Below are 144179 nucleotides of genomic sequence, written 5' to 3'. Positions count from 1 at the left end.
AAAAAAAAAAAAAATAGGAAGATCGTCCAATGTAAAAATCAACTCCACTGCAAGGGCAAAGTTTTTGCTGTCTGGTGTGTGTTATATATCAGTAATTTATGTGTAATTTTTGTTCTTTCTTTTTCCAAGATGGAGAATTTATTGTCCTTACCCTGGTTCTTTACCACTGTTGTTCACTAGATGAAGAAAACAGATAACTTATCTTTTAGCAAATAATCACCGGGCCAGAAAATCTATAGCCGGATCTGATAGTGAGACTTGGACATCTCTCAGAGATGATGTACTTCAAGCTAGATTCTAAAATGAAGATATTTCACATTGCTTCCCGTGGAATAGGGGTGAATAGACTCTACATATATGAAGAAGAATGTGCATGAATGTCCACTAGTTTAAGGGGTGGATTGTGTCGGGCCTATTGATTGGTTAATTTGATTTCTTCAACCTTCTTTTTTTTTTGCCCTATCCACCATAGAGGTCCCAAAAAGCTAAATATATGCTTTCTCAGCTTCTCTTCTAACCAAGGTGAGCCATATGTCACATTTATAAACAAAAGATGTGGAGGTCAGAAGTAATGTGTTAATGCTTTTATTTTACTAAAAGGATGAGCAGATAACACTGATACTTTACTTTACCTCATTTTTCCTAACCTGAAGGTAGGCATGAGATTTGGTGATGTGGCACCCCTCTGATAAACCTGAAAAAAACCAAGAGAGCAATGACACTATTAACTATGGAACACATTTCAGCAATGATCAACATTCTGATTCCAACATGAAAAACAGGTACTAATACTAGTTTATACCACTGTTGACTGGCTTTGCTGTCGTCTGCAGTTGAAAGCATTCTCACTAGCAAGAGCCCTTTGCAATGTATCTGAAATCTTTAATATCATTACTCTAGTGAAAAAAATGGTAAATTTTGCACTTTACATTTTTATCCTTTCTTAGGTCAACATCTCTGTTTCCTCACAGTCCATGAGGGAAATCTGTTTTCTGCTATGAAATACGTCAGTGTACAATTTTGTAATAATCCAAACTGGGCAAACAATACCAGAGCCAGATGGATAGTATAATTTGTGAATCTTTCCAGAATCAAATTGTATAATAACAAATTTAGAACTCCCCCAAAATTCTCAGAATAAAACTAAAGATAATTGAATAGACTTGCGTCGACAATGAAAATTTCCTAGAGCTTAAGCGAGCGCTTTCAAGCGCCATGGCTCTGATGGATATTACTAACGGTTACAGCACATTTTCTCAGAGATACTACTTAATACCTCAGAACCCTTCATGATGAAAACTTCGAGGCAAACTCTACTAAGTAATTAATTGGAGCTGGCACAAATTGTGAAAGTTATCTGGACTTCTTAACAATTGCATACATGCAAATTGTAGGTTTGGTTCATGATCCAAACACAAATCCATGCTCATCAGCAATTGATATCTTTTGGGGGGGAGGGGTAATCCAGGGTACCAACTGAGTATTTCAACTTAGTTCTATCCTCTTATTTTCCCTAAATCCTAATTATCCCAATTGACCTTGTCATTTTCATGACTGTTTAGTCAAAAAGACACACTGAATAACACGTAATTTATTCAAGTGTCATTGTACTTTATTATGACACTGTACTCATCACTATAGCTAGTAAACAATCCATGCTCTTTGTATTGACAATTTATTGCTTTTATCTCTGTCCCTGTATCTTTATATCTGAACATTTGAAACTTGATCAAAACCATTCATATTATGTATAAAAAGATTCCTTCACTACTCCATTACAAAAGATTTTTAATATGCCCTTTTGGACAAAACAAACTATAGCTTTAAATAAAAGGAATTTGTTTCTATATATGACTTTCAGAAGACTCTTTCTCTCCTATACAGAAAAACAAATCCTTGCTTGAGTGACCTTCCATTTCCTTCTTCAAATCCAATTGGCCACTTCACTTAAAGGACAGATTAGAAAGGAAGAGGGCTTTTGAGAGTTAATGTTTAACACTTTCCTGCCAGGCATGTGGAATGTACTTATTTGATCTGGATTATATTGAAAGAGTACTAAAAGATACCAAATTAAGAGAGATGTTATCAAGGGACACAGGCAATTTCTATTTGGTGACTTGAAAGGAAACAATTACATATGATAAGAGCAAATGAAAAAGTGCAAATAAAATAAACTATAATTTGTGGGGAACAAAATAAAACATAAATTAGGTTTAGTAAAATTTTAGACATAAGCATATGCACATGAAAAAATAACTTAAGAAAAATAGGCATGTGCTAACATGAACAATACAAGGTGTGTGGAAAACATAAAAAGGTTGACATGAAATCAGTCACAGTCAGTGAGAAAGAATGAGTGCAAAAGTTCCAGCTCCCCATGATAAAATAACATGATCTTGAGAAAAAACTGTGAGCGAGTCTTTTCATAGTAGGTGACACTGTGAGCCCACCCCAAAGGAGAGAACAAAAACACCCATGAAGCAAAGACAGGACAGAAATGAGGAAGGAAGTTTTCACTTTGCGTCTATTCATTCATCTATTTAAATAGTTAGCAAGTTTCCACTAAGCACTTTTCTAGGTGATGAGTGCATGTCAGTGAACAAAAACCTCAAAACCTTTGCCCTGTGGAGCTTACATTTCTAGTGAGCGAAAGAGAAGTACAGCAATAAGGAAGCAGAGATAATGTCATTCTATAGTGTATAATTATGTAAAATTAAGCCTGACTATTTGACAGCTCCTCAGACAACACAGACCTGTTGTCAAATGAAATCAGCGCAAGAGGCAAATGACATATTTGCATATACATATAGCCTTGCCTTCCTATAGGGCACTATGGCTCCGTAAAAAGGTAGAGGCTCACTTCCTGATCAGGAGGTGTAAGTTGAAGTAGCTATTGTGTGTAGTTTTTTTTTTTTTTTTTTTGACATTGGCTTTAGGCCAGGGAGGGTTAAATTCACAAAGAGAAGGGAGTAAAATTATCAAAGAAATTAGTAACAATAATCAAGGCCAAAGCATTTAGAAAAAACATATTTTTTAAAAGTTAAAAATTTAAGTATAACAAGAGTTAAGGATTGATGTTTTCAGGTAAATGCTGCTGTTCTAATCCATCCATGCATCCATTCATCAATCCATGCATTCTAGTAGGAGTGAGCAGCTTATCCAAAAGCATAGGCAAGTTTATCCTTACTAGGGAAAAGGAGCCCTAATAAAAATTAGCTTGCAAATAATATTAAAATCCCACAGAGTTTATTCTATATGCTGATTCCTGGGAGGAGGGGAAAGGCAAACTGTGGCATAAGCCATATATGTCTTCAGCTCAGCCTATTTCTCTTCCTGTTTATTGCCAAGCTTTGAATATCTTGTTTAACACATAGACACGGGAGCCCAGTTTCCCAAGGCTCCTAGATGTCTCTGTCAGTGATAGACAAAGTCAAGCCAAAAACCTAAAAAGAGAAATTCGCCTCCTGTCAGAGATCTGACATACGTTTGCCATGAATGATGTCAAGAGATTTCATAAAGAATTAAAAGAAGCTCTGAGATATTTATATTAAATACAATCAGTGTTACATGGACATAAATTCCACTCCTTGACATGTCCTACTTAAGCAAAAATTTAAATAATGACTCTATAAAAGCATTATAGGTCTCCTTTTACTGAAAAAGAATGAGTAGAATTACAGGACACTTTTTCAGCTCAACTTTTGTTTAGCCCACCTTGAATTCCTTTGACACACTTTCAGGTCTCCCTTACAGCAGCAGGGAGATTCTGTAAACTGGAGATTTATACCATATGACAACTTAACCCAGATCCTCATGCAACTAGAAGTGAGTCAGCAACATTATAGCTGCTTGAAATTCAGGGCGTTTCAGACTGACAGGAGGAAATCTTCAAAAATTTCACAGAGAATGTTTTACTCTCAGAAAAATTGCTGAGACGTCTTCACAGGCAATGTAGTGCCTGGGTTTTTATTTTCCATGGCTAAGTGGCAAACGATCCAAGGCTCTGCCAGCTGGGATCAGACAGCTGACAACAGGAAAGGACACATCATTACCATCATCAGGATGTCTAGTTGCTTCCACACAAACTTCCCTAAAAAGTGGTCAACCTTCAATGACTCTCATCCTGTTCAAGAAGAAAACCTCTACTCCTTAATGCAGGTTGCAAAGCCTGGCTCCTTCCTTACTAGTGCCGCACCTACCCAGGGTTATACCCTCTCCTCTATACCTATTGTCAATATCAGTCAAATTGAATTTTTTAAAATTCCCTCAATGGGTCATGCTCTACATCTAATTATCATTGAGTTGATCCTCGGTAAGTTCACAATATAAAGCAAATAATTATCATACACAGAAAGAGCAAAAACAGTCTCCATGTATTATCTACTCAATGTTAAACACAAGTCTTGTGCTTACGTATATTTTGCTAATTTTCACAAAACCTCTGTAAAGCAGGCTATCTGAGAGCTCAGGAACCTACATTTTGAAAGGATATGTAATTTGTGTAAGGTAACACTACTAATACATGGTAGACATGGGAATTCAGTATAGATCTGTTTGATGTCCAAGAACTTTACCTTCCTCTGCTTCTTGCTCTAATTAACTCATCTGTGACTTTCAAGACTTGATACATTGAAACCATCCTTACAAGGGTTTTCTCTGGTGCCCCCACCCCATGGGTAGAACAGGGACTCCTCTTGCTATTAGAAAGCAATCAACTCATCGCCTTTACTCTGGAGACCTCACTAGCTTGCTGTCTCTCTCGCCTCTTAGACTGAGCAACAAGCACGTACCATTTCTTCTCAGTAGCCACATTACCTTGCATGGCATAAAGTCTCCTAAAATGTTTCTCACCCATGGCCTTCTGGGAATGAATGAATGATTCAAAAGATGCTGCTTAATCGTTCAGGGACACGTAAAGCCCAAGTAGTAGCTACCTCAAGCCTTTGCCGTCATCGCCATCTGAGACTACCTTTTCCTACCCGAATAATTTGCTGCAAACACTGCATGGAATACCTAAGTGTGGCTTAAAACCCAGGACTTTGTTTTTTGAGCCCTCCCCAACCCCGAACCCAATTCACATCCCCAGATGATTGGGACAGTGAAACGACAAACTTACCCCCTCCAAGGACGTTTAAAAGTGATCCTGAAAGGTGGCTGCTGAGGGGCCTGTGGAAGGGACATCATGACAAACACTATTGAGAGGCTTTAGTGAATGGCAACTTGGAGAAATGGCTGGATTTGTCAGGTTGTGGGTAGGGGACCTACGAGCAAATTTTACTGGGAGACCTTAACCAGAGAATTGATTTTTTTTTTCCCCCACAGATCCCATAGCAAAAGTGAAACAGAGAAGGGACAGGAGGCTGACAGGGATGGAGAGAAGAGGTGGCAGAACTTAAGGGACCTTTCCTTCCTTCTACAAGAAGAATGTGTTCTCCGGAGAGCAGAGCCTTGTGGTAAAGAGACTCCACTATAGTCTACAGAAAAGGAAACCCATGCATCCTTTGGGCTCTGCGAGGCTGAGAATTTGAAGACCAAGTCATAGAGCAGGGTCACCGTTGGGGACATTGATTTGCTGCTTCACTTTCCAGGGTGCTGAATGAGGCATATGAAATCTCTATCATTTCATATCTCTATTTCTATCTTTCTCTCTATATTCAGCAAGAAATCACTGTTCCATATAAGAACTCTACACACTCTAGCTAGTATATATTTTCCACCATTTAAATGACTCACTGTCCTGCTGTCTTAAGAGGACTGGTGGGAGTCAGAGGTAGCACGGTCTACCTAAGAGCAGAAGCTTTTCCAAAGTATGCCATTTATTAAAGAAAGAAAAACTCCTCCTGGCAGAGATGGTTATCACAGAAGTTGCATAGTCATTTGCAATTAAAATAAAAAGATAACCATGATTTTTTTTTTTTAAATGTCACCTCTAGTGCTTTCTGAACTGTGACCATGATTCTGGATAATAATAGCTACGGATGGGTGTTGTCACACTTAACTTATGAGGACTGTGAGAATCAAAGGGGGGGATGAATCGCCAGTCCTGTGGCGCTTGAAAAAAAATAAATAACCACCCAGTCGATATTTGTTTTTATTATTATCCAATGTTAATATGATTCCCATTTTCAAGATGAAGAAGCTGAAGCTTAGAGGAGTTAGTTACATGCTTGCTGAGAGTCATGCAGCGAGGAAGTAACTGATGGAGCCAGGATCTTGTTCCAGTTGGGCTGTGTGAAGGGTCTATCTAGGCTTTTTGACAAAACAAATAAATGCAGACTCAGAGGAGTGGTGAGGGCTCATGCGGTTGCCGCTTTCTCTTAACTCAGAGGAGAATGCCAAGAAACGCCTCCTGAGAGGCTAAGTACCAGGAGGGTCCCGCACGATTTTATCTGAAGAGATGTCAGCAGCGGTTTTCTGGGCTGGTCTCACGAAAGCCTCCCCACTGTCGTCCCAGAAAAAAGGCACTCATGCTCCATTTCCTGGGAAGTTGCAGTGACTCCTTGGAACTCAATTGCCTTCTGACAACTTACTCATCTTCCAGCTTATTTCCTGTCACTGACCCTGGTCTTATTAGAAAATCCTTGGAGAATATAAGTAATGGCACCTCTTCTTTTCTTACTTTCTTTCTTTTTTTGACATGGATATAATATCTTAAAATTGTCATTGATTGAAACTAGTAATTCTAAATGAGCAGTTTAAAACTAATATCCCTTTTTTTCTCTTATTCCTTTTCCCCTTGCCCATTTGATACTAAGTGTTCCACAGGCTATAAAAATGTCCACAAGAGAGGAAGATAGAGAGAAAATGTGCAGTAGCATAGAATCTCCCCAGGGCCTTGTGTTATTCTCCACTGAATCTCCTACCTAGAACAGAGCTCGGCACATAGTAGGTGCTTAATACATATTTTTAGAAATCAGGGAAAGTTATTCCTAAATGGAACTTACTATTCTGAAAATCAGAGGCTCAGACCAAATTTTAGTGGTGGTTTTTCAGTCAGGGCTTTTGGGAGCAAGGAGTGGCCTGCGTGCAGCTAGAATGAGTGACTGCTGCTACTCAGTGAGATTTGAGAGGCGATGACGTTTTGTCTACTTCAAACAAATAAAAATTAGCCCTGGCTGCTGTGGCTCAGTGGACTGAGCATCGGCCTGTGAGCCAAGTGTTGCTAGTTCGATTCCCAGTCAGGGCACATGACGAGGTTGCATGTCAGGTCCCCAGTTGGGGGGCATGAGTGAGAGGCAACCACACATTGATGTTTCTCTCCCTCTCTTTCTCTTTTCCCCTCTCTCTAAAAATAAGTAAATAAATACACAAATAAATAATTCAAAAATAATAATAAAAATTTAAAAAATTAAAATTAAAAAAAAAACTTTTGTCTACTTCAAAAATTTATTTTTCTCAGCAATCTTCTACCAACTGAAATTCCCACCTTTAAGGCTGCTTTCAATACTTTAAAAATAATAATAAAGGAGCTATTAGTGAGCCCAGATAAGTTTATTTTTAATTAGCTAATTGAGACTCTGGGCTCCCACAGGACAAAGATATAGGGGGTAGGTGAGCTCCTTTTACCGGGGATCATCAAAAGCACTTGAGCCAATGGGCAACATGAGTAGAGGGAGGGGGAAGGAACATGACATGGGGAGGGCCACTCAAACCTAACTCGCCCACTTAAGCCCTCACCCCAATAACATTTGAGTAACACGGGCTTTCTCCAAGAAAGCCATATTTGCATGGCCCAGGAGAGAAACACAGCATGTAAAAAAAAAAAAAAAAAAAAAAAAAAAAGCATGGTTTTACTCCATAGTTGAAGCATCATTCTGTAACCAAAAGTTTGCAGGTTTGATTCCCTGTCAGGGCACATACCTAGGTTCTGGGTTCAATCCCAGACCAGGTGTCTGTTAGCCTTGGTATGGCCTAGGGATGTATGGGAGACAACCAATTGATGTTTCTCTCTCATGTTGATGTTTCTTTCTTTTCCTCCCTCTCTCCCTTTCTCTCTCTCTCTCTAAAAGCAATAAAAAAAATGTCCTCGAGAGAGGATATAAAAAAATCATGGGTTTGGAGTCTGGAAAACTTGACTATTTCCAGTTCTATCCTTTTTTAGCTATAGGGCCAGCAACTCACTTTGCGTTTGCTCAGCTTCCTCCTCATCTCTGGGGTGGGTAGATTTGCCCCTCCTGTTCTGTGTGGCAATGACATGTAAGTGAGATCACAAAAATGCCTAATACAGTATCTGGTATAGAAGAGACATTTCATAAATGAACTTTTGGCATTATCAATAATTATTTACAAACAAATACTGACCCTTCCTAACAGAGCAAACGAAAGAGGAGCTAAGGAGAGAGAAAACTGGAACAGGAGAGGGGAAGACAAGGCCTAAAGTATTTATCAAGACCCTACTCTGTGCCAAACATTTACTCAGGGACTTTACGTGCAAACATTCTTGGGAGAGAATGAAATCCCTAATACAAATGTCGCCTTCTCAAACATTCCCCCCTTCACTTTACCGTATCCCTCAGACATCCCTCAGACCTTAATTCCTCAGGCTTCCCAAAAGACAGAAACACTGATGAAAAAGGAGAAACAGAAATGGGAGAAAAAAGAAAGTTCCGTCAAACCTAAAGCTCAATTGCTTGAGTGCCAACCCATGCCCTTGAACTGAAAACCTTGAGCAGCTTCCCAGAGGAGAGACAGTCCCCTACTGCAAATAAGAGATTCCTTAAGACTAAAGGCCCCCAGATCAAATGGAACCTGGGCGTGCAGCGCTTCTAAAACTTCCCCTGGACACTCCAGAGAAAGGACTGAAGAGGAAGGTAGAGAATCACAAGCACAGCTTCACAGAGTAAGGCGATATTATCTTCTTATCTTGGAATATTCCAGAAGACAAGAAGTCCCATTTCTCCTGTGAATTTTTTCATCACCTCTTCAGAAATATTTAAATGAGTGGAGACAACTTCAGTTGGCATTTGGATCCATCTCTTAGCGACTCCAGGCCTCGGGTGCTTAGTCATTTCTTAGCTCATGTCACTGCCACTTTGTGCTCACATTTGACACCGACTCCAATAACCTTGTAGCATCTGCCCTCCCAATTCCCTGAAAACCCGGAGCAATCTGCTTCCATGAAAGTCCCTTTGAATGTCATTTCTCTCTCTCTCTCTCTTTTTTTTTTTTCCTTTTGACAAGGAAAAGAGCTATCGGGTTTCTTGAACATTCTTGAATAGCTAATTCCTGGAATCCTGGTCCTCACTTCTTCCCCTCTGCACCTCACTGGCATTTGCTTCAAGATCTGCTGCTTTTCAAACAACGACCTGGCGCTGAGCTGAGGTTTCCAAATGTTAACTCCCTGGCACCGGTCCTGGAGGTGCTGAAAGAATTCTTCCCTAATCTGCACACAAACCTTTTCATTTCCCTGCATATCAGGGTCAGGTCTGCTTTTTGCCTGGTCTGCAAGGTGGTTTGGAGGCCATGGCCCAGAGAACAGAGTAGGGAAGTCTTCCTCTTCCTTTCAGACTATCTCTAGCCATTCTCGTCTGGGAATTTAGAAACTCACAGCCTACCCAGACTCTTACTCCAACCCTGTGGGTAGAGTCAGAGGGTGGATTCTTACCTACCTACCAGCTTTCCAGACTTCCTTCAGGGACGTCTGCACAGTCCCCGGTCCCTTGCCTGAGCCGTTCTCATGACCTTGCTCCTAGGAGAGCTTATCCAAAGCTCCAATGGTGTAAGAAACTTTTCCATCCTGGTGCCACTATCAATATGATATTTTAGCAGACCACCAGCGGGCTATCTCTGCGGTCTCTGAGGCCTACTTTGGGATGAAAGAGGGATCTCACCTGCCTGACATTTCTTAGTTTCCACATTCTCTGTCTGATTTTTATAAACCAAATGTAAATGATACAAGAGGAAAGCAGAGGGAGAAAGAGACATGGAGGAAAGGGAGAACTAATTAATTCATTCATTTAAAAAGCTTTCCTTGAATGCTACTATATGGACCTGAGAAACATATTGGGGGTTCAAAGAAATAAACAACACAGTCTTTGTCTTGCAGAAACTCAAGAGTCTCCAGAAAAAAAAAAAAAAAAAAAAAAAAAAGAAATCATCCCAATAGTATAGAAGCAAAGCCTATTACTTAAGAGAAACATGTAAGCAATGCTGAGGGAAGATTAGAGAAGTTTCGGAAAGGCTTTTCAGAAGAAGTAATGTCTGAGTTAAATCTTGATGGAAATGACAAAAGTTCTATGGAGGTCCTGCTGTTTGTCAGACACAGTGACAAATGCAACATAAATGTGAACAAAGGAGACTTTGTCCCTGATTTAATAGAGCTTAAATTCCAGATCAGAACCTAGAGAAGTATGGTTGAGGGTTAGAAGCAGAAGCTGAGAGCCTAGTTGTAAGGAGAAATGTTAGCTAACAATTATTGAATGTTCCTATGTGGCGGGTACCAGACAAAATGCATCATAGTTAATCTTTAGAGAGGCATTTTATACTGGGTGCTGTTATTTCCATTGTAATGGTGATATAACTGAAATTTAGAGAACAGAAGCACCTTGCCTACCATTACAGAGCTTATAAGTACCAGGTCGGGGATTTTATCCTAAGTGTGTCTTACCCCAAAGCACAGTTCAAGCAAAAAACCATGATCTCTCTGATAGAGGAGATGGAGGGCATTCCATGCAGAGGGAAGAGCTTTCACAAAGTTTCAGAAATAAAACAAAACAGGCTCTATTCCAAGGATGGAGTAAGAATAGAGCTACAGGACAGGGTAGCAACAAGTCTGAGAGCATGGTGAAAAATAACGTTTGGGGGGAAGGGTAAGGATCATTCTTAGATGAACTCATACTCAATTCTAACATCTTTGCGTTCAGTTCCAGAGAGTCATGTGAAACCATCCTTGGGTACTCAATGAGGGCAGCCAGGATAAAAATGAGAGTTTTTGAAGTGATATTTGGACTATTAAATGGAAGAGAAGGAAAACTCTGACTCCAAAAAACCTCCGCTGCCTTGCGACATACCTCTTCAGGGGAAAGGCTAAGGGAGTAAACCCCGACAGAAAATCCGGAGCCGGAGTCCCTAAGGCGGTTTGACGTTGTAGTCAACACCGGCAACTCCTGCGGCGCACCTGAACCCAAGCTGTATCGACTCCGTCTTTCCCTTGGACCCTTCAGCTGCGAAGAGAGGGGGGGTCTGCTGCATGGGCAACAGCAGACCCTCCATATCACCCTGCCCAGGCTCTGTAGCTTCAGCTTCACTGGAGAGGACACTCCAGCGTCATCGCAAGATGTCGATTCAACACGGGAGGAGACAGATACCGTGTCACTCCCGAGTCGGACTGCACAGCCATTCTCGGCGGTGCAGATAGACTCTTAAGAAGCTACACCATCGTCTCTCGAGACGGACGGCTGCCGACGACGACGACGACGATGACGAAATGGAAGATAAAGTAGAATTAATTATAACAGGAATAATAAGGATCAAAATTGATCAATGTGAGAGTTTTGAAAGAAGTAGAATAAATAAGACTTGGTCATCTTGTGGACTTGATTAAATTAGATATGGTGATAAAGAGGAAAGAAGATTTAGGATAATTCCAGTTTTTGGCCAGGGCAGTTTGAGTTGATGACAGTCTCTGAAAAGTGATTTTAGAGAGTAAGTAGGATTGTAAGGAGTTAGATTATGTATTCAGTTTTAGACATATTGTGTCTAAGTTTCCAGGGGAAACTCAAATGAAAATGTCCAGAAATTAGGTCTATGTGTCTGAAACATGGGAGAGTGATTTGGGTTGGATAAATTGATTTAGAAGTCATCTTCCATGGTTTTTGGGAAATCAATGTTATTGCAGTTAATGATATATGTCTAAAGGAGAGCATGCATAAAGACGAGATTATTAAAGCAAACAACATGAAAGAGATACGTAAAGGAAAAGAAACTAATGAAGGAGAAAATGTAGATGCACTTAGAGTATAAAGAAAAGGATAAGAGGTTAACGCATTGAATATATTTTTCTATTTCCATAGCATGTTAGAATTGGAAGCTCCCTAACCCCCTTCACTTTAGAGATATAAATGAATAGTGGTACCTGGAGAGATAAAGCGCATTAGCAAAGTATGGAGTTGGCCAAAGAGTTTGTTCTTTTTTTCCCCCATAAAATGGCTCTTGTAATGCTTAGTTGTCTTTAACTTCATGCGAAACAATTTTGTCAGCTGTCATATCCACATGCATTTTTTAAAAACTTACAAAATTGGTGAATTTTTGTGTGGCCACGTTAATGTTGAAGACGGAAGAAAATATGCAACAATTTCAGCATATTACGCTTTATTATTTCAGGAAAAAAATGCAACTGAAACACAAAAAGATTTGTACAGTGGATGCAAAGGTGCTGTGACTGATTGAATGTGTCAAAAGCAATTTGTGAGGTTTTGTGCTGGAGATTCCTCACTGGACGATGCTCCACAGTTGAGTGGGCCAGTTGAAGTTGATAGTGACCAAATCAAGACATTAATTGAGAACAATCAATGTTATACCATGTGGGAGATGGCTGACATATTCAAAATATCCAAATCAATAAAGTCCTTGATGAAAATGAAAAATGTACCTTTTATTTTATGGAAAAAACTAAACAAATTTTTGCCCCCTCCCCAAACACTGAAAATTGGTCAATCTTAAAGTCAGAACTGGAACTCAGAACTTCTAGATCCAACCTAGGTAAGGATTTTTGTGAGGTTATTTTGCTTGTTTATTTGTTTTTGTTTCCTTTAATTTTACTGTCTACAAGAGTGGATGAGAACTAAAAACAATTTTGTAATTAAAAAAATGTATCTTCAGACCTCAGATTTCACCGTAGCTTTCCATTTTTTCAAGGACATTTCCATTGCCCATCTGAGCCATAAGAAAAGAAGGGAAGATGCTCAATGCTTGCCAAGTTCTTTTACACAGAAAAGCCCAGGAAATGTCATATCCCTTCCACAAAACGGGCTTTATTTTTGTATTTTCTATAGAAGAAAACGAGGCCAAGAGATGTAAAGAAATAAACTTCCTAGAGTCACACAGGTAAGGTAGACAGTTATTTCCTTGTCAGGTTGTCCTAATTATTTCTCAGTTTGTCAACTTGGGGTTTCATTGCTGGCTTGAAATGCATACTACTCAGAAGGGACAGCTTTAAGGCAGTGATCAATAATAAAAAGGGGGTAGGTTGATTAAAAATCTTTGTTCTCTGTATTGGAGAGCCTAGGTAAATTTTCAAGTTAAGCCATAGTTTTGGGGAAAGTAGTGATATCTTTTCAGAAATTCCAATAATTGGGAACTGGCTCCAGAATTATTAAAGAAGTCAGTGCTTTCTACTCTCAAAGCAAGTCTATCATTGTGCCGGGGACTCAGCCTCTTGTGTTGGTAATGAGTGAATCTAGTCAAAATATGACATGCTATTTTTATTCTTTACCCAGATTAGCCAAAGTCTAAGAATGCCTTTCAAATTACTGCTGATGGAAGCTCCACCTGAAACCTGTTCCCCCAGATGAGTATCTTCATCCCACTCATCGTTTCAAGAAAAGAAATCTCACTGTGCAGCAGCGTTTCATCTGCTTTGGTTCCAGCTAGAGATAAATAGTTCTGGCTGCAAACTAATTAATATCAGTCACCTAGAAAGCAGAAATTGGGAGACAACAGGCCTCTCTTCCTTGATAAATAGATTTCTGGGTAAGAAATACACATGATGTGGCAATTCATTTGGTCAAAAGAATAGCAAAAATGAGAATTTTGGACAGAAATTTGGAATGCATGAGCAAATCTCGCCTGAGTTAATCCATTTGAGCTCAGGTAAGACTTTTGCCCAAAGAATCAAGCTTCCCTATGTCCTTAAGATCAGCAGAAAGACTCTTCTTCCAGAGAAGTTTCCCTAAAATTATAACCAGATTGTAAAAATAATGGGCAGCTTCTGTGGAAGGCATCTCAGCCTCCTTGCCTTTACCCAATTGGGTAAAGAACCAAAACAGCTGTTCTGAGTGATGTGCAATCCAAGGAATCCAAAATCAAGACCATGTAGTTTTGAAATAAAAAGAAAAGATGTTTAGAAGCAAGAAGCAGCAGAGAGCTTCCTCCACTCTATCCTGTTGAGAGAGAAATTGTCAAGCTTTCAGGAAAGACAGCCCATGTTTTGCATGGACCAGGTGGAGTGAGCTCATGATAAGTAGTCGCAAATGAAGAAATCACATTTCGGCCATAGTAAAACTGTGTATCAGGAGGTGGTTCTTTTAATGAGCCATGAGGGGGGAAATGCTACCACATGAGTATTCCTTATACCCAATTTCTCAGAGAAGGCTTGAGGAATCATTTTCCCAACTCATGAATCATAACTTTGCACTAATATGTGATCTTGAGAAGAATGATATTCCAAAAACAGTCAGAGCCAGGGCATTTGGGGATAAGTTTAGCCCAAAATAAAAATTCTGTCAGTTTTCATCCATCCATCCATCCAGTCAGTCAGCCAACATCCTCACAAACTCAAAGGGCAAAACAAAGGTAAATTAATAAATCAGAATATATTATCATTTCTATGACAGATGAATGTGCAGAAGACACAAAAATGAAGGGTGTAAGTTCTACAAGTCTGAGGCATAAAGTGGGGAGAGATAGGTCAGGATAGTTTTTGTAGAGAAAGTAACACTCGAACTAAGTCAGTGAAAGACGGTAGACAGATTAGGAAAATCTTGAATGTTCCTGATTCCAGAGGAGATTTAGGGATAATAAGTTTTACCACTTCTGCTTCTCCACCTACCCAGTTCTGCATATCAAGGATCAGTTCAGGCAATAAAGATTCCACAGAGTCTTTGCTGTCTATCATTCATTCTGAGTAGTGGATTTGTTATCATAGCTCTTGGAATAGTCTTAGTTACTCATCCATTACATTGTATGCATCCACTAGATTTCAAATTTCTTTAGCACAGGGTCTCATTAATTCACTTTTTCTACTTTGTGACTAAAATAGTGTCTATGACACAGCAGATATTTTTCTAAAATGTGTCTAGTACTATGAGGCCTATGTAGATAAACCCAGCCATTGTTAATATAATAAGAACAGTTTGCATGACATTGATGTAACCTGGCAGCCAAAGAGAGTGGACTGGAATGTGCATGTGTGAACAATGATGACTTCACCGTACTAATCAGTGGGGGTGGTGAGCATGTGTACTATGTGGCCTTCACATTCAAAATGACTGAGTAAATAGAGCAATAAATCTGTATCAAATCTTGCATTATGCTTAAACATTCCTCTGCAGAAACTATTGGAATGATTCAGAACGCTGAAGCTATGGGCAACTGGTGACTGGCAGCTTTATCATGACAATGGGCCTATTCACTCATTATATCTCATGCAGAGTTTTTTTGGCAAAACATCAAATCACCCAGGTGACTCAGCCCCCTACAGCCAAGATTTGGTGCCCAGAGACTCCTGGATTTTCCAAAAACTAAAATCACCTTTGAAAGAAAAGAGAGTTCAGACCATCGATGAGATCCAGGAAAATACAATGGGGTGGCTGATCAGGATTGGGAGAACTGTGTGAGGTCCCAAGGTGCCTACTTTGAAGAGGACTGAGGTGTCCTTGTCCTATGTAAAATGTTTCTTGTATCTTGTATTTTCTTCAATAAATGTTTCAATTTTTCATATTACATGGTGGGTACCTCCTGGACAGATCTCTTATATATGCCTCTAAATTGGATTAGGAGCTTCTTTAAAGGTAGGAACTACATAATTTATCCCCTCTTGGTCTAGTACAATGTTCAAGGTTGATGTTCAATAAATGTTTAAAGAATGCATAACTGAGTAAGAGAGAAAATTCTTAGGTTATAAGAACATAAGTATTACATCTTCTATGAATCCACTCAAAATTCAGCATGGTAATGAGGTTGATGACACATTCATTCTATGTCCTTCTTCTGATCACCCAGTATCATTGTCCTTCCTGCCTTCCTTCAGGAAATCAGGATATGGGTATCCAGATTTCTCTCACTTTTGCCCTAACACATCTTGAAACACAGCTTACATCTTGAAATTACCTGAGCAACAATGGGTTAGAGATGGTAATGGCTATAGTTTATTATCTTTCTCAGAGGTATGTTCAGTTTAACTGAAAATATATATAAATCACTATGGAAGAAAAGACCTGCCATGGACCTCTAAACTCATACTCACCTGTAATAAGATTAATTCTGCCTCCTTTTTTTGGACACATCTGTCTGCTCGGTCAATATCCATGTTACCCTTATGGACGCAGTTTGTTCTACATGAGTTTGTCCTTGTCAGTGTGTTGCTGGTTTATGTTCTGATAGTGTATGGTGTCTGGCAGCTTATGATGTAACTGAAGCAACAGTGATGGCCTATATTCTAACTCAGACACTATCAGTGGGTGACCAGAAGCCCTGTGTACCATGAGAATCTGTGTCCTGTCCTCGAGGCTGTCATCCTGACATTAATTCTATAATTTTTTGAGCTTTATTTGTCCTCTCTCAAATAACGTTCATGAAGACAACAGATACGGTATTTCACTTTATTTTATTCTTAGGTTTCCTTTGGGAGAGGGAGGGGTGACCTGGGAAGAATGTAAGAATTTCTACCATCTTGTATAACTTGTCGCTCATGATAATTTATTAAGTTGCCAAGAGGTTCACAGCCCATCTGAGCCTCTCAAACAACCCATACAACCCCAGCCCCTGGCCTGATCTACGGAGAGGGTTGGAAAATTCATAGCAACAGAAAGCAGTGGAAATAGAATATCATCTATATAGTTATTGGGCGATGTGGGAGATGCGGCAAAGAAGAAAGGACATATCAAAAAGGGCAGAAGTTATCTTCCGCCATCCAGATTTACTTCAGAAACCGCTTCCTTCTTGACTCTGAACATTCATTGACTGCGTACAGTGGTCCTAACCACAGAAACCCACCACCTCAGGGAGAGCCATGCCCTCCAAACAGATCTGCAAACCAAATTCTAACCAGATTTTTCTAGCGTGAAATACTGCATTTCTTCTATTAAGGACAACCTCCTTTCAGCAATTCCTTTATTACTGGGCCAATGGAATGAATCATGAAGAGATTATTTTCTGGGCAAATTGGTAAAAACCCCACTGAAGAGTGTTCCCCTTCTGACTGCAGCCTGACTTCCACCTACTGAATATCACGTGAAGCAGTTGTTCAGGGGTTTCAAAGGAAGAGCTCCGCAAAAGAAGAAGAAGAAAAAGCCCACAAAATTTTTCAAAGTACCTACTGCCAAGTTATCAAGTCACAGATCTAAATGTCAGCCCTGTGTGCCTGATTTGCACATTTCAAACCGATTTGGTAATTTTTTTTTTTCATTTTTATCTGCACGCATGAAGTGCTTTGGAATACCGAAACAATTTAGAATCATATTTAGTTTGCAACAGTTCAATTAACTTAAGTGCTGAAACATGCTCCCCAGCTGGTAACTAGTTTAATCGGTTACTATTACAAGAAATAATTTCTTCAGTGGTAGGGCTCCCCAATGTCCTCTCCAAAGAGGGCATAGCCATTCTCTGGTATGTGGGAATGCAAAGGTTAGGAGTCTGGTGAAGACCTCTAATTTAACAAAAAAGAAAAATCAAAGAATCCACTCTTTTATAAGAAACAAAAAACAAAAAAACTCCCTAGGTATGGGTTTCCATTTCATGCAGTGATTTTATGGCCCACAGTTCCCTTGGAATAGCTTTATAACCACTCAATAAGCAAGATGAGGGTGGATCAAGGGTCGAAAACTTTTGCAGGTATTGGATAAATGCAGTTAACCATGAGCTAAAGTGATAAACAGGAAACCAAAATGAATGTCAGGCTCGCTGTGAAGAATGATTAGCTGGGACAGTGTAAGCAGCTGCTGAGGCAACTCCAAACACCTGGATAGAAGGATTCCCTTCTGGCTTACACCAAGGCTGAATTGTTCTAATTGCATTTGCATTAAAAGGCACCACTGGCAAATTGCAAAAAGGATACATACAGTAAGAAAACATTATGTAAATTTGTAAGAGACACACAATCATACTGCATCTTACTTTTGGATGTATGGGTATGTAGTGAAAAGAAAACCAAATGGATGAGAATAACACACGCCAGTCACAGAGGACCGGTCAAGACTAAGGAGGGAAGGAGGAAGAAGAAATGGCTATGTGACTTGTTTTAGGAGAGATCTCACGCATACAGGGTAAATGTTAAGATCTCACAAATCCAGGAAGTGTATATAGGGGGTTATATTCTATTATTTTATGCACTCATGTGTTTGCTTAAAATATTTCCTAATTACAACTTGAAAACATCTAAAGGAGTCTGTGATGATACCCGATTTGCAGCCATTGCTAAACCGGTTATTTTAGGACATTTTTCTCTCACTGTGTGGTCCACAAGCCCTACGCTATTTTTTTTTTTTTTTTTTTAAGGTTCATAGAATTCCAAAGACCAAAGTCCGTGACCATCTACCCCTCTTTCCCAATTCGTAATTTTAACAGACCTCATTCAGCTTGCCCACTGGATTAGGAACAGAGCCCCAATATTGCACTGTGAGAAACTGTGCCCTTTTATCTGCTGTTGGTGCCAGATATGATAAAGACACTACCCCAATAGACCATCCATACACTGGGGCTGTGAGTGTCTAGAGCTCAGTTTCTCAGATATATTTGCTAGCCTTCCTGCAGCCAGGTCTTGGGATGAACACAGACATTGAGCACTAGACACTCATAGGCCCAGTTTATCGGTTTTCACCAACGCCTCCGAGCAGACGCCAGGTTGGTAAGAGCCCGTTGCTGTCTAGCTGACACAGAACCAAGCACACACACAGAACCAGCTGCTTTGCGAGGCCAGTTCTCTGCTTCCCATCTCTGCTGCCCTAGCTTTACAATCACCTCTTTTGTTTTCTAATCCCATAGAGTGAGTGGGCATGAAAGGCAAATAAGAATCGTTGGAAAACCTTTGCCCAACTCTTGCTTTGTACCTGAAGTTCAAAGGTGTTTGGTTAACCTTCTATTTATCCCTTCCCTTTCCTACAGCTGACCTTTCCAGAGTTAGTCCCTGCCATGGCGCGTCATGGCAGAAGGTACCTCCGTGAGACCCTGGCGCCACGTGACAAAGGAACTCTTGAGAGCCCTTTATGAATTGTTTCATTCATCCGGCACCTGCAGTGGCACTCTCTTTGTGTGCCACCATGCCTGTCATAAAAAATGGAAAAACTTGAGCCCCGACATACGGGTACTCCCCACCCTCAGACACTGACTCCAGACATTCGTGGTTAAGTCCAACTTTTGCTTTTCCTCCTCCTGGTTTCCTGTGGGACCCTCTGAAATGCAATTCAGATTGTTGACCCTAGGAAAGGCAGCTCACTGAACAGGTACCAGAATGTTTATTTTGTGTAACCAGGCAATCAGAGGAAAACTAAAGTTCTTGATGAGGCCGTGCATTGCACTTGATCAACACGTGACCTCATATGAAAGTAACATGACCATACCACGGGGTTGTTTGACCAGCTTACTAACTTCTCCTTCTCCAAGAAGCAGAGCAATTAATCATTGTTTTGTGATAGCGTACACACATTCCTGCCAACGGATAGTGAAATACTTAACAGAGGGCACTACGCGTAAGCACTACGTAACATTCGTCATTTGATTAAAGTGCGTAGCAGGCAAGCTAAAAACCTGCCAAACGGTTAAACTAGAACAAGCACAGCCGTACGTTCTTTCAAATCCTTTAGGCGCCCTGGGACGCTCCAGCTGGAGAAAAACAGACCTGGTTGGAAACAAAATGAGAAAGCAATGCTATGAATGAGGACAGGAACTGATTTTCAGCAACACCGAAGTCAGACAAAGGAGAGTACCTGTGAATTCTCTTAAACGACTTGCTGGAGGGTATTGCGCAGGAACTGTATTACTAAAGCCACTTTTTCCCATCAATTAGTATCATTAAAAAGAAGCTTGACTATAGCGTTCCTAACAGCGGCAAAAATAAATTCCCTCCAATTAAGTAGTCTAATAAGCTCTTTAGGATTTTACCACTTAACATTCTTTCCTTCCCATTTAATTTTGGTTTTCACTTGGATGTCATCTTGTTGAAAATCCATCACAGAAAACCATGTGGAAAAAAAAAAAAAAAGATAATGTTGCTTAAGTGCCCCTGATGTTCCAAAATGAGCAGAAGCACACTGTTTTTCTTAATCACCCCAGGGTTTTTCCCTAATAATTCAGCTTCTTCCTACTAGATATTAATATGTGAACATGGTCAATATGCAAATGCAAATATCACACTAGCTACTTGCCTTCTGTAAGTGCTATGTGCATAAATTTGAAACAATGCAATATTTTAAGGTTCTTGATTATAATAATGCCTTGGTGTGCATATGTGCATGCATAATTATGCTCATTTAATTTAATCATGAAAATATTTTAGTATCATTTGGGTTTCTCCTCTAAAAGTTCCCTAACTTTTTTCAATTAATTCCACTTTGTCCCTTCTCTAAGTCCGCTGATGTTCAGTAATGGTTTTTGAGCTAAAAGGAATATGGTGACATTTCTGCGGACTAAGAACAAAAAAAGGAGGCACATGGGAAGGTGAGGGCCTCTTATCCTACATCTTTGTCATGGAAAATGTTAGGCTTCTCGGTAGAACCTTGCCCTAGAAAACCCTGTACTTTATGATCATTTCTGCCTGCGAGTTTCCAGAGCCCCTGAGAATTTGCCCAGGGGCGGTCACCTGATTACAGCAGAAGCCCTGGAGACCAGCTCATGTGACCCACACATTCCACATGCTTGAGTGCAGTGGAGCTTTCGGGACCTTGCGGAATTACTGGATCACGTGGAATATATTTAGGTGAGCAAGGGGGTGGAGGACATTTAACTTAACTCAGTACTGGAAGAACTGATAATGCCACAGTAAGAATAAAACGGGCCATTGTGGATGAAGGGGTAGAAACTCGACACAAAGGTCATTATTTTTCCCCCACCAAAAAAGTCCTATTGTCTTTCTCACAGAAAAGCTGTTCCTTTTTTTCAACATGTTAACAGAGACCAATGAAAAGAAATAGGTTGCTTTGTGCCCATCAATAGAATCTATATAGCATCTTTCCCCCCAGGGATTAATTCAGCTTTTGATTAAATCTTTCTGAGATTTAAATCACAATGTTACAAACCTCCAAGGAACTCCTCTATAAGTTGTGACCTTCTTTATTACTCTCTGCTGTTTAATAAACTACGGAGATTGATTTATAATGGTGTATAATGTGTTTGAAAACAAGAAACAGCAACAAGAATTGCAGAATATAAGATCAGTGTAAAGTTAAATATCACAAATAGTATGCTTTGGTTAAAATATTCTACAATTAATACTGAGCTATGTGTAACTACTAACTAACACTAGTGTCAAATGAGTACAATAATGTTGTTAGGGCTCTAAATTATATCCAGTGATTAGCTAAATAATGCTACAATGAATAGAAAACTGGCTACACTGAAAAAGAATTTTGAACCAATATCATGTTACATCCTTTACAGAGACTTAGTTTGAAGGACTTTTAAATTGAAACAAAGTTCTTTTAAATAAGCTCTTAATATCCAATGTTCATCTATTGTTGCCAGCCTAATTTTGGTGTAAATCATTATTTTGCCATTAGTATCATCAACAATGGAAGTGATTTAATGTTTGAGGAACAGCAAATGAATCCTTTATCTCTAATCAGCATGTCCCTGTACCAGATCAGCAGCTACTAGTGCTGCTTCCTAAAAATCCTTCTTTACTCTCACAAGGTTTTTAAGGCTAAAAAGTTAACCATTTAAAAAGAAAAAGACTTAAGCCCTGGCTGCTGTGGCTCAGTGGATTGAGGGTTGGCCTGTGAGCCAAGTGTCGCTGGTTCAATTCCCAGTCAGGGCACGTGACTAGGTTGCATGTCAGGTCCCCAGTTGGGGGCGTGAGTGAGAGGCAACCACACAGTGATATTTTTCCCTCTTTTTCTCCTTTCCCCTCTCTCTAAAAATAAATAAACAAACAAACAAATAAAAAGAAAAAGTCTTGCATTATCCTGACATCCTTGCTGATTCCAGCCAAAAGATTAATAATATCCTACACAATTTAAGGATCAGTTGAGACAAACCCATATCTGGGGCATATCCGCTGACTCTCAGAATGCTCAGTACCATGGTTTTAGGTGAATGCATTATTTAGGGAAGATAATGGCAAGGTTTTTTTGTTTGTTTGTTTGTTTTTTGTTTTTAATTTACTATTTTGATAAAATAAATGGAAACTCTTAAGTGGTATAAAATAGAAATAGAACCACAGAAAATGCTTCTTGTGTTATTTCACAGATTTCAATGTACGATGGATAGCTCTATCACATTTCTAGTAATTTTTAAAAAGCATGTTTTTCTCTCTAGGAGATGAGGACGGGGAGCAGGGACTGGGACGTGTTTAGCCATCCTTTCCCAGTGCTATGCCTCTGTTGGATCTTGCAGGACAAGTTGCCGAAAGTGGGGGCGACCATTGGAAATCTGGAGATGCCGGTAAGACCAGTGCATTCTCTGTCATCTCTGTCATTAGGATCGCCAATCACCTACGTGACACAGTAGAGATCCTGACAAGCAAGCTGTGTTGGCAGCTACTGGCATGTCCCTTATTTAACCTGATGATGACTTACATATTTCAAGGACTGCCTTCTGTTACAAGTCTTCCAAAAGTATTCATTCCCTCAACAGTAGAATGACTTTCTAAGCTGAATGGTTAGCGGGTTGTTCACTAGAGGCAATGGCTTGTACTTAAAAATACACTTTCCACGGGTACATGGAAAAACAGCTTGTCCCTGCGGTAAAGTCCCACATCACTTCTCATGACAAAAATCACCACTTCTTCCCTTGCCATTAGCAAAGAGACAAGGTAAAGTACAGAAGGCACAAAGCACCTTGGAGCTAAAATCCATTCATGAATATGGAAAAACACGGAGAAAGGGACTGAGATCCAGGGGGAAAGAGAATGGTAATGAGCAAGCAGTGTGTTCTGACCTGAGAAACATGCCAGGAGTTTGGGTACGATAAATAAGAAAAGCAGAAGTAGATTTGAAACATTCGTTTCCCTTTATTAGCTCAGTGAGGCTGATGTGTACTGCACATTTTTTAAAAAATCACAGGAATTTTCATACAATGAGTAAAACCACAACAATACATGTAGAATTGGCGATGGGGGGGTGGGGGGGAGCCCGGCAAAGGCTCAACTAATCGCTCACTCTCCCTCTTCAGCATAGTTCAACCAACAGTGTTACACTTTCACCTACAAATCTTAAAGTAGCTCCATCAAATCAGCAGTTCACATTATTGAAAATGTCTGTCACATAGGTACAAATTTAGAATCATCACATTATATTACATGGCTATTCTAGGTCATCTATAGATCAGGTCTTAGACTACAGTGATTGAAGTTCTCGTTACAGCCATCAAAAAAGGACACATAATCATTACCTACTGTAAGCTCACATCTAAAGGCATGAAAAGGTTTCCTTTTTTCAACTGACCCAACCATCATACCCCAGTAGTGCAAAGTTCCCTCTCTGCTGCTTTGAATGTTGACAGCCCGGCCGTTGCTCTCTCGGAGTCGTTTAGCAAAAATTGATTTTGTTGCACTGGAAGAATTATTCTGTTACATTTCTTTTTAAAAAAAATAAACAAACCCACATTTCTAAAGCACCAGTTCAGTTACCAAAATTATAGATGTGGTACTTACCACAGCATGAAGGCAATGGCCCACAGTCATCTAAAAACCCTAGAGATCTATGCTGAAATTTGCCTCCAGTCATGATGGGGTGCATGTGTTCATTTGAAATATTCTCTCCAAAAAAATTTAAAAAGTCAAAATAAAAGGAATACAGTTTACATTTTGATGGGCTACCCACAGTGTCTGCATAAGCTACAAAAGCTCTATTCAGATGGTTTAGTGATTCTCTCTTTGCACTAATTTTAGATGCAATTTGAAGTCCATGGGGGAAAAATGATCTTTATGGTAACAATATTTGTCAGGCCAGAGGGGGAATAAATTAATTCTCAACATGAAATCTGTAGTGCTGCCTTTTGATAAGTAAGAAAGGAAACCAAGTATTTTTACTCATGTCAACAATCCAGGGCAAAAAGGAGAATATATTTAAAGTTGGATCACAAAAAATGTAAAGGCAAAATAGAGAGCACATCTGGTCCTTGAACACATAATATGATTTACTAAATATTGATTTCTTAAAAATAATTTATTGCTCTTAATAGTCTTTTTATTATTATTGTTCTACAACAGAAGATACTCAAACTTCAGAAAGAAAGACTGTAAACTTTAGTTTGGCGTTCACACAGAGTTAAAATACCTGCATTTAACCTACAGAACAAGAATTAGGCGGATTAAAGATGTGTTACTCTTGTAACGCAGAACCTGTGAACAAGTTTATTTCATAGTATTTTTATTGCTTTCTATCTACTTAGAAAGAAGAAGCCCAAAAACCAAGCAAGAATCTGACAGGACAGACAGTGGATTCACTCAGAACACGATATGCTGGTGATAAATGGATGCAGCTCTCAAAATCAGCTGCATTGGCCTGGGGGTGAAATCCATTGTATAAGGTCGTGTTGGGGAGAAAGTAAAAGAACGATTGAGAAGTAGGACTAGCATGTCTTCCAGAAAAGTCACGTCAGCCAAACCGTGATCAGATCTCAATTTAGAAACTTGAATACACACTCCAAACGTTTTTCCATTCCGGGGGCTCCACACTCAGATGAAATCCTGATGCTCAAAATGAGGTTTTTCGGAAGTTTTTTTTTTATTGAATTTAGCAGAAGCAATGTCATCAAGAACAACATCATGGTCACACCAAGAGGCCATGCTAGTGCAAGCAGAAACATTGCTTCTGCAAAAGCTGAGTTTCCCAAATGAAACACCGAACCTCCACCCTGGACACTGCCATGCACCCTAGGTAGAAAATTTCCACTGGCTTTATTATTTTCATCATCTCATAATTTATAATAAATAGGCTATCTGCAACTGATAAATATGTCTCTTTAGTAAACAAAGGAATGAGATATCAGTATTTATACAGGATGCATAACTGTAAAAAATACAGATAAATACCGTCATCATACTCTGCCAAGGGAAAGAGATACTGGCTTCAAAGATAGTCTTCAGACACACATTAATTATTGTAAAAATCATACTGTAATTATTACCTCAGCATTTTGTATCAAATTAAAATCACAAAAATTAAAATGAAACAGCATTTTAAAAAGATTTTTTGACCTCTAGTTTCAAAACTACTATTGATAGAGAAAATAAAAACATTTCTTAATGGTTACCCATTGAGACTTTACATAAAATCATGATATCGTCTAGAAAAATTTTAGATGAGAAAATTTCATTCCCCTAACAAATCCAGTGTATAAAACTTCAAAGGAAAACAAGCAACAAGAAAATGTGGAAAAATATCGCAGAAGTGGTTAATACCTTTAGGGGACTAGTATATTTCTTGACAAGATGCTTAGATCAAAGCTCACCTAAGAAGGGATGGATGTGCGTAAAGCGTCATTTTGTTGCTGCACTCAACGGACACACACACTGTCTTTTTTTTTTTTTCTTTTGTACAATCAAATATATATAAGCAGTAAGTTCAGCTTCTAAATAGGTTAGTGTACAATAATTGTTTCACCTCATAATTACATTTGAATATTCTTGATTAAGAAAAATTTAGCAGTTTTGAAAAGAAGGCTGCATTTACAGTGCATAGCTGTAACAAAAACAGAACATTCTTTTATAGTATGTACACAAAATAAAAATACTCCATTTAACATCTGTAAATACTTAACTACATCAGAGAATGTAGCAATTACACTATCTGAACACATCCCAGAGAGTTCTACCCAACTCTCATTCATAATGTAACACCGGGCTCGCTCCTCAGAAAGAACCATTGACCAAGCCGCACGCTTGACCATGGACAAGGCTTTTGAAATTCGCAGTGGAAGATCAACATTTTGGACATTTACATGGGTGTCAGGATAAAGGACGAATGACAGAAACTTCAAAATATTAGGAAAGTTTAGCATTCTGGTGCCCGCAGTATCCTCTCCCACCCAGATTCCATGGCAAAAGGAAAAAAGAAAAAAAGAGAGAGAGAGAGAGAGAGAGAAAGGATATTAGTTCTACGGAACCTGTGGTTTCTTCGCGATTGTCATATAATCATTACGTTATGAGAGAATGCTTGCTTCAAGTTGTTTTTGTACTTTCTTAAAAAAACAAGAGTACGGAGGCTGATGCCCAGACATCCGCGGCTGTCATTTTAGGATGGTTTGTGGTTGGTTGGTTAGTTGTTTTTTTTTTTTTTTTCCTTTTGAATTTATTCATTTTTTTTCCTTTTGAATAGAATATGAATATTTGGAAGTCCTAGGTTTTACGTGTGTCTTCTTGGAACTGCTGCCATTTGAAGTGGTTTGCCCTGGCACACTCTGGTCAGGAGCCCCCAGTCCCCACCTGTACATATATATACTTCCCCCAAACCAGGCACGCATGCGAGCGTGCGCACGTGCACACACACACACACACACACACACATGCACACATACACACCATCACCGAGAGACTCCAGGGAAAGCAAAGCTGACACCCATGAATAAACATGTGCTTACTGGATAGCCATCCTGTCTCTTGCCTCTTCAGCAGCTGTGTTCATGTAAACCATTGTTGCTGTCATGTTCTTGTATCGTTTTGTGTTTGTACAGAGCGTGAAGTAAGAGAAACTCCTAAGTATGACTTGCAATAGTCTGTTAGGGAAGGACGCGCTGGCCCGTGAGGTATTCACCGTCCCTCTGTCATCTTCAGCCAGGGAACATGTTACCTGCGCAAGCTTCTCTGAGCTTCTTTCAGTAAACTATCGAAATCCAGGGAGTCATACTTGCTCTTGGTGGAAGCAGGGTCAAAGTCATCTGAGTTTGAATCTGAAAGAAACCCAAACCTGGTTAGATGCACTTTTGCTCAGATCTTCTCATTCACAATGACAGGATGTCTGAATTCAGAGCAACTTATCCAGTCAATATACTTTTAAAAACATGTCCAACTTCTATCAGTATACATATACACATGGTAAGCAGTGGTGAGCATTCAAAACCCTCCGCTATTGACTCGTTTTAAAATTAAACACACCTGGAAGGTAATCAGAACAGACTTTAAAATTTCCATTCAATAGCAAATTATCCAGTTGCTATACTTTAAAAGAATAAGCCCCCACTCTTCTTACCCAAGGTTTCTCAACAACTTAGGTGGAGAGACAAGAGTAGAAGCCAGGACTAATTTTCCTATTCAACATGACTGACTTCATGCAGCACAAAATCCAGCTGAGTGACAGAGAGAGAATTAGAACTTCACCCACTCCCCACTCGGCTACTCTCCTTTGAGGCAGGAGAAGTATATGATCCAGGCATCTACTCCATACTTTTGAGCACCCCAGCAATGGTGGCACAAACTCCCCCAAATCGGAAGGTTTAGGGAAATGCTTCATGTCCAGAGAGGATAAATTCAGTATCTTTACTAATTCATAGGAGACAGAACATATGCATGTGTGAATTAAGCCATGGTCTTTTTTGAATCCTTAAGCTAGCCCAAGTCAGCTTCTGTGCCAAGTCTCGCATGCTACTTCAAAGAGTGAGCCCTTTACAAAATCAATGTGTTTCAGCAATACTGGATGTCAAGTAAAAATCTGCTAAACTATTTCTGATTTCTCCCATTGACACGACTAAAAACATCAGATACTTCTGCTGGTCTTGCAAGTGAGAAGGGAATCCTGGAAATATAACAGAAAACCTCTTACAAATACATCCGTTCTTTGTGAGCACTTATTTTGAAGGGAAAAACATGTGTACTGAAAAAATATTAACAATCCTACTAAAATATGAACATTCCCATTTTCAGACTAAGTTCCGAAAAGGAAATGCTCCAAATGACAGAAAAGTGTAAGACTAGGTCATGTGGAAGCATAATCATTAACCTCTCAAGGTATTTTGCTGAAAAGGTTGTAATCACTCATGCTCTGCAGCACCAGGCTGACTTTTTTTACACTTTGCTACAATCTACTTAACCATCTTTGCTTTCAAAACAAAGAAACCCTGCCATGTTGTTTCCTCTTTCATTCTCATGGTGATTCCTCGTCTTCACTGAATTTTTGTCAGGCAACTTTTTCCAGGTAAGAACAACCACAAAACAACAATAATTAAAGTCAGCCCCAGACATAAAAGCAAGGACGAAATGAGCAATATTTCCTTACTAACATCTTCAATAGTGAATTCTTAAATTATAATGGCTCTCCACCTTTCTTTTTATAGCCGAATGCATAGTTTGTTTGTATCACTAAAGCCTCACCAGCAGCTCTTGTTTGAATCAAAATCTTTTTTTAAATTATTTATTTGTTTGTTTGTTTATTTATTTTTAATTTTTTTAGAGAGAGGGAAAAGGAGAAAGAGAGGGAGAGAAACATCACTGTGTGGTTGCCTCTCACTTGCGCCCCCAGCTGGGGACCTGGCGTGCAACCTAGTCATGTGTCCTGACTGGGAATCGAACCAGCGACACTTGGCTCACAGGCCGACCCTCAATCCACTGAGCCACAGCAGCCAGGGCTCAAAATCTTTTTTGTAGAAACAAAGAAGAAGAAGAGGAGGAGGAGGGGAAACAGAGGGAGGGAGAGAGGGAGAGGCAGAGAGAAAAGAAGGAAAAAGGGAAGTGAGGAAGGAAGGAAGTCACTCATTGCCAGAGATTAGCCAAAAATCAGAGTTCCACTTGCGTGGTAGAAGGTGGCAAGAGAGTCTTCTAATGTTGGGAGTCTGCATGACATCAAGGTTACACAGACCCATCAGAAACACACACGCACGTCTTTACTTAAGGGAACTTTTGAGGATGCTTAAAATGTTTTAACTCAGAATTATTCTGCATGCAACCAAAAATTTCCATGTTTCTGTACTGTTGTTAGCAAATTCTAAAAATATTTTGAAACAGTAGTTCTCAACAGTTTTTTTTTTTTTCACTGAGAAATATGAAGGCTGGATTTACATATATACACACTTATATGAGCATACTATATCACACAATAGACACCCCATCTTTTTTGGTTACATGTACTTCCTAAGGCAATAACATAGAAAAGTAGCCCCTTTTTCTACACTAAAGGAAGGATACTGCAACTGAAGTAAAATATGAGAAAAAGTTTGATAGAAATAAAAAAGCCACTCTAATTTCTTTTTAAAATAAATTGTTACAAATGACATTGTATAAATAGAAACAAATCACATTGCAACTGTATTCCTGGCACATAGAAAACTGTTTGCACAAAGTAGGTACTAAAGTTAATATTTGTTAAATAAATATATTCATCTTCACCACCACATATTATTAAAATTATGGCTGAAAATATTTGTATTGGGATCCAGGAATAATTTACCAATAAACAGCAAGGGGTTTATGAAAAGTTATGTATATATTCAAGATGCTGATAATAAATTTTATTTCGTTGAGTCAATAAAAATTTGTGATGAATATTTTCTTTATTTTATTTTTTTCTTATATGTTTAAGTTCTATACCATAATTAGTTCACGATTAAAATTATTTTATTATTTCTACTGGCCCATCCTTCTACTTTGATCAGATAGTCCTAATCTAATTTTTATCCTTTCTCTTTAATATTTTTCATAGAGATCTTTCAGAACAATTCATTTGTTTTATAAGACAGTAAATAGAAAAACACACAGATTACAGATTCACAGAAACCAGACTTAAATCCTGGCTTTGCCATAGTAATCTTGATTGCCCCTTTAAATTCTGAATCTCACTTAGAAAACTGGCTCATAAATTGTAATTAGAATCATTATGTTTTGCACTAATAATGCTGTAGTGGCCAAAAGTGGCCTCAATGGTATTGAAATAGGATGTATAACCTAACTTAATTTTGGGGAGAAAAGAAAAACAAACAAAAAAATGGTTAAATCTATCTAAGATGATCGGTCACTTTACTCTTGGCAAAATGTATCTGTATCACACCAGTTTCCCTTTACACTTGACACACACAACAGCTCACAGTTTCTCTAATTGTCCAGTATATGCCTCTGTTCGCCATGTTCAGTGGCCATGCCCTGATGCATTTAAGTTGAACTCTTTAGGAGACAAAGACAAGACACATGTGAATGTTGTTCACTTCCAAAGCTGGACACTCATGTTGACAGTTCCATTTTTTAAATAACTTGAAACTTCTAACTTCTCATGACATCATTTAAAATCATAATCATTGCTACTCTTCATTGAGCAACTATTTTATGGCAGACACTGCTATTGGATTCACAAACATTAACTTAATCTTCACAACAGCATTATAAGGTATTTTAGCAATGAAAAGCCAAAAACAGAGGGAGTTTAATTGCTTGCTTCAGGTCAGAAGCTAAGTCCAGTTTCAATCCCAGTCTGCAGGATTCTGAAAGTCTGCAGGCTCTTTGACTATACCATGCTTACGCTCAGATCGACCACGCTTCATGCAATTGTAGGGCTTGAGGGAATTGGAAAAACCCGTGCTACTATAATGCACATCAAACACACTTTTCAGAAAATACAGAGCTAGCTTAGCAACGGCGAAGTTTCATTGCTGCTGGCGAGGCGGTAAGGTAACGAGAAGGGAAGCATTCTTCTTAGAAATATTTCAGGGAGGCTCTAGTTCAATTTGGAAATACCATTCAATCCTTCCTCTCCCAGTGATGAATCATGATCTAAAAGCCCCTCTAGGTAGCTTATTTTAAACTCTAGATGTTTTGAGAGACTAGAAACACCCTGGCCTTCATCACTGAAGAAAATAAGTCAAATCAACTCAAGACTTCAATCTGTCTTGACTGTTTTTATCAGACAACATTTGAACAAATTAATGACTTGCCACCGTTTATATTTTCATCCCTAGACCTCGATCTCTCTAACAGTAAGCTAACTCTCCCCTGCTTCATACTATCTATTTAGCTTTTGAAGTGAATTATAGCATATTCCTCCTGAACAATGCACACTACCTACATCAATTACTCTAGGGAGACATCACTTTTGTGGAAGGGAGAAAAAAAAAATCCCTGTGTTTGGTATTCATTTCTTTCTTTATACCAAGCCAAAGCAAGTACAGATAGAAATATATTAATTTTTATATAATATAATAAAAAGCTTAGGAATAGATTTACATGTTAATTTTATGATTAGTAATATAATTGATTTTAAATAATTATGTCACATGCATGAGACATTTGGCACTTCCCTTCCTTCATCAAATAATGTAAAGTCTTACATACATTAGATAGGAAATCATATACAAAAGAACAAAATTAAAATTCGAAAGGAAATTAAGATGTCCATTGTAGCATTATTTATAATATTAAAAAATTAAAAACTGAATAAATATTTTGATATAATGGAATGATTAAATATAATGATATTTTTCACTGAACAAACTAAGGTGTAGCCATTAAAATGTGCAGATAAATTATTTTTAATCTTGTGAGTACAGTGGAAAATGACCTTATATAATATTGAGATAATTAAAATTTAAAGTATATTTTTGTATATATAACCTTAACGATAACAAATTGGACACTCTGAGACAAAATGCTGGCATGTAACCACACATTAGGTAAAAGTGGTTATCTCTAGGTGATAGGTGATTCTCCTGTTTTTCTCAATGTTTTAAAAAATATTTTCTAAATTTCACCCCTTGAATCTGTACAACTTTTATAACAGGAAAACAAAATTCAATACTTAGGTGTGCTTCAGTTTCCTTATCTGTAAAATAGGGATGACAATAACAATATCTGTCTCCTGTAATTGTTCTGATAATTAAATAAGAAAATGCTTGCAAAGCCCCTGGTGCCTAGCACATAGAACTACTCAGTAACATTTTCTTGTACTGATTTTAAAGAAAGTATAGTGTGATTTGGCATATAAAATTTTATTTTCTCCTCTTAAGGTGCAATTTGTAGAAAACATTACCATTTCTAAGGCTTTGTGATATAATAGGAAAAAGAATATGATGGCAATCCTGGACCAAAGGATTCAGGGTTGGAGACAGAAAGCAATGGCAGATTACACACATACAGAGACACGCACACAACACAAACACATGCAGACACACACTATACCCAACACATACACATATACCCAATACATACACACACAAAACATGACATACCACATATACATACATAAACAGTGCAGAATTTCAGTATCAGAGAGGAGATTACACCAAATTTACTTCTGCCCTTTGCTGCCAAAATCTACGCCTCTTACTTCTGAAACTGTCTCATGCAGTAAAAATTAAATAAGATAAATTTTGTATTCAGATATTCTTTCTAGTAATATAATGGTTCAACCCAATGTGCCTACAGTTTACATTTACTTCCATTTTGGGCTCTACATTATGGATTCCTCATTCCATGTACAATAAAATCCATACCTAGGTCTGCATAGTTAGACTTGAAAAATTGCTTGCGTCCACAAAAGTACAGCTCGAAGTCAGTTTCATTCGACCTGCGCAAAGTGTATCCATTTTCAAGAGCAGCAAAAGCATCACAGGTATAACGGTAGGTAATGAAACCATAGCTGTCTCTGCAATGAACAAAGAGAAGTTCAAGGCTAGTGAGGAAGCATTAGCATATATGACTATAACCCTTTCTACTTTGGGAGACTTTGCTGGTGCCAATGTCTGAACCACTGCTCCATTTATCAGTGTGATTGTCCTGTCAAGCAGCTAAATACTTATTTCTGGGACAGGAAATCTCAACTAGAAAGATTAATAAATAGGGATGAAAGAAAATAAATAAGGTTCTGAACTCAACATGTCATCTGTCAAAGCAACCCCATCCTAGTAATCTTATGGCCATAATTTTTTACATATGTCAGCTTCTAAACAAGAAATAATCTTGAAGATTCTCACCCATCATCTCGCAGATTTACTGTGCACTCCTCAATTTCACCAAAAACTTCAAAACGGTCCCTCAGTTCTGTCCGTGTTGTGTCAGGTCTGATTTTGCCAACATAAATCACACGGCGTTCTTCCTAGGGGTGAGGGGAGTAAAGAGGGACTTGCTAGGTCTGGAGATAGGAATAAAGTCGAACCTCTAGAAACATTCATAAAGATACAATCATGCATAAGAAGAACCCACAAAGCATGTCAGTTAAAGCAAAACATACAGTAAGACTAAATGAAAGGCTACACTTGAACCAAGTTTTAATTTTAATTTCATCAATATCACTCTCTTCCCTTACATACTCTCTCTTTGGCAACTCATTCACTTCTACATTTTTTTCTATCTCTGTACTTCAGTCACATGAACTTTTTCACATGTTAGAAAAGAAATATGTGCAATGTGATCAGTTATCATTATATAACTGAACAATACCTATTAAATATTTTAACTCCTGTGACTCAATTATTAAAACTCAAAATTGGTAAGAAACTGACCTGGCTTGCCAAACCATTTAATTTCTTATTAACTCAGAATTCTAATAAGGAGGTGAACAATTTTTTCCAGTTTTGTTAAGAAATAATTGACATAAATCACTGTAAAGTTTAAGGTATACAGCATGATGATTTTAGGCACAAATTTTGACATTCCTCAAGAGCATTTTTTAAACTCTAGTATAAGTAAAGATTACTTGAGATTCTTATTAAAAATGCAAATTATTAGGAATTATCCCAGCTGTACTAAAAATTATTTGGAAGATAGGATTCAATGATCTTCATTTTTAACAAGCACACCCAAGTGATTCTGATGCAGGTGGTCCAAAGACAATAACTTGAGAAATACAGTCTTCAAATATAGACTATTTTAAGCCATGGGTCTCCAAAGAAACAGTTATAAAAAAGGTTATCAATTTCACTTTGTCAATGAATCTTATTTTAGAAACAGACTGGAAGGGTGTGGCCTAATTTTCACCAGTGGTGTCAATATCATCATAATCTGAAAGTTATCAGCAATTTATAACCTTCAAAATACAGGAAGAATATTTTGTAGCCTGAGGATATATTTCTTCAAAAAAAAAAAAAAAAAAGCAGGATTGCATGTAAGAAGCAATCCTATAAATCTTGTTCTAAAAAGATAAGCCAGAGGCAATGATGTCTCTCAAAAGTGAGAAAAGGCAAGAATGGAAGGAGTTAATATAAAGAAAGTGCTTACCAACTAGGCTACTTGTCTATCAAGGACTAACAAGAAGGGAATGAACTTCAGGATGCTGAGATTTAAGTTAGATGGAAGCAAAGACCAGGAAGCACAGGACCAAGGTACAGATTTTGCTTGCCTAAGACTTTTCTCTGGATGTCCTGAGAGTATCCTGTCTCAGATGATGTGAAAGGTAATTTAGGCCTAAGGCAAAGAACTGTGTTGTTTACTGAATGTCTTTCCTTTTCATGTGCCCAGTATTTAGCAAAGTACCTGGCAAAGACTGGGCACTCAATAAGCACTTATGAAATATAACAGAACAATTCACAGACTCTATAATAGATATTATCCTAGGGGATATAATAATTCATGTTTCATCTTCTTTTACCTTTATGCAACCCTCATATTTTTATTTTCATCAGGGAAGTTCCTCTGAGCTGCAAATTCAAATAACCTACTATCTACTTAACATCTCAGGTTAGGTGTTTCCTCGGAATCTCAAACTAGACCAATGTTACCCAAACCAAACTCCCTCGCTCTGCCCTCTCCCCAATGAGTCTTTCTCCAGTGTTCTTGTATCAGTGAAGTTAACATCATCTAGCCAGTTATTCGGGACAAAAACCTGAGTGCCTTCTCCCACATCTAATCACTCATTGAGTCCTGTTGATTTCTACCTCCTAAATCTCTCTCTAGTCCAACTCCTTTATCATATCTCCCCTCACCCAACATGCCAGCATCTCTTTCTAGATTAGTATAACAGCCTCTTCACCTGGGCTCTGTGTCTATGTTTATCATCCTCAAATCTATCCTTTCACTCAGCCAAGAGTAGTCTTTGCTAAGGGAACAGGAATCCAATCATGCCATTTACTATCTAACACATTCCGATGGCTTCTCCTAAATCATTAATAGGACCAACTGGGTCTGTCACAGTCTGGACCTGTTGTTATCATGGGCTTTATCCCCACACACTGCATTCTTTCCAGTTACATTGAGCTTCTGTCAGCCTTTAGTATATACTGTGTTCCTTCCTTTCCCAGGGCCTTTGTACAAGCTGCTTCCTTACTAGTTGGGACATCCTTCCTACACTGCCTCTCCCTCCCCTCCACCAACATACATATACTGCTTAGAATTACATTAAACTCAAAAGCCATTTCCTTTCGGACACTTGAAACGAGGGCAAGATTCCTATGAGTTACTCTAAAAGAGCACTGTATTTATCCTTTGTAGTTCTATGTCCAATTGTAATTAAATAATGAATAGTTTATTCATTGTTTAATGTTTATCTCCCCCTATAATAAAAGCTTTATGAAAGCAGAGAGCATACCTGTCCTATAAGACTACTACATTTTGCCCTGGCTGCTGTGGCTCAGTGGATTGAGAGTCGGCCTGCGAGTCAAGTGTCACTGTTCGATTCCCAGTCAGGGCACATTACCAGGTTGCACATCAGGTCCCCAGTTGGGGGCGCGAGTGAGAGGCAACCACACAATGATGTTTCTCTCTCTCTCTCTTTCTCCTTTCCCCTCTCTCTAAAAATAAAATAAACGAATAAATAATAAATTTTAAAAAAAAAGACTACTACATTTTAAGATACCTGAAACATCAAGTCTCAATAAGTATTTGTTGAAAAATCAATCACGAATCAATTATTTTTAACACTTAACTCCACACCCTTCACTACATCAAAGATGCCTATGTGAGGTCCTAAGATAATGGAGAAAGAAAGCCAAGGTTTAGTGCTTGAGCATAAGAGAAACTTTGCCTAAGTAGCTCAGCTGAGTGAATTAACGAAGATTTTCATGACTTGTTTTTACAGGGTTAACTGTTAGCAGTATGGAGTAACTACGAGTTTGCAGGACTCTTACACTTAAAAATCACCTCTGAGGACCAGAGGTGGGGCTCCGCTGAAACAGCTGGTAAAACACAGTCCCCCTGATATCAGCTCCTGAGCCTACATAACTGACCAGATGATGTCCAGCAACCAGAGCAGGTTGCCTGATTCACTTCCATGTAGATTGTATGTCTCAATTGAAGGCTGTAATTGTGTTGCTCCAGAGCATCCAGCACATTCAGGAGGTCAATAAATATAAATGGATGGTGAGACTCATCCTGGGGCAGTGCTATACACTTGAGCAATGGAATCATAACATCACATTCCGTTCTATTTACGCACCCAGCTCCAGCCAAACAGCCGAATGTGATGGGACTGCTCTCCAAACTTCCTGGCGCCTGTTTGCATGGGTGTTACGGATTTTTTTTTAATGAGACTTTTTAGGAAGGTTACTACCATATAGAGGAAAAGGAGGAGCAATGCAGAAGAGAGAGAAAGAAATTAAACCATCACAAGGAAACTGTTCAGCTACCATTATGGGAATACACACAGCCTACGTATTCAAGTAACTTCGAAGTTAAAGCTACAATCTACCATATGTATGTCCATATGCAGATGTATTGGGACAGTCTCTGAATTGCTTCTTTATATGAAGCTGTCTGCAACAATGATTCCACAAAGGAGATAAACCAGAGGACCTTTTATATCAGAGACTGATATATTCTGCAGTAAAAAGAAGACACAACCTAGCTGAGAGGAACAGAAGTACAAAAGGCCTGTGCACAGTACTACCTATTTGTTTATCATCTCCTTTTATAAAACACAGAACTGGGGCCAAGTCTTGGTACCTTACAAAGACTAGAGATTGAAGATATGTTAAAATAATCATTTGAGAAAATGATTAGAGTGTTTAGTTTCCCTGGTGCTAAAAATGAAACTAAAAGGCATCTGAAGGTCTAAAAAGCAAAGACAAAAAATCTCTCCAAGATTGCCCCAAATGTCTAGCAGAGAACTGATTATTTTTAACATGTTGCAGTTTTATTAGACAGATGAATAGATTCCATATCTTTAAAAAACCTTACATTTGCAGCTAATTTTTCAAGACATTAATTTCTAAACAGGAGATGAAAGGAAAAGAAATCAAAATGCTTAATAACATTTCCAACTTCATAAAGGCTTGGAGGAACTCTAAACCTTTGGCAAAAGCTTTTGAAAAATTATTTTCAGAGCAGTTTTCACTATTGAGAAGGATGGAATATTTAACAAATATCTTTTAGCTTCAATTTTCACAAAAACTAGTTTGCTGATGGGGTAGATAATAAAAGAGAAGATTTACGTTGCATTAACAGGTATGGTAAATCCTTATATCAAAACACAGGGGATAAATAGAGAAAAAAAACCTTACTGAATTAACTGACTTTGCATTATCAAAATATTTATCAGAAAGTGTATAGAGCCTCCCAAGTTAGCTGAAGAAAACAACCATGTTTCTCATGAAAGAATAAGCCTGGCAAAAGGGATTTGACTAAGAATAAAAAATAAAATTAATAAGAAAGTTAACATTTATTGTCAAAAATATATCAAGTACTGTTTTTGATGGATTTTTTTTTTAATGCATCATCTCTCCAAAATGCTCTGCAATTCAAAGAATAGCCTGATGGAATTTGGATTCTTAGAACTTTTTATTCTATTTTTCCAAATTAGAATAATTTTTAAAAGTCTCCTCCTATGCTAAGGAAACTGCATGTCAACTTTGGCAATAAAAGATTTGTGTACATGGTCAGATTAGCTACCTGACCTCCTCAAAAATTCCGAGTATACTACAAATGCTATAAATGAGATGAACGAACAAACCCTATGCAACTTCTAGAGTGAATAGCATAGTCAGGTCCTCTGTTGAAAGAATAAACTGAGGGGGTGGGTGGCCATGAAAAGATATGACTCGACAGAAAGAAATGCCAACACTGACAAAACCCCAAAACAAAAGGATATTTTTCTCTTGCCTTTAATATTGATTACACTCATTTAATCCACTAGTCATTCAATAAGTTTCTACTCTTGGGGGTCACTCATAAGTAGGAAGCAGAACTATAGCATTTGTTTTTCCAGTTACCGCCCTCCCAGTAATACTCAGACATGTCCCTCCTTAGTGTCTAAGGTTGGATATATATGAATAAATCCAGGTCAGTCTACTTAATAGACAACATCCATGCAAGTAAGAGCAAAGATGTAAGTAAACCTAGTGATAAGTCAGACAACGTGAAAACTATAAACAGAGAGTATATACAACTACTTTTGGTAAACTGCTCATTTCTAATGGAGAGCTCAGAACTCAACCTAAGATGTATTCACTCACACAAAATAGCTTTTAAAAAAGGCTTGAATAGAAAACTACTTAATTTTCTCCAAAAAGAGTAACTGTGAGAAATTACACAATTTTTTGTTCATTTGGAAGAAGCTGATCATTATCAGTGATGATGCACTGTTCCTGGCTCCTGGGTGGCACACTAACCGACAGAGGAGACGAGGAATGAAATGCCACCATCATTGCCCAAGCACATCTGGTTTTGGTTTTGAGCACTGAGCCATATCATAATGTCTAGATTTTCCCTTTTAATTAACATCCCATTATAATGTTTTCTGGCAGGAAACGGTACAGATTGCAAATGAAGTTGGACTTAGAAGTCCACAAGAAATTAGAGCGGTGACAGTTTAGACACTAAGTACCAAACTCTGGCTTGCACAATTCCAATATAACCTGAATTATTTCAAGCCTGTGAGGCTGAGAAAGGCAGAGGATGAACTGGTCCTTGAGACAGTTTAGATGGAAATTGGAGGAAAGTAGCAACGGAAACAAGAGCAATATTCAACCCCAATGAAAGATCTGGGTTAGTAATTACTAATCATTACTCTTCTCTGAACTCTCTTATGTTCATTTGCACTCATATTGGCTTGGATAGAGACTTTTAGAGGCATCAGCTATGAAAATTTCATAGACCTTCCAAACCATCTCCTAATGGAGCTCAAAATGACAGCAAGATAGACCACAAAACAAAGGTAACAAAGTCACTTTAATTTTATAAAATACCAATTATTATATAATTTTAATATTATTTTTATTTCCTGTGGAGCTTCTGCTTTGTTGGTCTCCTAATTATATTACTGATCTGAATTAAAGCAAAATCCAGCACTGTGCCCAAAGTATTCCAAATATAATGTGCCACTTATTCATTACTGTAAGGGTATCTCCAAAATCTGAATGGAAATCACCTACCCAACCAACCTAGGAAGACTCCTCTAGTTCCTTTAGCTGCTTCATGAATGACTTTTCAAGCTAATCTAATCAAATGAATCAAAAATCATTGCATATATCTCTGGGCCCAAGTTCATAAAAATAAACTTTGCAAACTGCATTTTGGAATAAGAAAGCAGATCATTTTGAGGAAGGAAATCAATCAGAAAATCTTCCTGTGGGTAAACTCATTAAATAGTTCCACTAAGCCTCCAAGATAGACTTCAAAATCTATATCATGACTTACAGGACCTTTCCAAGATGTGGCTTTCATCGAGCCCTCCAGACTTATTTCTTGCTGTTCCCATACCTCAGTATTCTCGTTAAATGACTAACAGTTTCCCAATGTCCCTTGCTTTTTTCCCCTGAAACTTAGTATGAGCTATAGCTTCCACCTACAGTACCAATGTCCAAGAAAAATATAATGCGATTTCTGTAATTTAAAAATTTTCAGGAGGTACATTTTAAAAGTAAAAAAAGCCAGAAAATTAATTTTAATGATGTATTTTATCTTGCTCAATATAACTAAAATATCATTTCAACCTGTCATTGATATAAAAAATATTAATGAAGTATTTTACACTCTTTCTTTGTACAGTCTTCAAAATCTACTTACAGCATATCTGAATTTAGAACTAGCTGAATTAGCCACTTGGCCAATGGCTACCATGTTGAACAGCAGAGTTTTAGTAAACCTTTGCCTTCTATCCATTTGGTTTCAGATCAATCTCACTCTCTTCAGGAATGATTTCCCATATTCCCAGATCTGGGTGCTCACCACAATGTCTTACATGAATCTTCTACAATAGCACTTAACACACCCGATTGCCTGTTTAGCTTTATCTCTCAGAAGACCTGAAAGCTCTCTGGCTATACGGGACCATGTCTCAACTAATTTTATATCCCAAGCACCTAGCAAATGTTTGTTACATAAAGAGGCATGTGACAAACTTATGTTAAGCAGAAACAGCACATATTGTTGAAGTGGGCATTGGTTTAATAATAAGTTCCAAATCTTTATATTAAGCTCTTACTACTTATAGGTCATGGGGTTAGTAAATAATCTCTAGGTCATGGTCGTTGTTTTTTTTTTACCAATCTATTTTTCAAAAACAGAAAAATTCAATGTCAAAATTATCACAAATGCCTAGTTATTTTATAATTATTTAAAATAAACCAAGTTGACATTTGGACTATCTAAGCTCTCTTTCAAAGAGAACTAATACAGGTTTGTTCAGTCAAAGAATTAACTAAAGAATGGTCAACATTTGACACTAGGAGAAGGCAGGATGGTATCTGCTTCCAAGCTGAGGCTGATGTCCTCAAGGATGCTTGTGGCCTTGGTGTCAACTACTGATCTATTTGGAAAGAGCAAAACTAGTGAAAAGGTATTTCCCTCCCTTTCTTGATGCTAGTTAAATCAGCATGTCATTATCTACATGTATTTACACAGCTTTGGTTATAGCTACATTGTCTTTTGCCCAAGTGTGCAAATATATTATGAAATAAATAATCTCTCTTTAATGGCACACTTCTGGGAAGAAACATGGGAGATTTTATAAAATATGAATTTGCAAACACTATAATAACTATTTTTCCTACTCATGCCTATGCAACATGCTTCTCTTTTGTAAAGAATAATTGTGATATGTTATTTTAAAAGGCTTTATAAACTAGATGGCACTGTATAAATTTGAGTTTTTATAATTATTAAAGAGGCTATTAATTAAAAATAGTAAAATTAGAAATATTGAATTTTTAATTTTCATTAGTCTTCTTAAGTGTTAACTAATGACACTCTGTCAGATCATAATATCACAGCTCATTTGAAAGTTGACAAAAAAATGAGAAGTGTTTTAATTTACAAAAGACCAATGATTTAGTTTGAGGAACATTCTAAGTTAAGTGACAGCAGACACCCTAGACCTTTAGCCTAAGTATTCAATTACTTTTCCCATCTTTCTCCTTGAGTGCCTGCAATTAACAAACCTCCCAGTTAACCTTTTTCCTCAAGCTGATCACTGTTTGCCGGTGCCTGATTTTGACTTTACTAGTCAGCTCTTTTCTGTAGGTTTTTCAAGATTTTGTTGATGGTAGTGGGTTTTCTTAAAGAAACCATATACATTTAATCTTTAAAATTCCTTTCACTAAGTCTTGGTTTGCTTATATGCAAGATACATCAAAAGCTGATCTTCACCGAAATGAGTCTCAGCAGCTAGAACAGACAGGCCGCAGCTGCAATGAACAGAAGCAGCACCATTTCTAATCAATAAGCCGTGGCTCTTTGGAGCACCCTGTTGAGAAATACCCTGAGCTTCTATGGGGATTCAGTGGAAAAGAGTGACGTAATCAATTAGGAATGTCTGCCATGGACAAGTACTAGATGCCAACAGCTGGAGTGTCTCATATTTGCCTTCCAAGGTCTTGGTTGACAAGCAATGGGTGGGAGCCAGGTAAAGTCTCCCCTTTAGTCAGCAGCTGCTGAAAAAGTACTGACCTACAATACAAAAAATATTAGTTAACATAACCTGAATCTTTCTACTGAAGGGTCAGTACTATCCATATATCAAGTGAAGGGAACACCCCCTGCTAAAAGTGGTGCCAAAATACAGCATGGGTTATTGACAGGTAGTTCCTAAGAAATGTGATGTGTCAACTGCCTGGTTAGGTGTTGGCCCAGCACAAGTAAGAAATGATGACTTCCTTAGCAAATCTTCCTCTACTGCTCCTTTAACTCTAATTTGGACCCAGTCTCTTCGTGGACAATCTAATCCTCACATCTGCCCAAAAGACAGAACAGGGATACCTGTTCATTTTCTACTCAGAGGAAAATGCAGCCAAAACAGTGAAAAGAACTCATCCTTTGACCAGATGGTACCAATATCTGACCAAATAACTCTCTACTCCCTCCATTCTTTAAAATAGTAAAGAGATTCAAGATGAATGAGAAATATTATACTGACTTAACATTTAGTTTTCCAATAATCTGTGTGAAGAGAAATTGGGGACTCCCTGATATTTTAATGTCACAAGACTGAATATTTCATATTCTAACAAAGCTTTAGATTTTGGTTTTTTTTTTAATCTAGAAGAAAGAAAGAGAGAAAGAAAGACAGGAAGAAAGAAAGAAAGAAAGAAAGAAAGAATGAAAAAAAGAAAGAAAGAAAGAAAGAAAGAAAGAAAGAAAGAAAGAAAGAAAGAAAGAGAGAAAGAAAGGAAGAAAGAAAAAAAGGAAGGAAGGAAGAAAAAGGAAGAAAGAGAGAGAAGAAAACAAAAAGAAACCCTCCTTTAAAATGAAAGTTAGCTCCGAGCTGCTTACAATTGCCTTCTGCTTCTGCCTCTCCCTTTGCTTGGCCCTTTCACACTCCCGCTTCTCATACTCTCTGCGGTATTCTTCCCTCTTCAGCCTTTCGTGCTGATATTCCTCGTAGCTGTCATACCTAAGAAACATAACTTCATCATTAAGTCAACCACCTCCAATGGGGTGAGCAAAATAAATAGTAAACTGGGGAGGGACAGGGTTGCAGGTACTATCTTGTCATCTAAAGGCTGGGATGAGGGGAGCCCAAGGAAAATGAGACGCATCATTACCTGGGCCTACGGCTGTACGGTGATCTTGAACGTGATCTTGAGCACAGGGGAGAATTTCGGTGTGCACGGTGTCTGCAGTGGCTTGACTCATAGTAGTAGCAAGATCTGGGAGAGAGGAGAAGAACAAAAAAGGCATTTGCAATCGCCGCTTAACCCCCATTGATGGGCACAACTGAATATCCCCGGGAATGCTGTGTTATATAAACTGGTTTTTTCTTCCTGGAAACTAGTGAGATTTTCCCCGTGACAGTTGCTGATCATCTAGTCAGCTTAGAGGTCTGGGAGTGATGTGTTCTCTCCAGCGTCTCTTATTGATGTCAACGCCAAGCTCCAGTCTCGTACACTGTCAGCTTTATCTTGCATGGATCTCAACTATCCTGGCACGGGGCAGCTCTCCAGGTAATGGAAAAACTTAGATGAGCAAGTTTCTTACAAATTGCTCTCTCTCTGATCTGACTGGCTCAAGGCATCTGCTCAAGGCTGACAGATTTAAGAAAAGATGAGCAGCGATGTATGTGTAACAACAATCTCATTAGCTCTGTGGCAACCGGAATGCAGAGGTGAGGGGCTGGGCTGCCTGTGGGTTTGAATGTTTTTGTGTTTTGGGTTTTTTCCTTTTTTTACTTCATTGAAATGCCTTATGCTGTGGGTGAGTTTTCACAAGGTTTACCTTGAAGAAGATCTACTGCCTGGGGACCTTGATCTTGACCTGGAATATGGTGATCGGGAGCATGACCTGTGTCGAGAAAAGGACCTTGAACGAGAGTGCATCCTTTGGGGTCTTTGAGAAAATAAGGATTTGGGTGGTGACACAGAATCTCTACACGGTGAGTTAAAAGAAGAGCAGGAAGGGGACACATCAAACAATGAATAGGACTGCGTGCCGTCCCAAGCATAGTTCAGTTTATCACTTTCATCTTCGCTGTCATCAAACAGGCCATCCATGGCTAATCCTGAATTGATAAACATAGGTAGTTTGGAGAATTGTTCGTTACTGAAATCACTGTCCCTCAGTTCACTGGTCTTGTCTGCTTCGTCATCGAAAACAGCTTGACTGGGATGACCGAAGTGCTTGTTCAGCTCGGCTCGGATTTCCTGGTCTTGGAGCTGTTTTCTGGTGCTACAAGGAGAGACCTGCTTGCTCACCTCTGGAGTCTCTCTCATGTAGCACTTGTCTGAATCTGTGGAGGAACAAATCTGCCCCTGCCAATTGGAGGGAGCATCTTTATATTCTAGTTGTCTAGAGTCTTGGAGCTCCTGTGATAGATTAATGAGTATTTCCGTTTTGGAATTGATTGACTGACAATAGTCATGGTCACCAAACAGCCGTAGGCTGGGCCGCTTGGCCTTCCTTTCCTCGTGTCCACTGGTGAGCGCTGAGGTCTTGCTGAGCTGTGCATACAACTCAGACTGCTCAGGCCCTTTCTTGGTGGAGTTGTTGCCTTGGGTACCAGGACATTCGCTGTATCTGGGCTTCTTTGATAGTGGAGGTACCAAAGTCTTGCAAGAGGACTTCAGCTTTGGAGAAGCCCTAAAAGGGTTGTCTTGGTTGGCTTTATGAGGAGGAGTTGTGGGTGGAGTTAGGCCTAAGGCAGAGAAAAAAAAAAGGGGGGGAGATAGGAAGAGAAAGAGAGAAGAGACAATGTTCTTAAATGCCAGGATACATTTTTCTAACTTTTCTGAGATTCCAGATAATAATTAAAGCTGAGTGAAAAAGAAGGAAACTAAATTCATGACAACATCTGATAAGGTGACTCTCTCCCTAAAAGCCTCTGCCACCAAGAAAAGATGGATCAGCCATGCCAGGAAGCTGTGCATGATATTTTGTATTTCAAGCACCAATGCTAACAGACCTACCTCCCAGAAAACATTAATGTGTCCTTCCTGGTCTCCATGACACCAGGCATCACCAAAGGTCAGATTTTCAAGGGCATCATATCATCAGTGTTATGGAAAATAAATTCGATGGGGCTCAGGGGCATCATGAAATAGCTTTGGTAGTTTTTGTCTGCAAAGAACACCACTGAGGATGCAAGTGATCCAGGGATTTTTGTCCAATCAAGAAAATCTACCCATGGAGCCAAAGAATTAGGCAACTTAAAAAAAAAAAAAAAACAGATGGGATGATAGCAAATGTGGGGATAACACAGGAAACATGGAAGTGGGTTCAGTAAAATAGGACATGACATTCAAAGGCAGGAGACCGGACAACTCTACAATGTGATGGCTACGATTTTTTGTCACCACAGTTCATTAACTTAGTAAACCGTGGCTAATGTAGGTATAACACATTCTTGTAAGCATAACTAATACATTCTGTCTAAAATATGGTTCTGCAATATAAACCAGAGTGAACAGTCACAGGAGTTATTGCGATGACAGGGGACCATTTCATTAGAGCACAACATTAGGGCAGGTTATGAGGCCACAGGATTGAAAGGAATCCAAGCTTCAGCAACTAATATAAAAAAAAAATTTTTTTAATAAAGGAAAAAACATTTAAATAAAGGAAAACCTTCTCTGGTTTTCTACAGAAGAGCAGAACCTTCTATCAGAAGTCACTGTGGGAGAATCTGTGAGGTTGCCTCCACATAGTTCCACCCCTGAGTGGGTGCTACTCATCCCTTTGGACCGAGGAAAAATAATTGCGACATGGCTTCTGAGTCCAAGAAGCTTTGAAGAAGGGAAGGCTGGCGTTCAAATGGCTTTATGCTTACAAGCGAATATTTTAGTTTACAATACACTTTCTATTTAGGAGGATGGGTGAATGCTATTCGTCCAGAAAGAACTTCAAGACTGCTAACAAGCCTGATGTTTGACTTAAGGCAACTGCACGTTTCAAGGAAAGGCAGAGAAATCCTACCTTGTTAGATATAGATATAGATATAGATATATATAGATATAGATATAGATATAGATATAGATGATATAGATAGAGATATAGATATAGATATAGAGAGAGAGAGAGAGAGAACCAAGTAGGCCACAGAAAGCCACATGGAATTTTGGTATAAACAGGAAGATGCTGCCTCTCTCTCCTACTTTACAAGAAAGATGGAAAAAATTGACCTTTTTCCCTAAAATGAAACGTTTTATGCCACTGTGGCCATTTTTACTATGCATAGCTAATTCTCCCCTAATGAGGGAAGAAAAGAAACAAAAAAATGCAAAGTGGTTTGCCTTTGGAAATGTATCCCAGAAAAGTTCACAAAGACAGGCATATGCAAACACAAAGAGAAGAGAAACATCTGAGTCTCAAAAAAGCCTTCCTTTAGTAGCGGCCTACTGTATGCCTACCCCTCGTTGCTAATAGTTAGTGAGAAGGTGACATATTATTGAATGAATCATCTGAGACAGACTCTCCTTTTTTCCCTCTTTCATGGACAAATATGTCTTTTACTCAATATGTGGTCAAACTTCTCTTCTTTCTTTTTTTCCCCTTGTTTTATTACTTTCTGCACTGCCTATTTATACATACTGATTTCTACCGCTACCTTCTATTACCATTACAACAAATTTAAACGAATGCCCAGCAAAGAAGTGACAAGTTCTCAAATATTTCTCACAGGAAGCTATAATGCTCAAAGAAATAATGGTGAATAATCTATTTGCTGAATAAATAACAGTCAAATATTTTAAATGACAGAGCCTTTGAATTAGGGGAAATGATATCAACATCCTAAAAATCTAACTCCATCAATCTTTTTATGACACCCTCAAATAAGGTAATTTTTACTTTTCCAATAAGTTACTGCCAGGCTCAATCAGTTGATACTTATTAGATATAGCTATATGGTTCAGTTTATTCATTAGATTCCACATATGAGTGAAATCATATGGTATTTGTCTTTCTCTGACTGGCTTACTTCCTTTAGCATAATGTTCTCCAGGTCCATCCATACTGTCACAAAGGGTAAAATTTTCTTTTTTTTTTTTTTTTAACGGAGGAGTAGTATTCCATTGTGTAAATGTCCCATAAAGCAAAAAGGAAAAAAGGATTCATGGACAACAGTGCGGTGATTGCTGGGGGTGGGGTGGGGGGAGGGACTATAATGGGACTAAATGGTAATAAAATAAAATAAAGATTAAATTTTAAAAAAGAAATTAGATATAGCTATACAGTCTTGCTTGCCTTTTTGAATGTGAATTATATCTTGTCTCTTAAAATAGCTTAGAAACTCTTAGTGGGATGTTACTTGGGCTTATTTTTGCAAAAATTTGTACTTGTACTTATTTTTGTTTTTCTAGATCCTCCTTCATTAGTCGATATCACATTTCAGTGGCCCAAGGATCACTTTAGAAGCTGGTTAATCATTTCTGAAATGTTTATTTATTTGTTTGTTTGTTGATTTATTTATTTATTTTTAAAGAAGGGGAGGAAGGGAGGAAAACAAAGCATCAATCTGTTGCCTCTGAAATAAGTCCTGACTGGAGGCAGAACCCACAACCCAGGCATATGCTCCAACCAGAAATCAAGGGCAACCTTTCACTTTGAGGGACAAATTCACTCCATCCAATGGAGCCACACCAGTCAGGGCTGGATACACATCTTTAATGAGATGATTCACAGAGCCCACATGCGGAGTCACTATCCTCCAGATCCCATGTGGCACACTGCCTTCTACTCAGGTGTATGTACTTTGACAGATATTCTGGACTTATGAAAAGAAACCCTAAACTTCAGAAACACCAAATTAGGCCACTATTAAAGAGAGACTAGTTCTATAAATAACTTAGCTATCTAGGGATTTTAAATATAGAAATTCTTTTTAGTCTTGAACATGTGAAACCCTTGTCCTAGTACCTAAGCTCATTAGTGCTTAAATAACTGATTCTCAAGTTGCTCTTGGGAGAGGCGACACCCTGATTGTAGTTTCTTTGAGTTAAAAACAGAGCCTTTCACCTCCTTCACATATTGGGCAGCCTCTGGCAACTGAACAGTCACTGTGCTCCTACTATGTGCTGGATGGCAACTACACCAGCTCCAGGTGTTTCAGGGATTCAGCCCCAGGGAATTCACAGTTAAATTAAGAGACAACTCTTTAAAAATTGAAGTAAGTATATTTTCTTACATATATGCTTAAGATGTACAGAAGCTCTCTGAGATAACCAAATATACCCTGAGAGTGAAATTATCAAGGCAGTAAAATTCTGTAGGTACTACTTGTTAAAACAAATCAAGAATTCTTGCTTCATAGATGGAAATTACTTCAGGATTACTGAGTAGGTGGGTCTGGGGAAATAATTAAGATAATTCCCTAAACTTTTTTACTGGTTACAGAAACATCTTTAATCAGAGAGTACCTTCAAGCAAGACAGAAATCTCAAGAATCACAAGACCTTGAACCACCAGTGCCTAACTGAAAATCTATTTCCAGAGATAGTTGAGACCCAAAGCAAAATGACAGTGTAAGAAGCACTTTTTTTTCGTTTAACAGTGTCAAAACTTTTTAACAGTGTCAAACTTTTAAGAGCTGCTCATGGGACAGAGGACCCCTTGCTGCACCCAAACTAATTAGATTTCTCTAACCACATCTTTCCTACCCAGATTTTTTCCCCCTGTGGTAGGAGGGCAGTCAATACCAATTCCTTAATGCCGCTACCTTTGCTCATCTTCCCACTAATCGCCGGACCCTCCATTTCATCCCACGAGCCTAAACCAACAGTGCTAATGTCTCCCATAACCTCTGGATTATTTCCTGTGTGTTGATTTTCTGGGGAATGTGTACATTTTGGTGTTGACAGTACAAGGTACATTCCACGCTCTCTCTTGAACTTAGCAGGTTTTGACAGATTTATGGGAGGACAGATGGCCATTACGGGCTGAAGGCTGACAAGAGGCAGTTCAGAGCATTGTTAACACACTTGCACAAACTCTCAGCAGTGCGGCTCTGTGCAGAATGTAATTCAGACTATAGCTTTTTTATTGCTGCCTATTTTCTTTTGTCAAAAGAGCCTGCTGTGCAGAGCAACAAATGGCTGCTATTACCCAGAATGTAATGGGTGTCAGACAAATCACGTAACACAAACAATCAAGAGTATGTAGGTCATATTTCAACAGAGCACAACCTTAGCAATATTTATGATTACTGCATTGAAATGTGCTCTATAATAAACAAGTACCTCTACATCACTCACACTTCTGCACTTCTGCACAGCAAATCTGGGAGAAGTGGTACACACTCTACAGTCATCTTTTTAAACAGCCCTTTTTATTTAAAAAAAAAGTTAGAGACAAGTTTTGTTTTGTTTTGTTTTTCATTATGTGCGTGCTATAAAACGATTTTCTTGAAGGAGTTCTCTTTGGGGTTTCTTTGTTTAATTGAATGACTCTGGTAAATGACGAGTCCTCTGCTCTGTTTTCTGTGCTCCACTATCCGCCCAATGACTTCGGGAGGATCTTTATTTTAATAGTTTATAACATTTTGCAGAACCTACTGCTAAATCTGTGACAGTGAGATTTGTCTTCTGTCGCATGCCAATTCACATATTGCTTAAGGAAAAACAGCGAGAAGATGAGTTCATAATGTGTTTAAAAACTCACCAAAAAAGAAGGTCTGGGCCAAGAGAGGGGTGTGACTTATCCTACTCACAGATTCTTGGCCTCAAGAACTTGAAGGAGACGTCAAGAGGACATAGGAAGGGCTGATACTCAGCATGAGCTGTTACTGCAACACCAGTTGCTAGAATATTGCATAGATCCAAGCTCCTTCAGTGCCCTCACCCCACGCCCAGCTTCCCCAGGACCCATAGCTGCTCCATGGAGCCAGCAACCAAAGTGTTAATAGTTGACAGAGAGGAGCCTCCCACACCTATCTCTGGCTGAGAGTGTGTCTGCCTCTATTGCTTTTTAAGTATTTCTATATCACCCTTGGTTATAGAGGACAAGCTGGCCTTGCAGAAAAGCTTCAGACCGTTTCTGTGACATGTGACTAATTCCCCAACTCTGGCTCAGGGAATATGAAGATCTTATCAATTGACCCTCCTGCACTCTCCCACAGAGCTGGAGCAGGAGAAGGGAGCAGGGTGAGGGGGAGCTGGACCTGGCTTCCAGGTGGCTACTACCAGTGCCTCACGAGCTAATAGGGAAGAGGAAATTGCTTTTTTATTCTTGGCTTTAAAAAATACTGAGTAGTACCATTTCCAGAAAAGAAAACTGAGGAACAAAGGACTTATCATTCCTGATGTTGGGTCAAGAAGAATGAGACTAAAAGTAGAAAAAAGAAGGATATGTTTGAAATACGGAAGAAATTCTTGACAGTATGAGTTGCCAAACATTGCAATACACTGTAAAGAGAATTTGTTGGGTCTCTCCTCCTTGGATTCTTCAGGCACGAGAATGGATTATACAACCTGTCAAAATCACTTTCCAGTTCTCTGACGCCGTGGTTTTCCTTTTAAAACTACTGACTACAGCTCATATTTTGCTTTGGTCTATTTCCCCAAAGATAAGACACATACAAAGGAAGTATATACCAAAAGGATAGAGCAAATGTATGCTGTTTATCAACATTTCATCAAGTACAATGAACTTTTAAATGGGAAGTCCAAACAAGAAAATATAAAACTCCACATAAAGATGATTGAAAAGTTACAAATTGATTGGTTAATGGCTATGTTTTCTTAAATACAGGTTCATTGATGTGCACATTGAATGACTTCCCACTTAAGTCAAGGGAAAACATTAAGTGAAAAATATATTACACGAAATCACATGTCCACTATCATCAAAACCATGACGAGGAGGGGAATACATAAATGCTATATTGCTAAGACCTAGTGTGTTAGGGTGATGAGGTTGTTGGTGATTTTGCTTTTTTATTTCCCTAATTAGTTAAAAATCAGTTAGGTCGCTTTTTATCACTTTTATAGTACTAACGATAAAAACAATTTACATATCCATATCCATATGCATCTGCATATACATATCCATGAAATTTTGGGGTCAGTCATTCTGGCCCCTAAACAAAATTCTTAATGTCTTATGGTTAAAACCATTGTGTTGTTCAGCTGACATTGCTTTGCCATTCCCATTTGAGAATCAAAAAGTCTAGTGCTCTCAAAATCTCCATATGCAATAGATTTGAATGCCTTCTGCCAAAAGAGCATTCTCTTTTCTCTCATCTTGCTTTACTAACAGCTATTTTGAAATCAAATTAGTTTTTACACCTGTAAAAGAGAAGTGTTTTCTTTTATCAGCCAAAATGAGCTAGTTTGGGACAATCACAAAGTCAGAGCAGCTGGCAATACCTAATAAAGCAAACTTCCTATCTCATCCCTCCTGTTTCCCAAAGATGTTGCAGATGGGACAGAGGGATTCTTCAGGAGGTCTTAGAATTTTGTTGACTCTTTATACTTTGACTTAAGTGTTTGGAAAATTTCACTAAAATGTGTGAGAGTAAAGAAAAACAAGACACGGGAAGGGCTTGGGCATCAGCTCGGTACAATTCTTCTGCCACAACCAAACGGATTAAGTTTGTAGACCAAGGATCAACAAATCAACATGAACACTGTTTCTACCCCTTCCACCACCCCTGGTGCCCTTATGGCAGACATCACTAATTGATCATGACATTCCTACTGAGCTCAGACTTGGCCTTAGAATCCTTCTCAACACAATGCTCCTGGCAGTAGATACCAGTCAATGACACTTGGCAAGTGAAATGAAGCCTATTTAACATAACAGATGTCGACTACTATCTTTAAAATTCAGGCTTCAGGAAAGGAACATAATGTCTAGTCAGACAGACCTGCTTTGAACCCAGGGTTCACCATAGAGCTAAAACCAACATACAACTTTTTCCTCAACAGTTAAATGGGCAGGGAGTCAAAAATATAATATATGTGAAGTGCTATTAGGGAGTGCCTAACCTCCAGAATTTGTAGTAATGGTAGATGTAGATGTTGTTGAGGAAATGTCAAAGAGGAGATTTCCTGCCTTTGTTTGGTAAATCCCATGCCCACACCAAAAGAAGTATATGTTCAGTTTCATGGGGAGTTAGGGGGATTTTGCCACAAAAGAATGAATACATAATTTCATATGTGGTAGTGCAAAAGAGGAGATAACATTAACTTAATGATAGGGAACAGGTAAAAATAATCAAAAGTTGAAAAGATGAATAAGGTGCAATGACCTTAGAAGATAAAGCTAACATAGAATTAGTAGTTAAATGGCTAATTTTTATTTCTTTAAGTATATTTTGATGATTATGCTGTTAAAGTTGTCCCAATTTCTTTCCCCCTTTATTCCCCTCTTCCCAGTATCTCCCTTCCCTCCAGTAATCCCACCCCACTTAGTGCATGTCCATAGGTCATGCATATAAGTACTTTGGCTTCACTCTTTCTTATACTATTCTTAACTTCCCCCTGTCTATTTTGTACCTACCGATTATGCTTCTCAATCCTTGTACCATTTCCCCATTTCTTCCCCTTCCCTCAGCTGATAACCCTACAAATGAACCCCATACCTATGTTTTTATTCCTATTCTGATTGCTTGCTTAGTTTGTTTTTGTTTTTATTTTTTTTAGGTTCTGTTGTTGATAGTTATAAGTCTGTTGTCATTCTAATGTTCATAGTTTTGATCCTCTTTTTCTTAAAAAAGCCACTTTAACATTTAATATAATAATGGCTTGGTGATAATGAACTCCTTTAGCTTTACCTTGTCTGAGAAGCACTTTATCCACTCTTCCATTCTAAATGATAGTTTTGCTGGATAGAGTAGTCTTGGTTGTAGGTCCTTGCTTTTCATCAGTTTGAATACTACTTACCGGTCCCTTCTTGCCTGCAAAGTTTCTTTTGAGAAATCAGCTGACAGTCTTATAGGGACTGCTTTGTACGTAACTCCCTTGTTTTCTCTTACTGCTTTTAAGATTCTCTCTTTATCTTTCACATTTGGAATTTTATTTATGATGTGTCTTGGTGTGGTCCTCTTTGGGTCTAGCTTCTTTGGGACTCTCTGTGCTTCCTGGACTTGTATGTCTATTTCCTTCACCAAATCAGGAAAGTTTCCTCTCATTATTTTTTCAAATAAGTTTTTAATTTCTTGCTCTTCCTCTTCTTCTTCTGGCACCCCTACAATTTGGATGTTAGCATGTTTAAAGTTGTCCTACAGGTTTCTAAGCCTCTCCTCATTTTTTTCAATTATTGTTTCTTTATTCTGTACTGGTTGACTCTTCATTTCTTCCTTATGTTCCAAATCATTTATTTGAACCTTGGTTTCCTTCCCTTCACAATCGGTTTCATGCGGATTTTCCTTCATTTCACTTAGCATAGCCTTCACTTCTTTCCTTCTGCATTTGCCATATGTAAGCATATCTGTCAAGTCTATGAGCATCTTTATCGTTAGTGTTTTGAAATCTGCTTCTATTAGGTTGGCTAACTCCTTGTCTGTTAGGTTAGCTATCTCCTTGTTGCTCAGTTCTCCCACTGAAACCTTGATTTCTTCCCTCTTTTGGGCCATACTTCTCTGTCTCCTCAACTTCACAGGCTCCTATGTTTGCCTCTGTGTTTTAGGAAGAGCTGTCAGACCTGTTAGGTTGTAAGGGGCAGAACCTTAGATATTCATCAGTATGGGGTGACCCGTTTCACCACATTATAGCGCTGTATGTGGGAGAGGGGTCTTAGAGAGAACAATGCCCTTGTTCAGCACTTGCCCCTTTTCCAGGCACTTCTCCCACTTCCGTATGGGACTGGTGCCCCTCTAGCTGTTTCCCTGGCCATCGTTCCCAGAGTGGGTGGGTCTGCAAACATTATAGGGCTGTGGGAGCCCTCTAAACAAGCAGACTCTGATGAGTGACTGACAGTTTCTTCTGCCACCCCAACTCCCACTGGTTTTTATAGTCAAAAGCAATGAGGCTTTATTTTCCCCAGCGCTGGAACCATGAGCTGCACGGCTGGTCTGGTGCTGGAAGTGTTCCCTGGGTGTCCCTCCCTACTTTTTGTAATGTGTGATTGTGCTTTCAACCAGTCAGCCACAGCCACTATCGCTGCCGCCACCAATGCCTACACACAGTGTACTCTTTGCCCATCATAACTGTCTGGATTAGTATTTCTTCCTTATATCTTTGTTGGATTTCCATGCAGTTTGATTTTCTGGAACTTCTGGTTGTCTCCAGTTTTGAGGTAGTTGCATTCCTTCTTAGTTGTGGAGGGAGACACAGCATGTCTACCTATGCCTCCATCTTGGCCAGAAGTAATAGCTAATATTTACTGAACACATATATGCTGGCACTAGACCAAGCCTTTTTTCATGTTTTATCTCATTTAATCCTCATGGTGATTCAATAAAATCCAGGTGTGGTTATTATCTTCATTTGATGCATAAGGATCCTGAATCTTATGGAAGTTGATTAAATTGAAAAAAGTCATACATCTCCATAGAGGTAGATCCAGAATTTGAGGTTGGATTAGTCCAGTATCCGAGCCAAGGTTCCCCACAACTTCACTAAGCTATGCTGTCTGGTTTTCTTTTTTTTTTTTTTAATCATAATAAATTACTTTTATTTGGAGTGTTGCTGCTTATAAAGTGTATTGGTTCAGGTAAAACCACATAAAAATTGCCATTTTTGTATGTCAAAAATGGTTGAATACTGGCAATTTTATGTTTCAACCTATAATTTAGTCCTTTGAGTCAAACAGTAATTTCATTTGGGAATTATAAATAGGGTTTAAAATTGAGAACCCTGAGACCTAGATAAGATTAAGGATATTAGGGGGGAAAAAAGTCCTAGAAATAAAAACATGAAGGAGGGAAAGTATTTGTGTTATCTTGAATAGTTCTTTACTGATTTCACCGCTCATGCCAAATTTCTTCGTACCTAAACATTTCTTTGATTTCCTGCTTTCTTGCTTCTGCTGAAGCAATATCTCCTCCCCTTTCCAGCCGTACACTTTAAAATATGATATACATATTTTCTCCCTTAAGGCTCCCCAGCTTACCCTGTGGAGAGCCCCATTTCTCTCAAACTCTTTTCCATGGATCACCTCATTCACTCACTGCATAATGGTATTTGTGTGAATGCTTCTTTCAGTCCTGAACTGCCTCCATATATTTTTTTTCAATCTTCTGCAATCATTGTATAGAACTTAAAGCCTTGTAACAGGGTTCCCTTTGGTAACTTCTTTCCTCCCTTTGGTGATTCTTTGAGGCATAATTAGTGTTGGTCACATTCTCCAAATACTTCTATGCAACCAGTTCTACTCAAGATTTTTAGAAGAAATGGAGATCATAGGCATCACACCTTTCAAACCCACAATAGCTCTACCAAAAAAAGTAAAATAAAAGTCCCCTCCCCCTTTCTCCTCCTCCATGCGCCACTCTCCAGGCAAGTTCCAAACTTCATCCAGCTTTCTTGAGCATCCTCCAAGTTTCTCTTCATCCCCTGTTCTCCTATAGCTTTAAATTCCTTCTCTTATGTGATGTAATTTGGCCCTACCTCAGCTTCTCTAGTTTGTATCTACACACATACAACAACCATGCTCAACAAACTAAAAACCACCCTCTGTGCCACCTTTCTTAGGAGGTAATTAAACTATATAAATAACAAATCATATTTTCTCTTCATACTTCTTATGCAATGTGTTCTTTTATCCCAATAGCCTATAAGTCCACATCTTAACTCTAATAACATTTATTTAGCACCTACTATGGGCCAAGTACTGTGCTCCATGGATTAATCTCTGTGTCTGACACTTGCTGCACATCCATCCACCAAGACCTAGCATGTTGCAAGAGCAAGTATGAAAAATACATTGTTAAATTGTTTTCGTTGTACCCAATAATCTCTTAAAGCACCAAAAATAAATGATTTAAACTAGTAAAGTGATTTCTCATTCTCTGACAGAAATAAATCCACTGTACATATTTTTAAAGATTATAAGTATTTTTAAAGGTAGTTCCTATAAATCTTTACCTGCCTTTCAACTAAATTATTTTAAATTAGGTACCTATCAATAAGAGAAATATAACAACTTCTGGCAAAAAATATCGACGTAAGTGCTTTTTTATGACAACATAATCTCGCTGATAAAAGACATCCAATTTAAATATGTTCATACACATCAATTAATAAAACATTTAAAAAACAAAGATGCCCAATGCCAGCAAGGATGAGATAAAGCAAGTATATCCATAGCGTGCTAACAGGACTATAAATGGAAACACTCCTGCTGGAAAGCAGTGTGGCAATATGTATCACAAAGCCCTCAAGATACTTATGACCTTATATTCAGTATGAATAACTACTAGACATTTATAGTGAGAGAATAAGATTTAAAAAATTATGAATGAGGATTTCCACTGCAACGTTATTTCAAAACGGTAACAACCTACATGTATAACAGTAGGAGTATGAATAAGTAAATTTAGAAATACCTACTCAAACTAAGATTATACAGTATTGTAAAAGTTTAGTAATAAAGGGCTGTGATGATACAAAAATTCCTTTTTTAAAATGTTAACAGAAAAATTGGGATGCAAAATTATATATATACACACACAATGACCACAGTCATATAAAAATACCCATAGGAAACAATGGCATAGATATCTTTGCATCTTAGAACTATGCATAATTTTCTACTAGCTTATATTACTGACATTATCATAGTAAACTTCATTATTTATAATCAGATAACAATAAAAAGTAGTTCTTTAACACAAAGCTTGGTTTTAGTATATACCATGGAAGCTTTCTGAATTCTCTCTAAAACCACATAGCTGACTAATACAACATTCTGAACATTCCTACTTAATAGATTCTTTTCAGTTAACTTGTTCCTATAAGCTACAGGGCATCTTTTGCAAACCAGTTAATGTCCATTACATGATGACTAAAATTATGTAAGAGAATAAATTATTATGTAAATTAATAAAATATCAGTAAGAAAAAGTGTTTCAATTAAAGGACCCAATAAAGACTAAAAGAAGGTTGTCAAGTTAGTTTTAGATGAGTGCTAATGGAAAAACCAAGGAAACATGGGGATTATGACATAATTTACTCAAAAATCATAAAACTCTAGAATGATTCTATACTCGGATTACCACACAAATATCTTCAAAACTTTTCTTTCAAAGAGTAAGCAACAAAGAGTGGGACCATCTATAACACATTTTTAGTGAGGTCTGTGCCAGAAAGATGAACGAATCCCAGTTAGCACACTTAAGTTCAAAGTAAAAATCTGTCTTTTACCAAAAACTTTATGTTTTAATGTATACTTATGTTTTAAGGAAAAGTAAAATGACAAAACAGTGTATACTCTAGTCAACTTTGTAGATAAACCTACCAAACAATCATTCTCATTGGTCAGATATGAAAGCCTCTACTGCATATAACATATACACACAAGAGTAACTTATAATTATATACATAAATTATAATTTAAGTTATGTATATTCTTATAAGCAAATATATGTGTGGGAATGTATGTATGCATATAAAGATATATGTGTATATATGTATACATATGAATCCACATACACACACATAAAATATATATAAATACATATGAAATTAACTACACTACTGCTTTACCAAATCATGCAATCATGCAATAGACCTTTCATAAGAAGGTAATTTCGCAAACTCAAAGTGTGAAATTAAACTTAGTGACAATGAGCACGGAGCACGGGTCTGGTTGAAAGCATGTTGTTTAACTTACTGTTCCTTTACCCTTATCAGCAATGGCCAGAGCCAAGGAACTTCTTGTTCGGACATCCTAAGATTCACTTTCTGGTGGGGTTCAAGTACCTAAACTTAAAGCACTTATGCAAAGACACCATTGACAACCAAATCAGAAGCCGGCTTTGGAACTCTGGTTTAGTAAGTTTCTCAGAGGTCAGTCCAAGTTTTTAGTGCTCCTTCCTCTTCAGTAAGTGAAGTCAAGACTGGCTAAATGAGTTCAGAAGTCCAAATGGTGAAGAAAATAGCTCTTCTTTAAAATACATATAAGAACGTTTTGTATTGGTGAATGGGCATATTTTCATTTTTCTCCTTGGCTGAAAAGATATTAAAATGGTAACATATAGAGGAGAGCATTACACTGTTAGGTACACCGGAGAGTGAGAAAACATTCCAAGTGAAGCATCGAGTAGTAAACCTGGCTTCAAGGCTTTGCTCCTTGCTTTCTAGCTCAGTGGTCTTGGGCAAGTTACTTAACATCTCGGAACCATATTTCCTCATCTTAAAAATGAGAGAACTACAACCATCCTTATGAGGTTCTGTGAAATTAGCCAGAACCACACACATGCCTAGCACATTTATTAAGTGAGTGATCAGTAAATGTTCATTTCTCCACTTCCTCGAGTCTTGGTGTCTTAATCTGAAATAGCATTTATGAGTATCCAAAGCAGTAGCATATATAGGGTGGGGCAAAAATAGGTTTACAGTTGTCAGTATGTGAAACACAGAATTTATTCTTGTATTATTTATTAATTATTATATTCCTTTTCCATACAAAACACTGTTAACCTACTGTTGCCCCAGCCCGTACATTTCAGAGACTCTGCCTTAAGTCTGACCTATAATAAATGTCTTCTCATAAAAAAAAAAGTAGAAATACTAATACATAACTTCTTATCCAATGTTGCTTGTTCTCTATTAATTCATCAGTCACATAAAAGAAACACTCTACTATTTAATATATATTTCACACACACACACACACACACACACAATTCCCAGTGAAATATAAGGCTCACCTGCAGTTCCAGAGAGTTCCACACTTAAGGTTCGTTCAATAGTCTTGTTCTCAAATGGGGAACCCTTGGGGTCACTGGAAGATATGGCACATTTATAAAAACAAACTGAAATGGAGTTGCTGTAGCCAAATGTATTAGAACCCCCTTCCCTTTCTGAAAATGGTTACATTTCTTAATACTTACTTTGGTGACTCTGGGGTCAGAGGAAGAGATAAAGTTGTTGGTTTGGCTAAAGAAAAAAAAAGGAAACTAATTATGAAATATTGAGTGTTTTTTTTTATTTGTTTTCTTTCTACAACAGGCAGGTTGGAAACTGGAAAATGGAAAACAAAAGTAAGGAAATCTGGAAATATTGAATTAAGGTCAGACAATAGTCCATTATCCTAAAAAAGAAAATTCCAAACAACATTTGCATCAGAAAATTTTCATTCAAAAAACATACAAAAATAAAATTTTAAAAAAAATGTCACCTCTCTATTAAGGATACAAAATTTGCATCATACCATCAGAGAGAAATAATGTTTTCTATTTTAATTGGGAATACAGTACACGGTTCGTTTAGAGAAGAAAAGAGCAGAGTAACTACAAGACAACAGAACGTTATGAATATTCAGCTGATTTTTCTCCTAAAATGTATAATTTTATATCTAGCCTGAGAATAGGCTATCTATATGAGGCCAAAGCTTACACAATAACAAAAAATTAGTTGTGCGATTATGGAAAATTGTGGGCACTGACCCAGACAATTGAAAAGGGGTTCAGATTCCCAAATCAGATAGACAAGTAAGACGGATACCCTGCTCATCAGCTGAGAGACCCATAAATTTGCAAAGAGAGCTCACCTACTTCCCTTTACTCTTACTAAATTTTACCTCCTACAGAAGGCATTCCCAATAATGAAGGGTGAAGTAAGAACCTACTTCTTACTCCAAAATTTCTATCTCTTCTCTTCAGCAATCTTGTATTTTGAACAGAAGGAGGGGAAAACAGGATGAAAAATGCCCTTGGGATATAATATCTACATATTACATATATATGCTTATCTACAAAGATATGTTTTTATGTATGTCTATTTTTTCTCAGTAAAATAACTCCTTTCGAAAGGTCAAGAGATAGTCATTCATGCAATGAAAATCATGGAATTGAAATCACAAAGGTCTTTAAATAAACTTCCTTATTTTATAGGTGAAAAACCTGAAAAAAATCTCTTGAGATGGTAAATGATATTGCCAGAGCCATAAAACTAGTTACTGGCAGAGTTGGCCCAGAATATGTTTCCTTTCTCCTTATTATTAAAAGGAACTGCAACCAATAGATATTACAATTAAATTAATCATACCAGTAATTAAGGTATTTTGAAATGTAAAAATATTATTTATATTCAAATTAGGCTGAAACTGGGTTCTTGGATAAATAATATTTACATATTTAATTTGTAGATTTAGATTTAGTTTTTAAACAATGGGATAGTTTATCATCTATCCAATGTGCATTCAGTAATTCAAAGCTCATGCTGCCTTCTGCAAATTAGATACATTGATTGATATGCTTTTCCATATATACAGATAAATGAACTGGTTTAATTTTTTACTATGTCTGATATAATGAGCCTTTCGAAAAGAACACACTTATGAAAAAAATTTACCAACTTTAACAGTGCTCAACTAATAACTAACATAATGCATACAGGTTCTATAGAAAATCTCACCAGATATGAACCATGTAGCATTTCACACAATAAATGTACATTGAAAATCAGTCACTAGGATTCCAGTTTTCAAGTTGTAGAGTAGGCTATCTGAAATGTTAAAAGGAAGACTCCCCAAATTCTGACAGTTAGGTACAGGTAAGGCCAAGGGCAATGGAAAGTGAGGGGTAGGCAGTGGCCATATTTAATGGGACCAAAGGAAAACAGGAAATGAGGGCTATAGGAAGGGTACAGCCCAAGCCACATACAGAGTCTAATCTTCAAATCTGCTCAGGCTCACAAAAGCTACCACTAAAGGAACATTGATAGGGTCACTTAGAATTTAACCCACACTATTCCAATGAGTAGTAGACCAGGGACTCTATGATTCTCAAGGGCAGGAAGTCATCTTTTTCATGTAGCTCATGGTATTTTTGATGAATGAATACATTAGCAAATAAACGGAGAAGTGAGTAAGTGGGACAACAACCTTTGCCAAAGACCAGACCATAACCCAAGGAATTTAAAAGAACCTGACCCCACAATGTTACAAAAAGCACACAGGAAATTCAGTGAGAAAAAAAAATTACAATACATTAAGAAAGGAAATCTCAGTAGATCCTCTAACTTATCATCTCCAACAGTTCATATATATTTTTTATTTTCAAATTTTGAATAATAATTTAAATAATTTTAGGCCTTTAATAACGAGAAGAATATATATTTTTGTGCGATAAGGTTTATCCTGGGATGAGCTTTCTATGCCACATCACAGACATATACTTTAAAAAAAGCATGTCTCCTCTTCTAAAAAATATTTCCTCCATCAGTCAATCAAATTCCTCCCTGCCATGGTTTGTAACAGTTTACATTGCTATTTAGTGGTAAGCATATTTAAAAATTAAAAATAAAGAACTTCAAAGTCCAAAAGGACCAATTAAAATTTGTTTTTTGTTTTTTTTCATCTTTAAAACGTGCTGTTGGGCTGGGTTCACTGACTACAAGATTTCATGGACCTCAGGACTCCAAATTCAGCTCCAGAAAATGAATGAATGCATGACTAAGAGGAGGTGGAGACGAGCCCAGCGGGCTTCCCTTCACTTGAGGCCTTCAATAGCCAGGAGTCCCACCCCCACCTCTGCATTGACCCTCCCCCACACAGCGCTCCCCACCCCCGCCCCAACCCGCACCCACCCCCAGCATGGCTGGTTCTACTCTGAGGGAAACTCTTTCAGGAAGTAAGTGAGAGGCTGAACATGGATAAGCAAGCAAAGAGAATTTGGCCCATTTCGATAAATACGCTTATATTTCCCTGAACTGACAGAAAGGCATAGGTAACCTAACTGGGAGCCAATTTAAAATGTTCAAGGAAGGAACTGAAAATTCTAGGCTTATGGTAATATGGGGATGAGAGGGGGAAATTCACAACATTGGGAAAGAAAATACTTTCGAAAAGCAGCAGCAACAGCGTACCTCTGCAAAATATCATGGTTCAAAAGAGGGGTGAGGGGCTACCACTCTGCAGCTGGATGGGGAAGTTGGGAAAACAAAAGGAAAAAATAGGTGGGTGTTTATATATGCTCTGTTAGAATATGCCTATTTCCATTACAGGGGTAGGGGTCAAGTGCGCTTGGAAACTGGAATATTTTAAAGCAACAGCAACTTTCAACAAATTCACATTTGGGGGCCTCTAAAACTAGAATATTTTGAGTGAAGGAGCCAAAAGAGGTTTTCCCCAAATCACCCCAATCTGCCTCAAAAGTGTCAGCCTTCTAATAACATCTAGGGATAATAAAATATCAATCTAGATGTTCTGTTTAATCTAGGCAATATTTTTTAAGATAGACCGCAAATTTTAAAAATTCTAGGAATTTCCAAGTCCTTATTTACCAAATAAAATATGTGAGCTTAACCTACACTTTAAAACAGGGGGAAGAATGCACTTAATAATCACAAGAGGCGGCATATTTATTACTTGCAATTTCTTAAGGTATATACACAGCAAATCAACAATGCCTTATTTGTTCCAGTACTGAAAGGGAAGAAAATAAAAGCTCTGTAATGAATTGCCTAGCCCAGCTTGCTCAGCATTTCAGAGTTCATGTGAACCCCACCCAAGGTTGCAGTGCTGCTCTGTCCATCACCCCCCATCTGGCTAATATTTCAGGTGCCGATTGGTGATTATACACCAGGCTGCATACCAGCTAGATAGGACATGTTCAACCAGTGTCCAAGGAAGAATTTTTTCCCCCATCAATAATACAGTGCTGAATTCTCTTCCCAGAGAGACCCCGTGGGAACAGAAGCCCCAAGTCTGGGCATTGTCAGCTCAGGTCCTGCTGCCTTTGCCTTCAGCGCCCTCTCCCGCAGAGTGTGATTTGGTCCCCAGCCTACCTTGTAAATGCTGTGACTGTGATTGTGTGTGGGACTTCTTTTTGGAGGTGCATTTGTCTCTGCTGATGTTCCTGGTCTCTGTGGGTTTGGTGTGAGGAGGGTCATCATTTGTGGTCAGATACTTGAGAAGCTCCGAGCAGGGACGTCTTTGTGGCTTTTGCTGTTGACAAATGCTCTTTGCTTTATTGCTCCATGAATTCTCGGTCTTAAAAACAAGGCATAAAGAAAGCTAAAATTAGTGAACTGAACCTTAGCAGAATGGATATAGGTTTTCTGAAGAGATGAGATTTTCAATGAAGTGTTCAGTCTAAGTGTACTAGATCTATGAGCTGTGAATAATTGTTTGCAGAACAAGGGAAGAAAATTACATTTAAAATTCCTAAATGACATTTATGCAGCTTTTTATTTCATTTCTCCTACATTTCAATGTTCTTACTCAGCAACATGTAACTAACAAGACCCTACAGCGCCTTTACTGTGAATAAAAAAAAAAAAAATAAGCTGGTTTAAACCTTAATTTGCTACTGATTGCTAGAGCCCAGTATTCACAATTCTCTTAAGTACCCCTTAACGCTCCGTTTTCACTCACAGTGAATGGCAAGACAAACATTGTTTAATACAGCCGGCTAACCAAATTATGTCATTGCCGGCATTCCATCCAATTAATGGCAGAGATAGATCTTTGGCGGTGATTCTGAAGCAATCTTTCTCAGGTTAGACAGCTGGCAAAATGGCAATCCTGCATCTTAAAGTCGCTTATAGATAATACCAGCCTATCGGCCAATTAAATTGTAGCCCACATTGCTGTGTGTATTAACAAAGTGGGCACGGGGTAACAGACGGTGGGCCCTCCATTCCAATTGTCCAAAGACAAAGTGTAAACGAACTCTTCCTAGTTTAAATGAGCTAGAGCGCTGCTTCTGGAAACTCATAATCGGGTTCACCACCATGCAGCAGCTGCAGGATCCCAGTGGAAGGAACACATATAAATAAAACTACAATTTGTTGTACAGCTTCAAGCAAAAACCCTTTGTTACTTTCCCTCCTGTATTAAAAAGTGTATTTTTGTACCTTAACGACTGCAGGGTTTGTTCTGATCCTGTGATTATGGTTTGCATGGTTCTGGGTACTGAGACCACTGCATTCATTATAACTTAGCTGAGTGTTGGCTGGTGCCAGTAAGAGCTTCTTAAGCTAGAAATATATCAGAGAAGGGGAAAAGCAAGAAGATTATGAGTCTTCTGAGCATGAGAATAAGTTATTAGTATTTTAAATTCAAAATTAATGAATTATAATTATAAAAAGTAATTCTATCACTCTTTATATCTTACCTTAGCACAAAAGCACTAGCAAAAGTATATATTTTTTTAAGTAAGAAAAAGTTTGCCATCACACCACCAACTGTGAAAGTATTTCCTTTTCCTATACTTGGGACTTCATATTGTCTACCTTAATTTTTCTTTTACATAAAATAAAGCAAAAGAATCTTCCTAAAAGGAGTTCCTGATCATGACTGGGTAAGAAAATATGCTTTGCTGAATGAGGACTTGGGGAGTGGGGAGGGAATATATGGACATTTTCCCCTCAATAACCCAAATTAATCAAGTGGCAATAAGCGAAAGATTCCGATGTTTTGAATCATGTTGCACAATCAAGTATAGTACTTTACTGATTCAAAGAATATTTGGAATAAAAGAGTGGCTATCATTGAAGAAGATTTATAAATAGAGTCAGGAGATGTGGGTTCTGGCTCAGGCAAAGCATTTACTGTCTCTTGACCTCTGGTTCTTTGTTTGACTTTTGGGCCTTCCATGATCTCCCTGCTTGGACTCCTAATATGACTAGGTCAACAACATCTCCCAACTGAACCAATTGTGTGAATGAAAAGCATATGGTATCAATGGAAAAAAAAAAAAAAATCAGCCCTAGACAGCAAAGCCAACAAGACTAAAAAGTGGAGAGATTGGGGAATAATTAACAATGATGGTATATCTCCTAGACTAGAAATCTTAGAAAGCATGAAATTCAAGTAGGACCTCCATATGTTTACATGGAGTGCTCTTAAGAATTAAACTTTTAGAAACGAGCAAGAAACAACCTCTACATGGCACATTAAAGCACATTATTAAAGTTTGGAGGATGGCATTCCATGATTTACATAGTGTGCTCTTACGGCAAATGACAAATGGCTAACACAGATGAGAAGGTAAAACTGTGTCTTAGAACTAATAAAATTCTGGTCAAGCACTGCATTGAAAAGAAAATTCACTCTTCGTTCCCAACAAATTCACTCTTCATTGCCTACCATAAATTTCAGTAACTTAGGTTGCAAATGTGCTATTATTTTTCAATCTTCATAAGAATTATGGACCCAAAACCTTAAAATATTACATACCCCTTGATGTAACTTCTACTTCTAGAATTTTTATGCATAAGAATAAACTACAAGTATATCAATTATTACACAATTTACGATAGTAAAAAATGGGGTGAAAAGACTAAATATCCAACTATGGGGATTGCTGAATAAATTAGGACATCTTCGAATAATAAAATACAACCATTAAAATAATGCACACATTTAAAATTCACAAACACATTGATGATATATCTTAACTAAAGAAAAGATAGAGGTTATTAGAAATTACAGGTGAATTTTTAGTCTGTTTTTTGGGGGGGGTTCTCTACATTTTCTAAATTTCTACCAAGAACATAAATAATACTAAGAAATAAAGACACACTCATAGATACAATAGTTTTAAACATTCAGTAAGATCACATGAAGACTGTATAATCAATATCTTAAAATACAGAATCACAGAATAGGCAACTCCGAGTGTGCTTGGGGATTGTTTCAGCATCAGTCTAAATTAAAAATCCAGACCTTATTGTTACTACATCATACCCATGCAGCGGGTAGCCAGAGGCAACTCCAATTCCTGTTAAACAGTAGGAAGGGTTCTTACTAGAGACGGCTCTTCGGCCTCCTGAGGCGGAGGGGTGCCATCAGGCATGGAGGAAGGACTGGCCTCATTCTCGGTGGTCACATCTCCATCTGTCAGCGCATCAAATGAGGGTAATCCGTCTTCATCCACAGGGAGACTGTCCAGTGTCTCTGTGAGGACCGCTAGCAAGTTTGCCTCATTCTCTTCATCTATCTTCTGCAAAAAGAGGAAAACAGAAGACGTGAGTGAGTTGACATTGGAAGATGGGAAACAGTATTAATAGCATAGACTGGACATGTTTAGCCAAGTGAGTAAATGATACATGAAATTTGAATGTTACGCCAGAACATAAAGATCATGTTTTCCTCAAACTCCAGATTCACTTTTGGTCTGAAACACACAATTAATTAACACCTCTACTGTACCAATTTCTGATTGTCGCTCTGTCCAAGTTAGCAACTTATTGTGCCAGTGCTTAATATGGCTGTATATAATTCTGCCTTGTTTGCAGTCATTTTCCACATGTTTATGTCTTGTTTCCTTAACTAAGAGATGATTTTGAGTCTCAGGACTTGTGAGAATTTTAACCATCATCTATTTCATCTTCATGTATATGTTTTAATCTCCACAGCATGCCTGCCGAAATGTGTAGAACACTTTGAACATCACCAGAAACCAAAATTCTGCCAAAAGAAACTGTACATTTTCATGATTTCAATGATAATGTCATCACTGAATACTTCACAGTCATTTTTTTCCCTAACATTTTCCCCAACTTTAGTCATAAATATATCACTGCATACTGGACATTTCTACCTGAGAATAGTTCCTTCAACTCCAGAACTGAAACTTAGGACCATTCATGACAAAACTGCTATTTCTCTTGACTTCTCACATTTGGGTAACAATTCTTCAGACCTAAACTCTGGAACTATTTTGAGTCCTCTTTATCTGTCCAGTCACTAAGTACAGTCTAACTTTGTAACATCTCTTTAATGTATTCATTTCTTGAGGCCAAGGGTACAATTCTAGTGCAGACTTACTTCTAATGGGGTTCCTCCAAACATATTCTAACTCATTTTCCCACACTCATTCCCACCAACACATCCTTGGAAAGATAATGTTTACTTATTCATTCCACAGATACTTTTGAACACCTGCTCAATATCAAGACCATGTTAGGTATTTAAGGTACAAAAAGAAACAAGAAAAACTCAGACCTTCCACTCCAGTGCAAGGGAAGAACCTGTAAACAGTTTATTATAAAAAACAATATTTATTTCAGTCCTTTCAAGATCTCCTAAACTGAAACTTATGCACCTTTTTTTTATAGGGAAATGTGCTATATTCATTCACCTAGGCAACAGATGCTGGGCACAGAGTATAGGTATAGTCATTGATTACTTGCTGAATGATTCATTGGTCTGCATTTACAGTGTAGAATATATGTTGTGTATATCACTTTCTTTTCCTTCTTTTGGCACTTCACATTGTTTATCCAATTGGAGCTTTTTTAAAAAGGTATGTATGCTATGACATTAACAACAGCTAAATTATCTCAAATAGGTTCTATTACAAAATGCACCTAAGCTACTGACATCTAATGAAGCCAGCAGAGCCAAAATTTCCTTTCTCTCTAGCACTGAACACCAGTTAATTGACCTGACAAAATTACAAAAATCACAGAATAAGACAGCTAATCAGAAAATCAAAATGTAGTACTAGAGAAATTAGGCAGGCTTTTACCATGCATGCATTCTATTTTCACATTGAAAAATTGTTTTTCCTCATTACTGATCAGCATCCAAACTTCTTTTTCTTTTGGATTCAAGAAGCTAATAAGAGCTATTTGCTATTCACAGCAGAATTTACTGGGCATTTTTTACATTTGCATAATGCCTCTCCCTAATGTCATTGGACTGGACTGGGTGTTGTGCATGGAGTGACAACTCTGAGTTCTAAGACTAACACACGAGCAATGTCATATCCTTAATAAATGAGAATTCAGATTAATCAACAAAATCAGAGGGTTCATGACTGGCCTCTGGGACTGCTGGGTCCCGATACAGCCTGTACAAATGTGCTATAATTCAAAAGGCTCCATTAATGCACAAGGTGAAGCCTAATCAGAAGGCATAAAATGTTCACTTCAGAATGGCACCACTTCCTTCTCTAAACTGACCAATTCCTTAAAATCCCAATTGCTTAATTCAATAATAAACCTCATTGAGCACCCCTCTTTCCCCCTCAGTTCTTCTGGATGATGTAATTTTAATAATAAGGATACTGAAATGATACTCCCTTATTTTCTAGCCAGAATCATAGCTTGGAATCCAAAGATTCCAATCTTCTTTTTATTTTCATTTAGGTTTCTCCATATACCAAAATACCAAACCAGGTTATTAAACTGTTCTGAATAAAAATTAGATTTGAATGAAATATATAATATTTTAAATATCTCCAAGTCACAAAATTTACATTAATATAAATACCTCCATATTATCTAATTAAGATAATTTTGAAAATGTCTGAAACACACACACAAACACACGTGTTCAGTAAATTAGATATTTTTCCAGGTATCCTAATTTTCATAACAGCTTATTTCAAGTTTAAAAAAATTTCAAGAAATAATTGTTAAGAGTATTTACCAGTAAATGAACAATTTTGTTTACCCCAATTTAAATTTTGTGTTTGGCCTTTCTGCAATATTACAAGCCTCTATTTGCTTTCAATCACATAATACAATAGTGCCTTAGTTTTATCCCCAGTGTAAACAAACTACAAAAATTCCAATCAAGTCAAAATGAAAAAGAACACATATATTAACTAGTTTTTTCCAATTTCATTAATAAGCCTGGGTGAATATACACCAAATACAATGGCAGAAGTATTGGAGCCTGATAATGTTATAATTAATTTACAAGATCTGATTAAACCACCAACTATTTTAATTCTCCTTTCTACTGGAACCACAATGAGGGGGTGAGTGTTATAAGACGGAAGATTAGAATTGTGTGTGTATGTGTGTGGTGTGTGTGTTGGGGTCTGTAGGTAGACTGGGCTGGTATTCAAATAGTATGGATTAGTAGGGCTTTAATCATTACTTACAGTCAGTGTCCATTAGAAGTAATTTAAAACTTTTAATTATCATCCCTATATGTGGATGGCTTTGAGAAGTGCTCCAAGACCGATTATTTTAGGGCAGTTGTTCTTGAATCAAAGGAGAAAAGAATGTTATTATTTCAAATTATCTGTTTTCTTTAACTATAAATGACAGGGGAAAATGTCTGATATATATCAAGTGCACTTTCCTGTTGAAGCCCAACAGGTAATCCTACATGTAAACTTGAGAGGACATTGCTCCTAACCATGGCAGTTTCAATTAGTTTACCATGAGTTTGAACAATCAAACAACCCGCAGAAGGCAATCAATGCGACAAAAAGAACTCTCTTAACAATTAATGTCACTTTCCATTATTGCTTTGGTCCCAATTTACAGAGCAAATAAATCAAAATTGTTGCAGAGGAAGCCCACTGACCTAGTAACGCATGTCTGTTCACAAGTGACAGGTCATAGAAACACATTAGTCAGTAAAATGACATTGCAAGATAACCTTTCAAAGACTCGGCTCTGCTACTGCTTTCTAGATGCTGAAAATGACTGTTCGAACAAAAATAGACTTACTAGCTTCAAATAAGTTTTTAAAAAGAAAAGCAGCAAGGCGAGAAGGAGAGAGCAGGTCACCAGCTGGGAGCGATGTGTAGCTACCCAAACTGAGCTCAGTCCCGCCGCTGGCTGCGGATGGGCGGAGCAAGCTACGAACCGGCCACCAAGCGACCCGGCCATTGAGTCCTGTGGCGTCCTGCAGCATTTCCCATGGTGGAGGCCGACCTTGCGCTCTCCTTACACAGTGCTGGTTCGCTGTTGTTCTTCCGGCCTAAAGAAAGGTCCACGTGACTGGAATAGTTCATTCTCTATGGACCCTCCAAGAATAAAGAAAGCACATCAACAAAAACTTACTCAAGGTATAAGAAGTTTCCAGAGACAGATGCTATGCATACATGAATATGAACAACCCACATTTAGAATGGGCAATAATTCCAAAGCAATGTCCTATACGGCCTGTTCGAAGTGTGTTAGAATTCAAAAGGCACCATTGAAGGAGGGTAAACTCTGCCCCTTCAGGTGCCCACAGTCACCTCAAAATTGAAATTTTGGATCCAGTATATAATACCTGGGATTTCTTCCTTTGTGAGCAATTGGCAAAAGGATCTTCCAACTGGTTACACATCCTGGGGCAGACAGTGCATTCGACTCATCCAACTGCACACAGAGAGGGAATAAATCCACTAAATTAAGGAGGAGCTCAGGGACTTTGAAATGCTAACCAACACCTGAGGGAGAACCCCAGAGTGAAAACGGCATGTGGTATCCCCAAGATTTCCAAATGCAGGCTATTATGTAAGAACCATGCCCTGCTCATGATAGTAATTTTTTCCACCTCTTGTAGAATTGCAATTACACTCTGTGTCCCTAGATTCTTACACTCGCTTGATCTCTGTTTGATAAAAATAGTTTAATAGCCATTTAATCACAGCTTCATTATCTTAGCTCTCTTAATGCGAATTAGGCCAGGAGAATTCTTGCCTCCTCATTATTCAAATCATCAATAAGAAGGAAACAGTGGGTGGGGTCTTCTTACCACTCATTAATCAGTTTCAGTATCTTAGGTACTGTTTACTCAGAGATCAATCTGTGTGAGAGGTCATTTAACCTCTCTGAGCCTCTATTTTTTTTCTATACCAAATTTCAGGTTATTATCTGCTAAATTCATATTACAGAATTTTTCTGCACTCATGATTCATAGGGAGATAAAAGAGTGGAGAAAGTCCCAAAAATTCTTGAAGAAGGTGATCAATAAACATTTCCAGTGTACATGCCCATCGTCATGATTACCAATATTTGGATTTCATTCTTTGAGCATGATCTAACACCAACTTTTAGCACTGGGACAGCTTCCTCCCAAATACCAGCATGCCTTGGGCTTCCTCCTTGCCCCATCCGGCTGATTTGGAAGCAGCTAATGAAGACAAAATTAACTCCTACTTTAAGTGAGGCCTAATTAGGAAGGGAAATCTGCTACAGTAACATCTGGTAACGTATTCTGAAGCCAAATGTAAGTGACATTTTTGGATTATCCACTATTTTGGATTATTTGTTCCACTAGACCTCACCAGGAGTTGAAATAAATAAATGAGAAAGCAACTTTCATGATAGATTCAGGGGTTCAAATAAGAAATACAGTTGGTTATGGGCATCCTGTTCCTGAACATACACACTTAAAATTCTGTACCCATTTCATGCACAAAAAGCCAAAAAATTTTGCACATCTAAGTTTTGGTTTTGATGTACAAAGTGTGATTCAAGATTTGCAAGAAGCTGAATTCATAATAAAGAAAAAAATTTTCCTGAAGTGAAATAAAAAGTCAAAATGTAGACTAGACCACTGAAATAGAATGGGAGGTTTTTTGCTTTAGAAAATTTATTTTTAATCAGGACAGATACCATGTCCCCGATTGTTTATTGCACATGTCCACTCAGTGGTCTGAGCCTTTGCTGAAAAGGTTGTTAAATATTTTGAATATCCACTTTCAAACAACTCTCCTTCTCCTTTTTCCTCTTCTCTTTTTCTCCTTGAATGCTCTGTAATCCACTGTGGTTTCTCTTGCTTCTCTTACACCCAGGCATGATCACCTGCGGTTCATCTGCCCACCTTCTCATACCCTAACAGAAAATGGGCAGATTCCCCACATTACACTTCTGCTAAGTTGTTAACTTGTACCCCATTCAACAGGAAAAGTCCCTAAAATAACCTACAAGCTTTTTGTTTACCATATGGGATAAAGGGTTTTGAATAGGGGACAGACACTTGAAGGTAGGAAAAAATGACTTAAGAAACCTGAACCATATATGTGCAATAGAAACTAATCAAGACAATAAAGACTGTCAGATCATGGAGGCAGCTAGAAAGCACACCTGGACTTTTGTATATGCTAATCCACCTGGCCCTGGATTTAGCTGTTCCCAAAGATATGCTGATGGATTTTGCAGTTCCCAAAAGATATGTTGATGGACTGAAACCATTCCCAGGGGAAATGGTAATGAGCCTAGCCCGATATGTTAATTAACCTGGTGTGTGTGTGTGTGTGTGTGTGTGTGTGTGTGTGTGTGTGTGTGTGTGTGGTGGGGGGGGCAAGCAATCAGATGTAAATGACCTACTGAATATGTTGCTAAGCAAACTCACCCTCACCAAAATGTGTGGTTGACAAGTATAAAAAAAGGTGCCTGCAGAAGTGCAGGTGGGACTCCTAAGTTGGGCCCACGAGGAGGACTGGGAGTCCCCATTCCCCATTCCCCATTCCCCTTGTTTCTATTGGCCCTTGAGTTGGTCCGGGAGCTGCCTCTCCCCTTTCCCCCATTTCCCTCCTTTTCCCTCAATAAACCCATTGCCTAATCCCACAGTGGTCTCTGGGTGATTTCTCAGAGCAAGGCTGCCCTGACGAAGACCACCTTACATTACATCATACATGTCTTATAAAAATATTTTTGTATCTATGTTTTTCTAACAAATGCCCTAAGAGTTAGCTTATTCCCATATTTAATTCCCAAGAGAGAGAATAGAAGTACTTTATGTGACAAGTATTTGCCCTGGGGGATACCAAAGTCACTGAAATTTAAGGTTTTACCTATTTAATGTCTAGTAGAAAGAATACAGAACTTAATTTCACTCTCTGGGTAACTCTCCATGGACGTGTAGGTTACTTAAAATACCATATATGTAAATGTGTCTATACATAACATACCATGTCCTTCTGACACACATAAGTTTGCACTTCAAGTGCACGTATTTAGAATCCATGCAAATATATTTCAATCTTTTCAGTGTAGCCTCACATATTCAATTGTAGTTGACTGTATAAGTGTATATAAGCACATAGAGTCTTCCTTCAATTTATCTACTCTGAGAAGACTAATGATGATGCATTCAAGATAATTTCCACAGAAATAAAATAAAATAAGAGCCAAGTGGAAATAAATATAAGCAAAACTGAAAAATTCTCTCCGTAGATATATTTAGACCTACGGAAGTCTATATAATTCCTGTTGATAACTATGCTTCTTTTGCAGAAATGGATGTTCGTATCTGTACTTAGGCTCCATTCTAACTTATTAGCATATGTTGCACACTCATGAACTAATAAGCCTATACTAAATATGTGAGGTTCATTATTCTGAAGAGTCACATGAGCTAAAAGGGTAAAACCAGAGGTTCAAGAGAAAGACCTAAGAAAATAAGGGTTGATACACACAAAATGAACTATTTCAGGGAGAAAAAAAAAGAGAGATGTTTCATGTCTGTTTCTCAAAACACTTCCTCAAGTATAAACTAAGAGAGAAACCAGGCACTGTCTAAAGAACACCGGACTGGAAGTCAGAATGGCTCCCAGCTCCATGTGCACCACCAGTGAGCGGCATGGCCTGAAATGAAACTCAACTCTGGCTGCACTGTGCAGACCAGAACGAGAATCCCATAGGTTCCTACTTGGCTTCCCTGATGTCACCCTTTTCATTTGCTGCCCCATCCCAACACAGAACACTGTATGATTCTGAAAAAACCTGTGCCACATCTTGGCCTTCTTTTGACCAAACCCTCCATGGCTTCCCAAATGTCTAAGAGTAAAAGTCAAAATCCTAAGAATGATCTACTAGACTAGGATCACCATATAATATATCATCCAAGTGACAGGGTACTATAGATAATCCACCACTCCAGGATTAATCCAGATTATCGCAGACTAACTGAAATGTATGGCTGGTTATCCCATACTAAGGCCCACATCATCTCAACCTGTCAACACCTCCATTTATCCATATGAATCCTTTCCAATCACTCTGACCTCTTCACGAGCCCACAAAAATGTCAGGCGTTCTCCTGCATTCTCCTGCCCCAACATCTTTGCACCTGCTGTTTCCCCTTACTAGAAGTCTCTTTGGCCAGATGGCCACATGGCTAGCCCCTTTATCCTGTCATTTACTCAAATGTCACGTTCTCAGTGAGACCTTCCCAACTATTCCAGGCACATTCCATCTACCTTCCTGGTTTATTTTTCCCTTTGACACTTACTTCTGTTACTCAATATACATTTGTTCATGATTGATCTAAAATAGAAGGTCTGTAACACCTGTCTTATCCCTCTTCAGATGCTTGGAATATAGTAGATGCTTAATAAAAATAAAGAAGTCTAAAAACTAAGAAGTCTAATCAGTCCTAAGAATCAAATCTTTTTGCTGTTGTCATTGATGTTTGCTCTGTATATCCCACCTCTTTCTACCTCCAGAAGGTTTACCTCATGAATGATGTTTATCTTGGGCTATGATTTAAAATTAGCTTGCATTCATTTGCATACACCAGCTGATAGGTCAGGCAAGCAGCCAATATATTCTTAGGGGGAAAGAAGTAAATATGAACAGTGACAACTACAGAGGAGCTCATTCTGAAATTAGCCCCAGGGCACTGAATCTGTAAGTCAATGGAATGTCCACCTTTCATAGAGGGAGGGGTTGGGATGCATCTTGTAACTCTGGTGTTTGGGAGGGCACCAGAATGCATCATCAAGCAATTAATTTGCAAATATCTCAAAAGAGCCAAGACGATTTATGAGGAGAAAATTATGCCAGACTAACTTACTATCTCTGTCCATGCATCAGGCTCCCTAATCCAGAGAAAACAATTGATGTAATTTATCTGGACTAGAGGGAGCTGCTTCATTCCATACTGAACTGCACACTCATCTACAAGCTGCAAATGTATAACAGTCTTAGCCAGAGGTTTTTCAGACTGTGTTCCATGGAACCCTGAACAGTCATCTAGTTCCTGTAAGGACTGATTATAAATACTGTAAATATAAAATATATTCTCCACTTATATCATTGAACTCATATGCCAACATAATGAGTTTGTTTTTAAAAAGTACAGTATTCCCTCACTTATCATGGGTATTACATTCTAAACCCCCCCGCAAAGGAGGAACCTTACAGTTATTCTACACTCTTAAACCTACGTAACGTTAACAACATACATAAACAGTACCGCAAAATCCCGCGATATAGCGAATAATCCGCAATAAATAATTAAATATAATATTTTTAAAGATCCCGCAATACAGTGAGGCCACAATAAGTAAACCACAGTAGAGAGAGGGACTACTGTAATGTACAAACTCAAGTGTGTTATCTTACAAACACATCACAGACCACCACTGCATTGAGAAGTAAGGGGGGACAGTTTAAAACCTGGAGCCGCTTACAAATACTCATTTCTATGAAGGAGAATTTTTTCAATCTTTGGTAGAAACAAAGTACAGATACCAATTAGCATCTTAAGCCCCAACTTCACTTTTTTCTGTTCATTTAAATAGTGTCATACCTGTTTCAAGAGATAAATGTTATTTTAATTTTAAAAAACAGTCAATAGCAGCTGACCTCTATTAAATGTTTCTTATGTGCTGCTGAGTTAATTTCTTCCCAGGCACTATTTCATTTAAACCATCCATTAACCCTATTATTAGCTCCAAACTCATGTGGCTAATGAGAGGTAGGCAGAGTTGGATATCAAACCAGATCTATCTGATTAAAATCTTGTTCTCGCTCCCTTTATATATTGGAATTTTATGAAAGAAAGTATTAGGACAAAAATGGGCCTACACACAGGCTAGTCTAATCTATATTCTTATCAGTTATGTATCAACAGATAAAAACTAAGGTAGGGATATTCAATTCCATCCATGAAACAGAATTGGTCTTCCATGTAGAAAAAGAAGATTGCTTTCAGATTGCTTCTCTGTTTATTGCTGACCCAATGTTACTGGAGCCTAGCTTTAGTCCTACCGGTAGTGATTTGTTCTTCTATTAAAATGTTCATTTCCTCTTCATTTGTTTAGATGATATCCCTACCTCAAAGCCTACTTTAAGTGTTTGCTTTTTAATGGGATGTTTTTAAACAAATCCAACTCATACTGTATCTTCAAGCTCTTAAAACCTTCATAAGAATAACCTGGATCCCTGGAGAGAAATACAAATTTCTGGACACCACTGCAGAACACAAAATCAAAATCTCCCAATCAGAGTTTTACAATATTGACATTTTGGGACACGTGATTACTTGCAGTGGGGTTTGTCCTGTGCATTTTGAGATGCTTTACAGCATTGCTGGCTTCTACCCATTAAATGCCAGTAGCACCTCTCCAGTTATGACACCAAAAAATGTCTACACAAATTGCCAAATAATTGCCGGAAAGCAAAACTGCCCCCAGTGGAGAATTGATTGCTAGAGAAATAGTCCAGGATTCCAAAGTTTTGATAAGCAGCCAAGTGATTCTAATGATCATGTAACTTTGGGCACATTGCTGTTCTGTGGATATTGAATAGTGTATAAATCAAGTTGGAATTTATAATTTCCTGTATGCTAGGTTTATCCCCTCTAACACATGCAAGTCTAACAGCTCTTAATAGTTATTAATAACATTTTTATTTATTCTATATGAACTCTTACTCCCTATAATTTACATTAATGTGTTTAGATGTTTCACAGTCTGTGCTTCCTTGTTGATTGCATCTCATTGTTTATCACCTTCGTAAATTTCTTTCTGATTAGTCATCTGATATTTCATTCTTTCTATTGCCTATCATTCTCCTCATTTTTCAACATTTTCTGACCATCATCATTATCCTAAAGTTCATTTTGGTTTTGCTGCCTATTTGATTACATAAACCATGCTAAATGATTCTCAAGGATTTTCTTCTATATACTTTCACAGAATTCTTAAACATTTCTAGACTGTTTCAGAATTTTTTACAACTCAGAAAGGGTATAAAATCCTTATAAGATTTTTATGTTGTTATGAAAGTGGCAGTGAGGCACAATACAGACTCTGAAATTAGAATGCCTGAGTTTGGATACTGAGTTTATCACCTACAAGGTGTGTGACCTCTCCTCTAGCGATTTTCCTAGCCTATCTGTGTCTCCAATTGCATGTCTGAGAAGTATGTTGTAAGACTTACATTGTAGGGATATTTCAAAAATCAGCTGAACTAATCCACACAAGTAGTGCAGATCACTACCTGGTGTATAGTGAGGACTATATTTGCTGTTATTAATATTATCATGATTATGTTATTTACTGTCCTCATGCACTAGATTGCGTTCAAAATAAGTGAAAAATTTCTTGAAAATAACCCCATAACGGGGAAACATTTAAAGTAAACTTCAAAGTGGAGACAAGATATGAATAAATGAAAGGGAAATGGGAAAACACTCTTTCCTTTATAGGGGAGGCCTATACAATATAGAGATTTTAAGTAGGGTATTAAAATTATTAAATACACAAATGCTCGGAAATTTTTACAATTTGTATAAAGGTCATTGCCTACCTGTTACTTGTCAGGGTTGATATGTTAGAATTAATGACACAGTTTTACATAATCATTAACTGTTTGCATGCTCAACGCATGGAGCAATCACCTGAAATCCATACCAAGATAAACTATGACATAACACTGGATACATCTGTGCTCCTGCACACACCTGCAGACTTATACCATATTTTTTGCATATTTACAGATATAGATACAGATACATTTGTTACTTACACATATTGAGTGAGCTCATACTATGTGCTATAATCTGTTTTCTAGGGACTTAATTTTAGTTTGAAGGAGAAAGGATAACAGAAATAAAACAAATGAACCCCTTCTTATATATACACATACATATGTAGATACACATAGAGAGAAATGGACAGAATGTATAACATATACACATGTATAGAGATAAAATATAGAGATTACAGAGTACATATGCATATATAAACATAAAAAGAATATATATGCAAAGAGAATATAAAGTTTGAATAGAGGATATATTTAGAATATGTATATATACACATATATATATGATAGAGAATAATGTGTATATAGTTGTGTATGCATATGTATGTATACACACATATATGTAGAGAATGAGAGACAGAAGTTGAAAATATTCAATGAACATTACACATGAGCATTGATCAATGAGCACAGTAGCATCGAGACTTCAGAAAGGAGGCATACTGTAAATGACTCATAGAGTTTTATGGTTACAAATCAGTAGATATTAACCCTGGACATAAGCAATATTTTTTAGAATGACTCTGTAAGAAATATTTTATAAGGATTTCCCATTTCAACCAATAAATTCTCTGTAAAATACTACTTTTCTGCCGCAAAGTAGTACTTAGAAGGCGCCATCACAAAAACTAACGCTATTTGTGTGTAAAGACTTAGCACCACAAGATACATGTGCACACCGTACAGCTCCAGATCCCTGGCACTGGGATCCGACCTACATGGTATAGTAAGGTTGGAGATACCAAGATACAGGTGATGTCACATGATCTGATTCTCGCAATATTCTGGTAATAGCATTAAAATGACAAAGAACTCTCTCAAGGTGGTTACAAGCTATTCAGAGGCAGGGCTGTCCTCTCTGTGGGGTTATCTAGGGTGAAGGAAATCAAAGCGTGCTACCTGATAATCCTCCTTGCTGCTCCTGGCCCTTCCCCCAAGAGAATAGGAGCCATTTAGAGCCTGGGATGGGCCTTTGGCTCCTTGAGCAAATTTCATTGTTCACTAAAGTGCTCTGCACAGAGTAGTGGGTTGTCAATAAATACTTGCTGAATAAGTACAATATAAGAAATTTATCTTGCCAATGACTTTGTATCTAAGATTCCACATGACTCTAGGTTTCCAAAGCATCTGAGTAAGTCTGCAATCTCCTAGGGTTCAGAGACTGAGCTACTTTTAATGCCACACTGAGTGTACCCTTTGTGAAGATTCTTTAAATACTTCATGCTGCATCATCACTCATAATTATCAGTGGTTTATATGCAAATGTGCTGAACATGCACACACAGTAGGGCAGCATTTGACATTTGGTTAGCCAAAGTGGCTACCAATACTGCCACAGACATTTTTTTAAGTAACTGATAACTGCATTTAAAAAGCATATGTGCCTATAACAACATGGGAAATGACAAAAGAAGTACAAGGCAGAGTGAATGAAAATTCAAAACTCACAGAACAACGAAAGAAGACGAGTCATTTAATGCTCAGCTCCCATAACGATAGGATATAGTAACAGAAATACCAAAAGTAAAAGTGAGATGAGAGTCAGCTCATCCAACTGCATGGTTTTGGAGATGAGAAAACCGACGGCCAAAGAGTGGAACAAACTTTCTTCAGGTCAATAACTCACTGATAAAAATATGTGTTTCTTTGGATCCTACGGGCTCCTTACCTTCTCTACTGCATCATGTTGCTTCCCAGGAGACTAGAACTAAAAAATAGCAAAGAGTCTTTCTCATATGCTTGCCATTTTTCTTCTTGAGGCCTGAACATTGCTTGAAATACTGTGAATGGGGACTTGCCAGTGCAGAGCTGAATAGAAATGCCGGACATAAGCTTCCAGGAAAAATGAATCATGCTTTGTACGTCAAACTAACTGTCAGAAAATGTTAACAAGCATTTAATGAGCATCTACTGTATACCAGGCATTCTCAACACTGGTGATATAGCAATAAACAAAATAGTTAAAAACCCCTGCCCTTAATGAGTATTTTCTAGCAGCGGAAGACAGCTGATTAACAAAATAAATTACTGTAAACCAAATAAACTACTGTGAGGAATAAATAAATGTATAAAGCAATAAGAACTCCACTTTTATTTAAGGAAAGAGGAATCTTTTTAAAAATCATACTTATTTATGAAAGCAGGGCATGGTTATTTTTCTTAAAGAAGGTTTCATACTAGGATAACTTAGAAACACTTAAGTCTCTAAAACTATTGAAAATATAATTCTTAGTAAAAAGACTTTGGAGATTCAAAGAAAAGTTTCCTACTGATGGTTGTTTATAAAGTGAAAGATGCCTGTAAAGCTCTGAGTCTCAACTTTGACTATATATTCAAATCATGTGAGCATTTAAAAAATATTTATGCTTTCCCCCCAGAGCAATTAAATCAGTATTTTGGGAGGTGGGGTTTGGTATTTTTAAAAGCTACCATGGTGGGAAGCTAATGAGAATGAGGATTGAGAATTATTCCTATAAAAGATTGAATAGAGCCTCTGAGGAAAGATGAAATATTTGCTATAATCCATCACATGGGCTGATACAGGGAAGACTTTCCCATCAGTGCAAACCAGAGTCCCACATCAAGATCCCCAGAACCCTCCACTTTTTCCATGGAAGGTGAAAGTTTCCTCTTCAGCCAGTGCATATCAAGTCTGGTCCCTTTCCTAGGGGAGTTATCTTTCTTGGGTCCCAGATCTCATCTCAGTTACCCACCCAGACTACGGGCTAGGAGCTTTGACCTTAGAATCCCTTGGATAGCTTTTGTCAGTATATTTCCCCAGTGCTAGGCCCTTCTTTAGTCCCTGTAAGCCCATCAGATAGATCTCTTTGGTGTATGGACACCCATCAGACAAGAGCCTATTACTATGACTGCTGCCATCAGATTGGATCCCTTTAAGAAAGAAAAAAATCACCATTACAGATTACATTAGAGTGGTCTCTGACAATAGACTGAGTAGGCTATGAAAGCTTAAGTTTGAAAGTAAAAATGTCACCCAGGAGAACTCACACAGTGACATGCTACCTCCATGAAAATAATGATATAAGGTATATATTATTAAAGTGAAAAATACCCATTAAATATACCCAAGAAAGTTGGAAAACTGGACTTGTTCACCCCATGATCTATGCATGTATACTGGAAAACATCTCAAAAAATAACACCAAAATATTACAAGAAGTGAAACTTCAGATGACTTTGTCTTTTTTTCTAATCTTCTTATAATGAGCATGTTTGTACTTATAATATAAAAATAAAAAGCATGTGTAGAGTATGATACCAGGACAAGAGAAAAAGCTTAAATGTGATTAAATAATTGATCAAGGTCAGTGCAGGGCCACTCAACTTTGTGACGTGACATAGAATCTGCCTTCCTTGGGCCTTAACTTTCTCATCATCTGTGAAATGGCAGCAGTGGTATCTGCCATGTCCATCCCTTAAGGTTACTGGAAGTAAAAATAGCAAAATGCCTATGTGCTTTGAGGAAGGGTAAGAAACATTAGATAAAAATGTAGCGCTAAAAATTATGCTCCATTCAAACAATATTTACTAAATTTGTACTATATTTATATAGTTGAATACTTTACTTAAATTTACTTCTTCCTCACACCTCACAATCCAGGCAGTCTATAACAACATTTTTTAAAAGATGTTATTTATTTATTTTTAGAGAGAGAAGAAGGAAGAGAGAAAGAGAGGGAGAGACACATCAATGTGAAAGAGAAACATTGATTGGTTGCTTCTCACACACCCCAACTGGGAACCTGGCCTGCAACCCAGGCAGGTGCCCTGACTGGGAATAGAACTGGAGACCTTTTGATTCAGAGGCTGGTGGTCAATCCACTGAGTCACACCAGCCAGGGTTATGACACTCTTTATAAGAACAATAATAGAATGTGTCTGAGATTCTACAGCAAAGCCATGAACAGAGGCAAGAAACCACTCATGTCTTCTTTCCAGAGTCATAGTTACCCTGGGGACATCATTGGTTGTATACACATTTTAGGTGTGTTTGCTGTGACAGTGTCGGCCAGCTGTCATCTGTCCAGGGCTGAAATATCTGATGCTATCGGCTGAGGGTGGTTCTGGAGTAGACCCTTCCACCTTCAGGCACAATATGAAAACACCAGGGTTTAGCAACTGAGAGAAAAATAGTTCTGTGTCATTATAGTGCTCAACTTGTCCCTGGAAGAGCATTGAGTCATTCAATATTCCTGACACATTAACCCAAGGACTGTTATTTTCTTTCTTTTCTTATTGATATTGTGCCCAGTGTGAATATTTCCCTAGTAGCAGAATAAAAATCTTATGGGATTTGGCTTTAGAGAAGAATGGGATTCAAGTTCTAATTTTGTATCCTTGGAAAAGGTACTTGGACCTTGTGACCTCATTGCTACCAACTGTTAAATGGAGATGCTTGCTTCACAACATTGTGATAAGAATTAAATTAAATAGTGGGCATAAACACCATAAAAATATTCCCTATTATTTCTCTAATGATGTCATAGTTTAAAAATTATTTTAAAAATGTTATTCTGTCAATATAAGAGCAAAACTAAGGAGAAAATCCTAAAAAAACTTTGTGTAATTAGGACTGTTACCTAATATGAGCCATTTTACTATCTACCCTGATTAAACAGCCTTTCCACTTATATAGTCAATTGGGTTTAGTAACTGGTAATACCTTACATCTATTGCCTTCAATTTGGAATAGCTGAACTAGGGCAAAAATATCACTTGGCACTAGGTTATAGGAAATATATAAGAGGGGGTGAAAAAGTTTGAAGACAATTGGTGAGAAATTAATTCATTTTGCTCAAAAATGAGACTAGATAAAATAGAGTCTTTAGTAAACACAGAAGACATTTTACTTAAATCCTTTATAATACTTTTTTTTTTAAGGGAAGAAATCCTCAGTACATATTTAAACTGTCTGAAGCCCATGGCCATGTTTTATTTGACTTTATTCCTTCGTTCCCTTTATTTTATTCATTTGAAGATGGAGAAAATCTTTTTTGGATGGCAGGTATCTCAGTCACACGGCAGTGTTTCCGGCAGACACAACCCCTGCCCTTGTGATGCTCAGCCTAGCTGCCCCACAATCCTTGTTACATAATATAATTATTTAAATGTTAAGTGAAGGAAGAAAGAGACTTAAAAAAATAAAAATATGGGGAAAAAGAAAAGTGAAAATCAGAGAAAAGGGAATTAGAAGAAGAATAGAAGAATCCATAATTTAATCATCACTTGTAGTTGGAAATGAAATACTCTTTTCATATGATACTCTTCATTTGAGCTGTGGGTGTCAGAAAATAATTCCTATCTTTGAAATGTGAAGTAAAGTTTTAATCACCACACACAACTCTTCAATGGCTCCCTATTCTTAAACATTGCCAGGATCTTCTTTGGGAGGTACAGCAATAATAAAGTATTAGAAGAGAAACAGTTTTCTTTGAGTTTTAATGACGGTATTATTGCCATAAAGGCCAAATAAAATCAAACCACAATCCACCATGGAACTAGAAAGTAAACTCCTGTTTTGGCAGAAACTGTCAATTTTTGTGAAGTACAAACATGACAAGACGTTACAGCCTCTTGCTAGTAGATAATACAATGGCTACATGATTTTTAATGATTGAATCTTTAATCTCGAAAAAAAATAAGGTTGCACTAAAATTGAATTTGTTTCAAGATAAAGGCCAAGTGAAAAAAAATCTAGATTGAAAAATAAAAAGGAATAATCTTTGAGTTCTTACTTCTTGTTAGGGCTGATTTTTAGCACTTTAAAATGCTATTTTCTTTATCTTAATAATGCTTTGAAATAGCTATTATATTTCCATTTTATAGATAAAGAGACCAAGGCTTACAGAGGTTAAGAAACTCACCGAAGCTCACATAACAAACGTGGCCGAATAGGAATCTGAAGCCAGGTCCTCCTCTCCCTTCAGTGCCCCTAACTTTTCTAAAGCATTTTCCCAGTGGCAGAATTCAAACCTCATATCTCCATTTAAATGTAATTGTTAATTTTATTTTTAAGATCTCTTGGGGGTAAAAACACAGCACACTGAATATTCTTCGAGAAGAAAAAAAAAAAAACAGCACGTGTTTCATTGCTTCTAATGAGTTGCTGCAGTTCAGATATTTCCATTACATCCTGACAATTAAGTTGCTAATAAGCTGAGGAACCACTAATTGACTTATCCATCTCGCAAATTCAAGATCTCACTAGCACCCTAGAACACAGTTTCCATCACGGGACCAAAAATTATTCACATTTTGCAATCCACTTGGTGATTAGATTTGCTTTGGGTAAACTGCTCATTGTTTCTGCACTTGAGATGAAGTTCTGAACACACACCTACACACACTCACACACGTATGAGTAACAACATGCCGCCATGCGAGCAACAGCCCTAGCAGAGCCAATGATAAGATATGGATGTGCTGGGGCCAGTGCAGTGGCGGGAGACTCAATATAAAAAATGTGTGGTAATGGAAGCCACAGAATCTTAGGAAATGCAGTCAATTTCATAGAGTATCAAAAGGTCACTCTATTCGATTTATACTTGAGCACAATATTGAAAAAAAAAAAACACATGAAAGCAAACAATCTTATGAGTTGTCCAGGATTCAACGATTACTGATTATAGAAGGTAACGGACTGGTTACCAAAGAGTGCTTTACCTGTGTGAGCCTTGTATTTGGCTCACCAAGTTCTTATAAAGAAGTTAACACTGTGAAAGCATTAATAATATGTCAACGTTACCATATTAGCTGTTTCAGTAAGAGTGAACTTGAATAGCTCCGTGTTCCACTAGTAACACTAAAGTTCTCAGAAATTTTGCTATCTGCTCAAAATTTTGCTGTATGATTTGCCTTACAGGGGCCATTCCAAAACAAAAATATTAAGTATACTAAATCTTGTGATTCTCGAACAATAATATGCATACAAATCACTCAAGGATGTTGGCAATATGTAGATACTGACTCAGGGGATCTGGGATGTGGTCTGCAATTCTGAATTTCTAACAGCCTCCTAGATGATGCGAAGCTGCTGGTCCATGGACCACAGTTTGAGTAGCGAGACTCCAGTTTTCTTCATTTCTTCACAAAACTCAGCAGCACATTTTCTTTGGTTCTTGCCCCCATCATGCAAGACATAAAAATTCTGTTTAATCACAACTATGCTTTGAATAAAGACTTTGATTTTTACGTCACTTCACTCATTCTAGCTCATATTGCGACTTGAGGTCTTCAGGCCAGAACTAGTCCAAACGTATGTTTTGTTTGGACAACATGGTGTTTGTCTAGAAAAGGTTTCAAACATGATTCGGTTAGTTAAAGATATTTACTAAACTGAAGATTTCGTCTGGAATTTCTGTTTATCCAAAACAAATCAGAAGATCAGAAGATCTGAAGAGCAGCTGATCATTCTACACAGGAGATGTCCCCTGCACTGACTCTCTCTTCCACTCCACAGAGCCTTGCCTGACGGTGACGTTCTGTGGCCATCCTCACAGTATTTCCCATCAGTTTGCCGTCACTCTTTCCTCTGATCTTCCTTTTTTCTTTCCTTTTCCCCCCATTTTTTCTACCTCCTCATTATGGTATCTCCAATATACAATGTTCTTCCTATTTTTTTCCTCATAAAATTCCTAAGTATAGCTTAAGATCTTATTTGATTTTTTTCTGTCCCATTAAATATTATTTAAGCACAACAGCTTAACACTTTTAACATGCCTTAGCACATCACACCATGTTTTATGCTACTATAAGAATTAGTTTTTTATCTTTTTGTAAGTACATTTCTATCAGCCTTTATCTATGTAGTAAAATAGACATGTACAAGATGCATGACTCAGATTCCCACACATGTGTATGTGTGTGCATTTGTACATCAATTACCTCAACTTTCAACTAGATTGTCAGTCATGGGGGACTTTACGATGTGTTGTGGTTTTTGCAGGTTAACAGGATGATTCACATGAAGTCATTACAAGCGAAATCATTTGCTGATTTTCTTCTGAAGCTATGATTGTTCTCCTTCCACAGGTTTTTCATTTTGTATAAGGGCTTTGTAAAGAATATGTTTCTTTTCTATTAAGCATTTAGCACTTAGGATACTGGTTTTCTATATTAGAAGTTTCTGGTTATAGAAAGCAAAGACATAGTTAAAACTCTTAACTATTTAAAACTTCATAGCTTGATTAAACATTACGTACTGAAAGAAGGATTCATTTTTAGTGAAAGTCATTCTCTAAAACATCTCTTAAACTGGGAAAAATAAAAAGTATATAAAAAAGAAGGGTGGTTCAGAAAACTTAGCATAAAAGCAATATTTATTTTAGGGTCACAATACTTTATGTGCTCTATCACAATGGGTCAAATAATTATTATTTATTAAACAAGTGAAAAGAAATATTTTCTAATCTCTAGCTACTATGTTGCCTCAGAAAAAAATTAAATACATTTTGAAAGAAAATGTACTAGATCATCTCAAATCTGGGAGGAAGACATGTTTCCATATCTGAATTTGATAAGTTTTTAGCCACCATGAATTTTCAGTGATGATAAGGAGAAGGGATTTGTGCAGAAAATTCTTACATTATACCTGAAATAATCCCTGTTCTTTATTTAACTCTCATCAAGAATATTAAGGTAATCATATCTGTCTTACAGCTCTTATACAGAAGGCTATATATATATATATATATATATATATATATATATACACACACTCATGTACATATATATATCACTTCGTAAAGTATATGATTGTCTAATCACTATGCTGTACACCTGAAACTAATGCAAAATAATGTTGAATGTAAACTGTAGTGGAAAACTAAAGTAACATAAATAAACTTGACAAAATGATGAAAACATTTGAAAAATTATTTGATAAATCAACCACTTATATTTTGGAGCCCTTCCCATGTATGAACATCATACAGTAAGTGTGAGCCATCTGAAGAGGGCATACAATGAAGCAGCTGAAGGTGGAGGATCTGCAGTCAGAGTGTGTGGGCACGAATCCTAGCTCTGCCGTGGACTATGAGTGAGGGCCTAGGCCAAGCTACTGAACTATTCTAAGGCTCAATTCCCCATCCAAAGCGAAGATAATTATAAAATATCTGCCTCTAGGTTGGTATAAAGATTAAATTAATTAAACATATAAAGTGCTTAGAATACTGTCTGGCACATACAGGCTTTCGATAGAATTACCTACTGTTAAATGTTATTTTTAATTTCCTCAATGAGTTGGTAATCTAGTCAAGGAAGTGAGACAGGAACAATAAAAACATAATTCCATAAGGCCATGAATATATGACAAGTTCAGCTAAGTCATTCAGATGCTGAAAGTTAGTTCTGAAAAGAAAGGATTATTTTTAGTCTTAAATAATGTTGCACAAATCCAGGCAAGGGATTTCTTATCAGGTTGTAAGATTTTTTGCATAGTTACATAATTTTAGTAATGATAATCCCTTTGACAACTACAGTAGCCCCTCTCTATATTGTGGTTCACTTATCGCGGCCTCACTGTATTGCAGGATTTTAAAAAATATTATATTTAATTATTTATCATGAATTTTTGCTATATTGCAGGATTCTGCAGTACTGTATATGTATTTTGTTAAAGTTACACAGGTTTAAGAGTGTAGAATGTGTTTAAGAACATAAGTAGTGTTTATAAAAGTGTGGAAGGTTAATAAGGGAGTGGGAAAGGTTAATAAGGGACTGGGAATGGTTTATACATATGTGGGGAGGGTTTATAAAGCCTTAAAATATATACAAATACTAAAATAAATGTAAGGTTCCTACTTTGCGGATTTTCACCTATCGGTGGGGGGTGGGTGGGTCTAGAACGTAACACCTGTGATAAGTGAGGGAATACTGTATTATAAAACAGACCTCTCCTAATGTTTGAGTATGTTAAGACATCTAGGTTTTATCTCTGACCTAAAGAATGAAGGCATGTTGTAATCACATTTAGGCTTCACACAAAACTTGATTATGAACTCATTCAACTACCATAAACATGTAGAAATTCCCAATGGATTTCCAACTTGGCTGACCTCATGGAGAGGCCATACAATCAAATAATTCCACAGGCTTAGCAAAGACACATAGCTTGAGAGAAGAAATTTAAAAATCTATAAATGAAGATAACTTTGTCCCACAAAGATGAGTATTATTTTTATTGATTTTTTAAGCAATCTAATTACCTTTTATTCAAATTAAGAGTAGAATTTTATTTTATTTTATTTACATATTTTGCTATTATAAACCCGGTAATTTCAGAAGCATGTATGCAAGTTAGGAGTGATCTGAAATTAAAATGGAAAGCCACAATTGGAAACATATACAATTTTTTGATATTAAGTATATAACAGAAGCCCATCAGCTCCATTTAAAAGCTTCACATGTTGAGATTTACCACCACCAACAAAAAATGACAATATATATTTTTGCTATCATTTATACCCTTTAGTTCATTATCAAAATGTGAGTATTCAAGGTGTGTTTTAATACTGATAATACCGATCATACTAAAGTGTTTGGCTTAATGACAGGGCTCACCTTAAATAAACGTAGAACTGTGTATATTTCATAAGGAGGGTCACGCCATTTGTTTTTATATTCTGGGTACGTAATACAGCATATTCTGAATAACTCTCAGATGGATGAATTAATGAATGTGAATAAAAAAGGAGGAGGAAGAGAAAAATAAGGCCTTAATTCAAAATCAAATAGGCTCCAATATTTTACCTGCCTCTGAACTTCCCATTTCATTGTCTTATTTGGATGTAAAATTTAGCACTTAAGACAAACACTTAACATTAGTTATCTTTTAAAATGTTCATCTTTACTTCCAAAGAGATAGTGACCAGCAACATAGTAAGCATTCAAAAACTTAATCAAATACATGAGAATGGCTGAGCTAACTGGAAGCTTTTGGGGGACAAGTAAGTACCTGCTAATGCTTGATGGTTCTCTAAGAACCAACATTGTGCCTTTTCCTAATGTGCTCCAAAAATAATTTCAGGTTTATTTAAGTCCTATTCATTCAACATAGGCAGCATACAACACTGAGTTAGGTAATGGGACTGTATTAGTGAAAATCACAGCTTAGGCCTTCGAATAGCTTTCCTTTCAGCGAGGAGGGCAGAATAGACTAGAAACAAATTGAGAAATCATGGGGAACAGGACAGCACGCAGTAGAGGCACCTAAATGTCTTAGGACACCAGATAGCGATAGCCTAGGAGGAGTGATGTAGAAGGGGGAGTCTGGATGATAATAAAGAAGTAGACAAGCAAAGACAGATAAAGAGACGTGCTTCATCTAAACAAAACAATATAACTTACACCTAGAAAAACCCAGTGTCACATAGCACATGTTCAATAAATAGCCATTTAATAAGTGAATGATTACACATGTGTTATGGGAACTACCCAACATTTAACTACCACCAAATTATCTCACCCTGAACCAGAATAAAGTAAGCTATTTGGAAGTCTGATGCCGTAGTTATAATATAAAACCAAAACTTCTTATATCTCCTAACCCCCTCCAAAGTGCTCACACAATATATATTAGAGCTCACTGCCTTTCCAGAATGTGTTCCTACAACCATAGAGAAAATCAGACAGAAGTTGTCGAAAATATTAAATGCTGAACTTTTGCAACCAGTATTCCGAGCAAGGATGCTCTGTGTCAATATTTTCTGTAGCATAGGCCACTGCTTCCTGGTTTCCACTCACCCAGGACTCATTTGTCATCGTGAACATCATTGACTACAACGTGGCTCACTTCAACATACAAAATGCTTCTGCGTGTTGGCTATCACCAGCCACATCAAAGAGAGGCCAGCGTGCTCACAGCTGCAGGGCACTCCGAGAAGTCACACTGTGGTTGCTTGTCTTCCCTCCAAAGGTTACATTTCATGACAGAGATTAAGCATCTTGCCTGTTCTAAAATTGCTTTTGAAAATTATGCATTAATGATAGCCACTCGAGCAAGTAGCTTACTTAGTCATTTCCCTTTGGCCTCTGTCTAGAGCTTCCCAATTTGGTTATTTCTTGAACAAATATCTCTTAGGTGCATACCATGTGCTAGGAACCATGCAAAGTGCAGGGCATAGTAGTGGATAAAAAAAGCATAGCCCCTCCCTTGTGGAATTTACCTTGGATTAAAGGAAGCCCGTAAACAGAAGTCCCTCTTTCCCCTCATTGCAGAGGGGCTGGCTCCAAGCCCAGGGGCAGGCTGTTGGACACTCCTTCCCCGGAATTTGAATCTTGCCCAGAATTCGCTTGCAGTTTTGTTACCAAGGACACTGTTGGTTTTACAGAGCTATCCAGGAAGTTTGAGGTACTGAATGTTCCTACAAATTGCCATTTATTGACTACCAATTATGTACAAGCATTGAACTACGCACCTCCCTTACATTATTTCTACATATATTACTTGGAAAAATTTTTTAAATGAAAAGGCTAATGTTTTTTGGCAGAGACATATGAACAATTCCTCAGGGATAGCAAATATATGCCATTGCAGAATGTAATTTAACACATCCCTCCATATTCCCAGAGCCAGCACACCACTGGGTCACGGAAGGTGCTCATCACTGATGCTCCGTCCGTGTCTCTGGAATTGTTGGGTCCACAATAAAGGCAACGAGTACAGACTGCCGAGCGCCAATGAAATGCACGCACCACGAGATGGAGAGCTCACTTTCGGCAAATAGTATCAGAGGCAAGGTTTCATAAAATGTAGTTAGTGGTTATAAATATATATTTATATTTAAAAGGCAGGAGTAATTAAAACAGCAGCACTCTGGAATTCATGGAATTGCAGAGGATAGCCACTGGGTGGTAGAATTCCTACTGTTTATTTGACAGCAAGAACCCCATCCCTTTCCTTAGTGTCAAGCACTCTGTGCTTACACAATCCTCTAGCCACCTGTAGGGCCCTAGAGATTTCATGTGCTGTTTCTTGACTACCCAGTATGTTTGTAATAGCACCACAGTTTCCTTTTATAAAATCATGCCTTCTCCACTAGATACACAGTGGGAGTCAGGAAGCAAAAGCCCCACTCTCTGTGCCGCACAGAGGCTGGCACAGAACCCAGGGGAAGCCTATTAAAATTTGAACTGTGATCGCAATTCTCTTGCGGTTTCATTGCAAGACTTCTAAGCCCACTTCAACACCCTCTAATCAATTCCATGAGCCAGGATAGCTTCCTGCTACTCTGCTTGGAGAAGCGAGGGCTGGTTTTAATTTTTCTTTTTTATTCTGCTGTTTACAACCAAAGAACTCTAAGTTATAAATCCCAACGATTATAGCTAAATTCTGAATGTTTTCCATAGCACTGACTCATTCTCGCACAAGCTTTTTTACTCTTACAGTGTCTATCTTTACAAATACACTTACAGATGAAAGGCAAATGTCATCACATTTAGTTATTTATAGACTTTTTGTTCATTTTGTCAAAAACCGTTATTCACGTACACACTCTAGTCCCGCCCCGGAGCAAAGCACTTTCAATGCATTATCTCATTTGATCCTAACAGCAACCCACGAGAACGTAAGCTCCAGGGGGCAGGACTGTTTGTTCTCTTGTTCACTAGTGAATCCCCAGTGTTTAGCAAGATTTTCCACATGTAATAAGTGACCAGTGATGTTTGTTAAATGAATGCATAACCCTATCAAGCAGGCACTATTATACAAAAAAAAGAAAGAAAGAAACAGACTTGGAGAGGTTAAGTAAACTTATCCACGGTCCCATCGCAAGGAAGCAATGGAACTAGAATTTAAAACTCAGTCCTGCCTGACTCTGGGGCCCAGCCCCCAGACTGCCCTGCTATTCCTGCTGCCTGCAGATTCTTGGAATACAAAGGAGAAGGAGAGTTGTCCACGTCCAGGAGCTCAGTCAGACCCCTCTGATCCCTGGTCTCCACACTGGGAAGTACAAATGTGGCCTTTGGTTGGTTTTTGTGGGTTATTGATAGTCCCTTTGTACTACGAAAAATGCCATGTAGAGATAATATGTTAAAATCAGGAGAGGACATAAAGAATCAAATATCGCCTTTGCCATCACTAAGACGGATTGGCAAGCCTCTAAACTCTGAGAAAGCATCCCACACTGCAAAACATTTGCCTTCTAGTCCTTTCAGGAAGGCAGAAAAAATGAGCAAATATTGTATGGGCTGACTCTATGGGTTGAAATATAAATAGAAATTACGATACATAAATATATATATTTAATTATATAAATATAAATTATGTAAATTTAAAGTATAAGTTTATATGTATAATTTATAAGCTAAATTATAAATATAAATAAAGGCAATACATAAATATAGATTCTATAATGCAAACATAGTGTTATAAATATAAATTAAGGTATTATTAAAATAACTTAATACCAGCCCTCTCTAGTACATTACCCACTCCATGGATCTCTTAGGAAATAGTTATATTAGGAGACTTCTCGAGCATCATTTCATAAACTATTCTTCCTTGGGTTGCCTTTGTGAATTAGGGAAGAGTGATAGTGCTTAAAATGCCTGTCTCAAAGTCAGACCAAGGCAAGGCCCAACTCAGAGATGATACCAACACAATCAATGCAGAGACACTGATGAGCCATTGGAGATGTGATCTTTGGCTTGTCCAATTAGTTCTCATCTGCCTGCATGCTGAAATGTCAGCGAGAGGTACCCCTAGCATCTTCTAGCAAAGGAAAGAGAAAATATGTGTTCACAGAAGTAGGAAGAAAATTAGGAGACTGAAAAGAGACACATTAACAAAAACTAAAACATTTAAAATAAAATACAAGGGACCAAAGAGTTTCACTACATCCTAATCAATAAGGAATGTTGAAATAGTACAGAAAGTTCCAGAAGAATGGAGACTTGATAAAAGACTTTATATTAGGCAATTAAGAATTCTGTGATGATAGTGTCTCCTCATAATCCTTCAAGAAATGGATGAGAATGAGTACTAATACAAGAAGGAAAAAAGGGAGTGGGGAGCCACAGAAAAATTACAAAAGGTTAAGAAAGTCTAAACAAAGTAAAAATATGGGTATGTGAGAGAAATAAGGCCCAGAATACAAATAGTGGTGTTTGGAAGGCATTGGGTACCACTGGTTTGCACTCTGCCTGATAACCTTTACCTACTGACTATTCTTAGCCTTTTGGGGATGAACGGACTCCTTGGAAAAACAATAATGCTACGTAATACCAGTTGCATTCTTAGGTATTTATCTTTATCCAATCAGCAGTAAAGCTGTTACCATAATACCCTGATCAATAATTTGCTACCCAAACTGGAACACTATGACCTTTAAATACAACATATTTCAAATGAAGGGCAAGTACACATAACAGTCCTTTCTTAGTGTGCTTCAGGAGGAGTGGTTGTGAGTACTCCTGATGTTTAGACAGCAATAAAACACTGTTTTGTAAACGTAACCAGAAATGCAAAATGGGCACCACTTTATCTTAAACATCAATGCACAAAAACCTGTATTATTCGAAACAAAGAATGAATAGGCTGAGATGGAATCACTGGCCTAACCAAAGATTTTGATACAGTCACCAGACCTAGACTGGCAGCTACTCAACAGATCTTGTTACTCAGGTAATTTTCCCAGTCTCTTAAAAATATTTCCAGAATAGTTTAGAAGATCACAAGTTAAATGCCATTAATTCATTTAATCATTCAATAGTACTGAATATATTTTGTGCACAGAATTTTGAACTAGGAACTTAAGAACTCCTAGGAGAACACAAGAACCAAAACAAATTTTTTAAATCATCATTTCTACTTATAGATCAGCTGAGGGAATAACATATAGTCTTATGACATCTATTTATTATTCTACTATTATGTACAAGACATTGTATCTATGAAAGACATTTTTCTTTAAAGGCATGGTTTCATTCCTTAACACACAATACTAAGAAAAAATGTATACAGACACAAATGCAAAATGAGTTCGTACCTACTGAATTTGTAAGAAATGGTTTATTTGGGGGAATATATCTACTTCCTTTATTTAAACTTATTAAATTTTTGTATTGCTTTTAGAGTGAGGGGAAGGGAGAGAGAGAGAAATAAACATTGATTGTTGTCTTCTCCTATGCACCTCGACCAGGGATTGAACCTGCAAACTTTCAGTCCATGGTACGATGTTCCAACCAACTGAGCCACACCAGGCAGAGTGAATATATCTATTTTCAATTGCATTTTACATGGATTATATATTTGATACTCAATTTGTCTTTCGGGACACGTATCTTACAGGCATAGTCTACCAAATCTCTAGTTTATGAAAACAGGCCCAAGAGTTCACTTAAGGAATTAAAGCCAAGTGTACGATGTATTATCAATAATTTGTAATTGGCTTCCTTCTCAACCAAATGCCAACAAAATCCTTGGTCAATAAGTCAACAAATATCAAGAATGTATGCACTGGGGGCAAAGGATATCAGAAACAGTTCCTGGCCTTAGGATTTTCACATACATTTTCAAGTGCAGTCCTCAGCAAACGAGAACAACCACAGACCAGTCTGTGGCAGGATGAATTTGTGCTGATGTCCCCACTAAACAACATGAAATCTACTCCAATGAAGTCCGCTAGCTGTTTAGGTAGAGGTGGAATTAATCAGGAAACACTTCCCGAATTTGAGAGGTTCCTGTGATTTTAAAATTCAGGAGAATTGAAAACAAGATGACAGAAATAATTCTAAGCATTCGGAAAATTTGAAAAAGGCTGGGAGTAGGAGGTGATGAGAAGCTCAGAGCCTGGCAACGGAGGTATGAAGTAATGAGAGGCAGTGGAAGGGTGTGGTTAAACATGTAAGTTGTGGAGTTAGGCAGTCTTAGTGCCTCTGGTTACTTTCTGTAGCTTGGCCCCAGGCAAGTGACTTATCTAAGCTTCTTTTCTGAACTGTAAAATGAAGTAACACCTTCAACCCATCGTGGTGATTATGAGAATCAGATGAGATCATTTTTAATTAAAGTTATTGGGGTGAGATTGGTTACTAAAATTATATGGGTTTTGAGTGTCCAATTCTATAATACATCATGTATATTGCATTGTGTTCTTTTTAATTCCTTAAATTAAACTTTATAAAAATATTTTTTACATTAAAACACTGTTTAAAAAATTTTAGCCCTGAAGTGGGGCACATAAAAATACCAGAAGTTATTAGTATTATTGGCAAGAAGAGATCTAGCAAATTATCGACCTCAAAGCAAAAGCAAAAATCTGTAATATGTCAGATGAAGGGGAACCCTGCAGCCTTCCTCCACTGTGTCTGCAGCTTTAAGAGACACTCCTCCTAACAACTTTCATAACTGCTCCTGAGTTCAATTATTATTATAATTTGTTCACAGACCTTCAATCGCAGCCACCCCATGTGCTTTGAAATCAACACACATTATCTTCTACATCATCCCTTTTGGATCCTTCCCTGAACCATCTCCTCCCCTATTCTCTTATTTTCCTTAACTGACCCCAAATTCTCAGTTCACCGGGGCTTGAAATCACAGCCATTTGTACTCCCTTTTCTCTCTCACTGCAGCACAGAACCTATCACTTTATGTGACCAAGATCTTTACCAATTCTTTCTGCACAAAGTCTCCCACATCCATCCTTTCCTTTCGCTGTCAGCATCGCTCCTTTATTTAAGCCCTAGTACCTCAAGCTTGAGAACCCCAAGAGCGGGCTCCTGCCTGCCATCTCTGTCTAGGATAACCCTTCCACCACAGTAGGAACCCTAGAAACCCTATAAAACCTCTGCTCCCAGCGCATCCCTGCAAGTTGCTTAGCATGCCTGGGCCTCAGTCTCCCTGTTGCTAGACCAAATCTCTCCAGTTATTTACACTTGACCCTTGAACAACACTGGGTTGAACTGCAGGGGTCCATTTACACACAATATTTTCTCAGTAAATAGTGTACGTGCATTTTCTCTGCCCTACAAAGTTCTTAACATTTTCTCCTCGCTAGCTTAGTTTATTATAAGAATACGATATATGATACATATAACACAAAAAAATATGTGTTAATCAGTAAGACTTCTCATCAATAGCAGGCTATTAGTACAATAGTGAAGCTTTGGGGGAGTCAGAAGTTATACTCAAATTATTGACTTAAGGGCTCCTCGTTGTTCAAGGGCCAACTGTAGTACAATTGAAATATTCTATCCACTTGTATCTAGTAGTTTCTCTTCTGATCAGGTAGATTAGTCTTTGTTTCCCAATGATCCCTCGGGCTTTCCTCCCCACTGCCTTTGTTCATACCATTATCTCTGCCCTATCCAGTTTGTTATGTCAATGCTTAGCCTAAATCCAGATACACAGGAGGTGATGAATAAGTATGTGTTAAGTACATAATGAGATGGAAGCTGAGGTCAAAAATACGTCCCTCCCTTCTCTTCCAATGGAAATTGCTCTCCATCTCAAAGATCTAGTTCAGAGGCTGCCTCATAGCCTGGCTTCCCTCTTCCCCAACAGGTCTTACGGATCTCTTCTCACCTCTGAAACTCTGAGTAGTTTGCTAATATCATGTCAATGATCACATGTTTCCTTATAGGACAATTAGTTTTTAATGGAAACTAAAGGCAGGAGCTAGGTCACTGATTCTTATATTGCACATCGTGCCTAAAACAGGGTTTTGTTGAGTCACCACCCACATTCCACCCATTGTATCCCATGGCTAAGTCTTGTCTTCTCATAAAGTGAGGCATCCCCAAAGGAAAATAATCCCCGAAGTCCATATACTTTTTCTATGTGTACCATTGTTTCTGGCAAAGTTCTAGGCACACGGAACTAAAATGCAATGTTTTCGTAACCAAGTAGGGCATGTGCAGGATAAGACATCTTCGGGAGTAGTCAGAACACTGACAGAGGGCAGAGGGAGGCATTAAAGAGGAATGACCACCTCAATACAAGTTAGTGAGAGCTAAAAAGAAATGACCAGAGAAGAGGGTGAACATTCACCTAAGAACATGAAGGAAATCCTTAGTGACAGACCAAACATGGAAAGCAAAGCACAGAGAGACAGAGGTAGTGACCTTAAGGTATGTGGTTTGGGGGAAAAAAGGCCAAATGGTTTCTGATCTCTGAGAGCATACAAACAAGAAGTTAAGCAAGCTGACGTGTGTTGTGTTGCAGAGACAGCCTGTGCTAAATATTAACAGCCAGTCTTAAAGGGGACGAAAGATCACGAGCCAGCTTGCAGAATGACAGACCCCTCATTGGTAGCAGGTAGCAATTACAGAGCCATGAATGTCCACAGCCCACCTGTACTCTGCAGAATAGGCACCACCTGATCATTTAAGTCAATAGAGCATCTCAATAAAGCAAAAATAGCCACAGAGATGGCTATGCAACTGGCCGGTTTTTCTGAGGCTTCCTGATAGAAAATACCAATTCCATCATCCTGACATTGAAAAGAAGCAGTGGGAACCAAGAAATTTGAATTCTGGTTAAGTACTTACTCCTACATTCCTAATCTATGGGGGGACAGAAACCATGCATAACAAAGGGTAGTGATCAGCACTTAGCATGGGGCCCAATAAAATACTTATGAAAGGCTAGTAATTGAGGTAGATTCACTCTGTAAGAGAGAAGACCTAGCCATGGTGCCTGGGTCATCGTAGGATCTCTATAAATGCCCTCTACCTCCATGATGGCCACTCTTCAGGCACGGGTATCTTATGTGGTCAATTTGGTGCCAAGGCTCCTTGACTGAGGTCCTGCTTTCAACAACTTTCTGCCCCCCACCACATCTGGCATAAACACCTTTCATAGAATATAAGCTCAATAAAAATCTGGCTATTGATGGCTTGATGGATAGCATCTGTGGGTAAAATCCATCCCATACATTCAGTCTTCTGAATTTCAGTCAACTGGTCAACTAAACTTTGCTGATTAATAGCATCATTTCTGATGAACAGCGTAGATGATAATACATTAAGTGCTGTAATCTACACCTGTGGTTATGGGCTTTAAAATGAAATAGCTCACACCTATGCCTCCAAACACACACCCATACACACACACGCGCGCGCACGCACACACACAGAAGGTTGTGAAAATAAAGGGCTGATAAAGTTGTTTGTGTGTACTATATAGAGACAGACAGACAAGAATTGACAGAACAATAGTCTCACAAAGAGTTGTTAATATGTCAGGAAAAAGATACCAGGAATAGCCAGCCAAGTGTTTTAAAACTGCATTTTCTTTGCTTTCTGCTTTTAAATTACACACTGCAAAGTCACTGAGGAGAAAGCTTTAAGAAAACTTTCATTTGCTATGGTACAGCTCGCCAGTCTTTCTTTGCCTAAAAAAATAAATAAACCCCCTGGAAACATTTCTTTCTTCTCATAGACATTAATAATGATAGCTTGAACTGTAAAGATTTGGTTTTACTGAAGGTAATGGAGTAATGTTTATTTCCATTAGACTGGGCCTATAAAATCCTCTTTTTATAACCATGAGCCTACAATTTCAAAACAGCAAAGCTTGACATTTTGGTCTCTGACAGGCAACACTTAATATTGGGATGTTTTAAAAATCTATATGAAAAAAAGCTCTTAATACAAGATAGGCTGAACATTTTCCCCACAAATGGTTTGTTTTAGCTATTGCTCTTCCTCCTGGACGGACGAGGGAAACCAGACAGCTTATTGGCTTAGTTCGTTAGGCCAGGTTAAAGGGTGCAGAGCTGAAAGGCTCTTAGAGGAGCTTACCCCTGAGCTAAAAATAGCGGGCACTAGAGAATTATCTTAAATACGACCAAATTTGTTCTGTACTGTGAATGCAGATAACTGGAGTATGTTTCCATTTTTGGTCATTTTGGGGCTTTTTTAAAAAAGTTGGGCTGGCTGTAGCTGACTATTTAATTCATTTCTGACTCAATTTGTCACATTTGTTCTCAGAGATATAGCCCAAGGTGCTTGACTGGCGAATTCTTATTTTCCTCTGTGCCGCTTTTGTTAAAATCTAATGAGGTGTGAGATTGGCTTTGTAGACAGGCTTTGTCACAAGGCAAATTCATTAGAAAATATTATTAAGGGCCTACTATGTGCATCCTTTTTCTTGATCTTTCTGTCTTCCTTCTGAGAGGTGAGAAATACAGTCGCTACATTTTATAAATAAATAAGCATATGTTTCACTTCCGATGTCACAGTCTCGTGAGTATATAACCTACCAACAGTGACCAACTGTCCTCTCTTCTCACCCTTTCAGCAGGCATTTTTACTGTTTGTGTCTTCACGGCACTTTATTTCTAACTTTACCACTGAATTCATCCCATTATCTTATAATTAGTTGTTAAAGTTTGTCTTTTTTCACCAGACAACCAACTCCTCTGTCTTAAGAATTATGTACATAATACATCTTTGTGTTATGAGTACCTGAGTTGGTGCCTGGGGCATAGTTGCTGCTCTTCAAATAACTGATAAGTGGGTCAGTTAAAGAATTAATAAAATCAGCTCCTGTATTATGACATCCTGTGTAATAGCACACTGATGTAACACATGAGTCAGCTTATAGCCCTGGACTGAGTAAACTGTCCCTTTCTAACAAAGTCACCTCGTCAAGGCTTTCGCTAAAATAGCAAAGAAGGCCATGCATTCAACAGCTCTATAGGAACCAGTAAGAAAGTTGTGTCAATGGGATCCTCTCTCTTCGCTCTTTTTTACCCTGGCTTCTATGATCATAGCCTATAATACAAAGGTATAAGCTATAATATATTATATTATATTATATTATATTATATATTATATTATATTATAACATTTACAACTTATGAAAAGCCCAATACCATGAGAATCTAGCCATCTTTCACCATCCCACCATTTCTTCCTGTGTTGACTTTTGCAAGATATCAGGTAACTACCATACAACCCTGGCACAGGACACTTATTCAGTCATGCAATCATTTTGCACAGGAAGTCAATTCTTTTTTATTGTGATTTTTGACAAGGCAACTTCAATGACAATAGAGAATTTGCAAACATGTGAAGTCTGGCTGTCTTGAGAGAGTCAAAACAGGTTCAGAATGATGGGCACAGAGCTGGGAACAGTGCGCAGGAAACCTGCGGCTATGCATTTTACGAGTTCCCAGATAACAGCTGGTTCCTTGTGCAGAGGCAGAGTTAATCTGAGGCTCGGAAATCCCGTGATGGACCTATTCTTTAGCTCTTCACTGAGTGTGATAAATGTGTCCTCTTCCGTAGGGGAGAGGGGTGAATGCTCAATGGCTGTCGTGGAAAAAGGGTGGTGCTTTCATGGACCAATGCACATCGGTTTAACACAGCCACGTGTCTCGGAAGTACCGTTACAAACACCCGTGTATCTTAGTCTGAGTGGCAAGTCTCTTTGGCGACTTAGAAGGTGAGTTCACAGTCACTCTGGCAGGCACACAACATACTGCTGTCACTCTTGGCTCTGTTTACAGACCATCTCTTAGAGAACATGCTCTCAGATCTTTGATATGTCTTATTTTTAGCATGGTTGGTCTGAATGGCTGGAAAGGTCATTCTCTCTCTCTCTAATTTCTCTCTCTCCCATAGAAATGCTGTAAATCTATCCATTAATGTACATCAAGGTAGAGTTAAAATGTGTGTGGATTTGCATTGGGCAACGAGGAGGTGATGAGGCACCAGCTTAAGACATATCCTTTTCCTCCTACAATTCATAAGACAACTTTTGAGGTACAGAGCCAGAAAACTACCCCCTAGCCATCTATAACCACAATGCAAAGGCCTTCACAAAAGGAAAAGATGCTCTTTTGCTCATGTGACAATGAACACTTTGTGCCCAAGAAGGCCACAAATAGTATCTTAAATTTAAGGACTTTGTAGTTTATCCTTTGCCTGGTGAAAGCTTCAACTGAACACACCAAAACAATCAGCCTTTAGAATAGCTCATCATCAGAATAAAGATTATAAAGATGGTGCCTATGGAAGATGTCCTTTGGCCTCTCACCATTTCAGACTTATTTCCACTGGTGCTCAAAGAGGGCAGATTTAATTTCTGATACTCCCCAACTGCACACCTTTCTCTATCCTTGCCTCTGCACTTAATTTGCATTGACAATCTTCTTCCCACCCCTTGGCTCCATGGAGGTCTGTGAGGTAGCAAGGCAGCCAGCCTTGCACACAGCCTGGAATCGGCTTTCATGCTGCTGGATGAAAGGTCGGGTGGAAAGACCCACCACTGGCTCAATTAATCCGGCCACTGAGGGACCATCCGCTGGTTCAAGAATAGCTTACAGGTGAGTGATGGACAGGGTCATTGCTGGCCGGCTGTATCAGGGGCTATTATGACAGCCATAAAGAGAAAGAGAAAAATTGAACAAGGGAAGAATCACTCCTGAAAGGGACATGAAGAAAGACACAAATGCCTTCATACAAAAGATAAGTGCGAGAAAGGACCATGGGAGCCAGGCTGCTCACAGTAGTCAGTGTGGACAGCATTCTTTGAAATTGCTGGAGTTTGAATATTAATAAGGGGTCATCACATACCAAAGCTCAGGGTGAATATAGAGAAACCCAAGCTGTGCATTCTTTTCCCTCAGGTGAAAGGTGACAGAACTGGGTGAGAGAACTGGGATAAAGAAAACACAGTTACAGCATTCCTTGGGTTTCTAGACAGAAATTAGATTTAAGAAACTCAATCCTGTACAGTATCTGAAATCCTTTATCCAAAACAAGCAGTGCATTTCAATGATTATTTTGCAGTTGCTAGGTTGGTAATTTATTAATAAGGGTTGCCAAACAAAATGAGAAAAAAAAGGAGAAATTACTCATAGTGCCCATATTACAATTTAGTGTGCTCCAAATAAATACATACATGTGTATTGTGCATTGTTAAGTGGTGTTTAATTAGGGACCTAGGTAGGGAAGCAATAAAGGTGGAAAGTAACTTCATCCTAAAGTAATGGGGGAAGTAAGTTTTAAGAATATTTGTCTGGACCAATGAGTGGTCTGTATTTTCTATTAACAAGAAAAAAATAATCAGCGGTCTCTTTATCAGAGGAAATGTTATGAGTTGTATATTTTTAGAGAGGATGTAACATGACAGATCATACAATGAAGTTCCATATCTCAAGAAGCATTTTCTTATTTACTGCTGCTCCCTGAGAAAGAGTTACGGGATGATATCATGACTCCATGAACATCTCTGAGCTCTAAGTATGTGGAGGTGTGTTTGTACACATGCCTCACTGATCTCTCATCATCAGGCCTTAATCCCCAAAGGTACTTGTGCAGATAAATCAAGAAGTTGATGCACTTAAGCACCTAATTTTTTTATTAAGGCATTTAATGAAAAGATTTCAAAATCATTTACATATCCCCCATCTAAAAAAATTGTAAAAATTGATTTCCGTAGCATGATGTGATCTAGCAAAATGACTGTTGAGAGCTATTGAAAAGCACAGGGCTATTTGCTCTCCAGTGAAATGGCCCAAGACAGTCATATTCTGAGTGTTTTCCTACATTGGGTCGGTGTTAGTCTTGTCTCTTTCATCTAGGGCCCACTTCCTGTTATGATTGCCTGGCCTCTACCAGCTCCTTGACTTCCTAAATTATTTCTTCTTATATCTCATGTGCCTGGGAAGCAGATAACTAGAGTGGTTTACACTGTAAGGAAGGCTAAAGGAAGCATGTGTGAGAGTAGGGGCTGGAGGAGATCATCTGGGAATAAAAGGCAGTGATGTTGAGGGCGTGATTTTTCTGCATCTGATTTGACTTCGCAGAGGCGTTTTTACAAATGACACGTTTCTCAGCTCTATTTCAGACAATTAATAATATTAAGTTAATAATGGCCAGAGAAATGAGGTCTACTCACATGAATTATAAAAATCACCACTGTGATGAAGTAAAAATGCACCTTACGTATGGAATATACATCTTTTCTTTCAGCTCTAAAACAGCTGGAAATAAAAACAAATCACCAACTATAGGGAAAAGGTGGGAACCGTGTGTTGTTTCTCTGTGTCAGAGTCACAGCAGGGAGGCAACACAGGACTGTCAGAGGGTATCTTGCCTTTTGCTGACTCAGAGAAAAAACACATTTGCCATTCAGAGACAAATTATACGGGGTATGGATCATGCTACATAAATCGCCAGCCTCAATTATCTTCCAAGACCAGGCAACTCTCAGTTATCTCCAAACGCATCTAAACACAGAAAATTCTTTGCCTCTGTGTGGACAGAATGTCTTGGTCGAATTTTTAAGTTGGAACAAATATTGCAAAGCAGTCCAGCGTAGATTTGTCCCAAGAGAAATTGACACAAATTCTTTGAGGACAGAAGCAGCCACCTCAGCTCCATTGCTGGGACTGGCGGGTGATAGGATTAAAGGAGCTAGAAAGTGGCACTGCGACCTAATGTAACTCTCAAAGCTGTCGCACACAGAGCCCTGGCATTGGGGACCGGCGGGAGAAAGAAGTCACATATTCCAGCACGTGCACAGACTCTTCTCCTGTGGGAGCGGAAGGTGAGCCTGCCTCTGAGGCAGCACTACCTAAAAGAAAAAGTCAGGCCGATCCATGCAGCTCAGAGGAGAGAAGGGTGTCTCTACAAAGCATGTGCTGGCGAGACGCAAGAGGATCCTGACATGAGAACATTTCTGGACAGAATCTGAGCTGGCAGGGATCCTGGGACACCCAGGACAACTATGTCTGGAATACAGAGGCTCCAACTCCTCATCTGAACAAATGGCATGGCACCCAGGGAAGCTAATGTCCTTAGGCCAAGATCCCATGGAAAACCAAGGGCGTTCCTATAATAGAGGAGCGTTTTCCCTGTGTAAGCACCACTCGGAAGCAGAAATAAACTGCTCAGAAAGGACTGGGGAGAAGAGACTACAGCTGAAGCATTACCGGAAAGCCAAAGCGATCTATTTGAATGAAGCTCAGTGGAGCTGCAAAGAGAGGAAAGGGAGAGATAGCATGCTTCCCTGAAGGGAACAGGACTGTCCCTGTGTAGGACTGTCCCATGAGACAAGAAGAAAAAGGCCCCAAAAGATAGAAAAGCCACATGTTCAGGATGTGGCACATCGGCAAAAAGCATGTCAGCCCTTCCAGCTGGACTGGAATATCATTATTAGCAAGGAAGGCCAATAGGCCTAAAATGGTACAAAATAGTATTTTCCAAAGGAACCCCACATACGTCACCAGCGGTGCCACACTCTAGTCATGCCAGCCTTGCGTGCTGGTTAAAGAAGTTTCTGCTGACCGCCTCTCTCTCCTCCCTGAGCCTGCCTTCCCCTTGCCTTCCCTCCGCAAGCGCACAGATGGAACAAACTGCTGTTTTCATCGATACACTAGGTATGCAGAAGACACGGTAAATCCTAGGCCCCTCGCTGTCAAATGTCCTGTCCCACCCACCGCCCAGCGTTTGTTGGACCCCACGCCTGTGCTCTTGGTTTGGAATAGAAGGTCCCGAGAGCCCAGAGAAATGCTCTCCAGCAAATTCCACTTCAAGGTGAATGCACTGCTGAAGATGATAAGTGTGCCAGTCCAGAGAAGGGCAGAATTTATCTGTTCGTGCTGACCGGCATAAGAGGCAGGTGGGGGAGTCCCTGCTTCACTGCCTCGGTCTGAGCACTTAGCTCACTGGCTTCTCAAGGCGTTTCCATCAGGCACCATGAACTTCATGGAGCTGTGGGCTGGGTCACCTTCCTGCCACTGGATCCCCAGACACTGGCAAGAGGATGAGCACTTCAATGGTTGACAATTATTTTTATTTTTTTTAACGAATGGGTAAATAAACCAGTGAGAGAACAGATAAGCTTTTTAAACCCAGAATATAAAGATAGGTGAAAATCTGCAGAAACTAGAGACCTAAGGCTTTGGCCCATAAGTCATCTAATGGGAGAAAATGTGACCACCTCTGCCACAAGTGAGATGGGACGAAAAAAGTGGGGGGAGTAAGCATCCCCATAGTATTTGCATTCGACGGCGCTGTCCCGAGGTTTTACAGCGTGCCCCTTAACGGGGTCAAGCAACACGACCTCAGATACAGACTGCAACCCCTTCTGTCTCCAGGCCATTGGAAGGGAGACGGGGAGCATTTGAACATGCCTAAGAATTTCTCAAAAGTGAAAAAACATGTGGCATCCATTTCTCATGCCCCTGGTGCAGAAATATCAGCCCCCGTGGAAACACTCTCTGCTCTCCGGCTATTGATGAGTACCTTTCCTTTTGCCTCCTTTCTCCTTGGTTGTCAGCTGCACATTTGGTTCAATAATTTCTTTCCTGCATCTCTCTAAATTCTCATCATGGGAAAGTTTGACCAAAACATTCAGCTCTCACAGAATAGTGCTCTGGTAACGAATTAAGAATTAACTGCAGAGGCACTGAGAAGGCTCTCCAGAGTGTAGTGAGAGAATTTTATGACAATCAGCACAGACTTGCACTAAAGGATAGAAAGGAAAAAAAAAAAAACAACAACAACAAAAAATTGTTTTAAAGGAGAACAAAAAAGCTACTCACACATACACAACCCAAAAAAGGCTTCCAGCCCTGGCTAAAAGCAATGCCATTGGATGACAGAAGAAACGTATCAGATTAGCCAATTAGCATTCACCCAAGAGAAGCAAAAGCTTTGGAGGGAGGGAGAAGAAAGGAACTCATCAACAGTAATATCAACTTTATAATAGCCCTGACAGTTTATCTACCCAAAGCAAGTGCTACCTCCCCACATTTTTGTGACCCTCTCGACAATTCTGGGGGAAAAAACTGTTAGTTCAACATTATCACAAGCTAGAATATGGCTCTATTTATGTGACAAGTTGACAACATACAATTTCATGCTTGTTGAACTGATCGGTGTTATATATTCACTGTGAATATTATGAAGCTTCACCATTATAAATATGAAACAGTATACACTTATTCCAAATGACTCCAGCAGTGGCAATTTATAGCTTGGTTGTTTGTGTTCTTAGGAGGTCCAAATGCCACCTTAAGAAGCTGCAGCGTGCAGAAACAGATGTGCAGTGTGACTGCGACCAAAATGGATTGACGATGACCTATGTGAAAGCAAGCTATTACATTTTGGTCTGCATGGCAGCTGACACCGGTTTGTATTTAGATATGTGACTGTTGGGAACACTGTGTCCTTAAAGCTCTGTTTAAACATGGGCCAAGACATTTGTCTCCTGGACTAATTATTTTACCACCCTTCTATGGCAAGTATCACTTTTTTTTTTTTTTTAAAGAATGTGAATGTGTGTGCACACACACAGGTACACATTTCCACTGTGCTGTGTAAAGTTATAGCAAGTACTTTAAACCTTGGACATGTCAGGCGAATGTTGGCTAAAGCCCTAGAATGTCTGCATAACAGGATTGTACCACTTTCTCGATCAGGTGCCTGGGAATGAGACAAAGCCACAGACCATCAAATCATAAGCTGTCCCAGCAACTGTTTTTGCTCAGGTTTTTTTCCTCTTCCTCTTCTCTCTGCACCCCCCTTTCTCTCTCTTAGCAACCTTCAACCAATTTGCAAGTGTTCACTTCCACAAGGACACATTTGGAAGAGTGAAGAACAACACAATTTATCCAAATGTGGAAGGAAATGAAGGAACCAGGCACCTTGCTCAAGCTAGATATCAAAATTTGCATAAGTAGTTTTCCAACAACAGAGGTGCTATTCGGAACAAAATAAATTGCTTGTATTGTATGCAAGAGTCCAAAACTTGACCAAATTTGTGATTGCTTCCCTGCTCCTCTGTTTCTTAAGTACACCTAGATAGTCCTGCTAAGAAGCTCGAGTTAGTTGCCCTTTGCAGGTAGACCTAAAAATGTAATGGTTTATTTATTTATTATTTTATTTACTTTGTTATTTTTAGGTAGACCTAGAAAAAGCTACTGTTTACACAGCAATCTTCAACCTTGTTTTTTGGCTATTCAGATGATTAAATCCAAAGTATTTGAAATATAAATGAAGTTGTTCCTGGATTTTCTAGTAATCCTTTTGGATCCTTTTTGTTTGTTTGTTTGTTGCTTAATATTAGGTAACACCTTCACTCTTGTTTTGAGATCTGGCATAAGATTCTGTAACCAGAACCCTGGACCTCTTTTGAAACATTTTAATTAGAGTGTTTAGAAACTTCCCCATTTTAACAAAGTTTGCTATCCAAAATCTGCATTTCTTTCTACTTTTCCTGTTGGACTAAAGTCAAGTTGTCGTCGGTCTGTCTAGTAAATCCAACCCAGAAGATAACATAATCACATACATTCATTTCTCAGGGACCTTGGCAGTTCTTATCTCCTTGCTTTTATGATTTCTTATGAACAGCCAGGAATAGCAATCTGCAGCCTGTTTGTAAAGCCATCTTAGTCTGAACCGTGCCTTCTCCTCCTTTATCACACGGTGATATTCCTCAGCTAAATTCCACTCACCCCAGCAAAATTTGCTCTGAGCTCCATTTTAGAATAAAGTGTTCTCTGTGCACATGAACGTATCAAATGTATCATAAAGGGCAATTATCACTTCAATAAACTAATTTTAATAGAAGATGGTGCGCGTGCTTTGCTTAGATTTACTGATACGCTGCCCACTGTACATGAGAGCCTAAAGCTACTGAGTTCATGGTCATCAGCATCTCAGATGCGCCGCTTTGCAGTTCCCGCAGCCCCGGTTCCTCTATGTGCTTTGCTCAACTTTATTTTACCACTATATCACCTAGAACATTAAACACAGTGCTCAAGTTCTGTGTTAAATCACAATTGTTTCCTATTAAGTGTTCCAAGCTACCCATTTTTATTAAGTTATTTATTAAATCCTTAATAACATAGATAAAATAGTTAGTTAATTTGTGTGTTGAGCCATGGATGTTAATTTGTAAACATAATAACATACTGCAATCATTTGCATAATAGCATTTTAATCTTTTTAGTAAAAGCTGTAATTCCCTACAAAGTACACTGCAGTAGAAACTAAGTGACTATTGGTAATAATACAAAAGGCCTTAAAATTTTGATCCTATTATAGTGTTGGAACATACCCAAACTGCTTCCATAATCTCTGAAATGTTACTGTTCTCTGATTTAGGTGTCTGTGTCAAGAATAAAAATGAAGTATAACTGCTAGCAGTAGACTATTTCCTAAATGTAATTTAGTATTCACTAAGCACCAGCACTTTGCAAATAGCTCTGAGGCTTTCCTTCAAAGTTCAGAGCTCCAGCTATGCCTATTGAGTGAGGAACACCAAGGAACTCACTCTTGATTCTGTTGTGCTAAAGACAGGGCTCTGATAAATCATGCTGATTCGGCACAGGGAAGGGCATCGGCCACCGAGGATTTGGCAACTGAGTCTCCTCCTCTTCCCTGCCCTACCAGCATGCTTAGACCTCCTTGAACTGATTGCCATTGAGCAGAAGTTTGGGAGAGAATGAAAAAGTAGGAGAAATACTTCAGGAAGTTACTTCTGGGGAAAAAACAGCTCTATAGGGGGCTTGGTCTCTAGAGCCCATGAACACCCATCACAAGACCATCCCCCAAAAGAAAAAGAAGGTAGTTGTTTAAAAGTCAGGCTGAGTCATTTTACACAAGATCTGGTAATTCATTAATCTATCCTGCTGCAAACCTTGAATGAATAACTTGCAGTAGTAATGGAGATGGGCAGGTCTATGAAGTATTAATGTTTAGAATCTGAAAGCATGCAAATTATTACAACATTTTGCAACAGAAAAGGCACGAAGGCATCACCTATCATTGTTTTGGGACAAATGGCATAATGGATAAGAAGTCATTTGTCTTAGTAAAGTTTTGCCCTTGCCAAGAATATGAATGTGTATTTCATTGTGTATCTCTCGCCCTTTTCCCAGGCTCTCATTCTAGGTGCTTGTAATTCAGCATCCATGCCAGGCTACAGTAAAACAGAGTATCCAGCTTTGCTTTCACACTACAGACCCGAGCGCATACTGTCTTGAAAGTAACCTGAGAGGTTAAAGAAAAAGGGGGTGGGAAATGGTCCTTACAAAGCAGTTTTACACCACAGGCAATTCATTTTATAAAACCCACAATAAAAGTTTTCACTGCTAAATGAATAGGCACATAATTATAGGGACAAATTAACCTCGTTAAAAATGTAAAGTCTCGGATAGGGAGCAGAGAAGGAATGCTTTGGCTTAACAAGGCAGTCTTTAATGTTCATCTTTTTATCTGCTTTGTGCGTTGATCTCTCTCAGAGGTGAGCCATCTGCTGGGCTGTGTTTCCACGACATTGCATACAGATAGGGGACAGGGACAAATAGACGCAGCATATGTATAAGGTTGCCACACAAGCACACAGGTGCTATGCAAATAGACAGTGTGCCCCAGGCAGCATCCTGATTCCTGATTACTTTAATGGAGACTAATATCTTTGAAGCAAACCAAGAGGCAATGAGACACTCTTTTCCTGAATCTTCTCCAAGTTTTTTCCTTTTGAATATGGGTCTCCATGTTTCTGGCTTCAAAAACATCCAGCCAGAGTCACTTTTAAGGAGCAGACCAATTCGAGAGAGAGTCCAGGAGGTAGGGAAAGCCTAAGACAGGCTCCTAAAATGGCTCACCTACTTGTTGGAGTGCCCAGAGTCTCTGACACAAAGTAGTTGGTCTTCAGCCAGAAAAGCACAAACTAGTATATTCTACAATCATTGTGCCTAATTAAACATATAGAGTCTCACTTTCCAAGTTGCAAATGGCTAAGAAGTGGACCGACTTCCTTACAAAACAGCAGCCAACATCATCTCTTGTAACCACACCTATAGTCACAAAAGCAACCGCCAAGAAAGTTAGCAATGGTGAAAGACGGTCGTGTAACCGGTACCCTGTGACTTGCTACCTATTGGCAGGGGTTGATGCCAATAGAAACTATGCTGCATGTGGGTCAGGACTCCCAAGCCCTATTTTTCCAGTGGTCAGCATAATGGCAGGGGAGAAATAGGGTGATAAACCAGATGTTCCCCAGATAAGGCAGATGTTATGAAGCCAAGAGGTCTAAAACCATTGTTAATGGAGGTGTGATGAATACCCATATACACACACATGAACAAGACTATTTAGACTCCGTGCCAGATAAGCCGACGATAGAATTTGCAACTAAAGCAGCACACAGGCTGGGTCAGATTGTTGCCTCCTGATTTGTGACTCTCTAGGATGAACATCTAACTGATTTATACCCAGAATTTGGAATTTTGTGGTAGGCTACAAATGCAAAGATAAGTACAACATAAATTTTTTAAATACTCCATAAGTCTCCATGAGTTTCAACATTTTTCAATGTTCTTATGTTATAGCCAATTATTTCCCCACTTAAATGGCTATTATTCTCTTACTTGAAGTCTATGTTCTCCATAAGTGTCATTACCAAGTGTGGCAAAAATCTGGTTGCGGCCCATAAATTTAATTTAAATAACAAACATTTATTGATTGCAAATTGGAAATTCTGGAAATCTTGAAAAAGCAACTGCCGTAAATTAACTAAGTCTCTCCACACAACAAAGGGGAATTTATTATCCTGATGATAAAATCAAGGTGAGGTGCGTTTTACACGCACATTTTTCCCCTCTGTTTTGTTAAAATTCCAAGAGGTTTGCCATTCATAGAAAAGTCTGTCTGACCACGGGTGCAGTCAGGATCAGGAATTCATTACCATGGAAGGCTGCAGAATTTTCTCTAAGGAGACAGTGAGAAAAAGCAGGCACCACGTAAATTTCATGGATTGGGTTAACGGCGTTCTGCCCTGAGGCAGCAGGGAGATGGAGAGCCCCTTTGTAAAACAACTCACAAGTCTAAGGAAAGTACTTCAGCTCCGAGAGGTGGGCAGAAACTTAACCAGGAAGGGAGCCAGGATGCTCCAATTCTCTTCAGAATGTTTGTGAGTTAACATTCTTTTCACCTCCCTGCCTAGTCTAACTCATACTCACTGGGGCTGATGGAATTTTCCTTCAAGGTGTTTCAAGTCTCTTTTCCCTAGACACCCTCTCTTCTGCTGTCACTTGTCCCTTCCCTGCACCTGCATTGCATTGGGGTGGGAATGTGGCTGGACCTGCTGTCCAGTCCCCTCTGCGTTCTGCTTGTCCACAGTTCATACAGCTATCAGAATGATCACTCTTAGTTACTATCTCCATTACAGTGTTCTGCTGCTTTAAAAACATCTCTGTTCACACCCTAATTCCTACCTGCTGTGTAAGCTGGGTTCTTATGGTTCTTATGGCCAGCTTACGTTTCGTACCCACCCTAAACCCCAATGCACTACTACTCCTATGTTCCCATTAATGTTTGTTTTAGTTTGAGTAAACCAAGCTCCTCACCTCCTTACACTTTCTATGAAAACACTTCACTTTTATTCTCTTATCAACCTTGGTGACATTATTCTTGCCAATTCCCTCCTCAGCTATGACGCGCACACACACACACACACAGACATATGTATGCACAGTCTTGTAATGTTTGCCAGTTTTTAATATATATTATATATAAATAAGCCTATGTGTACAGACATGTACATTATTTTACAGTTGGCTAAAAGATAAGACCACAAGCATGTATATGTATATACACATACACTCATAGCATTATTAGCTAATTGTTTTGCATTTTTTCACTTGGCCTCCAAAACGTTTTTCTTTAGGAAACAGACCTTTTGTGATAGCGATACCATTAATAAATATGTGAGTATCAACTCATTCATATGCTACTAATATTTATAGAGCACTTAACTTTCCGCTCTTTTCTAAGAAAATGTTTAGGAAAACATCGTGTACAAGGCAAGTAGATTCCTAGCTCCCAAAATGCTCACAGTCCTTAGAAGAGCCAAGATTGTTTTTACCTTCTTGATCAATACAGAATATATGCCCATTTTAGAAGAAGAAAAAAAAGTGGAACTAAAAATCTAAAGAAGAAATGTAAAATCTACATTTCCATCAGAATGATCGGAGTTCTCAAAAGCCTTTACCCTCCACTCCTTCGGTGGCATACAGGGATACCCTACAGACCATTAACACTTTTTATCCTGACCTTATGGAGAGTTGAGTAACTGCCCAGTGTGATTCCTGGCTACAGCCGTGAGCCCCTCTCCCCACAATGGCAAAGGTAGGTGTCAGAACATTCTTATGAGTGATGAGCCAGAGATAACTACATTCTCATTCACCCTGTTCTAAAGAACCCCAAGTAGCTGCATCCTGAAGTAGCAGGCAAATGAATGAAAGACACCCGTTAACACAGATACTGAAACAAAGCAGGGACAAGGTGGCCCCTAGTGATACAGAAGGGGCAATGTGTTATTTAAACTAACCCTCTGCCACCTATCTCCACATAGTGCCACGCTGTAAAAGTAGTTCTTTATTCTCCTCCTTCAGACAAAGCACAAAGGCAACACAGGGAAGGAAGTTCTGTTGCAATATTCTGAAACATAAATCTTGCTCCCAGCCAGTCCAGGGACAGGATCCTGTTTTCCTGGCACATGGATCAGATTCACTGGAGGCTGCACCGATAGGTCTTGTGTCCTGTTTTTCTAAGCGGCTTCTGAATCCTACCTGGTTACCTGCATTTACATGTCTAAACATAGGTCATGCAAGCAGAGATCGCTGCTGGTGCATCCAGTTACTCAACCAACATGCGTGTTGGCACCCCTTGCTCCCTCTCAGGAATTCCCTCTTTCCCAAATCGTGACGTTCAATTCCATCCTTTTTCTTTTTGTCTAAAATTACACAAAAATTAAACTGAGATTCAAAAATTGGGAAGAGAACCAAATGAAGAAATTCCTATTTCCTCCCAGAGTTTTAACATCCTGCTACACTCTCTGTGGCTCTGAATACCCCTTTCTTTCTGCTTTGATTTAGAGTTCAGAAATCCTGTGCCCCTTTTTCCAGGGGTGTTTTCAGTGAGTCAGGAAAAAGGGTTTAACTCTTGGGGCCTTATTTCTCTCTGAGAATCTGAGGTAGATAATGCTTCTTATTGGCAGATGGGAGGTGGGAGACGGTGACTGTTTCTGGCCTGCTCAAGTACAAGGCCTTCACAAATGTGATGAGGCAGGGTTTTGGGAACTGGAAGGAAGGAAGCACAGGTTGAAGTCCGCTGCGGGAGGTTTAAAGGCACAGGCTCTGGGAAATGACTTCATGCAACATGCAGCTTTGGTAGAAGCAACACAGAGCCACGGCCATGGAAGGGTTATTTTGTTGCCTATGGACCTTCTTCATGGGGGAAGATATAATTTTAGAATCCCACCTAAGCCCAACATACACTTTTTATCCCCCGTTAGAGAAAAAGATGTGTGAGGTTAGCACTAGAGGGCAAAGAGTAGAGGAATTCCTGGCTGTATGCAAATGCTGGGGAAGCCGCAGCTGTTAGTCACAGTGCCCCCACGTATGGCCTTACCCTTTGCCCAGACAGAGAAGGATGGCTTCTGGGACTTCAGAGAAAACTGTTGGGAGGATTTACCTAAATAGTCACTTTTGCTGTCTGTCACGGAGAAAATCCCTGACATATCAGTCTCAAGGTTCTGGGTATCTTGATTATTTTTTATGGCTTCTGATTCTTCATACTCTATATCTTTAACTATATTTTCTCTCAGAAATCTGACCAGTTCACTTTCAGTGTTTCACAAAGGGGATTTCTCCAATTTTTTTTTTTTTTTTTTACACACATCTTCTCAACTTTAACAACACTGTTACTTGTGGCCAAACATTTTTGTGTTGTGGGGGCTGTTCTGTGCCTTTAGCCGTGTCCCTGGTCTCTACGCAATAAATGCCAGTAGCACTTCTTGCCCCCAGTCCCAACAATAAAACATGTCCTTAGACATTGCTAAATGTCCCCTCGGGAGCAAAACTGTCCTTAGCTAAGAACCACTGGTTTAAAATGACCTAATGATAGATTAAAATAAATGAATCTTGTGTCTCAGCACATTGAAAACAATTATATCAATGGCAGAAAGTTATATAGGATAACACAAAAGGGCATCTTTGTGTAGAATAAGCATCTATAGATAACTAACCAGTTACTGAACCAACTCACCCAAAGGTGTCAATGGGAAGTACCTCATGCTGGTGCTACAACATGAAACATGGGGACACAAGGTCATGGAGAAACTTGTCTTTTTGGAAAGCAGCCCACCAGTGAGGCACGGGCTACCTGACCCCCCCCCCCCCCCACTGCCTTCTATTCATTCCCTAACCATGCTCTACAAAATGCATGGCACTCACCCAACATGGAACAGCCGATTTTTAGATAAGAGGTCTATAGAGATGGACATTTTCAAAAGTACTGTTTATTTAATGCAGCATGACTTAAAATGGGCCTGTAACCTGACAAGTGTACTGAATGAGGAATGTTCAATTTACCAGTTCTAACCAGCCAAGTCCTCACATGAACTTTGTAAGACCCAGCTGAGAAGCCTGGGAAAGTGTCAATAACCACAAACCTTCAGCGTTTCCTCCACCGTGTTCCTTTTCCCCAGCCCCGCCTCTACCACCTTGAGGCCTCTTCTAATGCCCACACGATGCTCCAGACACATTACAAAATCATAGCCACCGGCAGAACCTATAGCCAGCCCAGCTGACCAGCCATCCCCGCCCCGGTCAACCAACACTGAAAGGAAAGATTCTGTTCTATTTTTAAATATATTGAGCAAAGAAGCAGCTTGATATGTCTTTGTAAAGGATGGCTGTCACCCAAATTCACTGTTACTCTATTTTTAATCAATGATGTCGACATCGAAGTCAGATAAATTTGGGGTTCAAATCCCAGGTCTTTATTTGTTGACTGTGTGATTTGGGGAAAATCACTTCATCGCCCTGAGACTCAGTGTCTGCATGTGTGAAATGGGAATGATAATACCAGTGCCTAAACGATGGGCTGTTTTGAGGGATGAGTGAGATAACATACATAAAGCACGCATGGTCCAAAATGTTGGCCATTTTGTTATTACTATTATTGCTATTAACATTGCTCTATCATCATTCACTCGTTATTCACCCAGCACTTGTATGTGCTGGTTGCTGGGAACACTCAGTAAATATTGTAAAACTGACTTTCTTAATGACTCAATAAACATTTATTCAGTGTCCTTTATGTGCTGGGTGCTGGAAAAACTCAATAAATATTGTAAAATTGGCTTCCTTAATGACTTCAGATTTCAACCACATAACATTGAAGTATAAGAAATATCTCTGCTGGTGGATTAAAAAAATGCATTTAAAGCGCTTTGTATGGAGTCTAGCAAACAGTAGGTAGAAAGTGTTAGATGATGGTTGTGGTGCTGGTAGTGGAGATATTGAGAAGCAGTTGATTTGGCAACTTCTATTCAGTTCACTTGCCAGAGTCCTCAGTGTTTGTCCCAATAAGAAACAATTTATTTTTGAGTAAATGAATACTGATTATGTGAAAAAGATCTTTCTTTCCTCAAAGTAACACTAAAGGGTAGGCTTATAATAAGACATAAGAGTATAAAGCCTGGGAGGTAATTTTCACAACTGAAAGGTAAATAAATTTTGACTAATTTGTAAGTAAATATTAGAGCCATTGGGCTTGAAGTTTCCCAGATATATAGGAATCAGAGGTATAGATCAAAAAATAAAATAATAAGTTGCTCACCTACTTTGTAAGACAAATAAAGGTAGACATCTAACCCCTTGGTTAATAAGAAATGCCTTCTTTTACATTAATTTATATTAGGCACCACTTTCTGTGGAAATTAGGGATAAACAGGTTTAGACATTTGTTCTTCTTTTTCACTAATTCTTTCACAATCCCTTAGTATTTCAACACAGTTTAATGCACTCTGTTGTGGGTCCTTAGGCCCTTACTTAAAAAAAAAAAAAAAAAAAAGTCCATGTGTTTTCCAAACACTGTTTTTCACAAAATACAAAGTGCCAAGTGCCTACCTATGATGAAAAGTCTTTTGAGTAAGAAGCCATTATGCTTTCAGGACAATAATCATGTTAGTCTGGCCCAAGCCAAGCTCAATGAGAAAATTAATGTTCACCAATAGGTATCCTTACCTCAAATATGTTTGAAGGCTCATTGTTGTACTGATTGGATATTATTTCTGATTGGTCACTGCACCACTTGAGTCCACCCAGAAAGCTGTCTGTATCCAAGTCATTCACGTCTAGTTCAGAAAGGTCAAGTTCAGGAAGATCTGGGCAAAGAGGCTGGTCTTCACCAACCAGAGCAGCACACTGCAGGAGGCAGGAGGGGAAAAAAAAAAAGCTTTCATTAACTTCAGGAATTTATTAAACTGCAATAGCATGTGATAGGAATTAAGCCTGGTTAATTCAACGACAGCACCAAAGCTGGTTTCCAGGGTTTAGTCACTAGAAAAAACATCCTAAATTCTTTAATGCACTTAGCTCCCGAAGGATACTTTTCCTGATCCATTTGATCCAAAATTCTACCTTCAAATCTATGCTTTCATGAAGCTGTCTTTGATTCTTCCAGTTAGAAGTCAACTAGATTTCTTTGTGACTCTTTGATGGTCAGCACTTACTGAGTTTCAAATTGTTTTCAGGTTACCTAGATGCAAAATGTCACTTTATCCTTAGAGTATAATCCCATTGAGGGAGGGATAGAAATTTGATTTTACCTTGGAATTGACATCACCCATAAAAGACACAAAATAAACAACTGCTGAATGAAAGAACATAAGAACTCCCCTAGGAAAACTTTCTCCATGTACGCTCCTTCTAATCATTATAACCCATATAATTCATTTAGCAACTAATGATGCAAAGTCCTCTAACTTGTCCATGGTTCTCTTGAATTGTGATTTAAATCTTTGAGACTCACTTGACTTTTCATGAAATTCTGAACTTCATCTCAAATAGGTCAAAATCAAGTGCCTTGTGATAAAAAGACAAAAATCATAAATTTTTTTCTAAATAATCTTTCACTATGTCTAACATGCAAGTCATGTGTGTGTGTGACTGGGATCATCTGATATCTAGGGAAAAAATCACTGCAGCACATTTTTATCATTTATGTATTCCTAGACTATAAGTGAACTCAAATGAACTTTTCTTTGGAGTTTTAAAAAGGATTTTGATATATTGATAGGTTTATAATATGCTTTACTGTGGTTGGGCTGCTTGTCACCAAGACTATCCTAGACTGGCAGAGTCTTTCACCTTCTTGCCTAGAATAGGTGTTCTTTTAACTGTTCCAAACTGTGACTTTTGGAGGACAGTGGACCCCCTTACCAAAGAGGTCTTCTAATCTCAAACTGGCTATCTGGCTGCTGATTCCTCACTGCATACTGTGTGTGAAGAACCCTACTGCAGGGATCTCGTGATGCCAGAGACATGGGACTTCATCTACCCACACACCAAAGTGCCTACATCAGCAGGCACCCACTCTGAAGTGGCCCCCTCGTGGCCCTGCCTTTGGGAGTCAGGAGAGATGTTGTGGAGCCATTCACACCCAGACAGCAGTTGGGTGTAAAGCTAAAGATCCTGCTTGACATTTAGATTTTGAATAAAATAAGTTTCATGCAGATATTGTTCTGAAGCACCCCTGTCATCCGTGGCAGGCGACATTACACCGGTTATACACAGCAGCATGATCCAAGCCCCACGCTGGGATGTGGCTTCTGGGTAATGGAGTCGGCAGCGGGGAAGGGGAGCTCAAGAAGGGCCTGAAAATTGCTGCATTCTTCCCAAAGACCACAGGCCCTGGTGAAATCCCAAACTGCAGGCACAGAGTCAATGTGAAGAAAAGGCCATCCTCCCCATCAAAACTTTCCTTATCATTTTATTGGCCTTTCCTTCTCTGTTATCCGAGTTAAGTCCAGGTTACAGATCAGTATACTTGACTAGGTTCATACATAAGCAGAGACTGGGCTGAGGAGGTCTCACTTCCACGCAATGCCCGTGGTTCGATTTGGGTGTTAACACGTCCCAGTCCACTGCTTGTCCTCTAAGCACAAACACGCCGTTTTAACTCATGCACAACGAGACTAGTTGGGAGACAAGGGGATCACTTTTCCAGTGGTGCAAAACCAACTAGGATTTCACTGGGGGATAGTTCTTAAAAAATAAACACATACACAACAAAAACAGCAACAAAAAGTATCAGAGTATGAAATGTCAGAGCTCCACATCTGGCTTCAGTTCCTGCTGTGCAGAGCAGAACTGAGAAACCTGCTTTGCAATGCTGAACGTCCCAGTAACTACCTGCGGGGTGACTTCTGGCTGCCTCTCTCTCTTTTAACTGCTCTCTCTAAGCATGGCTAGTTCAAAGCCCTTTGACCTTTCATAAGCATGTATTAAGTAACTTTTGAAAACCATCAAAACAATCCGAATGATTTTTTTTTTTTTTTTTTTGTAATTTGCTGTCATTCACCCATTTCTTCCCTTCCTTTTCTCCTCTCTCTCTTTCTCATTTTCACTTTTAAGTTATGGTTGAAAAATGCACATGTGCTCTTGCCAGTGTTGACATGCTAATAAAATCAGGGCTTCTGAATGTGGCATTCTCCTGGTAACCTAAAACACATCGATGATAGCAAGGGTTCCTGTTAGTCACTTAGACTTGGCCCTTGGAGGGTGCCAGACTTGCCCGTCCGAGCCCTGTAGCTTTCCTCATCTGCCATGTTGATATTTACTGCTTCCCTATATACCTGTAACAGGTGTGCGTTATGACAGTTACAAACCCACAGTCTCCCGGCTCTGGGCAACTAGGACAGCTATTTCACTACTGTAGCCTTAATTTTATAAGATTTAAGAGGATAAAGTGGTTACTAAACACAAAAGGCTAATTATTGTACGTTATTTCACCCCAACAGACTTTTCTCTTATGAAAGGAGCAGACAATAAATTAGCTTAACTGCACTGATGATAATGAATCATTATAATTAAGTATAATTCTCCATTAACCTTTTGGAGGTTTTTGTGCCATTGATGGTAAATTTTAAAGAGAGAGAGAAGAAAGAGTGGACTTGGCCACATTAATTATATTAATGAAAAAAGAATCATACTTCTTTTAAAAAAAATTAGTCAAGATAGGGAAGGGGATAGGGCGGGAGGGCAGTTAAGAATGACAATCTTACCGGAGTGTACATCATATGAATCATCTCTATCAATCTTAGTAACCTATTGTACATCACCTTCATTAAACTGCGAAACACCGGGGACTCTGAGTAGCTTTAGTGATACAGGCCTTTATTAACCAACGCGATGTCCTGTCATTATGTGCAAAAGGGCATAATATGTTTTAGGATGACAGCAACATTAATGATTCAAAAAATGAAAGCTGCTTACACTACCTGCTGCTCGTAATATTTTAGACTGGCGGAGGTGATTCCCAGAGCTGCCGCCACCAAGGCGAGGCTTCCAGCAGCTTGCTGTCTACCGTGCAACAGAGGAGCGACGGGCCAGTCTCAGCCAACCGACAACTCTATCCCCAGCTGGACAATTAGCCCGAGACCTTGCCTCCTTAAGACAAAAATAAAAGGGCCACTCTCCTAAATGGTTCTGACGCTTATTTCAAATGACTCCAGGAATTCCGATGATTAAAGTGAATCTGCCGTATTTCCATATGATCTAGTTTCTCAGTCAACTCCTAGCAACATCAGGAATAATACATGATGGAAAAATGAAACTACAGCAGCTGAGACCCACAATGCCAGCCAGACATCAACCAGAGGACATGCTAGCTACTCGAAGACAATTGGGACTTCAAAGCCACTTATAACCCTGACTCAGAATAGCTACAGGACATATGAATTGTCCATATCTATCCCACATTCCCGAGAAATCACAACAACATAAGAACCATAACAATCCACAAATACAATCTGCCAAGGCAAGGAGGGAAAACCGAGCCCACATTTGCAAACCCAGCAAAGAGTTAAGAATCCAGGGCATGCCTGGCTAGATAGGAAAAATGCACTCGCAGACGACCTGGGCCAAATTATTTTCACTTTAGATGTGTATCGCTGCACCACATGGACATCTTATTTAATCAAATCACGTGTGACACTTGACCCACCCCCTTACCCTACGTGCCCCCAGCCACCCAGAGGAAACACTTGCGCTCCTTTGCCTGGTTCATTGTGAGCAGCTCAGCTCCTCCGAGCACTTCAATTCGGTTCCATCTCACCAGAGTCCACAGAAAGTTTCACTTGTTTCCCAAGTTGCCCAAACTTTCCGAGAACACTGCATTGTGCGGAATGCAAACATGCCAGGTCCTCGTCCCCCGCTCGTCACTCTAGACTCCAGAGATTACGAGGAAACGGCTTGCTTTTTTTCCCCTGGTATGAATTGTAGCCAGCAGAGACTGTGGAATTGATGTATTGCCGTCTATTTTTACACAAGCAGCGAGCAGCTCCACACACAGTCCTGCATAAACTCTATTCTCTCTCCGGGCTTCAGGCAGCCCTCCGTGGTACAGTGAGATTTAACCATTGGCTTCCCTGCCACTGACTCAAATGAAAAACCTTGCACCTTACTTTTTTGTTGCTATTTGCTGGCCAAATCTTTCAACCACATGGAGCAGTTTTAAAGGAATCAGCTTCGTTGTTTTGTGTTTATAAGAAAAGCAATCTAAAATAGCCCAGCAGGATTATTTAGGATTTTTGAGTTCTCTGATGAACACAGAAACACAGGGGGGGCAGGAGGGGCGTGATAATCCAGACTAGAGTCAAAACTGACTTAATTTGAGCACATCCATTTTAATATTTTTATCTTTATCTTATTATAAATAGAAATGGCATTTTTCCAACCAGGCCACTAAATACCACTGGAAAGACTTCAGCTTCTGATTCATATCAATATCTTAGAGCATAAATATTGCATATGAGTAGAAACAGAGCCAAAGGCACATGCAAAGAGTTTCCAACTGCCACAGATACGGATGACAGCAGCTAAGCTTTGATTTGCTTGTGGCATCTCAGAGCCACCTTAAAATAGCAAACTTATTGGAGTTAAGATAAGATTAAGATTCCTTTCCAAAAGCTCCTGCCCAGCTACTTTTCTACCTCCTCTCCTCGCCCAAGCCCTTCCCCCCTGACAGGAATAATTGCATCGCGAGGAAGCCTTCAGTCCTGGCGGCAATGCCGAGCCCAGCCCCAGCTCACCTCGATGTCACTCCATACAGAGTCCTGGTTGCACATGTCCCACGCCATCCAGCTCCTGAATGACGCCAGTCAAGCTTTTTCAACTCCAATCCACAGTGACACTGAGCACACACTCATGCAGGCAACCAGCCCCTTACTGAGAGTGAACTGAAGGCACCTGTCTTACTACAGTCCCCAGTCACATGACAAAGCTATTAAAAAGTAGGCTGGGCTGTCACTCACCCAGCCTCCCTTCTCCTGTGCAGCTTGCTGCTCAAACTCGTGACGTCACTCAAAGGCAGCCCTCTGCCTCAGTGAAGCAACGCTTAAAAAAAAAAAAAAAAAAAAAAACGAAAGAAGAAAGAAAGAAAGAAAGGAAACACTTGGACTTTGGGAGGCTTTGAGCATCATGCTGCGATTAAAGCCAGCTTTGAATGCCACAGACTCTAAACGGAGCCCTGGCCATATAATAACTAAAATCCCCTGCAATCTTTTTTTAATTTATTTTCCTTCCCAAACAAGCAAGTGGCAAAGCTCCCTGTTTCAAGACAGAGTAACTATATTCTTAGCTAAAATGCTAAAATGTGTACTCCCTAAGGACTAGAATTCTAAGACCTCCAAGTGGACGCTAGCTCAGTTTGGGACTAAAGCAAGAGCTTATCACATGATGCATTTTTTTTTTTTTTTACGAGACATTTTCTAATTGGGAGGAGTGTTTGAAAGCAAAGAACGGGGCATGCATTTTTTTGAGTTTGTTTAATCAACAAAACAGCCTGTATTTGTTAAGATATAAACAAACTCCTCCACCCAGAAACTGGCTGTCCCTGTAGCAGTAGGGAATACCAGCTCCTAAAGTGTCACTGCAGTTTGCTCTGCTCCATATAAGGACAACAGGCAACAAAATACCACCCTTTCGGGTCCCTTCTAATTATGTCCACTTCTGTCCTAGGCTCCCAGAGAACAAGTGTTAGTGAGTGCAGTCCCTGCTGCTGTGCCCAGATTAGCCTAGTTTCCAGGCTGCTTTTTCTTTCATACATGTAACCTTCCCCCTCGGACTGCCTGAGGGTGCCTTTCTGAATAAACACTGGATTCCAACCCCAGGGCCCTGGGCTGTACAGTTTGTGTTTGAGATCAAGAACGTCCGTGGAGTGAGGGAAAAATACCCACCCACTATTAGCAGCAATATTCATTTCTTGAGCTTTAAAAAATGTTTTGCTAATTTTTCAGCTTCTACCCTGAGACAATGAGGGCTAACGCAGGTGCAACTGTTTTATGATGATACTACATATTGAATACATAACAAACTTAAGGTACCAGACACCACTGAAAAACACTTTCCATAACACTACAGTGGTCTGATTTAACCCTTCCAAGTTCTAGGGAAAGGCACATATATTTGTGAACACATATATTTCTATAAAGTCTTAAGCCCACATTTGTGAATATATGTTTTTATAAAATCTTAAGCCCAATATTCTTTTAAAATCAGCTCAATTATTTTACTTGATAATACCTTATCCAAAAAAAATTTCCCCAGGTATCTACAAGTTTTAAAGCACTAAGGTTAATTTAATATGTTCTCTATTGTTCATCTCCTTGTGAATAAAGAAGTCGTAATTTGCTCTAACACATATTTTAAATATGAAGTTGCTTCAATATTAAAGTGAAAGAAAAACCAAAAAATCCCCCCAAATGTCAGTCTGCTTCTTCTATCAGACCACATATATTTATAAGTGATTTGTGTACTCTGATATCTGCAACAAGTTGCTAGTGAATTCCCGAATAACGTGGTAAAATTGACAGTTTGTCATTATTGGACATAAAAAGATGGCCTAAAGCTTTGACATTTTAAGTTAGCTGAATACATTTTACTGGCACAGCTTCCTTCTTACAAAAAGTGGAAAATTACTGTAGTTTTAATTTTCTAAACCAAGAAAGAACAGGAACATACAACCTCGGGAAGGCTTTTATGCATGCAATTAGTGGCGTTACTCTGCACTCCCCACAAAGAAACACTAATTTTCTTCGAAATTATGTTCTGATTTAATGTAAAACTACAGTAAATTATTAAAATTTGGGGAAAAGGTCACTTGCTCTACCCTCAACACAGCCAACTGTGAAATAATACTAGTCACTTGACATAGAAGAGTTGATGTTTATTAATTATTATCAAGAGATCCCTGTGTTGTGATATTCTCTGATACTTTTCATGGTGTTCATCAAATGCTAGGCACCCCTTACATGTTGTTGTTGTTTTATAAAGCCTATTCACACTTTTTAGAGAAGTTCTTTGCACTGGAACATCTTGTATTATTGCTTGATATTTTAACCTGCTCACATTGTGTTGCTGGTTTTTTTTTTATTTGTCCTTTTGCCACCTAATTCCACTTTTTCTTAAATCAGCACATCCAATGAAGCCAGAGTTGCTTTTATTTATTTTTTTTCCCTTCATGATCACAAAGAGGGTTAGTAGGAGTCAAAACATCGAAGTGATTTATAAACTACAGCATGCTGTATTTTCTCCTCAAATTTCTATTACTATACAAATCAAAATATAAATAGATTCTTGGGACAGATAAGAGAACCTTTCACTATTTTTTTTTAAAGTCTAAAAATTACAACTCTAGCCCTGGCTGGTGTGGCTCAGTGTATTGAGCACTGGCCTATGAACTGAAAGGTCGCTGGTTTGATTCCCAGTCAGGGCACATACCTGGGTTGCAGGCCACGTCCCCAGCTGGAGGTACGTGAGAGGCAACTAATCAATGTATCTCTCACACGCTGATGTTTCTCTCTCTAAATCTCCCCTCTCTCTATCAGTAAATAAATCAAATCTTTATATAAATAAATAGATAAAAATTACAACTCTAAGGACAGGGATATTTTAGGGGTCTTATTTGTTTAATTGGCTCTTCAGAGTAAAGTTTCTCTTCTGTCCAGTTTTCTTTTTTTCTTTCCTCGGGAGAACATAAATTGTTAGTTGCTCACACCAACCTTGGTCTTTCCTGGCTTCCCAGTCAGTCTCTGTATTCCACTGTGTGTCTGCCTTGACTGTTCTTTCCCTCCTTCCCTGAAGCCCTCCTTTCATCCCTTTGTCAACTCTGCCTCCAAGATTTCCAGACATTTAGTTTCAATCAACAAGGATCTATTGAAACCTTACTATGTCCACAGCAACATATTGCAAGGACAGCCAAGAAGGCATATGACATGAACACAAGGGAGCTCACAGTTTTAGAGGGAATGACAGCCTTTACGAACAAAGAATAATTTGATATGAAAAAAAAAAAAAAATCCTTCAATGAATGTCCAGATTCCTCTTCCTCCTTAAAACACACCCTTTTTTAGGTACAAGGTCCTTTCACTAACCACAGTTCACACTCAAATCAACCCAGTTTGTCTCAACAACAGCAAGAGGTATTTATTAACATCTGTTGAGTGTTCATTATTCTCCATATCTACACAGAACCTAGAAACCACCCTGATGGAATTTCTTCCTTCAATGGTTCAGTTAACATTTTCCAAGGCTCTTTCATTGGTAAAGGCAGGAGAATCTACCCTTAGAGTTAATGACAAGAGAGAAAATAAACCTTCAAGAGAGTAAGTTAATTTAATTTTATAATAATAATATCTGACCAAGTATATAACATTTATATGTCCTTCCTTACTCCTGCCCAAAATGACAGACTTGCCTACCCTCTATATTTCAGAGAACTGTCCACTTTTAAAACTTAAACACAATCAAACTCAAATAAATAGGATTCAAATACCCAAGTAGACAAGAGCAAAGACAACTGGTTTTGATGTCATTATTGTACATAGGTGAGAAAACAGAAGAGCTATTAGTATGGATATCTTTGCCCACTTTTAATAAGCTTACAATAAATGATAAAATAACAAGTTAAGATAAAACTTTTCAAGGAAGAAAAGCAGAGAAGAAACAGATACAGCAGACCTTTTATGAGCTAGACATTAACATTAGTATCTAATATACCACATGTTAAACAATTTAGTCCTGAAAACTATCCAATAAAGATTATCTTTGTACCCATTTTACAAATGAGAAAATTAAGAACAAGAGTTTTGACAGCAGCTGAAAAGAGCATACAGATTCCTGAAAGCCCTTCCAGGAAGAACTAAAGTTTCAAACATAAAAATAATATTCATTCCCAACCCAAAGCATAGCAAAGACCCAGAAGCAAATTTATATAACATAAAAACCAACATTCCTGGGAATACTGCTTGTCTAGAGCATTCTTCCAAAAAGGAAAGGGGTCTTCCTGGAATTGCTAATATTTATAAAGTTAATCGTTACTAATAGGCATTCAATTGCTTGCTTTTAATACCTAGAGAAGTTCATTGATCCCAATAACCCACACCATTTTCTGAGCATAGGATCTGAGTCTGTGGGACACGTTTGAAGCTGAGACTACACAGGGCACAAAAGTTAGTGGTAAGGTAGGATATTAACAAACACCTCTAGTCTATGAGCACTTTAAAATCAAATCTTACTTTACACGAAAGCACCTTTGGGGAAACAAATAGAGAGTCATGGGCAGTTTTAATACTTCCCAGCATGCATTTATTTATTTTTCATAAGCTAGGTGTGATAGACAACCTCAGTAACAATCTCTCATCTCCAATAAAACCTTTTGCAGACCAGCTCTATGCAACTGAGTCTGCCTGTATTTTAATGTGAATCTCAAAATCTGCTTTTGGCATTTTTCACATTAAAACAAAAAATAATGTGAAAATTAATCCGAGTTGTAGTCAATTGGACTAATCTAAACATAAAGCAAGAATTATGTTTATTAGGCCCACAGATAAGAGATTTTTAAAAAGGACAGTTAAAATCTGATTTTGTCTGATGTTTAACTGCTGTATTTGTGCATCTACAGACATTTTCATTTACTTTAATTATTTCAGGTTATTTCATCTATAATGCAGTGAGTTATTGATTATTTAGACAAGAAATGTTCAATAGGATTATTTAGCAATGTTTCTTTACTAAAACTGAAAATAAAGTACATCACATTTTATTAAATTTGGTACTATTTAAAATTTAAAGTGCCACTAAACCTCAAAAACATAGCAGTTCACTTACTAAGAAAGATATTTTATCCTCCAACTGGTTAGTGAAGGCCAGAAAAAACTGAGGTACACAAAATATTATATTTAAAATAATATTTGGTAGTCAAATAGCTCTCCCTGGTACTTATGCGCTTAAGTTGTCTTGATTTTAGGGGAGAAAATTATATTTTACAACTAGTCTCAAAGTGGAAGACTTAAATAAGTAAAGTTTTTTTTGTTTGTTTGTTTTAGTTTTTGTTTTATAATCCCACCAGACAAGCCTTGGAAAGGTTTTGGTTATTTTGTTTTTCTTTCTGCTATAGATTTTTCCAATGCTTTGGTACTTGAATTTAACTCTAGCAGAGCTAAAATATATCCTAAAAACACAATATAAGAAAAAAAATAAGCTCACATCTTAAGAAGCAATTTACTTAAGATTTAAGCTAAATTTTGTGATAACATAAAATCTTACTTTATGTTTGGTAGCCCAAATGGACACAAGACTTTGAAGAAAACTTCTTTACCCAGAAGACCACATTTAAGACTACCTCCACACTTACAGCTCAATCAAATACAAATGTTAAATGGTACTGATGTAATTATAAATGGGTGTACACTTTTTTAGAGGACAAGCAGATAAGATGTATGAACCACATTAATAATGGGCATCTCTGTGAACCCAGAAATTCTAATTCTAAAATTCATCAAAAAGAAATAAAGTGATGTGTACAAAGATTTGGGGTGTGAGGAATGTCAATGTTACATTATTTACATTACTGAAAACTAGAAAGCAGTGCAAATGTCCAACAATAATGACCTAGTTATACATATTATAGAGGAGTATATTTATTCATATATATATGAATTGTATATCATTAAAACTGTTGTAAAACTATAATAGCATAATGAGAAAATTTTCAAAATATATTGAGGTTTCAAATTATGTTTGAAAAAAGTATAATCACAACAAATTTACATATAAATACATACACTCAGAAAGAAAGAAGAGGAAAGAGGATAAGGGGACTAACAAAGCATTAATAGTGGTTGATGACATTGTAAGTACTTTTTAATTTTCTTTGTGTGTGTGTGTGTGCCTTGCTGTAATTTTTAATTTTTCTGTGATAAACTTCTATATATCATGTATTTAAAAGAAAACCATTTCTCTTTATCGCAGCAAGTCTATCAGCTACTCAACTTAGGATGCAAGACTCCTGAGCAGCCCTGGAAAAAGTTCTTACCCTGCACTTAGAACCCCTCGGAGCCCTGATTTATGGGGAGAAAAGATGTATCAGCTTGCCTCAGAGATGAGCCTACACCACAGACTCCCATGTGCCACTACCATCTAAACTTTGTTTCTCAACTTCAAATTTTATCAATTAAGTTAAATAAACTTTCCACTCAAAAATTTAATATCCTTGGTAGGGTTAGGGGGCATTTCAGTTATTTACACAAAAGCATCTATTTGTTAGTCATATTTTTTCTTCCCTTCTAGCATCTAATAAAGTTCACAAGCACATGCCAAGAAAAAATAGTAAATTCTTTAAGAATGTTATGGTTAAATATTTAAGAAAATTTCTCAAGAAGCAATTTTATCAACTGGGGAGAAGGAAGGGCAGTCCAAAAAGGCTTTGGGAGGAGCTGGTGGAGATGTAGCTCCTATCGAGACAACCGAAATTGACTGGATAAGGAGAACGCAGTCCAAGTTTCAAGCCAGTGACTTGCCAGTGAACTTCTGGAACATAGTCTGTGCCTAAATGTGGAGTGACCTATACAAAGGCTGTCACATTGTAGCCCGTTTCTCAGGCAGAAAGCTCGTTCTGGGACCTCCAAATATCACATGAAAGGTGACCCACCCTCTCTCCCATGGAAGGCTGACTTTATCCACAGGAAGACTAGCTTTACTGTTAGCCTCTTCAAGTGAGTGTTCTAAAAGTTTCATGGATTTTTCCTGTCAATCACTCTTCCTATGCTTGGGTGATTGTCATGTTGACCATTAAGATCTTTTGTGAGAAGATGGGTAATAAGTCCGGAACCAAGGCCAAGCTCATGAGATATAAAGTGTGTATATAGGCTCAAGTTTATCTGATAAGTAGAGTGAGTCTGTGGATATTGATTTAGCCCAAAATGGAAGGAAAAGAATGGTAGGAAAAATATGGGTCCTCATTCAGGTGTGTCTCTGGCCCATGATTCAACTTTAGGCAATTCATTTAATGATTCGGAGCTTCTGTTTCCTTATCTGTCAAAGGAGATAACCAGATTCAACTATATCTAAGATGTCTGCCAACTTTCAAATGCAATGATGTGTCAGCCCCAATAGAGACAGGCAACTTGGGAAGAGCTCTTTGTGAAGGATGAACCCAAAGGTTTCATTGCACAGAAGGCACTGGAAATCAAGGAGGAGGTTCAGGAAAGGTAACCAGTGCTCAACTTTGCTGGAAGGACAGAGCTTCATCTGTTTCCACAAAATATGCATATTTAACTGCCTACCCATTCCAGAAAAAGATCACAAGAAAACTCACAAAATATAATACTTTCAACAATGCTTATCGGTGTGAGAAGATCAATTTCTACAGACCTAGGTTCCTTACAAATCCCAGGTAGTTGCCCCAGAGAAATGGTAAGCTTTCATCTTGTTTATTATTGATTTTAGTAAGTGGTGCAAGTCATGTGTAAGACTAATCCCTACTTGCACAATAAGGGTAAAAAAACACACAACTAGTATGATAGTGACTATTTACTTATGCTTGCATATAGATGCAGTTTAACATACTAACATGTGATTTGGTTTTACAACAGGAAAGAAACATTACCCAGAGAAAGAAGATTTAGAAAAAAGAAGAGATCCTAAATTCAGCGTTCTGTAAATAGGAATAAGGTCTGCAGCATCAAGGGAAATAAGACCTTAAAGTAACATTTCTGCCTCCTACCACAACTCCCACCCTCCTTAAGTAAAAAACTCATCATACTTGGTAAATTAAGACATAAGCTCTTATCAAATTTGAGAGGAATAGTCTGAGCTATTACTGTAGGATGTGGAGGGAAGAAAGGCCATGTGCCTAAAATACGTTATCATGGCATTAACAACAATGCATTAAACCAAAGCCATATCACAGAATAGAGAGTTGATGTATCACTGGAAGTTACAGAGTTTTCCTACTCAGCTCTTTTCTTTGTTCATACAGCCCTACTGAGTAGGACCTAGATCTGTGCTTCAGAGCCATCTAATACCACCCAGCTTTGAGACTGTTCTTTAGGGCTGAATAAAAAAACCACAAGCACCTAAATTTCCTAACAGACAATTTGGAAAAGGAGGCCTGCTGTAAGCAAAGTAACACCAGGGAAATGATAAACCTCCATAAGGACAAAGCCTTGGTAAACCATAGGCTACCCTCCTCCGATGCTGGATGCTCCAGCAATAGTCAATAGCATGACATATTTAACTTCACCTTTTCCTGCAACCAGGGAAAGAAGCAATAAGGAAACTAATATAAGAAAACTTGATTTCTATGCCTGTGAAGCAATTTCCAATGGGCGGTTTATACAAGTTTCCCTTTTAAACAGGCCCTACGTTTTATTATTCTTTCAAGATCCCAGGTTGTACATTGGCCCAAACAGATGATCAGAAAGAATTCTTTTCCTACCACTTTAAAAAATAAAAGTCTCTGTCAATTCCTGAGGTGTAACTTTCTACCATCTATCTTAGTAGATCCATTTCTACGTAGGACACCTAAAAATAGGCCACACCTAACCTTTTGCATGGCCATACAAAGCTACTAACTGGGAACTCCAACTCAGCTCTCTTGTGGGTATTTTCAGAAGGTGCCCTCTTTGTCTTTCCTATTACATTCCCCTATATTGAACATTGCATAAAAACACAGCCCAAGAGTGGTTTGCTAGGATGCATCTAGCATGGCAACTACTAAGTCACCATATTTGAGATTTGTTATTTTGTTTTAAACTGAATCAAATGAAACTAGGGCTAATAATGTTCTGGGAAGGAAATCAATTTAAATAATTAATGTTCAATAAACCTATTAATTCCACTTACAATATTATGGTTGCAGAGACTTTATACTTTAAAATTATAGTCAAATACATCAATGAAAATGAATGAATATCTGCCATACATCAACATGCAGATAAATCCCACAAATAATGTGAAACAAAAGAAGCAGATATGTCAATAAAAGACCACACCCTATTATTCTATTCTTTATATAAATAAGCACAGGAATAAATATACCTGATTTATGCACCTGGAAGGCAGGGTAAAGGTTGGCTTTAGTGGTGGTGAGAATTGGGGCCATGGTCTGGGAAATGGGGTTTCAGAAAGTTTGTTTTTGTTTATTTCTTGCTTTTGGTGCTTGTTACATGGGTCAGTTAGTGAAAGTTTATAGAGTTAAACCCTTATAATATATGCACTTTTCAATATTCATATTAGAGTTAAATCAAAATTCTAACATGTACAGTGAAGAGAAAGGAGATTTCCCTATATTATAAAATTTTAAACTTTGCTACCTGTTAAAAAATTCTTAATGTTCAGCTTATCTTCTTAAAGAAACCATGAAACCACACAGACAAAGAGCAGTGGAGCCAGGTCTGTTTGTTGGACCTTGGACATATAGCTACTTCAGTGTTCTAGATCTATTTTCTCTTCTATCAAAGATGGGACAGGGTTAGGTCTTCTCTGAATGTATGTCTTATATGAGCAAAAAGAAAGAAACTTCCAACTCCAAAATATTAGTACTTTGCCTTTTGTTGAAAATTCATTACCAGTGGGTATCATTGACTTGGTTAGGAAACACAGTCCCCCTCCATGAGACAAGCCCTTTGGGGTCAGTCAGTGCACATCTGCCACTTAGACCTATCTCTGTGATCCAAAGCAAGTTACTGAAACCATCTGACCCTCAAATTCTTCATCCGTGAAAATGGCAATATAAACACCTATTTACATGGTTGCTATTGGGGTGAAATAAGATACATCTGAGCCCAGGATTGGCATATATTTAGTACTCAATAATGATACCTGCTATTCACATACAAATACTTAAAACTTAATTGACCTCTAAACAATATTAAAGTAAATGCATAAGTTTGTTCTCTGCCTGGCTTCCTCAAGTCAGAAGAACACAAATGATGTGATACATAATTTTATTTTTCTGAAATAAGGCGAAGAAATAAATGCCATTAAATTTAAATAAATAAGTAAATAAATAGATAGAAAGATAGATAGATAGATAGATAGATAGATAGATAGATAGATAGATAGATAGATAGACAGACAGACACAGGTCGAAGCACAATGCAGAGCAGACTTTCTTTGAAGTCCTGCATTAAGCTGACTGAGAGGCATATACAGAATCTTCACCGGAGCTGCGAGAATGCTGAGGGTCTAGGTTTCTCACATGTCCAGAAGAAAAGGAAATCTAGCCCCATGCTAGTCCTGCCTCTAAAGTGACCGGAAGCAGCAAGTGCAGAACACTGTTCTTGATTCCGTTATGCTGGCCACAAAAGGTATTTGAGCCAAAAGCCTTTCAAGAGTTTCTCTGTTAAGAAACAGGACATCCATACGGAGCATGAAAACTGACAAGAGATCATGAGTTCGCAACTGCAAGAAGAACCACAAAGTGTCAAATAGTGTTTTAAAATGATGATGTCTACAGGGGAAGAATGGAAAAGAAGGCCACAGAAGCAACACAGCCAATATAAAGTCAATCTGGCCACCAGGGGCCTATCAACTAAATTGCCTTCGCGTTCATACTCTCCTCGCAAATTTGTGATTAATCATGCCATCACGTTGTAAACTGATAAAATGGCATATAGGATATGTTATATTTTGTCTTAGCTATTTGAGGAATTTTTGAAAGGAACTTTTCTGTGCAGTAAAATGATGGTCCGTTGGCATATAAGTTGAAAACTGTGCTGTGCAATAGGGCAGCTGCTACCCCCATGCGACTGCTGAGCATTTGAAATCTGTCTAGTCAAAACTGAGATGTGCTACGAATGTAAAATGTATGTGGGACTTCAAAGCCTTAGCGTGAAAAATCAAATTAAAATGTCACATGAATAATTTGTGTTGTTCCATGTTGATATAATATTTTGGATATACTGGAGAAAGTGAAGATATTGTTGAAATGAAATTTACCTTTTCTAAATGTCACTATTAGAAAACTTAAGTTACATGGGTGATATGTATAATCATCCAATTTGACAGTTCTAGTTTAAAGTTTTACATCTGCTCTCAAGTAAGTGATATCATACAGGCAAATAAAAAATTAATTAGAGAATCACAGAATTTCAGAAAAAAAGAAAGACTGTTGTGTTGGAGCAGCGCCAAAGCAATGCACAACTCCAAAGTGTGCCACTTTCATCCCAGTCCTTAACAGCGACCCTCGGAAGCTTCACCATTTTCAGCTTATGCAGCCCTGTATTAAAAGCTGTATGACCCATCCTCCCTATATAATCAGGAATCCCTTCTAGAACATCCCTGGTGCAACCCCATATATCTTTTCAACACCTTCCACACTTTTCCCAAACACACACATAGTAATGAGATGCAAATTTATAAAGTGAGGCCTACCCAGTACTCCAGATTAGGAGGGCAGAAAATAGAGCTGATCCCATTATAAAACCCTAATGGAATGCAAAAGAAGGCCAGAGCAACACAGAGTATGCAGAGTCTGAGATACATACGGGGAAGCAACGTCCTCAGCAAAACTGTTTTCTTCCTGGAGGCGAGAGGCATTTTTCAGAGGGTAACATTCACTTTAATTACAAAATGCACCCGCCTCTCTCTTCCAAGGGAGAAAAGCCTGTTGTTGCATCTATAATGTAGCTTTAGTTTTTGATGCCAGAAATGATTCAGTAAACACAGTTATGTTATGGTATACTATTTCTTGTTCAGTACTCAAATTAATCTCAAGACAGTGCTGGCATTAATTCAGTTTGATGCCTGTACTTAGAATTTCACATAGGTGCCTTCATCCAATTCTTCTTAGCAACTAATAAAATCTTAATTCATGGTAATATATTTATTTCTAGTTCAGTTCATGTTAAGGAGTGCAGTACTTTACAGAAAACCAATTAATATCAATCATATATTATAACACTTTTAATGGTTCAGAGGAAAATCCTGCGCTGGGGAAAAGATTAGGTGAACCAGGGGGTCTTAACCCATTTTATTTACTCTACTTTTAGGGTTCAAGGAAAAGATACCAAACATCACTGCAAATCCTAATTTAATTGCAGGTGTGCATCATGGGATGGCTGGGAATTAAAAACCCTGGTTTTGGTCCCTAATAAGACATTGATCTGATGTGGCCCAAGAATGCCATTTATACTCTCAGAGACTCTGTTTTCCACCTGTTTTGTCTAACAACTATATAATTTGCAAGTTGGTGAAGATATTCAAATTCAGATGCATGGCACTATTAAAATAACGAACAACTTCACTAATAGCAAACTTTTTGCAATTGTTGGTAGCCATTTTGTTATTTTTTTGTTTCATTTGAGTTTGTAGTGTTTTCTATTTTCATTTTAAAATTATAGTTGACATAATATTATATTAGTTTCAGGTGCACGGATTAGACACATATATCCAACACAGTGATCACCACCGTAAGTTTACTAACCAGCTGTCACCATACACAGCTACTGCAATATTCACTATATTTCCTATGCTGTGTATTATTGTACGTCCTCATGACTTATTTTATAACTGGCATTTTGTACTTCTTAATCCCCTTCACCTTTTTCACCCATCTATTTTTATATAATGTTTGCGTAACATTGATAGAATCGTATTTCCTGGGACTGGACATATAGTCAGTGTGATAGTTCAAGCCTGAGTCCTTTAACTATGATATAAATGGTGCCCCCTAGAGTTGTGAGATGCAGCGGCCCTCGTATTTCCTTAAAGAACTCTGTTTCAGAGGCCTCATTCTCCACTAGGCACAAAGAACTAGAGCAGTGGGTTACACAACTCCTTGAAAATCTTAAAATGCTAATAATAATAATAATTAATAATCATAACAATAATAAAACGTGTTAGGTCCCTTGAAATGCATCGTGATCATGCTATCCAGTTTTGCCAAATTAGGCAGTAGGCATTTCATTCACTCTACAATAATTTATCCACTGACAATACTACCAGGGAAAAAAAGGAAAAAAAGAAAGGCACCTACTATTTTTATAAGACCTTCAAATCTGACATGTAGTTTCTAAAAATCCCAATCATTAGAAATAAAACAAAAGTCAGAACACCAGCAGCATACCGGCTTCTAGGTGTGGAGATAATGCCTCTTAATACTCACTTTTGGAAGCAAATCCATGGATGAGAACCTCTGAGATGCAGGGCATTCATTTTAATGCAGTCTAAATACTTGTGTGAAAGTTGAGGGAACACTCACAATGGGGGCTTACACGGGCTACTTTTTAACTCACAAGGGCATGGTGACGCAGGAGGGCACCTGGAAGTCACTACTCAATGAACTCCACAATAGAGCTCAAATCTGAAACCCAATCTTAGCCAGCTACGGACGTAAGAGCAAATACATACAGTATCATGTGCTTCCCAACAGCCCCGTGTCTTGAGGGAGCGTTCTGACATCAGCAGTGGAGACAGGTGGCTCCCTTTCCAACTGCAGGAAATAAAACCCTGCTGCAGAGCGAGTAAGTAAATATAGTTGTACTGTAATTTTTCCTTGGTGCGTTCTCCCTGTGATGTCTGTCCTGTGATGATACTTTATCCAATGAACCCTTTCAGAGCCTCCTCCCAGGCTAATAACCGACACTCAACATTTGCAAACTGGCTGAAACCGCATGAAAGACACTGGTGGAACACTCTATTAGCTGCCTCAGTTGGTGGAACTGGGGTTTTCCTCCTCTCGTTTACTCAGAAGAGGTTGTCAAGTGGCTGCCCAAATCTCCGCTGGAATATGTCATCCTTTGTCCCCTGTTACGAGTACAACCCAACCAAATGACAGACGGGAGTCAGACCATGTTAAAATCACATGCATGGAGCGGGTCAATACCAATCCTATCCAGTTTGAGTCTGAGAACTAAAACCAGCTGAGATGTACTAAGCCCTCTGTGGCCACAACTATTTGCTTTTGCATTTAAGAATTCCTAGCAGAAGGGCACCCCATAACGTATGTATAAAATTACTTAATTCAACTTCCATTTCCCTTTCTGAACATGGATACTTTTATACTCTGACAGCCGCTGGCTCTTAGAGCGTTCTCCTTTCCGTTGCATCTCCTTAGAAACACAAACCTCGTTCCCTGGCAGCAGCGGCTTGCAGGGCCGTACCGCATGCCCAAACTAGTCCTCCCTCGCAGCTTTAATTCACAGTAAGTGGCATGAAAGGAGGTCAACCCTTCTCAAAAAAATGCTCCCAGTCCGTTTTGACTTCAGAATCTATTTTGGAAAGCCACACTCCCTGCCACATAAAGAGCAGCTTCCCATTTTGAAAATCTTGCTCTAACAACTTTGTGGAATGGTCTGCGAAGGGGCACACACAGGGCGACCAGCACCGTGTCAACTCTTGATCATAATTCTCTCAGAGAATTTGGGAAACTCTTGTGAGACAAGGAAGTTAGTAAGTGCCATCCCCTCTTCTCCCCCCCCCCAGAACAACTCTTCCTCCTGAAAGCCACCTACAGCATGCATACATGTTTAGAGCTTTTCTTTCTTGAGATGTTCATTGAATGCTTAACTCAATAATGCCATCTTAATCCTGACAGTTTCCATGGTAACCCACCACTGCAATAAACAAGTCTGAAGAATGGGAAATGAAGCAGGGCATTCCTGTTTTTTCCTATGCTCCTTCAACTTTCAAAGAACAGGGTCTTTACATCTCTAAGTTCATAGTTTATTGCTCTTTGGGCTAGAGTAAAAATAATAGCCTTAAAGAAATGATATCTAACACTTGGTGGGTATGTGCTGTGTGACAAGCACTGTGCCAAGTAGTGACATGGATTATTTCACTTAATTCTTACACTAACAGTAAGAGGAAGTGCTATTATGTTGATTCAGGGGATAAGCTTGCTGAAGCTTAGAGAAGTTAAGTAACTTTTCCAAGGACAAAAATCTGGAATATGGGAGGCCTGGGACTTGAAGGCAATCTTGTCCAACTCCAGATATTTTTCTCTTAATGATCAGGCTAAGCAGAAAAAAAAAAAAAAAAAAAAAAAAGTGGCATTTTTGCTTGTTTCTAACAGTCAGATAAATTTGACATTTAAGAGTCTCTCCACAAATCAGAAGGGAACCACAGCTTTATGTTCAGAAGGAAAGTAAAAACACCACACACGTCCAGCTAAAACTGCCAGGGAAGATAAGGACAGGCAGGACTCAACAGGAACACAGCCAGCACATGACCCTGCTCTGGTCAAAGAAAGCCATATGACAAGTGTCTATAAATGTGACCTGGCATCTCATTGAAAAGAATGCATCTTTCTTTGTGAATCAACCTCAAAAGTTAATTTGGGGTGCCTGATTCAGATCACTGAGAGCACCCCAGAGGAGAAGGAACCCTTATTAAATTGTCATTCTTCTCCCTAAGAGAAATTAAGACTTTTTGAAGATGGCAGTTGCAAATAAAGGCCATATTAGAACACATCTTAAGACCACATGGCAAACTATATTACAAGAAGGTTTTCCAGGCCGCAAATGTGTTTCCATGCAAGTTTATACCATGAAGTCTATTTGGTGTGTTTATCTTACTATAGAATAAAATTCAGCAATAGAGTTTAACCTTGACTGTTAACACTGAGAACTGAATCAACTTCCAATAAATATATTTTGGCCTTCGCTTGGAAGCATGGTCCAATATAAAAAGGTTCTATGAATTAGAGCCATTCAAAGCTCATTGTAGTACCAGTCTTGAGAGAGGGGGACTAAATTGTATGGTTTTCTAATCTACTCTGATTTAGGAAATATAAATAAAACAAAGTCAATTGAATTTTTTTTTTTAATGTAGGCTTGGAGAATACTATGGCTCTTGTTTTGAAACAGTTATAGCTAAGGTCCAAAATACCTAGGTCACCTGGCAAACTGAAGGGCCTCCATTTAATGGGGCAGCTTCCAAAGTAAATGACCCAGAATACAAAGCCAGAACAGGATGCCTCCTTTGATTCTTTCATACCTTCGGGAGCCTAGAAGAACAAAGACAAACTAAGATGGCCAATGGCCATGTAGGAAAATAGGCATTGTTAATTCTGAAATCCCCATGACCACCATTGCTACCACAGCTTAAAGAAATCAAAGCCACACATTATACCTGAGTAGGAATGAAGGTTGCATGCTTTTGAATACGTAATATTTTGAGGTCTGTTCTGAGGTAGTGATTTTTTTAAAAAGAAACTCGCTTTCTCGAAGAGCATTAAGCCACTTTCATGATCCCTTTCTAGGTATGGTATGCAAATTATGCTGCTAGGAACAAATACTTTGAAGCAGAATCAGAACTCAGATAATGCAGACTATGTTGGCTGTGAGGCTCACACACCCAGCAAAGAGTACCAGGAACGATAACATGAATGTGAAGTCACTTCAAATACACCCCACCTCAATACCACAATATCGCAGCACTGCCACTTAATTTCACCAAGTGTTCATTTTTCCATCTAGGAAACAGGGACAATACCTCCCCCACAGGCTTATCATGGGGATTCAACAGGATGGGCTTCAAAGACGCAGGAAAGGCCGTTCAGAGTGCCTGATATACAGTAGGCACTACAACAGATGCCCATTTCCTTCATTGGTCAAGTTTCTCAGCTCCAACTATTTCTCAGTTCTCGCAGCCTTTCCTCTCCCTCTTTTCCTGGAGGACTAAAAAAAAAATTATGTGCAATGAGATGTCTGTGCCTCTTATCCCATGGAATGGACAAATGAGGTTGAAGAACACACAGAAGTCCCTCTCTGTGGGAGTCTTGCCCACATACGAGGGGCAAAGATGATACCTCTGCTTGGAGCATAAAGTGAGATTCAATGCAATGTGTAAGAGAGGCACCTTTTTTAAAGTTATTTATAATTTATTTTTATTCAATGTATTGGGGTGACATTGGTTAATAAAATTATATAGCTTTCAGGTTTACAATTCTATCATCCATCATCTGCATCTTGTATTGCATGTCTGCCATTTAAGGTCAAGTCTCTTCTGTCACCATTTATCCCCCCTTTACCCTCTTCTATCTCCCCTACCCCACTTTCCCTCTTGTAATCACCATGTTGTTATCTGTCTTTGATGGTCTTATTTATTCATTTTACTTAATCCCTTCACCTTTGTCAGCACCCCTCAGCCCTCCTCCCCTCTGACAGCTGTCGCTCTGTTCTCTGTAGCAAAGAGCCTGTTTCTATTTTGTTTATTTATTTTGGTCATTAGATTCCACTCGAAGTGAACCTGTATTAAAGATCAAAGATCTGTATAAAATTAAGTCTTGAAAACTTTAAAATGAAACAAAATTGATATTTGGATTTCCTGCCAATGCTTAGACATTGCAAGTTTGGGCAAACGTATGAAGAAAGGCAAAGTGAAAATTTCCACCAAACATCATTTCTTTAAAGGAACTAGCAACAGCCGACAATGTCTACATTTTCCAACTTCAAGTATCTCTTCAGGTTTTTAAAGGTAAAATTATCAAGGACTAAATATTTAAAAAATAATACAAACTTTGAAAATTCAAAAATAGGTGAAGTGCCACAATTTTGGTCTCAGAAGAAGGGAAAAAAAGAAAAAAATTTGTGAAAGATTACTTTAATGCACCAAAGCTTTCTTTGAATAGTAGCATCATAAAACTACCCTAGAAATGTCCAGAGCTTAAAATAAGTAAAACAAACTGATAACATTAGGTACAAGAAATGTATTCTCAGAATCCATACATCATTTGTTAAAAATATGATCGGTAGCTCCCACCACTTGAAAGGGAAACAAAGAACAGGAAAGAAAACAGCATTCTGCTTGGAAAATTATCAGCAAAGAATCCATCTCTTAATTCACATCTGCGATCGTTATTTATAACCTCAGACAGTAACTTTAGACTTGTCAAAGGGTGTGAAATGGGCTTCCTTCCCTCCATGAGCACTCTGTGAATAATAATCATTCACCGTCTTCCTACCTTGGAAAGGTGGATAAAGTCTATTCTAAAAATTAAAATAAAAATTAAAAGCCCTGCTAAAAGACTGCATGCAGGGTCAGAGAACAACTTTAGCTCCATGATGCCGTGGCAAAGGGACAGACACACAGCACAAATCTCATTATTCCTCGCCATGTGTGTGGAAATACCTGTACTTATCTGCAAGTATGTAGAACTTAAAGGGTATAGTCAGCAGTTTCAAGTCAGTAAATAACTAAGAATCTACTATGTTCCCAAAGATGGCCCAGCACATGCCAGGTGCTTAACTTGTGTACATTTTTATATCTTTCCCTTCTAAGTATTTTTATTGTCTAAAACCGAGTGGAAGGTCAGGCTCACAATCAATCTACGTACATATTATGTGAACATAATAATAGCAAGTGTTCAGGGAGAAGAAGTGGGGATCACTTAGGGGCTGGAAAATAGATCTAATTAACCTTGTAAAGCCTAGAATGAGCATGCCAGCCAGGCTCTGTATAGGCTTTTAGAGGTCCCTGCCCCATATGTAATTCAAAATAAAAAGTAGGCTTCCTACTAAATTATGTATGTGTAGGGAATGCCAATAGAGGTCTAATTCTTGTCATAATAGCAGCTTCCATGATTGCCTTCAAGGATCACATATAACAGTCTTTCAAAGGAAAACTTTTGATGCCCCTGCACGGGTGTCTTGCTTTGCTGGGTGCCCCACTCACTAGTTTAGTGTAGTATTGGGTAATCCTATGTGGGTGCCAACATATAAACAAAGGAAAACAGAGATGTGATTTGCCAGGACCTTCCCATCCATTCATAAGCCCTTCAATAAAAGTCCTGGGACCCAGAATAAAGGCTAGTAAGAGGCATACTTGGCTGGAAAAGAGCATGTGAATCTCTCTAACTTTTGGGGTGCCTGCTGGGATCCAATAAGGCATAAAGACAGAAGGGGGAAGAATAATGAGGGAGAGACAGCCTCTCTTTTAAATAAGACCAAAGCGGGGGCAGAACCAGGCTGCGACACTTCCTAACTCTTTGAAATGGGCCAAGGTACTGGGTCCTCTATAAAATAGAGATGACACCACCATCCTCATGGAGAACATAAGGACCAGATACCTAGCTTGGCACCTGGTAGATGTTGGCTACATGCTAGTTCTCCTCAACAGTAAGGGCACTGGAAAATAAAAAGTCGTGGTGACAAATGATGAATCATACAAGGTCCAGTGTTAGCTGCTAAAGGAAATACAAAGAAATATAAAAGGTAGTGAGAACCAAGCCTTGGCTCTCAGCCAGGTGGTGAAATGTAGCGGCTCATGTGATCTTATTGAAAACCTATCTTTAACCCACAAAATTCCAGTAAGTCACTATAAGCCAAGAAATACTAAATCAAGAAGAGTTTTCAATGGATAAGTGGTTTTTTAAATATAAAATTGGATGTATGATGTTGGCCACGTACCTACTACTGTTCTAAGTGCCTTATATGTATTATCTTGATAATATGGGAACTATGGGTATCATCCTCCCCCTTTTTTCCAGATGGAGAAACAGACACAGAGTGTTACTTAACCAAAGCTACCGATCTAATTCACGGTAATTTTGACACTTGAACCTGAGCAGCCTGGTTCTAGAATGTATGACTTAACCTTTCCACTAAAGTGCTGCCCTCTACCACGTGCCACAGTTTTAAGTCTTCACTAATTAAAGTTGTGTGAAGCACGGAAGCTACACAGTTGAATAAGACCACGCTCCTCATTTCAGAGACTCCTCAGGCTAATGAGGAGAATAGGATCTCGACGTCTGGAGCCACAGGGGAATCTGCAGGACATCATGAGTGAAACACAAAGAACAGAGAAACCCAGGCTGCCTGGAAGAGAGCGGGGAAGGAGAAGCAGGCATGATCAGAACAGAACCTTCCTCCCACCTCCCCTGCTTTGAAACCATTCTGTGTGCCCAGCACAGCATGGTGCACGCTCAGTAAAAATAACGGCCTTTGTCGTCTTTGGATTAATAAGACAATGACATTTTCCACTGTCACAAATATGAATGATAGACACTCTATCCTCCAAGGAGTTTACAATCTTGTGGGGACAGAGACATGGACTTGGGTCCCACATGGGTTCACATGATTTGTGGAGATGACCTGAAATCTTGAGGTGACAGATGTGATAGACACTCGGTCCTGATACAATCAGATAACAGGTTCTGAGAGCTACCGGATGATCTTCCTAATGGGCCTCCTGTTTGACCATATCTGCTGTTAACTGTTGATAAACAGATAAGTGACCATGCATTTCACCAAGAAACATGTCTTAAACTGCAATTAGTTAATAACTTTCCAATTGGACAAAAAATTGACGGTGCCCAGCATGGACCAGAAAAATTATGATTTGTGAATACAAATTTCATCAATAAATAGGTACTAAAAAGTAGATTCGTGGCTTTTAAAGACAGTTCAGGAGCTGCATGTCCCCAAATATAACCAATTACAAACTGAATTATCACAAAATGGAAAGAAACTAAAAAGAAGTCATTAGTATTAGATTGAAAAGATACCCAGTATGAGAAACTAGTATTTTAAGAAGGAAAATGTCTCAGAAAAGGTTTTAAGGAAGGGGGGCGGAGGGGTGTGGGCAGTGAGAGAGAGAGAATTACAGAGGAAGGGACAGCATTTTCCAAAGCAGGATCTCCACTGTGCTTGGCTTGCTTGGCCAGGCTGAGGGGCAGCATGGTCAGAGCAGGGCCTCACTCCCTTGCCTCTGACACTGACCTTGGCTCTTAGTCATTTGGCCTGAGTTAAGGTGTGAAGGATCTCTATGCTTAGTTCACTTATCTGTAAAGTAGGGCTCATTGTGCACACCTCTTAGGGTCTTATAAGGATTCTCTAAGGATCATAAAAAATAATACATCTGATTGTTTATGGGTAAACTTTGGCTAAGTTATGGTGGTCGGTGGTTTGTTCAACCACTAATATGTGTTCCTGTGAAGACCTTTTGTCAATGTCCTTAAAATCTATAATCTGTTGATTTTAAGTAAAGCCAATGTCTCTTCACAATGTAGGTGGGCTTCATCCAATCAGTCAAAGGCCAAAAGACCAAATATTGAGGGTACTGTAAGAAGGAAGAACTCTGCCTGAAGACTGTAACCTAGATTACTTGACTGAATTTCTAGCCTGCTATGCTGATATAGATATGGATAAAGATATAGATATATAGACATAGAAATAAGTATAGATATAGATATATAGGTATAGACACAAAAATAAGTATACACATAAACATATAGATATAGAAATAAGTCTATATAGATATATTGTTCCTCTGCTTTACTGGAAAACCCTAACTAATACAACATTTTCAATACATTGAATGCTTGCTATGTGTTACCCATACTCCAGGCATTTTGAGAACTTTAATTCTTAAATTCATTCATATTCTCCTTCTCTCCCTCTTTCTCTCTCTCTCTCTCTCTCTCTCTCTCTCTCTCTCTCTCTCTCTCTCTCTCTCTGTCTCTGTCTCTCTCTCTCTCTCCCTCTCTCTCTCTCTCTCCCTCTCCCCACCCTCAAGTAATAAATAAACATATAGAATGTAGGCCCTTCTTCAGTAACAGATCAACTGGTGAAATGTCTGAAAGCCCAGGAATGTAAATTTTAATGTGATTTCAAAAGCAAAGCTAGGACTCTTAGAAGAGAAGAAATGCAAATCAAAGAAGAACATAAACTAAAATGGTAAATGCAGAACTTAATACAGTAAATGTGTTGACAACAAATGAAGGCTAGAATTCCATAGCTATGTGAAGGAAGTAGAATTTTTTTAAGTATTTTTTATTGATTATGCTGTTACAGTTGTCTCAATTGTTTTTCCCTCTGCTCCCTTCTGCCCAGTATACCCCTTCCCTCCAGCAATCCCACCCCCTTTAGTTCATGTCCATGGGTCGTGCATATAAGTTCTTTGGCTTCACCCTATCCTATATTATTCTTAACTTCCCCCTGTCTATTTTGTACCAAACAGTTATGCTTCTTCATCCCTGCACTATTTCCCCATTTATCCCCCTTCCCCTTCCCAGCTGATAACCTTCCAAATGATCTCTGTACCTTCCTATTCTGGTTTGCTTAGTTTGATTTTGTTTGTATTTTTTAGATTCAGTTGTTGATAGTTGTGAGTTTGTTGTCATTTCACTGTTCATAGTTTTGATCTTCTTTTCCTTAAATAAGTCCCATTAACATTTCATATAATAAGGGCTTGGTGATGATGAACTCCTTTAGTTTTACTTTTTCTGGGAAGCACTTCATCTGCCCTTCCATTCTAAATGATAGCTTTGCTGGATAGAGTAATCTCAGTTGTAGGTCTTTGCTTTTCATCATATTGAATACTTCATGCCAGTCTCTTCTTGCCTGCAAAGTTTCTTTCAAGAAATTAGCTGGTAGTCTTTTAGGCACCCCTTTGTAGGTAACTCTCTGCTTTTCTCTTGCTGCTTTTAAGATTCATTCTTTATCTTTAACTTTTGGCATTTTAATTATGATGTGTCTTGGTGTGGTCCTCTTTGGGTCTAGCTTGTTTGGGGCTCTGTGTTTCCTGGACTTTTATGTCTATTTCCTTTGCCAAATTTGGAAAGCTTTTCTTGATTATTTTTTCACATAAGTTTTCAATTTCTTGCCTTTCTTCTTCTCCTTCTGGAACCCATATGATTCAGATGTTGGCACGTTTAAAGTTGTCCCAAAGGTTCCTAAGCTTCTTCTCATTTTTTTTCAATTCTTGTTTCCTCATTCTGTACTGCTTGACTGTTAATTTCTTCCTTATGTTCCAAGTCGTTGATTTGAACCCTGGTTTCCTTCCCTTCACCGTTGGTTTTGTGTGGATTTTCCTTTGTTTCATTTAGCATAGCCTTCACTTCTTCCCTTATGTGTCTGTCATACTTAAGCATATCTGTCAAGCCTGTGAGCATCTTTATCACCAATGTTTTGAACTCTGCATCTGTTAGGTTGGCTATCTCCTTGTCACTTAGTTCTCCCACTGGAACCTTATTTGGACCATATTTATCTGTCTCCTCAACTTGACAGGCTCCTGTGTGTTTGTTTGCCTCTGTGTCTTAGGTAGAGCTGTCGTACTTGTCTTGCTGACTCTTTATTCTTTATATCTTTGTTGGACTTCCATGCAGCTCAATTTTCTGGAACTTCTGGTTGACTCTAGTTTTGAGGTAGTTGTATTCCTTCTTACTTGTGGAGGGAGATGCAGTGTGTCTGTTTAGGCCTCCATCTTGGCCTGAAACCTCCTAGAATATTTTTTCTATTACTTTGTATCATCCCAAATTACTTCTGACCTAAGGGAACATCCTGAATGAGGCACAGATTCATTCACACATCTCTATACCCACCTATTCACAAACATGCACTGAGTGCTGCTACCTGCCACAGCCCTGGGATGGTGAAGATAAATAAAGAAGACAAAAGTCTTCTCTCTTCCCTTTGGAGCACCATAGGCTAGCAAGTGAGCAGAGGAATAAACAAGTATAATTATATTAATAGAATATATTGGAATAAAGCAATGCAGGAGGTGCTGGGGAAGCTGAGAGAATGGACA

General features: G+C 38.4%; 1 protein-coding gene across 2 annotated transcripts; it reads right to left on the bottom strand.

The window, feature by feature from the left end:
- Positions 1–26018: 26018 nt before the first annotated feature.
- PPARGC1A (PPARG coactivator 1 alpha) lies at positions 26019–133896 on the bottom strand. 2 transcript variants are annotated; one of them, XM_090267019.1, is made up of 13 exons: positions 133816–133896; positions 115389–115568; positions 65658–65852; positions 63763–63885; positions 62692–62896; positions 58794–58839; positions 58611–58684; positions 43583–44498; positions 42913–43017; positions 42641–42761; positions 32977–33098; positions 32497–32648; positions 26019–26979 (listed from the first exon to the last, which is right to left on the bottom strand). In XM_090267019.1, exons 1-13 carry the CDS (start codon positions 133831–133833, stop codon positions 26876–26878), a joined length of 2361 nt encoding a protein of 786 aa, XP_090123145.1. In that variant the 5' UTR covers positions 133834–133896; the 3' UTR covers positions 26019–26875. The 2 variants fall into 2 exon arrangements, with proteins under 2 accessions (XP_090123145.1, XP_090123144.1); XM_090267018.1 differs by lacking the exon at positions 133816–133896 and adding an exon at positions 120458–120608.
- Positions 133897–144179: the final 10283 nt, after the last annotated feature.

Source organism: Furipterus horrens, unplaced genomic scaffold (assembly GCF_987537825.1).
Source record: "Furipterus horrens unplaced genomic scaffold, mFurHor1.1.pri manual_scaffold_2, whole genome shotgun sequence".
Taxonomy (NCBI): Eukaryota; Metazoa; Chordata; class Mammalia; order Chiroptera; family Furipteridae; genus Furipterus; species Furipterus horrens.
This window is presented reverse-complemented; position numbering and strand designations above follow the sequence as displayed.

What these genes read in the sequence shown, in the direction of transcription:
- PPARGC1A (XM_090267018.1), bottom strand. Translation starts at nt 120,505, where the DNA reads ATGGCGTGGGACATGTGCAACCAGGACTCTGTATGGAGTGACATCGAG. An exon ending in AGCCTTCAAACATATTTGAG is followed by an intron (nt 65,853 to 115,388) that starts GTAAGGATACCT and finishes CTCTTTTTGCAG; the next exon opens with AAGATAGATGAAGAGAATGA. An exon ending in CTGACCCCAGAGTCACCAAA is followed by an intron (nt 58,685 to 58,793) that starts GTAAGTATTAAG and finishes CATATCTTCCAG; the next exon opens with TGACCCCAAGGGTTCCCCAT.